This window comes from Ictalurus furcatus, chromosome 23, assembly GCF_023375685.1.
Source record: "Ictalurus furcatus strain D&B chromosome 23, Billie_1.0, whole genome shotgun sequence".
NCBI lineage: Eukaryota > Metazoa > Chordata > Actinopteri > Siluriformes > Ictaluridae > Ictalurus > Ictalurus furcatus.
Genome location: NC_071277.1, coordinates 16582368 through 16726546, shown reverse-complemented (window position 1 = coordinate 16726546; position 144179 = coordinate 16582368). Strand labels below are relative to the sequence as shown.

At 39.2% G+C, this 144179-nt stretch overlaps 6 protein-coding genes across 11 annotated transcripts; 4 read left to right on the top strand and 2 right to left on the bottom strand.

Annotated features, from left to right (window-relative positions):
• Positions 1–8332: 8332 nt before the first annotated feature.
• Positions 8333–63635, top strand: myom3 (myomesin 3). The gene is made up of 37 exons (XM_053611579.1): positions 8333–9060; positions 12390–12503; positions 17134–17238; positions 21448–21601; positions 22177–22334; positions 22554–22646; positions 22751–22839; positions 24728–24772; positions 27298–27438; positions 28819–28980; positions 30115–30256; positions 34494–34693; positions 35114–35167; positions 36489–36616; positions 38130–38313; positions 40581–40755; positions 42438–42559; positions 43849–44036; positions 46464–46590; positions 49223–49404; positions 49525–49639; positions 49798–49954; positions 51844–51950; positions 52360–52404; positions 52994–53133; positions 53281–53425; positions 53927–53986; positions 55226–55293; positions 55576–55683; positions 55771–55858; positions 57552–57590; positions 57707–57812; positions 58991–59154; positions 60383–60419; positions 60571–60593; positions 61905–61960; positions 62078–63635. Exons 2-37 carry the CDS (start codon positions 12397–12399, stop codon positions 62342–62344), a joined length of 4281 nt encoding a protein of 1426 aa, XP_053467554.1. The 5' UTR covers positions 8333–9060; positions 12390–12396; the 3' UTR covers positions 62345–63635.
• Positions 63636–65867: 2232 nt separating this feature from the next.
• On the top strand, positions 65868–68192 carry fabp10a (fatty acid binding protein 10a, liver basic). Its single transcript, XM_053612050.1, has 4 exons — positions 65868–66027; positions 66218–66390; positions 67408–67497; positions 68067–68192. Exons 1-4 carry the CDS (start codon positions 65961–65963, stop codon positions 68115–68117), a joined length of 381 nt encoding a protein of 126 aa, XP_053468025.1. The 5' UTR covers positions 65868–65960; the 3' UTR covers positions 68118–68192.
• A 1185-nt stretch (positions 68193–69377) lies between these two features.
• On the top strand, positions 69378–74694 carry srsf10a (serine and arginine rich splicing factor 10a). Its single transcript, XM_053611132.1, has 6 exons — positions 69378–69525; positions 70968–71072; positions 71963–72066; positions 72209–72380; positions 73191–73241; positions 73691–74694. The coding sequence occupies exons 1-6, from the start codon at positions 69461–69463 to the stop codon at positions 73986–73988; spliced, it is 795 nt and encodes a 264-aa protein (XP_053467107.1). The 5' UTR covers positions 69378–69460; the 3' UTR covers positions 73989–74694.
• Positions 74695–75854: 1160 nt separating this feature from the next.
• ubr5 (ubiquitin protein ligase E3 component n-recognin 5) lies at positions 75855–120674 on the bottom strand. 5 transcript variants are annotated; one of them, XM_053611126.1, is made up of 58 exons: positions 120381–120674; positions 108217–108261; positions 107949–108030; positions 107775–107851; positions 105910–106029; positions 105072–105345; positions 104745–104904; positions 103966–104115; positions 102007–102218; positions 101300–101416; positions 100476–100586; positions 100201–100355; positions 99541–99658; positions 99094–99278; positions 98758–98867; positions 97648–97760; positions 96949–97092; positions 96714–96825; positions 96025–96179; positions 95430–95627; positions 95000–95210; positions 94776–94902; positions 94362–94513; positions 94090–94185; positions 93747–93870; positions 93380–93477; positions 93012–93166; positions 92663–92754; positions 92080–92226; positions 90991–91109; positions 89918–90044; positions 89523–89652; positions 89226–89386; positions 88605–88844; positions 88318–88441; positions 88112–88223; positions 87870–88001; positions 86288–86545; positions 85687–85955; positions 85298–85509; positions 84817–85050; positions 84574–84647; positions 84075–84247; positions 83809–83922; positions 83492–83706; positions 83164–83284; positions 82711–83056; positions 81838–81925; positions 81198–81363; positions 80948–81078; positions 80782–80842; positions 80473–80651; positions 80280–80364; positions 79984–80139; positions 79492–79605; positions 78512–78656; positions 77576–77661; positions 75855–76603 (listed from the first exon to the last, which is right to left on the bottom strand). In XM_053611126.1, exons 1-58 carry the CDS (start codon positions 120440–120442, stop codon positions 76391–76393), a joined length of 8487 nt encoding a protein of 2828 aa, XP_053467101.1. In that variant the 5' UTR covers positions 120443–120674; the 3' UTR covers positions 75855–76390. The 5 variants fall into 5 exon arrangements, with proteins under 5 accessions (XP_053467101.1, XP_053467103.1, XP_053467102.1 ...); XM_053611128.1 differs by having other exon boundaries at positions 94994–95210; positions 102007–102200; XM_053611127.1 differs by having other exon boundaries at positions 94776–94920; positions 102007–102200.
• Positions 120675–126484: 5810 nt separating this feature from the next.
• klf10 (Kruppel-like factor 10) lies at positions 126485–129456 on the top strand. The gene is made up of 3 exons (XM_053611592.1): positions 126485–126675; positions 127147–127732; positions 128711–129456. The coding sequence occupies exons 1-3, from the start codon at positions 126628–126630 to the stop codon at positions 128986–128988; spliced, it is 912 nt and encodes a 303-aa protein (XP_053467567.1). The 5' UTR covers positions 126485–126627; the 3' UTR covers positions 128989–129456.
• A 2907-nt stretch (positions 129457–132363) lies between these two features.
• azin1a (antizyme inhibitor 1a) lies at positions 132364–141775 on the bottom strand. Of its 2 annotated transcripts, XM_053611590.1 has the most exons (12): positions 141393–141771; positions 140237–140359; positions 138622–138812; positions 138002–138175; positions 137300–137472; positions 136450–136584; positions 136032–136113; positions 135818–135892; positions 134712–134877; positions 134407–134522; positions 132973–133175; positions 132364–132752 (listed from the first exon to the last, which is right to left on the bottom strand). In XM_053611590.1, the coding sequence occupies exons 3-12, from the start codon at positions 138727–138729 to the stop codon at positions 132638–132640; spliced, it is 1347 nt and encodes a 448-aa protein (XP_053467565.1). In that variant the 5' UTR covers positions 138730–138812; positions 140237–140359; positions 141393–141771; the 3' UTR covers positions 132364–132637. The 2 variants fall into 2 exon arrangements, with proteins under 2 accessions (XP_053467565.1, XP_053467566.1); XM_053611591.1 differs by lacking the exon at positions 132364–132752 and having other exon boundaries at positions 133035–133215; positions 141393–141775.
• Positions 141776–144179: the final 2404 nt, after the last annotated feature.

The following is a 144179-nucleotide window of genomic DNA, read 5'->3' as shown; positions in this document are numbered from 1 at the left end:
GCTACTAATTTGTTTCATTTCAGTTCCATTAACAAATGGATGTCAGGTTAATTAGGCTTCATTTATTATCATTGTTTTAGTGTTTTGTGTCTGTTTCTTCTCCTCTGCTTTTTTCTTTGACTTTTTCATTTTCTATTGAGTTTTTCTACCATAGATAGGTGTAACAAACTTCACAGACGGGCAAGGACGAGGCGAGAACCAGCTGAACATAAACGTAATATTTAATAATAATATATGAAACTCAAAACATAACACGACACACAAACGAAACACAAAGTGCACGTGTGTCTCTCTTTCTCCTTTATCTCTCTCTCTTCCAATGATTAGCCAAATAAGTGCCAGGTGTGCATCCTCAGAACCTGGCTTCTCCCGCCTCCTCCTCCTCCTCCTCCTCCTCCTGGTCACAATAGGGTTAGGGTTAGGGTTAGGGTTAACCCTGAACACTTCATGATCATCACTTTCTCACGATCTTCTAATTAGTTATCTAATTTAGTAACTTCAATTACAGTTTCTATTCTTTTTGTTTGCTCCACAAGTGTATACTTTTTTTATATACACAGAAAATGTTTAGATTTAGTTATCTCTTTTTTTGCCCTATTAGAAATGGGTGCCAGCTTGTTCAAAGGTTCAAGGGTTCTCTGGTTAGCACAACAGTTTTTCCTGCTAATGCTATCTCTGGTACGAAACACCTGATGTGATTTCTCAGGGAGTTTTTCCTTGCCATCGTCGCCTCTGGCTTGCTCATTGGGGATACATTTATAGATTTACATTTGACATCCGGAATTTATATATTCCTGTAAAGCTGCTTTGTGACAAATAAAATTTAATTGAACTGTATCTATACTCATTGACCATCATAGATATTGGTCATATGTTCAAGGGGTAGTTATAGAGAGAGTCTGAGATAGAGATTTGGAGAGCTCTTTTACACCGGCGTCTACAAATATTAAAATGGACATCAGTTGAGGTCGTTCACTCATCTATCACACAATGTCTCTATAGACACATTCTATTCTCAAACTTTCTCATGAATACATCTCCCTGTTCCTTTTGACCCTTTGTACCTTTACCCACCACTGAAAAACATCAAAAAGCAAAGAAATGATTTCACCATGATGCCTCTAGGTTCCTTAGATTACCTTTCTCACCCAGAGCTTTTGTAATCAATAAAATTGGCACAGCTCCAGGAGAACCATGTTGCTCCAGCAATCATAAAGCAATAAGCATCTACTGGGTACAAATATCACACATGAAACATTTGCACTTTGCTCTGTGGCACAGAACGTACAAGCTGTGGTATGGCTACAGTTCATTTAGTATACGCTTTATGAGTCATTTCTTCTTAGTTGATTCATGAGTCACAAGTATAATCATTTATATAACATTGACTTATAATTCAGTTTTATCATTTTAATTCATAATTCATTTGCATACTCTAGCCATAGTTTATGCTTTCTTTAAATGGCTAGCTGATGAATCATTTATGTAAAATTGATTCATAATTCATTTGTATAGTGTTGATTCATACATTCATTTCTAGTGCACCACCTGCACTAAAACTGTTTATTTTTGCATGCATAAAATATGCTTGTTTACCATGCTCGGTAGTCTTACAGCATAAAATCACTGTGTCATTATGCTACAGTGATTAGTGTTTGACTCATACAGAGTACTATCAAGCGTCTTAAGAAGGTGTCAACAAATCCTGTACAGCTGAAATACTATACAAAAAAGTTTCGAGAAATGAAATGTTTATAAAGCCAAATACAAAAAATACTGTAAAGAAAGGAAAACTGTCCAATCTAAATTACACTGATTTTTGGTGTGACACGCCCATACTCTTTGGTACATTGTAATGCAATTGTATAAGAAAAATGACTGATGTGTTGTTTCAAGAATCTTTAAAAAAAAAAAAGAAAGAAAGAAAGAAAGAAATGTTGCTTATTTGGCAATTGCACTTGCTTCTGTAGCACTTCCTTCTGTAGCACTTGCTTCTGTCCTGAATATCTTTGGTGATGTTTTTATCTGAAAAATAGTCTAGTACTTAATATTTTTCCTAATTTGATAGTATACAAAAATTATATGCACTGATCAGCTATAACATTAAAACCACCTGCTTAATATTGTGCACGTCCCCCTTGTGCCACCAAAACATCTCTGACCCGTCGAGGCACGGACTACACAAGACCTCTGAAGGTGTGCTATGGTATCTGGCACCAAGACGTTAGCAGCAGATCTTTTAAGTCCTATAAGTTACGAGGTGGGGCCTCCATGGATGTCCCACAGACGCTCGATCGGATTGAGATCTGAGGAATTTGAAGGCCGGGTCAACACCTTGAACTCTTTGTCATGTTCCTCAAACCGTTCCTGAACAATTTTTTACATTGTGGCAGGGCGCATTATCCTGCTGAAAGAGGCGATTACCATTAGGGAATACCGTTCCCATGAAGGGCCCATTGTTCCTGCTTCCAAAACTTCGACTTCAAGAACTGACTGTTCACTTGCTGCCTAATATATCCCACCCCTTGACAGTTGCCACTGTAACAAGATATTCAAAGGTATTCACGTCACCTGTCAATGATTTAAATGTTATGGCTGTCAGTGTACACTGTATATATCCTTCTACATGAATGACAAGGATGTGCATAATGTTTTTCACTGGAAACGTATTCGCTCTCATATGGTGCATATAACATTGCGATTTTCAGCTCCAGCTTCAACTTCTAACAGCTCCAGGGATTTCAAACAGAGATCTGCACTGGTGAGAAGAAAATTATTTCTTGCACCCATAGAAATCTGCCTTGAAAGAAGCGAAATCCTTTGAAGCAATTAGATGCCTATCAAAGGGGGTTTGAGGAACTGGGGTGAAATAAACGGGGGAACAGATCAGTTTGTGTAGCTCGTGAAGCTCTTCATCATTTACTACAATTTCGCCTTCTTTTTTTTCAATCTTGGCAGTTGTTATTGTTTTTCCTCACAGGCATAATTCAGTTCAAAAAATGCTAAATAAAAATTCCTTCACAGAAAACTTCACAATATCAACAATTACACTGTGCACTACATAGTGCTTATGTGGAGCATTCGCCATGATCTGTTACCATAGAAGCAATAACGTAATAGAACCAGGACATTAATACAAACCTGTGAATAACTTTGCAGCAGAACTACTGTCAGAGCTGCTGTTAATTAATTACTCAACACCTTCTGCCCAATCAGAAATGAGAATTCAACAGCAATATGATATAATCATTGCTAACAGGTTTTATGGTTTAGGTTTCATGCAAGAACTTGGCTCATGGCTCAATTGTCTTCACCGTTGCAAGCTTGTAAAACGACTCATACAGATACACTGGCAGTAAAGGAAAATCACTCTATGAGCAAATGCAGAAGCAGTAAAGTGTGGAAATTTCCATAAGTACAGTGAGGAGCGTTTAACACTTAGTGCATAAATGTATGAAGTGCATTGATGTATAAAAAGTGCATTGATGGTTATATTACTACAAAACCGATATTCCACAATGAAAGAACATGCTAAAATGTTGCCACTTATTGCATTTACAGTAAGGTTTCATTGAACATTATTAAAAAACTAAAAACCAATGGCTACTACAGGAAATTAATTAAGGCTGAAGGGGTTCAGGTAATTAAATATCATGCCAAACCTTGCAATAATTTGCCCTCAGCTCTTTTCTAGGGTCATAAAAGTACATAAAAGCAACTTGATCATCAATCATACATTTTTCTGATGAACAAAAACACATTTAATTAGAGCAATCACATGCAATTAATTCCTGCCTGCCTGTGGAATGGCTGTAATTGGTGTGTAGAGGGTGTATCTGTGCATTTCTCTGTCACATCCTCTCATGGAACAGCTTCATGGATGGCTGAATCATTAATATGATGCAATGTTACACTCGCATACATACTGTATACATTTTGGGGCTTAATGAGACTCCAAGAGTGTAGCAGCATCGTTATGTGCTTAATGAGATGCTAGTTTTAAACATTATGTAAACAGCTTCCAAGGCACAAATTGCAAAAAAGTGCATATTTTTGGAAATTATATTTAGTTTTGGAATTCATTAAGAGTGAGTTCCTCCAAAAAAGCAGCACACCATCAAAGTTCTTCAATTAATCATCAGTCATTGAATATGAGGGAACAGAATCCATTCATTTTCTGTACCGTTTATCCTACACGGGGTCGCAGGGAGCCTGGAGCCTATCCCAGGGTACCTGGGGTTCATGAGGCAGGGGACAGGGTGCCAAACCATCGCGGGGCACAATCGCACACACACTCACACACTACGGACAATTTAGAGATGCCAATCAGCCTACAATGCATGTCTTGGAACTGGAAACCGGAGAACCCAGAGGAAACCCCCGAAGCACACAGAGAACATGCAAACTCTGTGCACACTGGGCAGAGGTAGGACTCGAACCCCCAACCCTCAAGGTTCGAGGCAAACGTGCTAAGCAAGCTTTCAAATTTTAAGTGAAAAGTGATATTCCTGAAAAGTATCGCTTGCCATGTCCGCTTATGATGCCGATAACACTACTACTGTCGTAACAGTTTTGAACTAGGAAGTGGAATTTTACATAGCAAAAACACGAGCGGAGTGATAGACACAGTGAAAAGTCCCAGTGTGGTTACAGGAAATATAAGCGCTCTTGGAATGCAGCTCGACCAATCAAATTAGTGGACAGGATAGGTATTAATTGGTAACTAAGTATATCTTGAGAAACTTACTTCATGGCCACAACAAGCTTAAATTATGTCCTCAATATATTAATTTGTGGCCACACCTTATTTAAAAAATAACCTTCTCAAACGTGCTGTACTCGTGGTTTGTTTGTCTGAACAGTATTTAATAATTAAAACCATAACCTTGCACCTACTTCATGACAGATAAGCATTGTCCAGACTATAGCCTGTACACTCTCAGTCCTTCATCTCACTGTTTACTTCACCAAGGTAACACAAACAACAAGGAAGTGGAGGGAATGTTGTGTTTAACAGGTAACATTATCTGGTAAGCTAGCTAATTTGTTGTTTTCTAAATGTCAGTGACAGGAAAATAGCAAGGCGGAAGCTCTGCTTAATAATTAGCATTCCTCCATTTAGATGTTGTTTTCCAGAAAGAAAAGACCCACAACCTCTTGTTTACCATTTCTCTAATGCTTCCCGAGCTCATGAATTCGGGGTTAGGTTAAAATGGATGTAGTGCAAAGTGAAATTACACACTAACAGGAGGAAATTCCTTTTCAAATTCCCATGTCGCTACACACTCAATTCAAAATTGGCTTTTGGCCAGTTTGTATTTGGTTTCGATTGTTTTTGTTTTTTTCATTTATCGGCCATTCATTGTACTGACACTTGTTTTACGGCATCCACATTGTGTGTGTGTGTGTGTGTGTGTGTGGAACTACTACTTCAGTGCTACTCCAGTAATTATAGTAATTTGTCTATTTGATGGTTTTTACAGTTTAGTCCATATCCAATGCTTTGGGGTGTTTTTGGAGTTACTGACTGTCTGGGTCTTACTATTACTAAGAAAATTTCAACATCAGGCAACTACTATTTAGGTGCACCCCTTTGTGAAACAACAGTATATTTTAATGTGATAATACTCTACTGGAATTATATCTAGAATGCCTCAAGTATATTGTTTCGCTTTATATTTATCTTTTTACCTACCTCAATGTTTATTTAATTATACAACAGTTGGTTCCAGTACACTAATTTGACTGAGTGGCATTCCAAGAGTGCCTATATTTCCTATAACCACTCTGAGACGTTTCACTTGATCAATCCTCTCGTCTGCGTTCGCCACATAAAATTCCACTTCCTAGTTCAAAACCCTTACTGCATCAGTGTTAGTGACATCATCAGCGGACATGGCAAACAATACTTAAATTATGAAGATGAAAAGGAAGAAGGGACACCAATTTCACCGGAAGCACCTGTAACGGGAATGTACAGATCGATGTGAACTAGCTAGCTAGCTAAGAGACCTGCTGTAAAGCGAGTGTGGCTTCACTTGGGATCTATTTCACCTAGCGGAGCAAACGTAAACAGAACATTTGACCATATTGTGTTGGAAATGTCACCTACTCTACTTTCTTGACTATAGAACTGTTATTTAAAACCAATACTGTACTCACGGTCATGAGGTTATATATTATGTATTGCAACGAATCACAGCCGTGCCGATATTCAGTATAACCTCACTCTCGCTTGTGCGGTATTGCATACTTCAGTTTGGCTATGCTAATTTGGTATTTTTAATGTACTTTATGAATGCATTTATAAATGACTTATTTATATTGTGTATTGTGTATGTTAGGTCTGAACGATACGTTCACAAAGTAACATGTAAAGTATTCACCCTGATTTAAAACACTACTTTAACAAAGCATGGTATGAAAGGTATGAATTTCAACCCTTTGTATGGAAACAATGCATCAAATTAGCTTCCAATATATGTTACACAACATTACACAATGTTATTATGTTAAACAATTTCACTGCAGACATAATGATCTCTAGAGATTGTGTGCACTTGGGCGAGCTCAATTTCCACATACAGCACACACACAGTTCATGTTTTTGCATAACAGCTGTGCAAACTTCTCCAGTAACAAATAAAAAAACATTGACACCCAGTTATTGCCAATAAAAGTAGATACTCAATTTTATATGCATACTGTGATTTATTTTATTACCGTATCTATAACATAGGGATATTGTAGATTACTCCTTATACTGTAAATACTTTCCACGCATAATATGTGTTGATCATCCTCCAGCACTTCATGGGTAGTTTCCAACTACTGCACCAACGCAGGCTGAAGCTTTTTGTTCGGTGGAGTGTGTTATCGCACATGCAATGACAGTAATTTGTAAAAATAGATCTTAGCTGTAGCTTTGTCCCAACAACAGTGACTGAGTTATTCATAGTCTGAATGTGGTGAATGATATATGAGAACAGAAAAGGCCTGGCACCTCCCCTGCATTGTTTACAGGGCCAGGTGTGGTCAGTAAAGACTTATAAATAACACACACTCACACACATGGCCTTGTCTGGTGTGATGCTGTTTTTATATCCAAATCAACTCTGAACAGTGGTGCTTAATAAGACAGCGCAGAACTGCAACTCCTTTATAAACCCTGGAAATGATTAACGGCTCCTATAAATGAAGAGGGGCTGAGAATGGGATTGTGGGAAAAGAGTCCGCAGAGAGATAAATCAGGTATATTTTTAAGATACTTGGGCTCTCTTAAACTAATTATGTAATATGTTTAGCACATCATATTTTTTATTGTTAGTATATACAAGTGCATTCTTGGGAGAAAAAAAAAAGTTTCATCAAGCACCCTAAAGGATTCATTTTTTCCCCTATAGAGTAATCCATAAAGTTTTATGTAGAACAAATAGTTTCCCTTTCAGAGAACTCCAAGTAAAACCTGGAGAAACAAACAAACAAAAAACTCTTGAGTACTTTTTTTTTCTGAGAGTGTACCTTTTTTGCTACCAATTATTGATTGTCAATCAAACACTTGTAACATATAAATAACACATGACCACACAATTAGGTTCATGCTAATTGCATTCTACAGTCATACCATTGAGTTGCTACGGTAACTAATCTCAAATACATTTGCCATTGTGGTAGGACGTGCTATTATTAATTTTTTTTTAAACTATCCAAAGTACATGGCATAGCGGTTAACTGTAGTGGCAGCTACTCTGAATTCAGAATCAGTTACATCTTTTATTTATATGTTTATAATTTACTTAAATAGTGACTTTTACTTTAATGCTTGTGCAAAAGTAATAATACTTGGCGTTTTGAATGCAAATTTCTAAGCTAATAATTCGTAACTGTCCTTGTTATCTGTGTTAGCATGTAGCACCAAGGCACAACTAATAAAGGGACACCAAATGTGCTTCAGCTAACAAGTTACTACTCAATTAGCATCCTGCTAGCTGCATTCTGAAGCAATCACATGCCTAAAATTACACACTGAGTTGTCAAATAAATTGTATAACCTTTTGTCTTATATATATATATATATATATATATATATATATATATATATATATATATAGTCTAAAGTATTATTCATATATATATATATATATATATATATATATATATATATATATATATATATGAATAATACTTTAGATTATTCATAATCTAAAATATTATTATAAAATATTCAAAATGGCTGCCACTACAGTTAGCAACTATGCCATGTGCTGCGTTCAAAAATCATCAGACACTCCAGACTACTTAGCCAGGCGAGTGTCTGATGATTTTTAAACGCAGTACTTGGCATAGTTGCTCATTGCAGTGGCAGCCATTTTGAATCCTTCATTATGTGCTCATCATTTACTTTAATACTGACTTTTACTCAAATTGTTAAGGACTTAGCCAGGTAAGCATCTCATAATTTGTGAATGCCGTTTCTATGTGATAGTTAAAATCTAATAAACTGACATCATTTTGGACACAAAGCACGATTTAGCTGTGAGCTATATCTGAGGAAAGAAAACGATTGAGTAAATCTAGAGAGGAAAACCCTGCCATTATTCATCACACACCATGTGCTAGGCAGTGTAATCCTTTCTTAATCCCGATGCACAACTGTATCGCCAGTCAGACAGACCTAGAGCTGTTGTTCGCTTTAAATCCCCCATCCTCTCAGAAGTCCTCGCTGTATTGTCCCATTGTGTCATGTGTAAGTCTATCCGGACGGTTTGAATTGACTCGTGTGTGTTAGACCTTGGTCTATATTTACTACCATGAGGTGGAGGCTGCTTTGTTCAGACTGCATTCTGCCAGTTAAGGACGCTGTCTGTCCAGGGGGTCACCCTCTTTCTGTCTTTCTCAGACACACACACACACACACACACACACACACACACTTACTCAAGGTGGAACAGGGACAGAGACAAGTGAGATTTGAAAAAAATAAAAAAAGTGAAACCCACGAGGAGAAAGAGAAGGACACATTGTGGATCTAATAGTCCTGCAGATTTGCTCCTGACAAGCGTGAGTCGCATTTTAATTTGTCGTTCTCCTTCCCAGACGCGTACTGTACGAGTACATTCATCTTAATGACCCTGAAATTTTTAACCTTCTGTAATGACAGACATGAACATAAATATTGCATGTCTCAACTAATTGGTCTAAACTTGTCATTGTCTTATTATACGGCATGTATTTCATATTACTATAAGTTCTTGTCATGGTTTACACTAGTGTTATGATATTTATCGTAAAAATTACTACAGGTTTCAAGAATGACAAACTTTATGAATAACGTCAAATGTACAGTATTATGCACGAATAAAGCTCCCCCCCACCCCACCCCCAAACATGTATTGGAAACTAAATAAAAATGCCAATTCAGAAAATCTGAAAACAGAGAATTAAATAAATTAATTAAATTGAATTTAAAAAATGTAAAAAGTTAAAGTTACAGCTTTACCTCTCAATCACTGAGACTGGAGACTCCTTCCAAGAATACTAAATACACTTAAGAAATCTCCTCACCAAAAAACCTCACCAAATCAACAAGTACACGCGTTTTTAAAAAATCTGTTTATGTGGATTAAGTATTCATCATACAAGTCCTTGTGCTAGTTGATACTCAAGAAATGTACGTATTAGTACGCGAACGTTTATATTAAACTGTAATTTGCCTTGCATTTGGAACGACTGAAGTTAGTCCTGATCATGAAGCTACTCAAAGCCTACATTTTGTTTTGTAAGCAGGTGTTCTTTAGCCTCCACCCCAGTCCATTTTTTTCTTCTATTGGAAGCTCGCTCTTAATCTCACAGAAGATCAGAATAATCAACTAAATTCCACCCAGCATATCATTCAAGACCATGTCTACAGCATTACAAGACAAATCACACTTCTCCATCCTGAAGTGCCTTATTTTTCACAATTTCAGTCATAAATCTTCCACCAAAATGGGGCTGTTTTATCCCCGTTCCCTCTAATGGGGTGTATTTTCATCTCCTCGAGCCTGTCCCTGTAGTCACCCATCTTTTATGCACTAGACAGGGCAATAGGAAGGAAGCCAATAGGACAATAGGAAGAAAAAAAAAAACACATTGCACTCTGTTTGTGATAGTAGCACAGGTGGTGGCTGCGACTTCAATAGAAATGAAGTCATCCTTCAAAAGTGGCCTAGTTCTGCTGAGTGTATGCATGTGTGTGTGTGTGTGTTTTTCCCAAGTGTCTCATGTGATTAATGATTGTGAGAGACCAGAACTAATGAAGTATTATTCACTCAACAGGCCACAAAGGGGTGTTTAAGGGGGTTTCTATCTCTCTGGCTCCTATGCGTCTGTCTCTTTTTGCTATCATGTTCCTGGAATAGTGGCTGATGTTGTAACGTTCATATTACAAGCCTTCTGATAATAATGGTTCATATTCTTGTTTGTAAGTCACTCATATCTGTCAATAGTGTGAACAGAAGAATGAACAACAGGGGACCCACAGTTTAACCCTGGAGGACACCAAAAAATTAGCTACACAAGAAAAAGAAAGCCTATAAAATGTAGTTATCTAGCCATCCAGAATATGAATATGGTAGCCAAATTAAACCAGAAGTTTTTTTTTTAAACTTCCCAAGCTTATCAAAATTTTAAAACTTAAAAGCCCGACATATTTCACTAGGTAACACTTTTTTGCATTCTTGATTTTTGTTCATTTTAAAGAAAGTCCACAGAAGTTGTAGCTACCCAGTTAGACAAAAGCTAGCGCTATAGGATGTTTGTGTTAATGTTCTAAATACTAAAATATTGTAAGAATGTTTATGAACTTTATGTTAAAATGTTCTCAAAATACCCAGAAAACTGTGACAGCCAACCAAAAATCATCAAGAATATATTGACATGACGATGTGGTAATTTTGCTGTTGTAGCCCAACAACCTCAACGCTTGATGTTTTGTGCATGTTGTGATGCTTTTCTGCTCACCACGGTTGTAAAGCGTGATTATTTGAGTTACTATATCCTTCCTGTCAACGTGAACCAATCTGGCCATTTTCCTCTGAACTCTGACCTCTGAACAAGGCGTTTTGACCCACAGAACTGTCGAAGAACATTAACTCAGCTTTCGAGCTTGCATTAAACTTCGATTGGACTCGTTGTCTTCTAGATCCTTGGAATTATCCACACTTTAAGACCGTGACCTTAAGTTTGATCTGGTAAAGCAAAAAACGGAAGGATTTTAAAATGAACCTTAAGACACACAGCAAATGTATTACTTGTATTACTGTTAAATCGCGTGTCAGCATGGTTTGAAATGTTAATCCTATGTGCTCATAAAGAAATAACGATGTTTAATTTATTAGGGCTACTGTAGATTCATGCCCTACACTCCAATTTAATAGTTAAACCTTCAAAAACTCCATTTATCTGCCGGATTATACTGTTTAGACTGTCAAATCACACGCCCAGCAGCAGTGTCTCCTTGGACGAAAATGGTGGCAATAAAGAGCAGGAATGAAAAAGTGCGACATTTCCACGAAGGGGCACGGCGCTCCCAGCAAATATGGTGCAATTGCGGTTTATGAGCATTTGATTGCTTCCAGTTTCTGTCCTGTCCACTTCAGGTTTAAAATAAGCTTCACTATATTCACACTGTGTCTACTAACACAGTGAAAGCAGCATCGCGGCTACAGGCTAATACGCAGAGGCCTACGTTTTACATTATTAGACACAATAGATTACAATTATGCATCTCATCGTAGTCTAGCCACTTTGCTAATAATAACTTTAACAGGTATATAAAAATGAGAGGTAGAAACATTTGCAATAAATTACAAACTAATGTGCAAAAATTGGTGTTTATACAGGAACACCTGTTTAACCTATTAAGAACGTCGCCTCGTCTTTTTCAAATCTTTAAATCTCCAGTTTCGGTGCGTCTGTGCCCATTGTAGCTTCAGATTCCTCTTCTTGGCTGACAGGGGTGGAACCCGATGTGGTCTTCTGCTGTTGTTGCCCGTCCGCATCAAGGTTTGATGTGTTGTGTGTTCTGAGATGTTTTTCTGCTCACCGTGGTTGTAAAGAGTGTTTATTTGAATTGTCATGGTCTTCCTGTCAGTTTGAAGCAGTCTGGGCTGAATGATTTTGAATGATTGTCTGTATGATTTTATGCATTGCACTGCTGCCACATGATTGGCTGATTGGATAATGGCATGAATGAATAGGTGTACAGGTGTTCCTATTAAAGTGGCAGGTGAGTGTATAATAGTAAGACTAAGTTGACGGGGTCTGTAATGGTGATGCTAATGGCAATTGTGATAGCAATACAATTTATTTAACTGAACTGTTGTTTAATTGAACCCGCCCTTTTGTAGATTTAACATGGCGGCTAAAATGGTGACGTACCGGTGCCAGGAGGAGGAGACGGGGCAGATGTCTCACAGCATGGAGTTATCCTCACAGATCAAGAAGAAGAAATTTAAATCCAGGTAAGGCCTTGATTTCAGCCTTCTCAGACTCATCATCATCACACATGCTTACTTTCTTGGTAAAGCAAACATCACACCAATGGCACGGGTTATTTTAATGAACATCCTGTGTATTATTGGCTGTTTCTTTGTCGCATGACACATCCCCAGCATAAGTTACATCTATGGGTATGTTCTTTTTACAGTGGCCAACTCTGTCTTAATCGCACTTAGCCACAAAATAGCCAAAAGATCCACCACGGTTCCACCAAGGACATAGTGCAGTCTGGGTTATTTATGGGATGTCTCGCATGTATCACAAAGGATACCCTGTAGCCATGTTAAAGTTTTATGGGATGTTTGAGTAGGTGTATATCACTGTTTATTTAAGTCAAACACTCAGAAATGTCTGGATTTGCTTGCACAGACATCTTTCATTGACAGCAAAAAAAATAAATAAATAACGTCAATAAGCATTAGGTGCTTGCTTATTAGCCAACTCATTATCCATGGAGTCAGGGCTTCATTATGTTCATCCGTGAGCAAGAACCACAAACATTTTACCGTTTCAAACCCACACAATAACACACTTAAAAACAGATGATACCTGCTATTGTTCAAAGTGCCGAGCTTCCCCTCTAGGTAGGATTTGACTTTCAAAGTGGATGATAAACTGACCTAGCTATCTATAGTGGCACTTACATCTGCACTGTTTACACTACAGTACAACTCTCAGGTTACAAAACCAAGCGACATGAACTTCCTCATTTTCCCCCATTTTTCTTCCCACCTCAACTTCTCTGTGCTTCTGAACCGAGTGTATGGACTTCTGCTTTTCTGCTCACCTGTTCCTCTCTGGTCATGGAGTCAATTTCATGCCGCAAGAGCCAAGCCTTCGATAATCACATAACCGTATCCATTAATACAAAGAAAACACGTCGACGGGAAGGTGTTTCCCCCTTCATTATCTCCTACCAGATCTAGGTCTGCTCTGCTTCTTTTGAACCCCACGTATGTTAGGTATTACGTCTATGTTTGTTTGTAATTAGCGCTAGGAGATAAGTTTCGCTCTTTATATTCTAGGCAAATTCTATAACCGACTGTGTGATAAACTGTGTTCTCCATGTCTTCATTCAATTGTAAGGAAGATCATCTAATGGTAGACCTGTGATAAAGAATATTTGGGTTTGTGTAGAAAATGGGCTCACATAAATTTCTGTACATTAGCACATTTTTCTCTACATTTACATTTTGCCATTGCCACTACTGGATTTGTAGCTGTCTTGTGAGTTTTACATCATCTGGTGCCATTTTAGAAATATCGCTTTCACTGACTAGGTGTATGATGGTCAATGGTCTGCACTTATATAGCACTTTTTTAACCTTAGCGGTTCTACAAAGCGCTTTACACTGTATCTCATTCACACACACACTCACACACCAATGGTAGCAGAGCCGCCATGCAAGGTGTTAGCTTGCCATCGGGAGCAACTCGGGGTTCAGTGTCTTGCCCAAGGACACTTTGGTATGTGGAGTCAAGTGGGCCAGGAATCAAACCGCCAACCCTACGATTAGTGGACAACCCGCTCTACCACCTGAGACACAGCCGCCCAATGTCTGATGTTTACTTCTGTAATTTAGTAAGCGAAGCAGCCCCAAACCATTAGGTTTCTATGTGGGTAATAAAGGACACCACAGCAACATTGCTCCCAAAACAAACAAAATGAAATAAATATTGCATGCCTCAAGTTTGCAAAAGACCACCTGGATCATTCCTGAAGCATCTGGGACAATATTCTGTGGACCACTGTGACAAAAGTTCACATTTTTTGCACCACAATGCTACACTTGGAAGAAAAAATGCACTGCACACTAATAACGAAGGTATAAAGGTATAATTAGTAGTGTAAGAAGATTGTGTTTATTTAATATTATGACTTTAATGAAGTCCAGAGAGTTTATTGGGAGTATGTTCAGAAATGCAACTGTAATACCTGAAGCTCTGTTTGAAGATGTGGTGTTACACACAAGACAAGTGAGCTTTAACGTGTGTGTTGTGTAACTGTGTTAAATGCTCTGCTGAGCTCTAGCTTATGAGTGTCGAATATCTGACTCAGGAGAAGTTGTTTATAAGGCTTTAAAGGAGTGAATATGCAAAAAGCTGTGACTGGCACCTAATTAATCAGAAAATCTGGCCTTATTACTGTGTGGAGCTGGGCTGAAGAGGTGAAGTGGCTTTAATTAAATAAATAAAAAACCTTAAACAGCAAGCCTTCATTGAACAGTTTGACTACAAATTAAAATTTACCTAGAGTTCCCTTTATCCTAGATGTAGTGGACCTATCTATCTATCTATCTATCTGTCTGTCTATCTATCTGTCTGTCTGTCTCTCTGTCTGTCTGTCTATCTATCTGTCTATCTGTATGTATGTCTGTCTGCCTGTCTGTCTGTCTATTCTCATATCTGTATATTAGTCTACTATATCTGTCTATTTCTATCTATCTATCTATCTATCTATCTATTTATCTTTCTGCCTGTCTGCCTGTCTGTCTGTCTATTCTCATGTCTGTATATCAGTTTACTATGTCTGTCTATTTCTATCTATCTATCTATCTATCTATCTATCTATCTATCTATCTCCATATATGTCTGTCAGTCTTCCTTACTTTCTGTCTATTTCTCTGTATTTCTTTCTCTTTCTTTATCCTGTCTATCGTTCTGTCTTTCTCTGTTTTCCACCATCTTATTTGAGTCTGTCTCTCTGACTCTCTTTCTGTATTTTTTTGCCCTTGTTCCCTCTCTCTCTCTCTCTCTCTCTCTCTTTCTCTCTCTCTCTCTCTCTCTCTCTCTCTCTCTCTCTCTCTCTCGCTCTCTCTCACACACACACACACACACCCCTTGTGCTGTACCCCAGGGCACATTAATATGACTCGAGCATGCGTAGTGCCTCAGCCATAAGCTTTTGTAACAGCAACATGAAGATGAATTACTCGATTAATTACAGAAGAAGAAGCGCTCTGCCTGCTCGCAGCATTTCAGACCGCGTAACCAGCTTACACACCTTCACATTTCATTAAGGAAGCTTTCAGTCTTTTAGGCAACAGCAATAAAACCTCAAAGCTCTGGTGTAATCAGTGGTCAGAGTTCAGTTTAAAGTGCCAGGTTGAGAAGAAGATCCCGGCTCCCTCTCCTGGACTGAAATGGAATATTAAGAGCCAGACCTGCAGGGAAAACAAACACGAATAGAACTTATTTAATGAGATGAGTCTATTTAAGTAAGTGTCTTCTATCCAGGTTAGCTCTCTCTGAGGGTACAAAGCCAAATCATGACAAATGTGGCCCAGATTTTACTAATGACGCTGCTGAAGGCTTTGTTGATTCAGCTCTTCCGAGAACACTAGAACGTCGATACTGAAACTCCCTAATCCAAAAGTGTGTGTGCGTGTATATGTGTGTGTGTATTTACTTATACACATCTAGCTGTATTATTGTTTTGCTCTGCTGTTATTTGTATGAGGTGTTTGATGCTGGGTGCAGTTACACATACTACCCTGCAGCAGGTACCAATTAGCAGAAGCACATTGCTACCACACAAGAAAAAAAATAATCAACCCCCATCAGAATCTCATTATTACAAGAAAAATTTCTTGTGATCATGAGAAAACATCTCTTATTATTAGAAAAGCATCTCAGAATTCTCACGGAAAAAAACAACTACTTACTATCAGAAAATATCAACTTATTACAAGAAAAAACTTTAAATTTAGAGAAAGCATCTCGTTATTACATGTCTCACTTGTGTGACGATGCATTGCCACATGAAGTACAGTCCGCTCCAAAACTATTGGAACGGCAAGGCCAATTCAATTGTTTTCGCTGTAGACTGAAGACATTTGGATTCGAGATCAAAGGATAAATATGAGAAGAGAGTTTAGAATTTCAGCTTTTATTTCCTGCTATTTATATGTAGATGTGTTAAACGACATAGAACATAGCACATTTTGTATCAGAGCACACAATTTGTAGGCGAGCAAAAATACTGGAACATGTGACTTGAGGTGTGTCTTGTGTACCCAGGTGTGTCCTGTTAGATTGACTGTTTAAACAATAAATAGCTCTGGACATCTACTCTTGGTTTTATCCTCCAGTTTCACCTGGGAAGACTGCATGTAGATCAGAGAGCTGTCTGTAGGAGAAATGCAAGCCATTTTGAAGATGAGAAAAGAGGGGAAAAAATCAATCAGAGGCATTGCACAAATATTGCGCATAGCAAGTACAAGAATTTGGAATGCACTGAAAAAGAAAGAAACCACTGGTTTACTAAGTGACAGATACCGAATGGGTCGGCCAAGGATTTCAATAAATTAATTAATTAATTAATAAAGTCATGTTCCAACATTATTCTGACATTGTTATTATAATTGCATGTTATTATTATTACTATTACTATTACTATTATTATTTCAGGCTACATTTGTATGATTCTGGTCAGTTGTTGGAGGCTGTTATTTAATAGATCTGTGCTTGAGTTCAATTGTAAGTCGAGTCACATAAAAGCATCTGGCAAATGAATAAATGTAACAGTAATTCATCAACACTCACTCAATCAAAATAAAGTGCCTTTCATTATAGTTTGTTTTTGTCTCCTAGTGATGAAGAGGCCTCCCTGTCTGAGTTCTATCCCATCATCCCAGGCGACATCATGTCTGTCAAAGAGATTCTGACGGAGCCAAAGTTCCCACGCCACAGGACATGGTACTGTATCACCTCAAACACACACAGACATCCAAAATAACAAAAAAGTCACCTAGAATTCAATTTATTCCATAAAATATTACTCTGTTGAACAGTATCCAAATATGCTGTTCCTGTTGTTCTGCCATGCAAGAACACTTCTAAACATGCAAACTTAATTATCAATTGTCTCTTCTCCACATCGCTGTCAAATTCTCCAATCTGATTAGATCAGAAGGTGTTGATTAATCTTCTATAACAGCAGCTCTGACAATAGTTCCAACTCTAAGGCAAATCACAGGTTTATATTAATGCGCTTGTTCTAATATGTTATCGTATGTCACCCTATAATGTTTAAAGAATCTATTCAATCAAGAATACCATCTGTTACTATTTGAATGTTCAGGCTTAATTGTATATTATGTATTGTTCTCATTTAGCTAACTAACACAAGCAGAGAAACGCCATCATACGTGCAGATTCTAAACTTTTACTCGATCCCATATTTGTGTTTGTATACGAGTACAGAAAAAGTCTTACAGAAAAGCTGCAGATGTCTTATTTCTTAAATAGTTCCAACAGTTCCAGCATTTATCGTCTGTTTTTTTCAGCAAACATAGTAGGTACATCCACAACGACCCTTCCTGGCTGCTGTTTTGACATTAAACAAGATTAAGCAAGATTAAATATATAGCAAAATGCAAAAACTGGGATTTTCCAAGGTGTAATACTTCAATTAGAGCTCATGGATTGTTAGATTATGTTTGTGTTTTGTATATTGACGATAAAGACAAAGGGTCACTGACTGATTTTATCCAATTATAATCCAGACTCACTCAGTTCCCAGACTCTTCTCTTCTACAGCTTGTGACATTTGCTTCTTTGCTGTAGTTGGTCAGTTCGACTTAATCTCCTGATTGTGTGTCTAAACTTGCCATAGATAAAAATCTCTCAGTAGAATTATAATCATATTTGCATGGGGTCTGTTTTCACTGGCACACCCACACCACGATCCAGGTGGAGTCGAAGCGGAACTGAATATAAACACAAACAAAAGAAAAATGTTCTGAGAAAAAAGTTCTGAGAAAAACGTTTCATAGTGTACAGTATGTTTCCCTGAGCATCACACGTTCTAACTGAAACGTTTTGACAAGACAGTTGCGACTCAGAACAACACAATATAATGACAAAACCTGAGAGATGCTGTTTGTGTACTGTAGATGATAAGTAGCAAATGAATGAGGAGACGTTAGGGAGGATATACAGATGAATGTTTAAGAATGAATGAGGAGTCTGTAGGGAGGATGTGATGATGAATGAGGAGACTATAGAGAAGATTTGAGGATGAATGAGGAGTCTGTATAGAGGATGTGAGGATGAATGAGGAGTCTTTATAGAGCATGTGAGGATAAAAGATGAGTCTGTATAGAGGATGTGAGGATGAATGAGGAGCCTGTATAGAGGCTGTAGGGATGAATGAGGAGTCTGTATAGAGGATGTGAGGATGAATGAGGAGTCTGTATAGAGGATGTGAGGATAAAAGATGAGTCTGTATAGTGGATGTGAGGATGAAAGATGAGTCTGTATAGAGGATGTGAGGATGAATGAGGAGTCTGTATAGAGGCTGTAGGGATGAATGAGAAGTCTGTATAGAGGATGTGAGGATGAATGAGGAGTCTGTATAGAGGCTGTAGGGATGAATGAGAAGTCTGTATAGAGGATGTGAGGATGAATGAGGAGTCTGTATAGAGGATGTGAGGATGAATGAGGAGTCTGTATAGAGGATGTGAGGATGAATGAGGAGTCTGTATAGAGGATGTGAGGATGAATGAAGTGAAGTGTCTGATGAGTATATGAGGTTGAAAGTTAAAGGAGGAATCAGGAAGATCTGAGGCTGAATGTTTAAGAATGTTTGCGTGTTTCATTGTTTAGTCTACACTCTCTCCTCTCTTATGAAATTTGTCATACTTGTTCTCTGCCTATAATTTCCTTGTGCTGTTTTCTACCACGTCTTATTTTCATACCTATTCACTGTCTCATGCAGAGGCTGACAAATTATAGAACACATATATTTTTCTTGCTTGTGTATGATGGAAGTCAGAAGAGGCTATTGGAGGGAGACTTGAGGGAGGACTATGATCAAATCAAAGTGAATATTCAATCACATCAGCAGCATCCTATGAACAGCAGATCTATCTCACACCTCAAAGAACTGCAGCTCCGTGTGTGCGACACACATACAAGCTTACCTGAAATCTCTCTAGCCTTCCTTTCCTTATAATAACATCAATTTTGGCATGGTTAGCTTCAGACAAATCCAGAATAGAGCATCAAATGTGTAAGAACAGGATATCAGTCACAATATTTACCTGGATCCGCACACATGTCAGAAATAATAAAGTATAAAATATGTCTATATTACTTCCAAATGTTTCGGTCCACTGGCAAGAACTGGTATTATTTCATCAGATAGCGAAAAAACCCTACCAAAATTTACTCAAGAATACAACATTTACAGTTGAGACTAAACATTTTTATCTAAATATCCCAAGTTTTGTTTTGTTTTTCCATTAAAATGAATGTAATACCATTGTGAAATCCCATTCAAAACACTATGTTCAGTAGCCTAGCTAGCTGTTTGGATAATGATCATTTCTTTAATGATATATTAATAATAAAATATTATTAAAGGCTGCATACAGTGGTGCTTGAAAGTTTGTGAACCCTTTAGAATTTTCTATATATCTGCATAAATATGACCTAAAAACATCATCAGATTTTCACACAAGTCCTAAAAGTAGATAAAGAGAACCCAATTAAACAAATGAGACAAAATATTATACTTGATCATTTAATTATTGAGGAAAATGATCCAATGTTACATATCTGAGTGGGGAAAAAGTATGTGAACCTTTGCTTTCAGTATCTGGTGTGACCCCCTTGTGCAACAATACAACTTATTTTCCCCAATACTCAAACCAACTCATCTGGCACCAACAACCATGCCTCGGTCAAAGTCACTGAGATCACTTCTCAATTCCCCAATTCTGATGTTTGATGTGAACATCAACTGAAGCTCGACCTGTATCTGCACGATTTGATGCATTGCCCTGCCGCCTCATAATTGGATAATTGCAAGAATGAGCATGTGTATAGGTGTTTCTATTAAAGTGGCCGACGAGAATATATATGTCGCATTATCAGGACTAAGCTTTCGAACTCAAAAAAGTATTATTAAGTTTAAAGAATTTCTGTCAACAAGCTCTGATTTAGTTACAGAGATTCAGTGGGGTAGAAAAACACTCCATGTGTGGCACAATCCAAAATCTCTATGTAAAAAGCCTTAAGAGAGGAATAACCAGCATTACAGAATAAATGAGAAATCAAAGCACTCTGAATTGAGTGTGTTCAAGTATGCACTTCAGCGAAAAACATCTGAAGCCTCCTCCAAAAGAACTCCTACTGCCATCATTTCAGGGAGCTTTTCTCCACTTCTCCTTGGCCTTTTGCGGTAACGCAGGGCAATCTAGATACAGAAGCATGCACTCGACGACCTCCTCACGAGCTCTTCGGTGACAGCTGGAAAAATGTCACACAGTGCTCATCTCAGAACAGAAAAGTTCAAGCAGCTCAAATTATCCTCACAGTCTGTTTATTTAATGCAGTCAGACAGAAACATATAGGATTCTGGCTTGGTAAAGAAGGATGATGAGTCCTGACTGTGATTTTTGCTATAGCATTCTTATAGTGTATATTTTTTTATAGTGACCTTCAGGTAAATTTTTTCAAAAAGAAGAAATCAGCTATCATTAACGAGTTAAATGATATGCAATCCAAATTGTTGTGTGATCCCAGCAGGGAATGGTGTAAATTCAGACCTGAACTCTGAATTATGTGTTAAATAAAGAGAGCTGCCTTCTGTCACTGTGCTTTTTCTGTGTTTAGAATATAACACATTGCTTCTCCTCAAACGTTTTGAACATTTGATCAAATATAGGTTGGAATTGTATGATTTAAGGGTGGGTCATAACATCAGCCAGGTCCTACAAAAAATTAGAGATGAGTTTTTCCATTTATAGCATCTAAAGCCAAACAATAAATGATTAAGTTCCTCAGATGTTGGTTATTTTTAGGTGAGGAAAAGTTTTTAAATGTGAAACACCTCAGAATTTTCTTTTTCACCATACAATCTGCTTCCACTAGCACTCAATTCGGATGTGTGCTCCTCAGGGAGGTCCTGAGGGAAACTATGGATAACGATGAGCTCCGGGAGAGGGACCAGTGGACCATGTTCGGTAATGAGGCAGAAAAGGTGGAGATTGAGGTGATCAGGAACCAGCACATGGTCCGTCGGCGTATGGACCGCATGGCGCTGCGTAAAGAGGTGACGCTCAGATAGACGAAACTCCAGAGAAAATATACGGTGGTTTTTCAATCCTGTGGAGAGTCTGTTGCTTCAAATTTTTCCAAACTGAGTCAGCTCATGAATAGATGAATGATTTGCTAATGAGTTAAACTAGCATGGCGTTACCTCAGGACTTGGTTTAAATCCCAGTGCTCTAAAAGCTGCGAGAATATTTAATGCACAAATATTAACATTTCTAATAATAAATTCAAGTAAGTAGAAGTCAGCCTGCATTGTATATTTAAAATGAGACGATGCTATGACACAAATTCCTCAGGTTTTTAGTTGTTTTTAGCCTTTAACACTTTAATTTTGTTTACAAACAAGAACTTTTTGGGAAAAAAACCAAAAAAACACTGTAGCTGCACTCCAAACTTGCTGATTATTCATTAGAATTATTCAAATGACATCCTGCTTGCCAGATAATCTCATTTCCCTCAGTTCACTGATAGCTGTACTCTTTCCCAAGCATTCTTCCCCTGTCCTCCATCCTCCTGTCTCTCTGTGATTCTCACAGGTCATAACTTTGATCAAATTTTCATCTTCACCCTCAGGCAGAAAGGAAGATTTCCACACACCTGAAGTTTCTGGACGATTTGAGTATGAAGACTCCGGATTTTTCCATCCCTCTTCGTCCCCATACCCTCTGGGAGGGAATGGCTGTCAAACTTTCCTGCACTGTCGAGGGTTGTCCATTACCACACGTCACCTGGTAAGGGATTGTTGCAAGTATTTCACATGACCGAAAATGTGAATGGTTCCTCAACTGTGAATAACTTTGTCACCTCTTTTTTTTTAATTAAAACCCATGAGTGTACTGTCTTTTCACCAAAACAAAATATGTACAGCACAATATGTGTATTTATCAACCGTTAAACCTATTAAGATCCCAATCAAGCCTGTGTTTCTGATATTCTGCTTCTCTCGCCAGGTATAAAGACGGCGTTCCTCTGACAGCGTCCTCACAACCCTGGAACTACAAACTGCTACAGAAATATGGCCTCAACACTCTGGAGATTAGAAGGTGATCATACATCATACATAAAACGCGTTAAATTGCCATCTGACTTCAATTGTGACCTTGAATTTCTTGTGCATATACCATCCCCAATGAAATTTGTCCCTCAGGTGTAGTGTTGCTGACACTGGAGAATACAAAGTAGTGGCCAAAAGCTCCTTAGGCGAGGCGACTACCTATGCCACCGTTGTAGTGAACTGTGAGTGATCTATGTTACTGATTTTTTTTTGGGGGGGGGGGGCTGATTTATACTTTAGATGCAATCTTAGCACTTACTCAAGTCCTTTATGACATTTATGTTAAGTGACAAATAGCACTGGTCAGTTTTAATGTAGTTTTAATGTCAAACGTGTTAATCCAATCACAATCTAGTAAGAGTTATCTCAGAGCTATTTGTGACACGTGAGTCCCTGCAAATTCTTTGAGAAAATAGACTAATCTAATTAGTGCCAGATTTTTTTAAACATTGCATTTTTTTAAAAAAATCATGCAAGCTTGTTAGATCATTTAACTGGCTAACATTATACACTCAGTATTATCCGCTAGCTAACTTAATTACTGTAACGACTAGCTTCACAAGCAGGTGTAAATGTGCTAGTAAGGTGAAGTCGCCTGTCTTTCAAAGATTCGTTTAGGTATCCACATCAGATAATTTGCTATCGACAAATGTCTTAAAGTGGATTATTTTTTAGAGAATAAAGCACAACACCACCACCAATAGGTCATAATAAAAATACACAGCATGGTATGAAGAAGTGAGGATGTGGCTGATTTCTTTCTAGCCCAGACTGTAGTTTCATGCAGCCTATGTGTGTAACACCCCCTAGATTTGACTAGATGTGTAGCTGTAATAAACATAAACAAGATGAATTATTTGATCTATCATCCTTTTTCCAATATTGCCTCTGGAGGAGAAACTAAAAGTCGATACATAGCACACATCGTCCACGTACAAATTACACAAAATGGCAGACAACCGAATGGGAATTTTAGTGTATCTCATTGGAATAAAAGGGTTACACGTCATCATTATTATGCCGTCAGTGAGACCTTGTGATATAATGAATTGCTCAACTCTAATAGTTTCATTGTCGAGCTATTGATAGATATTAGGTTTTAGCTTCCCATTTAAGATGCTAACCAGCCATCACTGTTCTCGCTATCGTTACTGAGGTCATTCTGACCTGAGTCAATAAATGTGGTCAAGGATCGACTGCTACTTCTAAAAGTTCATCGAATTACAAGTTTGTGCAGAAGTTTGTTTTTATGTTGTAAAACAGTCCGCAGGTATATATTTACAAACAGTAAGGAGTGTACATGTGCACAACTCAAACCGGTTCGTATAGGATTTCACGAGGGTGGCTGGGTTTTTTTTGTGATTGAAGATGCTTGATTTTGCTGCAGCTTTTTTCTAAAATTTTCCATGCAGTTTGCGGCGTTTTTTTATTTCGCGGAAAACTACTTATATTGGAAAAATCGCAATTGCACGAAATTCTTTTGCGCAGTCTTTCGCTGTGATTTTGTTGGTAAATGAGACCTTTTAGCTGTACTCGTATTTGACATACGTGACTCAAAGAGGGTTTTGGCTGAATGTGCGTCGTGATGACGTCACATACCGCACCTTGGGTCAAATCTGGAGAAAATCTGCGGTCATTTTGAAAAATTTCAGGCTCCTCAGAATATTGTGGAGTTTGCTCGGTTTTTCGTTCATTTCTGCGATCGCAAAATCCTGTTACACAGGCAAAAAGACGAAATATTTATCAGACCCATTGGAGTCGCTTAAATTAGGATCAATTCAAATGAATGACCAAGAACGTTTGTGTCCTACAGAAGATGAAAGACAGATCAGATGCCGTCTTGCTGTCTCATCCTCCCTCTATTAAACGAGACGTTCAAGCACAGTGTGTCCTATATCGTTCATATTTCACAGACTGTTTCATATTTTATTTCCATTTTTAGAATATATTAAAGGGAATGCTTAATGGGGCTCCAAGTAGTGTCGGTGTGGGTGTGGGTAAAGCTGAAGACTGATTTCTCATTTTCTCTCTTTCTCTCTCTTTACCCACTTTCTTTCCTTTCCAAATCAGCGAAGCGAAGACTTGAGGCGGGAATGAAACACACCCAGGCTGTGGGTAAGTGGCGTAATGAGACACGTCCTCTCTTCCTTCCATCTGCCCTTTTGATGAAGAAAATGGAGACTCACAAATGGCTTATTACTCATGACTACAGGGAATTTAAACGTGTGTGTGTGTGTGTGTGTGTGTGTGATAAAAAAGGAATAAAAAAAATTGACATGTTCTCTTCTCTTCTCTTTTCCCTCTTTCTTCTCTTCTCTTCTCTTCAACATGTAACTATAAAGGGATAAAAAAAAAAGTATGATGTTCTCTTCTCCCTCTCTCTTTTATCTCTTCTCTTCTTGTCTTCTTCTCTTCTCTTCTTTTTTTCCCTCTTTCTTCTCTTTTCCTCTCTTCTCTTCTTCTTCTTTCTTCTCTTCTCTTCTCTTCAACATGTAACTATATAGGGATAAAAAGTATTAAATGTTCTTATCTCATTCTTTCTTCTTTTCTCTTCTCCATCTCTCTCTTCTCTTTTAGATGTAACTACAAAGGGATAAAAAAAAATGATGACATGTTCTCTTTTCTTCTCCCTCCCTCTCTTCTCTTCTCCTCAAGATGTCACTATAAAGGGATAAAAAAATTAAATGTTCTCTTCTCTTTTCCCTCTTCTCTTCTCTTCTCTTCTCTCTCCCTCTATTCTCCTCTCCTCAAGATGTAACGATAAAGGGATAAAAAAAAATGATGACATGTTCTCTTCTCTGCTCCCTGGCTCTCTTCTCTTTCCCTTTCTTTCCCTCTCTTCTCTTCTCTTTCCCTCTCTTCTCTTCCCTTTCCCTCTCTTTCCCTCTCTTTCCCTCTCTTCTCTTCTCTTCTCTTTCCCTCTCTTCTCTTCTCTATCCCTCTTCTCTTCTCTTCCCTTTCCCTCTCTTTCCCTCTCTTCTCTTCTCTTCTCTTTCCCTCTCTTCTCTTCTCTATCCCTCTTCTCTTCTCTTCCCTTTCCCTCTCTTTCCCTCTCTTCTCTTCTCTTCTCTTTCCCTCTCTTCTCTTCTCTATCCCTCTCTTTCCCTCTCTTCTCTACTCTTTCCCTCTCTTCTCTTCTCTATCCCTCTTCTCTTCTCTTCTCTTTCCCTATCTTCTCTTCTCTTTTCCTATCTTCTCTTCTCTTCTCTTCTCTTTCCCTCTCTTTCCCTATCTTCTCTTCTCGTTCCCTCTCTTTCCCTCTATTCTCTTCTCTTTCCCTATCTTCTCTTCTATTTCCCTCTCTTTCCTTCTTCTCTTCTCTTTCCCTCTCTTTCCCTATCTTCTCTTCTCTTTCCCTCTCTTTCCCTCTCTTCTCTTCTCTTTCCCTCTCTTTCCCTCTCTTTCCCTCTCTTCTCTTCTCTTTCCCTCTCTTCTCTTCTCTTTCCCTCTCTTTCCTTCTCTTCTCTTATCTTTCCCTCTCTTTCCCTCTCTTCTCTTCTCTTTCCCTCTCTTTCCCTCTCTTCTCTTCTCTTTCCCTCTCTTTCCCTCTCTTCTCTTCTCTTTCCCTCTCTTTCCCTCTCTTCTCTTCTCTTTCCCTCTCTTCTCTTCTCTTCTCTTCAAGTTTTCTACGAACCCTTGTTCATGTTTTCCTCCCTTTGCCTAACAGTTACTCGGCTAATATTGTGATCAACAAAGGAGCACTGGAGTCAAACAGCAGATCATTTATCGTGATACCGACATGGTCATCATCATCATATCATAATACCTCTTGGCTTTTTCCTGGGTTTGGATAACGACAGCAGATTTCTCTCTGATTATCATCCTACATACGTTCTGATCCCGCTATGGTCCTGATGAAAGAATAAAGAAGCGTAATAAAGAATCTGATTTCCTCTCATCACATCCAGAACACACCACGTACCTGACATTTGCCTCATTACCGTAATATTGCTTCAAGAGATTTTCTTCCATGCTGTTCGAAGCCACATGAAATTCCAGGGAAAACATGCCTAATTTCTGAAAGCTTATATTTCCCGCTCGAGTGATTTTTATGCGGTTTTGCTCCGAGCATCTTAATTAAGTATTTTAGTTCATTGTTGGTTGTCGCAGCGTGTGACGAGGTGAGACAGCTTCCCCTTCCTTCTCCTCGCTTCATACACATAATTAGATGTGCTTCAGTGACAACATGGCCATTTCAATTTCTATAGAATTATAATAGCCGAGTGAATAGCGTGATTATTTTTACATTTGGAGACTATTCATTTTCTCACTAATAATAGATGTTGTTGCCTCTAAACTGGTCATTTGAGCTGTCTTATTATCTTATCAACTCTTCTCTTCTCTTTTTCCTTCTCGTCCTCTCTTATCATCCCTAATCTACTTCTTGCTTCTCCAGTCTTCTTCTTCCCACTTTCTTCTCTTCTCCCACTTTCTTCTCTTCTCTTCTCCTCCCTTTCCCAACATCCTCATCCTCCTCTCATCTTCTTTCCTTGTCCAGGCCCCTTATGCTAACCTGCATTCTCTTCTATCCTTCCTCTTCTCCTCTATTATAAATCTCCTCTCTCCTCACTTTAAAAACACATTCCCTAATGCCAGAACAGATCTAACTTACTTCTTTCTCCTCTCGCTCTCCTCTCCAGGCCCTGTAACAGAGGAGGAGGCTTTGTTCGACACCACCTTCCCTCCATCTTTTATACTAGAAGGAGGCACTCTGACTCTGAGCTGTCATTTTACGTTTCCTCTCCTCCCCTTCCAGCAGGACGTGGCCTGGTTCAGAGACGGTACAAATCACCTTATGCAGTTTGTTCTGAATTTTAGAAAAACCCACACAAACACACTGACAATGTTCGTAAAGGTGTGAAGGGTTAAGGTCGAGGCTGAGGGTGATGTTGGTGTTTATAGCTTTAATTAAAGTCACTGCACTGCACAATTCTTTTGCATTTATATGAGTAATATAGCATATAAACATTCACAAATAGTGATTAGGTCTTGTTTAATTCAGTTCAGGTCAACTCTATCCAGGCCTACAGACTTTGGTCGTCATTAATGCATATACAAATGCATGAAGTAGCCTAAAGGAAGCATATCAAGTAGACAGTTCTACCAGACATTGATCTCTAACCGTTCTGTGAGCAATATTTATATTTTTTAACAGGAATAAAATATATGCTGTTATAGAAAATTCATCAACATTGAGGTGGTGTGATGCATCCCATATTTTTTTTTCCTATAACATCATGTCCCAAGGATTTTTTTTACTCCTATACCACAGCAGTTTGCCAAGAGTCACCTTGATGACCCTTTTGTAATTCGCACGTTTTCCTCGCGTCTCCGTTGTTGGTGGTTCGAATCCTGCCTTCGCCCTGTGTGCATGGAGTTTGCATGCTCTCACAGTGCTTTGGGGGTTTCCTCCGGGTACTCCGGTTTCCTCCCTAGTCCAAAGACATGCGTTGTAGGTTGATTGGCATTTCCAAATTGTCCGTAGCGTGTGAACGGGCGTGCGATTGAACCCGTGGATTCTCTCGGAGGCTCCAGGCTTCCCTACGACCCAGTGCAGGATGAACGGTACGGAAAATGGATGGACGGACGCATGGATGGAACCTTTGTACTTTCGTTTATAGTTACATTTATTGTCATGGAACATTTCCAAATCAAGTTAGTTCCTGTTATTACTTACGTTATAGCAGCTACAAACTGTCATTCATTCGCCGTCGTCTGTTTTGTCTCACTTTTGAAGTTCATAAGACAAAAAATAAAACTCTTTTGTCATATTGGTGAGAAACTACAATGCTCTAAAGATACAGTTTTTCCTCTGACTGTTACAAAGCACTGACACTGGAGACTCCTTTCAAAACTGTTCTAAAAAGAAAAAAGATGTCTCCTTACAGAAAACTTACAGAATGTCAGCGCTTACTACTGTCAGAGCTGCTAAATTAATCAACACCTTTTGACCAATAGGAATCGAGGATTGTCCTTTGGTAGAAAAGCAGTGTGTTATTAAAAATAATAATAATTTAAAAAAAAAAACATCAAGGCAGAATGAATCGTATAATTCTAAGGTCTGATATGTAGACAGTTCCAAGCATAACTACTGTATGTGGCTGTGTGTGCCTCTGTGTGTGTGTGTGTGTGTGTGTGTGTGTGTGTGTGTGTGTGTGTAGGAGTTCCTCTCCGTACATCTGGTCGGCTGGGCATCCACACGGCCCTGCGCTCCTCCACCCTCAGCCTGAAGGGCATGCACAAAGAGCACGAGGGCCTTTACACCGTCCGCCTGCGCACCCGAGACGGCATCACCGAGCACAGCGCCTACGTTTATGTCAAAGGTCAGACATGTTTGATTTAAACATGTACCGATACAAACAAGCACCAAATGTCTGAGTCTGAGTTCATTACCACTTGCAGGAGTTTGCAAGCTGACAAACTGAAACGGCAGAGCTGAAAGATTCTCTTCCAAAAAGTCTGCTTTAATAACAGAATAACCTTCCGTGGTTCCTGCAGTGTTATCTGAAATATCTTCAATATCATTTGAATATAATTCTCTTTGGAAACATGAAGTTGTGAGCTTTATTCTCCCAAGTTTAAAGTTAAATTAAGATTTATTAGCATGGAAAAAAGAAAAAAAAATAGTAGATATTGTTTTTCAATATTAATTAATACATGAAATCAGTAAGCAAAGTAAATGAGGACTATGAACCTGTTTAAATAATTCAAAATAAATAAGATCCATCCATAAATTTACTACACACATTCATACATACAACACACAAACATTTAAGCTAAAATATGAATTATTATTTTGCTCAATATTTGCTCAAATCACTGTTTTATTTATGAGTGTTATTTACACCTTTTATTATTGCCATCATTATTGTTGTTATTTAGACCTGTTATATTTAGAAACAAGACCGATTTTATGCAGATTTATAATGGTCAGAATTGTACAATCCTCTAATGGGTTTATCTGAAGTTAACATTTACTTTAATTGAGAATAACCTTTAAATGCGAAATATAAACAGAATTGCATTACAAATGTATAATACGTTTTTACAGTATGCATGCAATAACAGTATAAAACAACAAAAAAAAAGTCAGTTTAAATATAAATTAAGGAGTGAATAAAAGAGTCAATAAAAAACAGTATCTAGTATGAGTCAGGTAGCTAATTTCACCTAAGCTAACTGATATTGCAATTAATAATGTTTAGTTCATTGAGAAAGCCAAAATTTGTGATTAAAAAAAAAACAACAGCCCTGAGAAATAGTATATTATTGTTGTCTTTGTAAATGCTATAATACTGTACTATAATGTGTAATATGGACTAGTAGGACATTTTTTATTTTGTATTATGTATAAATAGGATTAATAGGAAAAAACAGTAAAATGTAGATCTGTATCAGTGTTTTCAGATCTGTTTCAGCGTTCTCGTGGTTCTCATAGCTCTCTCTGTGTGTCTCAGATGGTCCTGCGGCAGTGCGCGGAGCTCCAGGTTCTCCACTCCACCTCGAGTGCTCTGATGTGAACAGAGACTATGTGTTTCTCTCGTGGGAACCTCCAAGTGCAGAGGGAGTGAGTCCAGTGCAGGGCTACTTCATTGAGAGGTCAGTGTGAAGGTGCTTAGTGGTTAGCACATTTGTTTTGCACCTCTGGGGTTGGGGGTTTGAATCCCAACCTGTGTTTTCCCAGTCCAAAGACATGTGTTGTAGGCTGGTTTCCAAATTGTCTGTTGTGTGTGTGATTGTGCCCCGTGATGGGTTGGCGCCATGTCCAGTGTGTCCGGCGCCTCCGTAGAATAGGTTTCAGGCTCCCCCGCGACCCTGTGTTGGATAAGCGGTATGGAAAATGGATGGATGGAAGAAGGTGAAGACAGAGCAGGAGAGAAACAGGGTGAAAGAACAAGTAAAAATACCAACTATAATGTTTTCTCATTTCTGATAGTTAGCTTCATTATACATTTTGTAGAAACACTAGGATCTTTGTAAATCTACTCGTCAAAGGAATAAATCGGTTTGATTACTATTCATTATATATGCTCACTACATGGGGTAATACACAATGGCAATGTCATATGGTCAGCTTATACTGTATACAGTGCTTGTATACCTGATTTCTTCTGTTTTTGTGTATATCTCGTACAAATTGTTTCAAAAATTAAAACAAAATCTAAGATAAAACAAAGGCAACCCGAGTAAACGCAAAATACAGTGTTTAAATGATAATGTTATTTACTATAGCAAAAAGGTTATCCAATATCAACTGGGCCTGTGTGAAAATGTATTTGCCCCCATAGTTACTAATTCCCCAAATCTATGAAACTGCAGTCGTAATGGGGTTCAGATGGACTAGACAGAACCAGGCCTGATTACTGCAAACCCTATTCAATCAAATCAACACTTAAATAGAACTTTTTCAACAATATGAAGTTGGTTAAAAGGTCTTACTCAGTAACACACTATGCCAAAATTGAAAGAAATTCCAGAAATGGTGAGGAAGAAGGTGATTGAAATACATCAGTCTGGGAAGGGTTACAAAGCTATTTCAAAGGCTTTGGGACTCCAAAGAACCACAGTGAGAGCCGTTATCTCCAAATGGAAAAATTTAGAAGAGTAGTGAACCTTCCCAGAAGTGCTAGACCTTCCAAAATTTCTCCAAGAGCACAGAAACTACTCATCCAGGAAGTCACAAAAGAGCCAAGGACAACATCAAAGGAACTACAGGCCTCTCTTGCATCAATAAAGGTCACTGTTCATGACTCCACTATCAGAAAGGCACTGAGCAAAAATGGCATCCATGGATGAGTGGTGAGGTGAAAACCACTGCTAACCCAGAAGAACATTAAGGCTCGTCTTGATTTTGCCAAAACACACCTTGATGATCCTCAAACCTTTTGGATAATGTTCTGTGGACTGATGAGCTGAAAGTGGAACTGTTTGGAAGACGGGAGTCCCGTTACATCTGGCGTAAACCAAACACAGAATTCCACAAAAAGAACATCATACCTACCGTCAAGCATGGTGGTGGAGGTGTGATGGTGTGGGGATGCTTTGCTGCTTCAGGGCCTGGGCAACTTACAATAATTGAGTAATAATTGAATAAACATGAATTCTTCTCTCTACCAGAAAATCTTAAAGGAGAATGTCCGGTCTTCGGTCTGTAAATTGAAACTCAAGTGCAACTGGATTATGCAGCAAGACAATGATCCAAATCATAGGAGTAAGTCCTAGTCCTAGAAGTAAGTGAAAGACTGATCTCCAGTTATCGGAAGTGTTTGGTTGCAGTTATTGTTGCTAAAGGTGGAACAACCAGATTTTAAGTTTAAGGGGGTAATTAATTTTTCATATTGGTGAAAGGTGTTGCATAACTTTTTTTGTGTCAATAAAATAAATAAATAAATAAATAAAAGCGGTTTTGTGTGTAATCAAGTTGCCTTTGTTTTATGTTGTATTTCAACTGAAGATCTTAAAACTATTTAGTATGAGATGTCACGGATATCCCCTCGCTCTGTATGCCGAAGCTTTCAGCGCACGTGAACTACCTGAAGTTTCCAGTTTGTCACTGTCTTTGTTTTTGTTACCACGTGTCTTGTTTCGGTTTATGTTCTGTCTCCACCCTTGTCGCGTGATTGGTTGTTTCTCTTATGTGTCATCATTGTCATCAGCTGTTTTGTGTTACCCCTTCTGATTAGTTTGTATATTTAAACCCCTGTGTTTCTTTGTCTCGGTATTGAGTTTTTCTGTGTTGCCGCCAGTACCGTACCGAGCCTTTGTTCATTGTTCTTGTTTCATGGGTTTGGATCTTGTTTTTGTCCTGGTGTTTTTGGATTCTACCTTTGCCTAATTTTGCCCGTTAATTGATCACTTAACCCACGCCTGTTTTTGGACTTTGATATTGCTCTTCGATTGGGATCTGTCTGCCTGCCTTTTAAAAAAGCCTTTAACTGCAATTGTATCTGTCAGCAGAAGAAATCAGCAAATACTTCATACTATATCTATAATACTAATCACAGCTCTGAATGCCCAATAAGCTGAATCCCAAATGGCTGACTCTGAACAGAAGCAGCGTGATGAAGCAGCTACAGATTCATACTGAATAATTTTTATCAACAACAAAAGAAATGATCACTTATTGTAAATAGCTTATCATGTTTTAAGTAAAATATTCATTAAAAATGAACATATTTTATTTTTGAAGACAATCATTTAAAGTATCATTGACCTTGTTTTGTTTGCTTTTTTTTGGGGGGGGGGGCGTTTCTGGCTTGTTAGGAAGCCTATATATCACTATGCATTGTGTATCATAGTCTTCAGGTATCATGATATAATTATTATTTTTTTTATTTACTTAAAACTTCACTATTATGTATAGATTGCAATGACTATTCAACTACTTTTAACAAAATAAAACTTTATTTATCCCCAAAATAGCAGTTAGTTTCTGGAAGGGGTGTATAGGTCTTCTTCAGTGTGCATGTCGAAAGAAACAATTCAGGTGAAGACAGAGCAGGAGAGAAACAAGGAGGAAGAACCAGTAAGAAAAACAAAGAGGGTAGAAAAAAAGAGGCAGTGATACAGAGAGACAGAGAGGGATGAGGTTGTGTCTCCTTACAGCTGGATAAAATGTCATCTCCTCCGCAGCCTCCTGTTTCCTAGCAACACATACAGGCTCCTGGAGAAGTTGTGTTTTCTCCTGCTTAATTTTGCAGGTAATGGCGTATCTCGCCGGGTGCACGGGCCACTTTGAGAATTAGCCTCGATTTCAGGAGCCGTTATTTTGATCTCTCCTGCGGCATGCTCGGTAGGCTTATTTTAAGGGTGGTGCTGTTGAAATTGTTGTTTTCGAGCTATTCAGCACAATATGCTTTTTATCACACTGTCTGAGTCACACAAACTCAAGTGGAGCAAAAGCAGGGAGACTGTAACAGTATCTTAATTAACTCCTCACTGATATGACCAGTAGGCTGTGGGTTCGAATCCCAATGTGGCCAGAGAATGAAGTCTGAACTGTTAAGCTCTGCGTTTGGAGTGGATTCTGCATCATTCTGGATAAAAGTGTTGACCGACTCTATCAGTGGTAATGTTAAAGCGATCTTGCTACCTTCTGACTCACTTCATTCCCTCATCCAATGTGTAAAATACACTGATGTGGACATTTTGTCACTGATACTGATTTTAAGGAGCTAAAAGTAAGGATTAAGAATGGCTGATGTCATAAACATGGCTTTATGGATATGGCTATCGATTTCTCAGAGCTTAGAATCGAACATCAAAAACATACCTACTTTTTTTTTTAAAGCCACTCATAAATTAAATATTCCATAAATTAATTGATCTTAAAAATTGCCATGTTTTTGCAATCTTGCACGAAAATACATAATCGTATTTTTAAAAAATAAATAAATAAATAACATTATAAGCTATACCAACAGTAATGTTTTATCATTGCTGATAATTAGCTTCATTATACATTTCGTAGGCACTATTCACTATATATGCTCACTACATGGGATATAACATAACAACAGTGTAACTACATAGACAAAAGCATGTCTCTGATAAGTGCCTGTAAAAAATTCTTAGATAATTATTAGATGAGGCCTAATAACACTTTTATGACACATGCTAACGGTTCTATCTAGATCAGGTGTCACAAGAATAATTTAGTAATTTGAATTTCAAATGTGAAGATTTGATTGTGAAATTTGCTCTGATTTCTCTAGTGGAAATACATGAAGCCAAGTGTTTTTCAGAATGGATGAAAATGAGAAAATTATGTTTTCGTATCAAATTTACATTCATATTGTGATGTGCTTAGACATTCCCACTCTCTTGGTCTCTTCAGGTGTGAGATGGGCACGGGGAAGTGGGAGCGCTGTAACGAGCTTGTTCAGATGCTGTGTCATTACCCAGTCATGGGTTTAAAGGAAAACACCATGTTCCAGTTCAGAGTGTGTGCAGTAAACCAGGCTGGCGTGGGACGTCCGTCTAAACTCTCCAACCCCATCGTCACCTCTGACCCCATGGAGCCAAGCAGGACTATGGGTAATTTTCCAGTATTAATATAAAATGTACATGTATCTAAATGGGTTGCATTGTGAAAACGATATTGTGTGGTACCGTTTTAAATCCATTATTGCAGGAGATGTTAGAAAAACACTTTGGCAAGCTAATATTACAGTATGTCATCAGATTACCAGCTTTTTGGCTGCATGTCTCACATATCATCCTAAAAAGACATTTCAAGAATCTCTCAGATTTTTCCTCATCCTTGGATAAAGCACTTATGATTATGTCTGCTTGGAGGGCTTTATATCTCAGATATCTTTGTGCCTACAACTACAATGCTACCTCTACCCACTTATTAAATCTTTTTTTTTTCCCTCTTGTCTTCTTCACTATTATTACCACTGGCTGCCTCGATCTGTTCCTAAATCTATTTCTTTTGTCCTCCCTGTGTGTAAGTGGTCAAGGTGGATAGAGGCAGAGAGATTGTGATCACCAAGGACCAGCTGGAAAGTAAGTCAGAAAATGCAACATTAATCTCAACCTTGGTGTGAACCAACACTACAGTCAATTGAACATATAAAGCTAATACTATTCATGATGCCCTTGACACAAACACACACACATATTCTCGCACACAGTCCTACAAGTCATTACAATGACTAATTTCTCTCAAACATACATTAACACGGTATAGTTGTGCTAATTAGATACACACTTATGCTAGTCAAAAAGTTTGAAAATTGTGCTAGTGATTTAGTTCTGCTAAATATATATACAGTTGGACAGTAAGGGTTAAGTTGCTAGAAAGAGAAGAATTAAAGCTAGAGGGTAAGTTGTGCTAGTTAGAGAAATGGTTATGCTAACAGTTAACAGGTAAAGTTACGCTAGTCAGGTATATTATTATAGAGATTATTCCAGAGAAGTACACGAAAGTCAGTTGAAGAAACAGTTCTGCTAATTAGTTAGAGATACGGCTTTGGTAATGAAAATGTAGTTATGCTAGTCAGAGATACAGAGCTAATTAGAGACACAATTATGCTAATTAGTCAGAGATACAGTTTGGGAGTTAAAATACAGTTATGCTAGTCAGAGATATAGTTATGCTAGCCTGAGGTATTTATGTTAGTCAGAGATACTGTTATGCTAGTCAAAGGTATCCATGTAAGTCAGAGATACAGTTATGCTAGTCGGAGGTATTTATAATAGTCAGATATACTATTATGCTAGTCAGAGATAAAGTTATGCTAGTCAGAGGTATTTATGTTAGTCAGAGATACTGTTATGCTAGTCAGATATATAGTTCTGCTAGTCAGAGATATAGTTATGCTAGCCAGAGGTATTTATGTTAGTCAGAGATACTGTGGTGCTAGTCAAAGGAATTTATAATAGTCAGATATACAGTTATGCTAGTCAGAGATACTGTGGTGCTAGTCAGAGATACTGTTGTGCTAGTCAGAGATACTATTATGCTAGTCAGAGAAACAGACATACACCACTCATCATAATTTTTTCCTCCCTTCCATTTTTTATTCTCCCCTTTCATTCCTTGCCTCCTCTCATACTTTTCCTCTGCCTCCACATCTACCTCCTTTTCTTCCTCTTCCCAATTTCTCCTTTGTTTTTCTTTCTTTACTCTACTCCTTCCCTTTCACCTCCTCCTCTTTTTTTACACTCTTCCTCTTCATATTACTTCACCTCTTCTCCTCCTCCTCTTCTGTCCTTTTTCTTTCCCTTCTCCGCCTTTACATATGTCATTTTTCTACTTTCCTCCAACTGTTACTGTTATACTTGTCTTTTCCATCTCCTAATCTTCCTCTTTCTCCTCCTGCAGGTCAGATCCGAGTCCCTTTTCCCCCAACTGATGTGCGAGTGTGTGAGTTAAGTGACACTTATGTTGTGATGTGCTGGACTGAGCCGGATCCACGGGGCAAAGAGCCGCTCACCTACTTTGTGGAGCAGGTAAACATTGACCTTCTGTCTTCAAACACAAGGCTTAAGTGAATAGCCAGCACTAGTTATGCTAGTCTGAGATATAGCTATACAGAAAATACAGAAATACAATTATGCTACTTAGAAATGCATCTATGCTAGTCAGAGGTACAATTACGCTAGTCAGAAATGCAGTCATTTTAACCAGAGATACAGTTATGCTAGTTAGAGAAAAAGTTATTTTAATCAGAGATACAGTTATGCTTATGAGATAAAGTAATTGCTAGTCAGAGATACACTTAAGGTAGTCAAAAATAAAGTTATACTAGACAGAGATACAGTTATGTTAATCAGCGATAGAGTTATGCTAGTCAGAGATACAGCTATTGTAGTCAAAGTACAGTTATGCTAGTTACACATACAGTTAAGCTAGGCAGAAATATAGAAAATCTAGTGGTACAACTATAAAGATAAAGTGTTAACAGTGGAACTATTCAGACTTATAGTTCTGCTGGTAGTGGCCCTAACTGGAGATTCCCTAAGGAGATTGAGAGATTGTTATCGATTATTATGCTAGTTAGATACACAGCCGACCTACTACGAAACAGACGCAGTTATGCTAATTGAGCACCTCCGAGAGGAGGGAAACTTTCAAAAGAATTCAAAACTATAGTCATTTTAAAGCTGTTCATTTGCTATATCTGCCTAGTCTGGTCTATCTTCACAGCTTTAAAGATGCAAAAGCTAAGGTGCTAACATGTGAAACAATCAGATGTGCTTTTTAACAATTCTTTTTTTTTTTTTACTCTGCCTACTCCTCAGCCATCGTTCATTATTTATTTTGTATTTGGTGGAGCCTTCCAGTGAACACAGTGGGTGGTGTTTCAGCTTGGGCCATAATCAAGTTGAAAGAAGATCCTTTTTCTCTCGCCATCTTTTTTTTTTGGAAAGTTTATTAGCTGTTTTGAAACTTTGTCATTTAATAGGGCCTGGGCCAGAGTTAAACTGCCAGAAGTTACGGTTTCATATGCACAATGGAAAGGAAGAAAGCTTCAATATCATGCAGGAGCGAGGAAGACGAGCAGCTTGTAATGAGCCAGTGAGGCGATGAACTGCCACAGGACATCGATGTTTTATTGGACTTTTATAGAAAAAGCTCTGTAATAAAACCTTCTAATATATCAAGAGCAGCCGAATCTGTGGAACTCATCTAGCTCTGTTTGAATGATATGAAAAAGACTTTGTGGAATTGGGCTTTTTATTTTAATGTAATTTACATGAAACATAAGATGACAGATGTGGGCAAGTGCATGCATTAAACCAAAAGAGTATAACAAAAAGAATGAAAAATGATTCCAATGATCTAACAAGTTAGAGGGGGGGAAAAAGAAAGCCAGGAAAGCTTTTTGTCCCAGTTTGGCACCTTTTCAAAGAGATCCCATTTTTGCATTATGCGTAATGAAGGATGAATGCTGAATACCTGATTGAATGCAGTTTGATGTTGAAAATCTATTAGAATTTGATTATCTGATGAATCTTCCAGTCCATAGCCGGTAAGGAGAGCTGGCACTTAGCCAGCCTGGACATGACGATCAACGCTACAAGGTTTGCTGCGTTCGACTTGCAGAAAGGGATGGCCTACTGCTTCCGTGTGCGCTCTGTGAACAAATATGGCATTAGTGATCCATCAGAGCCCAGCCAACCTGTCTCACTCGGAGAAGCTCTCGGTGGGTGAAGTGTTGCATAATTTTCAAAGTTATGGTCAGAATTATAGCGGAAGTCAGAGGTGGGTGGATGTAAATGCATAACTTTATTATTTAGACCTTTGGAAGAACTGTAGTTTTAGTCCAGGCAAACTATACACTATTAGTCCATGCTACATTCAGAAATGCTTAATACCTTCATCTTCACACCAGTAGCCATTTGCAGCACAAGAGGAAGAGTGTAGCAAAAAAACACACTTATTCTTACAGGAAGTAACAACTTTCCATTTTAATGCAATGTATTTATTTATTATTTATTTATTACCTGGTTATAGGGTTGTCATGATACCATAAACATATCTGATGATCGTACTTGTATACCAATAATATTGTGTTAATTCATAATTCAAATCTACAGGTGTAACCAAATTTACAGAAATACATAGATATAAATGAAAATAGGCAAAACAGGATTCCTCTCAATACTTTATTAATGACAGTGAATAACTGGCTGTTGGAAAAACTCAAGAACAATCATACAATTTGCAAGCAATTCATTCAATGTGCCATATATTTCATCTATTGTTCCCTAGAGCAATGAAATCATGCAAATGGAAATTGTCCTCAGAGAACACAAGATTAGGAATAAATAACTGAATTTGGATTTTTTTTTTTTTTTTTTTTAATGGTAAAACTGGGTATGTTAGCTCACTTACTATCTCGCTACTAATTTTAGTATTTTCACACAAAGTTAGCATAACGTTAGTTTGCTTCAGCTAATTTTAGTATTTACACACAGAGTTAGCATAACGTTAGCTTGCTTTGGCTAATTTTAGTATTTACACACAGAGTTAGCATAACGTTAGTTTGCGTCGTCTAACTTTAGTATTTACACACAGAGTTAGCATAACGTTAGCTTGCTTTGGCTAATTTTAGTATTTACACACAGCGGTTAGCATAACATGAGCTCACTTACTAGCAAACAGGAAATCTTTAAAGATTAAGGTAAAGAATTTAGGTTAAATGAAGTGTCACTAACCACTAACTAAGACGTGTCGTTTTAGTGAAAATAGTATTAACTGCCGTACAGACAACATTACTTACGGTACTACCATATTGACGATACTACTGTTTAAAAAATACAGTAGCACCAGCGGTATTTTGAAGCTTTAATATCGCAATACCGGTATACCGTGCAACCCTACCTGGTTACTCTATTTGTTTGCTGATTTTGTATCATATGTCAGTACCTTCAGAGTAAGCTCTGTTTCAAAAGCGATATCGATTTGATCACTCAGTCCTCCAAGGATCTAACAAACGTCATTATGGAATAAAATGGTGACATTTAATCAAATGATGAGATTCTTATCAAAGGAAAATGTTGAGGGGAGGGGATAAAATGTTAGTGTTAAAACATTATCGAAGCACAACTAAAATTCTAATCCAGTGGGGAAAACAGACAGACTAGCCTTAGCATCTATTTTTCTTAATACTTCCCCTTTAGTTGGGGCTTTGTTGCCATGTTGAGGACCTTTTCATTCCTTTATTAGCACAAGTGAAGGATTTCTCTAAGATGGCAACAGTGATCCACTCAAGGGGAAACATAGAGGGGAGAAAACTGATTTCATAAAGAAAAAAAAAACAGAATTCAGCTACGTTCAATACTATACAACTATATCAGAGACCTAGGTATGCAATAATTAATAATAAATACTGTACATGATTAAATGTTAATTTTTCAATATATATGACAAAATTAATGGCATTTTCTGTTTTCTGCAAAGAACAATGTTTGTTTGTTTGTTTGTTTGTTTTTTCTTAATATAATGTATTCTTGCAGCAAATCCATATGATACTGTGACCTCATATTTTTTCTCTGGCTCACATGTTTAACTTAACTTTGTCCAATAAATAGCCAAATGGAGCAAGCTAACATAAATAGTTAATGTGTGTAGTTAATGAAAATTGAACTTTATAAAACTAGAAAATACAAACACATGGTAAAATCAGTTACTCTTGTATGTTTGCAAGCAATGAAATTGCACGAATACCTACATGGGAAATGTCTCATGTTCCAAAAAAGTGCAGCACACTGTGAAATTTACCTTATAGCACCATATTTTGGGAATAAGTTGAATAACCTTAGACAGATATCCGCACAGTCAGGAAAAACCAGTATGGTGGCTAACTGGACATCATCAGATAGCTAAATCTGGACTATGTATATATAAATGGTTAATACCAGATTTTTTATTTATTTATTTTTTTAACTCCTTGTGTCTCGTGTTTAGGTGTCCCTGCTGCACCCCACTGTGTTCAGGCCATTAAGGACACAGAAAGGTCAATCCTTCTAATGTGGAAAGAGCCAAAGAACACAGAGGGGATTTTGGGATATTACTTGTACTGCAATGAGCTGGGGAGCTCAGAGTGGAAAACCATTAACAACAAACCACTCTCAAGCACCAGGTAAAAGACTCCCCCATGAAAGCACGTTAAATAATGTAACAAATTTCTGTTTTACTCACATGACCTGCATTAGTGTCCGTATTGTGTTTGTAAGCAGTTCAATTTACTGTGTGAACTCCATGTGCCTAATCATTAATCGTTAATACTGGTGTTTTATCTTCATTTCATATTGGTTTCTAAACAAATTTCAAACCCAAATGAATTGTGTTATATAGATCAAATGTGTGTGAATTAGTGCTATAGTTTGCATCTACAGAGAATTCCAAAAATATTACACTTGAAATGTGGTACTGCAACAAAACGCAAAGCACAACATATGAAAATTTGTTTTATGAAATTGTATCATTGTATCAAACTTCTAGTGTTTTGAACATACATGTCTTCTACATGTCTTTGAACATGTTCATATTTGGCTTATATACATATATATATATATATATATATATATATATATATATATATATATATATATATATATATATACATATATATATATATACACATATATATATACATATATATATATATACATATATATACATATATATATATATATATCATTGTTTTAAAATATGATTCGAATATATATATATATATATATATATATATATATATATATATATATTCGAATCATATTTTAAAACAATATGATTTTAAATGCAGTAATATTACAATAATTACAGTTAAATTACAATAATTCTTTTGTTAGTTAGTTATTTAGTTATTTGGTTAGTTGGTTAGATTTACTTATTAGTAGTATTTATGAATCGAACTGTTGCCAAACTATTTGTTTTAAAAATCATATTTTAAAACAAATATTATTTTAAATACAGTAATACTTCAATTATAATATTTCTTTCATTAGTTTGTTAGTTTGTTAGTTAGTTTTACTTATTAGTAGTATTTATGAATCAAACTCTTGCCAGCCGAAGGACATTTTGTAATAAAGGTAAGAATAATTTGCATATTGGATTACACATTCTTAGTGCAATAGGCTGTAACTTTCCTAAGCAAAAGAAATAACTTTGTCTTTTATAAATTGTGTAAAAAATTAATCATACATTGGGCCAGGTGCTATGAGGAGTAATTTAAGTTACTTCAGAATATTTATGTCTATCTCATTTAGAAAGGGGAATGCTAACTTTTTGAATTTATGTCATTTTTATTTCATTCTAGTACACAGTCATATTTTAAAACAAGTATCGTTGTACATTTGAAATGCGTCGTTTTAACATGATTAGAACATTTAGACTTTCAAAAACAGTTCATTAGTGCTTTACCGAAATCTAGTTCTAGACCCCTAGTGAGAGAGCCACAAGTGATAGAAAGAAACTGTCAGAGAAACCCTGAGCGTTAACAAGAGGAGTATGTCTCTTCTAGTTAACAGCAGGTAGTGAGATCAGGAATAGAAAGAGTACAATGAGTTTAATGAAGAGACTCGGCTCAGACAGAGTAAAGATTTCTGAGAAACTAAAGGGATTGGTGTTAGGAGCCTGGCATTTCAGAAAGCAGTCTGAAATTTTAATTTTTTTTTTTCATTTTTGAGGCTGGAATTGGCAGACATACTAATGTGTAGCTAATTACCAATCAAAGGTTAGGAATTAAAAGTGGAGTGAATATCCAGTAACACTATAATTGAATGATTTAAATTGCTGCAATAGTAATTTTGCTCTCTCTTTTAGGTTCTCGGTGCATGGCCTCAGGAACAACAAGCAGTACGTGTTCAGAGTGAAATCAGTGGGTCGGGCGGGAAACAGCCACTACTCAGAAGAGTCTGAGCCGATCCTGGTCCAGCCAGCTAAATGTACGAATGCTAACGTGCTCAGACACTTTTAACTTGAGAAATGTACACAACTTTCCCGTCATCACAAATATAATGAATCAACCTACATATAGTTCCTAGACATAGGTATACAGTTGGCACAATGCCAACTACAATGGCACAATGCCTCTAAATTATAAACTATAAATTATTTCCTTAAGTACATTAGCCTTGTACCTCGGAAAGAAAAAAAAACAACAAAAAAACATATCTTGGCTATTCAACTACATTTTGGTGAAGTTAGAAGTTAATAGAAGTTAAGTTCTTTGGACAAACTATCCTTTTAAACTACAAACAAAAAGCAACGCCGGATTTCAAAACAGTAAGAACGCTTTCCGTTGAATTATTGATGCGTGTTAAAGTGCTTGCACATCGAGACGATGAGATATAAGACATTTAAAGAGGGCAATTATTCTGATCTTCATGTTACAATATCAGCAGGAGACCTTGCTCCAAGATTTCATTATTCATGTATGCTAAACTCCTAGTAAGTGTTGTACAGTTTCCGTACCATATTTGTACCTAAAACACATGTTCTTTTTTCGAGCCGTCTAACAGGAAGATATACAATGCGTTTATTTCCTCTTGCGGTCCTCATATAACAGAAACGTATGGAGATAGACTGATGTGTATGTGGCACAGCTGTGGTCTGTAATAAGCTTCTGAATAACACGCTCTCGTCACCCTGCTCGGCGTAATGGCCACTCATTTCTGCTGTCACTCATGCTCACGCAATTTACAAATACACCCATGGCCGATCAGACAATGATAGGCCTGATATTCTGTCCTTCCAGCCCGACAAATCTCAGCATGCTTCGCAATGAATCGACGGATGAATACACAGACGATCTGCCTGTTTCTCTTCTTCTGCGATGTTATCCATTCGTGCTAGTGCGCCACATTCAGATGATTTCATTTCCGTCCCACAGAGAAGATACAATGTAGAAAGATGGGTGGGAAGCGTTGTGTTAGAAACTGAAGGAACATTTGGTTCACTCACCATGCCAAGTTAGTAGATTATAGGTTATTCTGCTTCAAGTATAGCTAACTATTAGTAATGATTAAAGGCAGCTAGTAGGCCCTGTGCTAGCTAGCATGATGCTGTTGTGTTCATATGATGAAACGCTACATTTTTGGGCTGCATCACACCAATCATGTCGTTTATTACTGTCCTCATCCCCAAGTGTATGTAATAAGCAATACACACACACACACATTATAGCAAATATATATATTTGCTATAATAGGCATGTCCTCTTTCTCCCTTACAGTGGCTCCATCGGCCCCATCCGCCATTTCACTTCTTAATTGTACGGGCACTGAAATGGTGATTGGCTGGCGAGCGCCTGTCAATAATGGTGGAGATCCGGTGCATGGGTACTACCTGGATCAGCGGGAAAAATCTCAGAGCACGTGGAGCGAGGTCAACGTTAAACCTGTCAAAGAGAGAGTGTACACAGTGAGTCATTCTGCATTTGTGCTCCCTTCACTCCAGTGGTGTGTAATAGCAACGAGCTTCTGCAAGGAGGAATCTGATGTCATATTTGTTTACAGAACATCCAAATGTACTCTAGGAACATGTAGGCTAGAGTGGTGATACTGCAGGAGAGTTTCCTATAGAGTTGGGGTGGTTTCTATGGAAGCACGAGATTTGGGATGGTTTCTATGAAAGGATTCAGAATTGAGATAGTTTCTATTTAAGCACAGAGTGCTGGAGTGGTTTCTATGGAAGCATTGAACGCTGGGGCAGTTTCGATGGAAGCATTGAGAGCTGTAGTGGGTTTTATAAAAGCTGGGATAGTTTCTGTGAAAGTGATGAAATCTGGGATGGTTTCTGTTGAGGTTATGAGAGTTGGGATGGTGTCTATGGAAGCACTGAGAGTTCAGGGGGCCTCTAAGGGAGGATTGAGAGTTGAGTTTTTCTATGAAAGGATTGAGAGTTGTGATGATTTCTAGGGATTTCTGGGAGCTGGGTGACTTCTATGGAAGCACTGAGTACCAGGGTGGTTCCTATGGAAGCGCTGGGAGCTGGGGTGGTTTCTATGGAAGCACTGAGTGCTGGGTGGTTTCTATGGAAGCACTGGAAGCTGTGGTATTTTCAATGAAACCACTGGGAGTCAGATATCTATGGAAGCACCGGGTTCTGGGGTGGTTTCTATGGGAGCAATGGAAGCTGGGGTGGTTTCTATGGAAGCACTGAGTGCTGGGTGGTTTCTATGGAAGCACTGGAAGCTGTGGTATTTTCAATGAAACCACTGGGAGTCAGATATCTATGGAAGCACCGGGTTCTGGGGTGGTTTCTATGGGGAGCAATGGAAGCTGGGGTGGTTTCTATGGAACCACTGAGAGTTGGGATGGTGTCTATGGAAGCACTAGGTGCTGGGGTGTTTTCTATGGAAGCAGTGAGAGGTGGGGTAGTTCTATGAAAGCCGTGAAAACTGGGGTGTTTTCTACAGAGTTTATTTATTAGTGTTTTGGCTGAACATCCTGAGTGCAAGCCATAAGGATGCATAAGCACACAGTGCCCTCTGCTGTCCCTCAAACACTACTGCGTCCAATTTTAATATCGAATCCTGCAACAACAAAAAAAACTTTTTGATTGAATTCACTTGTTCTGCTTATACGACAATCATTTTATTGTGTTCTATTACTGAAACTATACATTACTTTGCATCACATTCTCTTGCGCTATTTGCCATGGTTTAGTTCCCATATGGAAAAAAATAGATAGATGTATTTTGACAGATGTATTTTGCGGTGAATGAACATAGCCAAACGATGGTTTAATGTTTTATAGGCAGAAATATGAATGAAAACATACCAGTGCACCTATATCATGTACTTCATCAGGAATGTGACGTAAACCATTTCCACTGAACAGGAAGCAGACCTCCGTCATGATGCAGATGATCTCCTCACGCTGATTAGACACTATCAATGTATCTAGGGTCCCATACAGTAACATTCCCCCTAACAACTACCTCACAGAGACAATAACCCACTCTGGCAGGTTGTGGTCTAGCCACAAAGCACAAAAAAATGAATTATGTATAAGCTAATGATTTCATATCATAGACACGCTTGTTTAAAAGAAGGCAGTGTTGTTTTTTAAACCGTAATCTTGAATACACCACATAACTAATGGACCAGATCATTAAGTTGATTGACATTGGCAGTTATCTTTTGTCAAGCATAGGTTTGAAGAGAGAGATTTAGGAATGTGCGGATGTGATGAGTACTTTGAGAATAAGTGGCCATCAGTGTGAAGAGATCAATGCTTTTAAACATTCTGTAAATATTAGTGCATTAGTGTCACAACCCTGCTTTTATACACTGTAAATTGTGTACTACGTTTCTGTCCAATTAAATGATCTCCAGAATGCTTAAATAAATGACAGTTATCGAACAGTTTGGAGGACACGTGTTTTGACTTCCCTTTGATGCATCCCATCCTGACTTCCTGTTCGAACGGAAAATATGTTAACATACATACAGAATTAACTCACTTCGACCTTCAAACCTCTTTATAGATCTTGATAACTGTCCTTTTTATCCTATAAGAAATACGTATTGAGTTGCCTGTATTAGGAATTTTGTCTGTTCCTTGAACATTTCCTTTGGCTTTAAAAAGAGCTACATAAATAATACAAAATCACACACACACACACACACACACACACACACACACACACCGGTCTTTTTTTACACTTTCACTTCACTTTGGTCAAATTTATCCTGAACATCTGTGTGCAATTAAAAATAGGGGTGAGACATCACCCATTAGTGCCTCACCCTCCTGTTTCATCAGCTTCTCCTGCTGACTGTGTATCACATGTTTATATAAGCAGCTATTTGTTCTCTCACTTCATTCTTGTGTTACTAAAAGGTTCCTGGTCTTCTTGAGGGGCGTTATTACCAGTTCCGTGTAATCGCAGCCAACATGGTCGGAGTCGGCAAACCGTCTGGACCTAGTGAGGCTTTTCTGTGCGAGAGGTGGACGATGCCTGAACCTGGTGAGAGTCTAACATTAACATTTGCATTTCTTCATTTGAGATTTCTTTCAAAGCGACTTACAGATGAGGCAGAACACAATTCAAGCACAGAGCCGCACAATGAGTCACATTTCTATTATTATTTAACATTAACAAACAATTTACTTTGGTGGTTTAGTGTTAACTGGTGGTGCATCGGGTAGCGTTGCCACCTCAAAGCTCAAAGATTCCCAGTTCAATCCTGAGCTTGGTTACGGTGTATGTAGTGCTTCAAATGTTCTTTTCATGTCCATGTGGGGTTCTCTGGTTTCCTCCCTCATCCCAAAAACACACTGGTAGGTGCTTCGGCTGCACTAGATTGCCTCTAGGTGTAAATGAGTATGTGAATGTGTGTGTATATAGTGCACAGTAATGGACTGGCATTCCTCCAGGGTGTTTTCCTGCCTCTCAACCAGTGTTCCTGGTATAGACTCCAGGCCCACTGTGATCCTGACCAGGATACAGATGACTGAAAAACAAATTATATATATATATATATATATATATATATATATATATATATATATGTATATAGTTTGCAGTTTCATCAGCAGAGGTCAGCTTCAACACTCAGCAAGGAGTTTCGTAGGCCGCTCTGTGTCTGCGTACACACTCATTACAGCCACAATTATACTTTCACACAACCACTAAGCTAGACATTACGTCAGGTTGAATGATTCTGATTGGTTAAGGCATAGAGTGCTGAAACTTCCACATATGGGCTGTGAGTCAGAAGAATTTCCTCATCGATTATCTGGATGTCCAGGTGTCTCGTCAACTGCTCAGTTCACCTCCTCTGTTCACCTCTGAACGTCCTGTGACCAAAGAGTGCTGACACACACACACACACACACACACACACAGAGACACACACAGATACACAGCTCTTCAGTGTTGGACTTGGTTGAGCTGGAAACTTTACCAAAAGATACTGAGGCCTAAGAGGCAGGGGATTCCAGAATCCACTCTTCATTAGATTCTTCTGCTGAGCTTGCTTTATGATTAATAGACAGAGACGAAATGTGCTAGACATCATGTTTTGTGTATTAAATCCACAGACCCAAATCATTGTAATGCGACTGAGAATTAATTAACTGCATTCAAATAGACATCATTGTACTTCATTATAACAGAGTCAGCGCTCTGTAGTACTTTATTACTATATTATTATCCTGCCACAGTCACTGTGTCTGTGTGGATGTTATTCTGAAAAGCCCCTGTAGAATACAGGATCGATGAAGACTATTATTTTTCCTTTATTTGTCCCCCATGGTGCCTTCTTGCTTTTAGGAGAGCATTTCTTTTTCTGGGAAGAGAAATACAATACACAACTATCATCTGAATAGACTAGAGACTGTCGAATGCATTTTCAACGTAGATATGTCAGTCGATGGTTCGGCCGTTCCACATGACGCAATATAGTCTGAATCCATGGATCGATAGATGGATAGATGGACATGGATTGGTTAGCAAAAATGCCAGATGTTTTAAGAAATATACAAAGTGAATTTAAATGTTCACACAGTGTGATTCTCAGAGGCTGATATATATATATATATATATATATATATATATATATATATATATATATATATATATATATATATATATAAAGTCTATTACCCATAATGCATCATAATACTCCCATAAACATAATATGTTTTACCAATCATAGCATGTAGGAAGTCGCTTTTACAAACATACCATTGAAATGAAATAAAGTGTAATGTAATAACATGTAGAGTCAGTTATCTGTTTGGTTGGTTGGTTGGATGGATGGATGGATGGATGGATTAGTATGTGAATGAACTGATCTTTTGATAGACTGGTTAAATAATTGAGTTGGATGAATTAACTGATGGATGGACTGCGAGTTCGTTAAATTAATTAACTTTTAATAGGTTGGTTTGATAGATGAATGGATGGATCAATGGATGTATTGATAGGTTGATTGGAAAATTGAAGATGGATGGATAGATCTATTGATTGGATGGATTAGTGTGTGAATTAACAGACATATTGATAGCTTGTTTAAATGGGAATTAAATAATGGTTGAACTGATAGATGGTTGACTATCTGTTGTTACCCAGATGAGGATGGGCTCCTCTCAAGGTTCTTCCTCATTTCATCTAGGGAGTTTTTCCCTGCCACCATCCCCACCAACTTGCTCAATAAAGGGATTTTTTTAAAAAAGGGATAAATTCACACACTTAAAATCTGTATCATGTGTCTATATGTTTCTGTAAAGCTGCTTTTAGACAATGTCCATTGTTAAAAGTGCTATACAAATAAATAAAATTGAATTGAATAAATTGAATAGATGGACTAATGGGTGGGTGAATTAGCTGACCTATTGATAGGTTGGTTGGATGGACGGATAGATCGATGCATTGTTTTTTGTTTGGATGGATGGATGGATGGACCTAATGATAGTGGAGGTTGGATGTTTGAATGATTAGATAGACGGATGAATGAATAAACAGACCATCCAGTAGACTGCTTGGATGGAAGAAAGGGTGGATGTTTGAACAAACTGAACCTTTTTACAAGCCAGTTAGATGCACCAAAAAAGCAATGGTTTATTATTATACACTGTTACCATGATGTTCTTAGGCTGCCCGTATGACTTGGAGTTGAGAGAGGTGCGGCAGGAATCTCTGGTTTTGCTGTGGGCGGAGCCTCTGTACCAAGGTCAGTCACAAATCACAGGTTATGTTGTGGAGATCAGTGAGGGGGCGGAGTCAGAGGACTGGACTTCAGTGACCCAGGAACCAATCATAGACACGTACCTAAAGGTCAGTATACTTTATATCATTAAATGATACTTTTTCTTAGTTAAAAACACATGCTAAAGGATCCTAAAATTGATTTGAAACCAGTGGTTTAGAAGAGACTTATGTTGACTTTGCTTTCAGGTTTCTGGGCTGCATGCGGGTCAGACATATCGTCTCCGTGTGCGTGCCATCAACAGTGCTGGAGTGGGAAGACCTTCTTTTCCCACAGATCCCATCACAGCCCAGACTGACCCAGGTCAGTTACCTTAGCACAGCCCAAAGAGCTTTGTTCTGCTGATCCAAGGTGTCTTTAAAGGGTCTTAGTGCTTTTAGTTTCTTTTGATGGACAAACACTTTTTTAGTATGTCTTACTCACCACAGACTGAAGTGCATATCTACTGCTTTACTGTACAGCAACCAGAGAAATCGAGATTGGGGTTGATAATGATGGCTTCATCTTCTTGAGCTTTGAAGCACCTGAGACCCTTGACCAAATCCAGTTTGAGTGGAAGAAGAACTACAGACAGGCCATCGATGCAGGGCGAGCCCACTTGGAGACCAAGCAAAATAAGTAAATATATATATATATATATATATATATATATATATATATATATATATATATATATATATATATATATAGCGCTTTTCTAGACACTCAAAGCGCTTTACATTGTATGAGGGGAAATCTCCTCAACCACCATCAGTGTGTAGCATCCACCTGAATGATGTGACGGCAGCCATAGCGTGCCAGAACACCCACCACACACCGGCTATTGGTGTAGAGGAGAGGAAATAAGCGTGTTCATTACATTCATTAGCAAAATTGCATACTAGAACACTTGGAGAGGTAAATGTTTGTAACAGTTGTAGGCCAGATACAAGACAAATATAAAGTTATAAAGAAACAGTACAAAATGATGAAGTATTAAAATTGTAAAGAGAAGGCCTTACGGTGTAAATATACAGTAATAAAATTGTAAAGATAAGTTGTACAAGTGTAAAGAAACACAACAGTAGGGGATGTAAAGAGAAGATGTAATGGCATAAAACTAACTTTTTTAGTTTTCAAGACAGAAGCTGCTAATGTGCCAGGATGTAGAGAAAGTAGTAAGGGGTAGGTAGTGGGGGGGGGAAAATAAAAGTATTATGTTATAAAAAAAAAAAATTACAAAATTGTGCAAAATTGCAGCAGTTGCTTAAGGTGAAGTAAATAAAGTTGTTGATAAATAATGTAAAGCTACTTCTAATAAGGTAGTTTAAAGTAATAAAGTTACAACATTCGTGTAAAAATGCATTTAGCACAAAAAGTATAAAGATACAGTAGTGAAGATGTAAAGTTGTAAACAAGCAGTAGTAAAGTAATAAAGTCATTAAGGTATAAAAAGTAGTAGCTGTAAAAAAAAAAAAGTTAAGTCATGAAGCTTATGTGCAAAGATATATAGTATATATTAAAGTGAGTAGGTGTAAAGAGGTGTAAAGATGCTGATGTAAAGTTGTTGTTAAACATTAAAAAGCAGCAATCATTGTGCAAATTTCTTAACATTACAAGAAGCATAGTAAGAACAGAGTAAATAGTAGGTATTACGGTGTAATTATTAATGTGACAAGATGTATGGAACACATTAAGTTGTAAAACATAAGTAGTAATATTAAGTAGTAAAGAATGTAAAGTGTAAATTTGTGGCTGACACATTATTGACACTGTTCAGAGACGGTGTTAAGGCATAAAGCTGCAATAGTACATTCACAGAAATATCATAGTAATTCATAGATATACGCTGCATTGTAAGCTGTATAGAGTGAGTATTAATGTGTAAAGATATAGTAGTAAAATCTAAATAGAAGATGTAAACAGGCAGTAGTACAGTAGTAAAGTAATAAAGTCATAGTAGTAGTAGTAGTAGTAAAAGGTGTTAAGGCATAACGTTAATGTGAGGCGATAATAAGTATTAAGTCGCAAACATTACAGTGTATTAAGGCATTAAGGTGTAAAGGTGCCAGCATAAAGTGTAAAATTGTTGTTAAGGCATCAAAAAGCAGTAGTTAAGTCATTGCACAAAATTGTTGACGCAGAGAACATATTAAGTAAGTAATTAAGTAAGAGGAAATTTACAAATACATGTAGCTCAGCTATTCATAGACATGAACTGAATACTAATAGGTAGTAAAGTAAAGGGTGTAAAGATACATTAGCAAAGATGTAAAGAATAGTAATATGTCATAAGTCATCATGGTATAATAATGCATCAGTGAAGCCGTATAGAGAAAGCATTAAGGTGTAAAAAAAATAAATAAATAATAAAAATGTGATAGAAAGCTCATAAATAGAAGTTCAATAGAAAAAAATAATAATGATAAAGAGTTAAGTTGTAAAAATAAATAAATAAATAAAAGATTCATTTTAGATATGTAGATGATATAGAGTGGTCAAAATGCAGTTGTGCATTTGTGTTGCAGATCTGTTCTCACGTTCAGTGCAGCTGAACTGGAGGATCTGGGCCTTTACACTGCTGAAGTGATTGACAAGCCTGACATCTCCTCTAGCTTTAATTTCACTGCTGAAGGTAATATGAGTTTCCATCTTTCTGTCATCAAGAAGGAAGGTCTGGCAGTATCACGAAAATATTTTTTTGATAGTTTGGCCAAAATTATAAGGTACTTTGTTCCTCTTCCCTCAAATGTAGTTGATCAGCCAAGACATGACTGGTGTCTGAAGCTTGAAGTTTCAGAAAATAGAGGAATAAATAAATAATAAATACTGAAATCCAACTGGAATTATATTATCCTGCAAATGCAATTCCGTCCTCAAATAAATACATGTATTTGTTGGCCAAGCTATTTCATTTAATAGCATATCCTCATTATTGTTAGAGCAGAATAGGCTGTACTTAGCACGCTAACACTAAAAACAGAGTATGGAGGATGGGGGAAAGATTGAGTTAGTCATTGCACTTGTGTCTTTTTATCTCACAGATCTGGAGAGACTCATGGAGTTGAGCTGGCACATCAGGAACCCGCGTAAGACCATGCATGAAGAGCTGAAAGGCCTTGGAGCAGAATGAGCGACACACAAACGCACACACACTTCTATTGCCATATTGTCAGAGTCGAGTAATAAAGTAACCTTGGGAATGGCCTATGACTAAGACAGACTTAAATATAGACATTAGATTGATATAAATATAAATATAAATATAAAAGTCTGACACTCAAACAGACAGACAAAAAGACATAGAAACAGATACATACACAGACAGACAGAAAGGCAGACAGATAGAAAGAGAAACAGACACACAGACAGATAGATGATGCATGGTTGGATGGATGGATGGATCCACACATTCAGATGGAGAGATAAACAGTGAGGACCATTTGGGGTCTATTACGTTCAAGAGAAAGTGAGGGAGCGACTGTTTATAGCTGCCACAGTGTTCGTGATAAAAGGAGCTAACTTGTTTCACAGACGTTCCACAACATTAAATGTATTTATAAATGGATAAAAAGTATGATGTGTCTTTAAGAAATAAAAATCATAGTTGTTGGTATATTGCTGTGGTGTAAGAGGAATAAAACACTTCAGGGTGTATGTGTGTGTGTGTGTGTGTAGTTATAGCGCTGCGCTCTGAGGGCTGGCAGGTGGACGTGTCAGAGCAGGGGAATGTGAGACTGTGGCTGCAGACTGAGCCCCTGTCCAACGCCGCAGAGCTGCACATGATCCTCAACGACCGAGAGATCTCCTCCACGCCGGTGTGTGTGGGTTTGTGTGATGACTGTGATCATGAATGAATCCTATAGTAATACTAACTGCAATTTTGTTTGAGGAATTAGTTTCACAGTCGTTACCGAAACAACCTGAAGTGAATCAAGTGGTGTGTGTTTGCGGCCGATCCACAGGCGCGTAAGATCAACTTTGACAAGGCGAACGGTCTGGTGGAGATTCTGTTCGATAAGCTGTCGAAGGAAGACGAGGGCTCGTACACGGCTCAGCTCAAGGACGGCAGAGCCAAGAACCAGTTCACCCTCGTCCTAGTGGATGAAAGTACGAGTCCCTGTGATTTTTTTTTCATTTTTTTTAATAATGACTTTCTTTTTAAAAAGTTCAGGGGTCTAAATTCATTATAGGCAGCACTTAATTAGCAGTAATTAATAACGAAATATAAAATGGTTATATTATTGTTACTGAATAACAATATGGATAAAAAAAAAACCAAAAAACAATCCAAAACATATCTTACAACATAACTGGAAATTACTTCCTGGTTTGTAAACCAATTCTTACCTTCTACATTACAGTAGAAACCTTTTGGAATGGTCATGTTAGATATTATAGCCATTGTACATACTATATATGTTATATATTTTAAAAAAAACATTGAAGTTAATTTATTTGAGTGTAGCTGTATATACAGTACATAGCGGAAATTGCTAGGTTGATATTTCACCACATTTATAATGCTGAAATTTGGAGTATTTCACCATCTTTACCCCTGTCCTGGCCTGACCTTTTTTTTTTTTTTTTTTTTTAAATCTGATTGAACAGAGTTCAGGCAAACCCTGGCCAAGTCAGCAGCCAAGCGGCGGGACTGGAAGAGACGCTCAGGTGAGAGTCCACTGGGTCAGGAAAAAAAAATCCGTGCCAACATCTGTGCCAAAAACCACACCAAGGCCATGCCACGTTAGATGTTCTTAAACCGGGAGCGGCAGACGAGTGCCAAATTTATTTATTTTTTACTACTAGGAGGGTTTAGTCGTTCTTAATTTTGTCAATTTTTGAAATATTCTTTGGTTGAATCTGAGTGGTATGTGTTTAAACCTCACGATGGTATTAAATATTATTAAAAGTAAATTAAAAGTAAATATGTGCTAACCAATCAGAATTCACAGCCATCTTCCATCCACCCACTGAAAGGGTTTACTTAAGAGTTGTACGTGAAGGCTAGTGAAAGCTGTGGACAGGATTGGTGACACTTACTATCTATAAAAAGGGGGCTTTAGGCTAAAAAAAAGTCTGAAAAACGCTGTTCTAAGCTATCGCAGGTTTTCTAAAATATCTTTGAAATTGTAAACGTTTCCAAAAAACAAGTGCAACTGAGTCAGTGTACATTCTTTATACTTTATTATACACAGTGCCATTGAATTCTTGATTCTGATTAGTCAGAAGATGTTGATTCATTTTCTGCATTAGAGCCAGCTGTTATTCAGATCACAGGATTATACTGATGCACTCACTCGTTCTAATACGTTATCGTGTCTATAGTAACAGCTTATACAGGCTCCCGTAATGGTTAAACAGTGTATAAGTGCTGATGGGGTGAGGTTTTCTGAGGAAACATTTATTTAGCAATCTTGGAAGGAGTCGTTTTTCTAAAAAGTGTTAATTTCCCCTGTGTGTGGAGACGATTGGGACACCCTGTACAACAGTAGAAACAAAAAATGTTGTTTTTCAATAAAATCGCTGTGTTATAAGAGAAATCAAACACTTTGCCATGTGCTGTTATAGGAAACGAATCAATTTCAGGTGATTCACCTGAATCACACCCACCCTGTCATTGATCATTGATTATATTCCTTAACACCACAACCCCAAGTTTGTTATTCATTAGATATTACTTTCTTTTTTGATCTTCGTTGATAATTGTACTACTTTAGCATGTTGTCTATTTATATTACAATAGAAGACTTTTGAAATGAATGACAAAACATTCACACAGCATTTATGGTCTATTTATGTATATCATGTATTTACATATACTTTAATAGTGGATAACTCTGCTGTCGTTTTTTACACTACTATACGACATGCTCTGTTTTGTTTTGTTTTGTCTTGTTTTTTAACCAGGGCCCTACTTTGAGGAGTTTTTGTCATGGACTGTGACAGACGACTGTGAGCTGATTATGAAATGCAAGGTCAGTTTGCTGAATTAAATTTTTTATTTATTACAAAAACTGAGGCTAATACTGTATATTGAGCCCTGGGTAAATTGAAAATATATATAGCAGACAGAGCCGAAAGTCTACGTGTAAGTCTATAAATGTGAATGAATGAATATTAGAAAGGTTTGAAATTATGAACTGCCTGTGGAGTTCATTTAATGAATCGTTTTAATTGCTTCCAGAGAAAAAAATTAGCCAAAGATTTTTCAAACAACTCATTCTACATCTTGAGGTTGTTTGCGTTCACTCCGGCAGGTGACGAACATGAACAAGGACACGAAGATGAAGTGGTTTAAGGATGGTGTAGAGATCACGCAGGTTGTGAACGAGCCGTCTGGAGTGGGCATGTTTACCGTTCCGCAGGTATGTGCTTCCACGTGCACTACTTTAGCTTTACGTAGATAGTTTTTGCTAGTAATGAATTCCTAATATAATGATATTGTAACCCAGGTGACTAAGAAGGAAGCCGGCATGTACAGGGCCGTGGTGGCTGATGGTAGAGGAGAGGATGAGAGCATTCTAGAGTTAACGGACAATGGTGAGAAATTGAGATTCCTCTGCAAAACCCTGAGCAGAATTTGCTTTTTTTTTTTAAATGAACACCTTCCTTGTTTCTATTTCAGCTTTAACTCAAATGAGACTGTAAGTTGGTCAATACTGTAAGGTTTAATTTGACACCAAGAATTTGACACCATTTTCCCCCTTGTAGTCAATAAGCCAAGTTTGATATCTGATGTTTGCTTTAGTTTTGTACTACCAGTTTAGCATCGTTCAAACTGCATAGCTAAATCCTTAAACACTCACGTCAAATAGAATTCTCGAGTTGGTCAGTATCTCCGACTTGTTTATCTGGTTTATGAAACTGTACAACATATTTATGTATAAAATTAACAAGTTACTTTCTCAGCAAATTCTCGAATCTGATTGGTCAGAAGGAGTTGATTTATTAGACTCATTATAATACATTACCATTCCTATAGTAACCAGGACTTGCATGGCAAACTTTATGAGATGTTATCTAGCATTTATGGAAGGAGTCTCCAGTGTCAGCACTTTGTAACAGTAGGTTTTCTGCCACTTGAAAGTCTTGGAGACAGAGGGTTTTTTTTTTTTAAACCTAGTAATTATGTAAAGGTTATATCTTCTAGAAAAGAATTACAGTTGTAAAAAGTGTGTGGATGGATTTCCTCACTCAAAATACATACAGAAATTAGATCCAAACATGTTTTGGGTGAAGTATCTTTTTTACGTCTTTTTCTTGAATTCTTAATTCTTTTCTTTTCTTTTTTTTTTTTTTTTTGGAACATAAAATGTTTTAAATAAAACGCAATTGCAAAATGTCTGAGATGACGACAGATTATTTCTTACTTTAAATGTGAAAAAATATAAATATACTGTTAGAGAAGCCTAGTGTCTTTTTTGTTATGTAGGCCTGTTTCAATTCATGAAAGCACATACTACAGTTCCATTATCGCATGTTGTTGCCATTTGGCAACAATTACATTTTACCATGTAACAGAAAACTCAAAATATATCAACTTGTTTAAATGGCAAAAAATAAATGTTACCTTATCTCAGATACCGTTTATTTTTTTCTTTTAAGTAGTTTTGCGTAAATATTGAAAAAATAATCTAATTTTGATATCCCTCTGGTGGTGACCTTCACCATGCCATGTGTTTGTAGAAAAGGAAGTGCAAACAACACTTCCTGGCATTTTTTTGTTATGCCATTAGTTAAAGCCCCCTTTTTCCAGTTACAAAGGTAATTAGTTGTTTTGTATTATTGCCTATTAAAAAATTGGAGATAAATTAATTGTTACCATATGGCAACACCATGCAGTAAAGAGATAACAATACAACTTTCAGTGTTTTATTGCTTATACAGTTACTGAACAATATGCTTCATGGTAAAGAATCATAACCGGTGGCTTTTGGGGGTTAAATCCTTATGTATTACTACTTAATGTACAAGTAATGTTACTGAGAAAAATATTGTCTTTTGAGGTATTTAGGCGTGGCGTTTTTGGACTTCAGACTTGGATGACTGACTACACCGCTATAGCCTACATTGTGTACAACTGTTCCTTTAAATGAAGACTGAAAAATAGATTGTATCCCTGTATATGTGTCAATTCAAGTCCAAAACTGTTTATACTGTGCATTTTCACATAACTTACTGCTATGCAGTAAAAATAGTCCTGTCAGTCACTGCTTTTCATCTCTTTTCTCAGAGTTCGAGCGGTTGATGCGGTGCCTGAGCAGAAATTGTGGTAAGTCCACAGGGAACTGCAGAGTCGCACACACTGACTGTAACAGAATGTTTATGGGGAGCTCAGCATCACTCAACCCCTCTCCATGTTCCTCTGTTCCTCTGTCTGATCTACAGCTCTCTCTGCTGGCCCCATGAGGATCCAGTCCACAGCGGCCGGCTTTAAGCTCTACTGCTCTCTGAAGTACTATCTGAGCTACATGAAGACCAGCTGGCACTTCAAGTGAGTCTCTGGGTCTCGCTTTGCTTTTAAGCCCCAGTACACAAAGCAACTTTGTAAAGACACAAGTTCAGTGTGAACGCTTTACAGACGTCTCTGAGTCAACAAGAGTGGAGCTTAAGTTACAATTTGCCACCACTAACATTTTTCTTTTTCTTTTTCTTTTTTAAATAGTTGATTTAAAACACAATAACATCGTTTGACTAATGTTAGCTACCTTTTTTAAACAAGCCTGGTTACTTGATTTAATTACACAATATACCGTAATAGTTAACTTAATATTAATACAATGTTAATATAATAATACTACTTAACTGATTACTTTACTTGCCACTGATTTTAAATTCAGAATGTAGTAGTGTTAGCTAAGATTAGCTAGCTTGCTAGCAAGTTTGGAATCTAGTATAATAGCTAATCTGATATTATACTACCTTGCTAGTTAGCTTCTATTAGTTTAAATGACAGAATATGACAATTAGCTAGGTTGCTAGAAAATGTCTGCTGGCTTAGCTAACACAATAGTTACTCTAATGTTAGCGCACTTGCAAGGAAACTGATGGTTGTAATCACACAAAAATAACAGTAGACTTATGTTCGATGCTTATTATAATACTAGTTTTAGTAACACAAACTAACTTGATAGTGAATGTGGCTAGCTAAATAATGTCAGATCCTTATTAGAGAGGTCATATAAACATTAAGCTGAGTAGGACTGGTCAGTGCATTGCTGTTTGAGTGTGCGTACCTGGTTAGCTTAAGTAATAGTGTTACTTGCTCTTGTGTGTTTAAATAATGCTCTTAGCCAAGCTAAAGAGGTGGGGGGGGAAAGGATAGCGACTATATCATATATTCAAGTTTGCACTTAGCAATGAAATCGAACTTAAGCAGCTCCATTGCTGACCCAGAGGTACCTGTAACTTGGCAAGCAGGACACTTAGTTCAAGTCTGAAGAGGACATAAGGACGCCAGACATCTACCTCTCTACATCCTGAAGACTTCATGGTGGAAAATGTCAATTAGGACAAGCACATTAATAAAAAACCTGTGATTTGCCTTGCCAGAGATGTTGTTATAGAAAATTCTGACCAATCACATTCACGTTTTCAGCTGCGCTGTGATAAAACACTGTATGAACACTTGAAAAATCTTGAAAAGTCTTGTTTTTCAATGGTGTGTAAAAGAGAGAGGAGGATCGATCTGGACGAGAGGACCAAGCCTGGAAGCAGCATGCAGAAGCTCTGGATCGAGATCTTCAACCCCACTGAAAACGACAAAGGAAAATACACCCTGGAGATGTTTGATGGGCAGGAAACACACAAACGCTCTCTGGATTTGTCTGGACAAGGTACAGCGGTTTATATTTACATATCCTATCTGACACAGATAAGTCATCCTGGTGAAGATTACGCCATCAGAGGGAGAAAGACGAAAAGAGTTTTCACTGTGTCAATACCTGACAAACATATTGAAATAATTCACGCATCACAGACTCATTGTGACCGGAGTAATTCATCGATTCTGTGTGCCATTTCATCTAATACTCAGTTCACAAACTCTATGAAATCTTATATACTGTACACCATAGCACGCTTAGAAATCCTATATTCAATTGCGATTTCAATTCAATTCAACTTTATTTATATAGAATGTTTGTCAATGGACATAGTCACAAAGCAGCTTTACAGAAATATATAGACTCCAGATATGAATTTTACATTATACATTTATCCCTAATGAGCAAGCCAGAGGCAACGGTGGCAGGGGGGGAAAAAAACCCTGAGATAACACGAAGAAGAAACCTTGAAAGGAACCAGACTCAAAAAAGTACCCATCCTCATCTGGGTGACACCGGATGGTACGATTATAAATCATGTTCTATGTGCTACCATCCACAGTAATCTCATGAGGATCTTTAATCTGTCCATGTGGGGCCATCCTTAGCAGCAACGAGTATTTTTGAGGGGACAAAAATAGTCCATGGGTCATCAAGTACATGCTTTTTTGTCCCATTTTCTGTCAAAACTTAGTCACCTGCCAATTCCCACTATCAGCCAGCTCTCAGAGACAGCTCACAGATGCCAACGATTGGCCAGGGATGGCTGTGTCATAGTCGGGATCGCAATCTCGACTGTATGGCGAACATTAAAGGCCATGTTTTTTAACTCGGCACTATACATTTTGCAAAGAATTTTATGTTGCAACAGACAACAGAAGAATCATATAGACATCCTATTAGACAAAGGTATAGAAACACTATATATCAAATACCTTAAAAACACATGGACAACATAAAACAAACACACAGAATACTATATACACCATATAACAGCACACTGAATTTCCAATGTACACCATAGGACAAGTGCATAAAGTTGCTAGAGGACAAATCGATAGAAATCCTGAAGATATTATTGGACAAATGAATACAAATTCCAAAATCATCACCAATAGTCAAGGGTGATGACATCAGTTTGGATATTTTAATTATGTCCTGACATTAGAAAACCCGAATACATTAACTAAGCTCTTTTTAATTTATTTTTTTTTATCTCTCTGCTTTCTCCACTCTAAAGTTTTTGCGGATGCTCTGCTGGAATACCAGAGGCTGAAGTAAGTGAAGTTTTTGCAATGTTTTTTACACATTCGTCTAACGTAATACCTTTTAATTCAACTATACTTGGAGAAATTATCAAATGATTTGAATGTCTTTGTAGTAAATAATAATGTGGATTTAATACATGTTTTATTCCATTTACAACAGGCAGGTGGAAATCGCGGAGAAAAGTAAGTATACCGTCGAAGGAGCTTGTCAGAACACGTTTATAATAAAGAGAAATTACCAGATAATAATTATTATATTATATTATATTATATCTGATCAAATACAGCATTCATAGTTGGTCACATTTGTGCTCTTAGACATGCGTTCAAATTCAGACAACCTGAATGAATCTGCTGGAAAACAGAATTTGACAATAACATGCACTTTTGTGATCTGACAAGAGGAAAATTCAGGTCTTTATGATCTAGTGAATAACTGCATTTCTTTATAAACGCACAATGTGTGCACCTCTAGAATCACAATAAACCCACTATAAGATGTGATGTAAACTTCCTGCTGGAGTAGATTTATTAGTATACTGTATATTTAGTGTTCATGGCTGCAAATTGCACATAATGCTGTCTCATTTCACGCTGTTTCGGATATAGAAAAACAGGTTAGTTGTATCAAATAAACTGTATTAACCTGTGCTTAATAATCTGACTTTAATCTCATATGAAATAAAGTACGCGGTTTACATGACTACTAAAAGAATCTTATATATATATATATATATATATATATATGTGTGTGTGTGTGTGTGTGTGTGTGTGTGTGTGTGTGTGTGCGGAGTTTGCATGTTCTCCCCGTGCTGCGGGGGTTTCCTCCGGGTACTCCAGTTTCCTCCCCCAGTCCAAATACATGCATGGTAGGCTGATTGGCATGTCTAAAGTGTCTGTAGTATATGAATGGGTGTGTAAATGTGTATGTGATTGTGCCCTGCGATGGACTGGCACCCTATCCAGGGTGTACCCCGCCTTGTGCCCGATGCTGCCTGGGATAGGCTCCAGGTTCCCCGTGACCCTGAAGAAGGAGTAAGCGGTAGAAGATGGATGGGATGGATGGATATATATATATATATATATATATATATATATATATATATATATTTTTTTTTCCAATGTATTGCTGCATGAATAGTCCTATTCATTGCATTAGTCACTGCAAATGTGGTTTCATTTAACAAAATGGCTTCCACCCTCATTATTCGGCAGCTTGTAAAATAGCACTTGATGCAGCACTTCCACCCAGACCTAAAGGTTAACCTGTTAAACCAGATATTCATGTTAAAGCACGTTTTTCGTGAACTATTTTTCATTGAAACGAATAGGAAAATGTGTGTAGTTAAGAGAGTGAGGAATGTAAGTCTGGATCAATTGATGTGTCCTGGAAGCTGAAAGGAAAGTCCTGGGATTTGAAAAATACCTTAAGCACTGGTTATTTTTCTTGCAAGATTTGTTTAACTTAGGTTGGACTCTTGTTTATTTTTCAAGATCGTGCGAGAGTCACAAAGGGATTACCGGATGTGGTGGCCATCATGGAAGACAAGGTATTTCCCATCATTAATTCTGAAATATTTTCAACTATACCGTTAACAATGTTATCTCCTATCTCAGTCAGTTCTTGCTTCTCTCTCACTCTTTCACACACACACACACACACACAGTCTCTGTGTCTGACCTGTTTCGCTGAGGGTGACCCCATGCCGGAGATGTTCTGGCTGAAGAACGACAGAGAGATTGTCTCTCTAGGGCGCTTTAGTGTGGCCACAGACAAGGGGTGCACGACTCTCACCATCTACTCGGTCTGTATGGAGGATTCCGGCAACTACAGCGTGTTTGTACGTAACACGTACGGCTCGCAGACGGTAAACGTGACCGTGAGTGTGTATAAACACGGTGAGAAGCCGCGGGCCGATGCACTGGAGATGTAAAGAGGGAGAGAGGCGTGAGTGAATTAAAGGATGCCATGCTGTAGAAGTATTAGCAAACATTTACAGTTTCATTCAGGAATCCAAATTTGGGGTGGAAGGGTATGATGTGCTTACAGTTTGATGATAAAATATGACAGGATCCATCACTGATTATAGCTGCTATAAGGTAAGCGCTATCAGGAATGAACTTGTTCTGCAGACGTTCCACAACTTTAAATGTAACTAATTGGCAAGTTGATGTTGTATAAGAGGAATAAAACACTGAGATGTGCTTTTATTGGAAAATAATCCATATAATATAAATAAATAATCCAATAACACCATGCTGTGTATTGGGCCTCATCACAACACCCTGTCGTTGATTATTTTCCTACAACAGCATATCTCAAAATGTTTAATTCCTCACATACAGTATTTAATAGGTAACAGTATAACTACTTGAGAATTTCTTATCACAGTGTAGCAAAATATCATCCAAACATCCAAAAATTTATCAAATTAGTACCATTACATCTTTAAATATTTCCATTTTCCCTTTATTCAAACTGTTTTAAAGCACCCATGATTTTTCTAAAGTGCAAAGCCACCTCTTATTTCTAAACAAGTACAAGAAATATGTCTCTCACATGAAAACCATGAGGTGTTGGGTCACACCTGATTAAAGGTGAAAACATCTGGCCTTTATTAAATAAAGAATTTATTTACTGAAATTATTTCTCCAAACGTATCTTGGACTTTTATTTTTTTTCCAGAACCTGTGGTTAATATTCAAACATGTGGAACATTATACAATGGCACAATGCACTGTTACGCCAAACTGAAGCCATTTTTGTCAAACATTAAAAAGTTTGTAGCTGAATTCCCTTGTATTTTTTAAGTCTGGGTTAACCCTGTGTTCATTTACTGACCCTGTTGATTTAGTATTAACCTATTATGGAATTTTCATATATTAAAGTCCTGAGGGTACTTTACTATAATGCACAGTTTAAGGTTGATGGCTTTTGAACGTGTTTGAGGAGTTTGTTTTTGTGTTTCTGTCAGGTATAAATTAAAACCTGAATTCAATTGGCCTGTCGTATTTTTTGTCTCGCCATTTATTAATAAGACTGGCAATTTGAGACCTCGGTATTCTGTCTGTCTTTTTGCACACAAATATGCTGAATGTACAGTATGTGAGAGGTTTTACTACAAAATATGGCTTATAAAAATGTTGCATCTCCATTGATCTTATTAATGGAACGTTTATGGCTCAAAATCATTTTAATCAGATTAAACCTTATTATTCTAAGCACTCGAATGTCTGCGTACCTTCTTTTACATAAAGGCCTACATGATGATCATGTGTTTGGTTTTTCATGCATGTGTGAAAGTGAGAAGGGCACAGCTCATTGACAGGGATATTATTGAAATCTCATGGAAATACAGTGACCGAATGTGCGCACACCTTCTTCACCTTCCCACTTTCTACTCTGTATATATGTTTTGCATGCAGCCTATAGATATCTGCTACTCTGCACAGCATGGACCATCACTGAGCAGATATTATTTAGATGATGGACCATTCTGAGTACAGCACAGCTTTATTATGCAAGTCGAGGCCTTTTTCTGAAAAGCAAAAGTCCACAGTGTCATTAACCTACTGCTCAGCTGGAGTGTTTTTAGGACAAACCTCACATCTGATCGTGAATTCTGCTTGAGTGACATGGACATCCTTGTAAACGTTCAGAATTATCGCTAAGTCTGTAATGAATCTCCCAAAACAGGAAATGCATTGGTTTAAACTGCAAAATCCAATAATCTCACAATTTCGGTTGATTTTGCAGGCCAGTCCGAGTGCACCGTCATGCTTGGTGAACACATCTCTCACACGCAGATTTGGCTCTATCCATCCTACCGTCTTCATCCCGAAATGGTCGTGACAGTGTTGTGTACTTCGGAATCCGGACAACAGGCTGACCATATGTTTTTATGCTCCGTAAATTACATTCGTCCAGCTATAATCTACTGATATTGTTCAATAAGGCATATTGTATTTGGTGGATGTGTCTAATTTTATTACAAATATATCTGACCAAAATGCCAGCAGTGAGTAAAGAGTGAAGCTCTTCTTGGAGAACATCAGTAAACTATTATCAAGCTGTGCTCTATTTTGCTTTGCTGTTACTTTTTGAGGTGATCGATGGCCTCTGTCTTTGGCAGTTACATACACTGACCAGCTTATCAGGTTCACAGATTGTACAGTTCATTTTGTAGGTATACAAACAGCAGTGACATTGACATAATAGTGGTGTGTGAGTGGTCATTGCACTGCTGAGCCTCTCAACACTCACCCAAATCATATCTGCTCAGTAGTGTTCCCTTTCCATTGATTGGAAAACTGTGCATTGCAATAGATTGGCTATAGTCTTTGTCATTGACTTAGTATAGACAAACATCAGTTATCTATTATTACCTGGTCATGAGTCAATCCCCGGGAACATTAGTTGCAAGCCGGGAATACACTCTGCATTGCATGTCAGTCCTGTAGATTCATTGTAATAATTGTGCATTGTAGCTCTTTCTGATCATCCCATAACAATCCTGCACTACTTTTCAGTCAATTGGTAGAATTGGTGTGTCCAAAAAAGTGTCCTTTTCCCTACAAACAGTAAAGTGCATTCAGGGCATCCTGTACAAGCTACATTTTCACTGTTGCACAGTACATTTTGGGATTTCATAACTGCACCTAATGGGTGTTTCCCACCTATACATTTTTACATTTTGCCACCTATACATTACATTACATTTTTACATTTATGGCATTTGGACGACGCCGTTATCTAGAGCAACTTACATTGATGTCATTTATATATCTGAGCAGGTGAAGGGGCCTTGCTCAAGGGCCCAACAGTTGGAATGTGGCGGTGCTGGGGTTTGAACTCACGTCGATCAGTAGCCCATCCAGAGTGTATTTCTGCCTCAACCCCGTCTTCCAGGGATAGGCACCTGATCCCAGACCAGGATAAAGGAGTTACTGAAGATGAATGAATAAGTGCACTGAATATGCCCAGCTATGGTTTCATAAAGGCCTACAAAATGGCAAAACTCCATGTATAAGGTGGATAAGATGTTGTTTATGCTGTTTCAATTCAGGCTCATTTCACAACTCTGTTCTTAGATTGGATTCTGCTTGACCTTCAAGTTGTCTAAGATAAAACTGTCTGCCTTGCTCTCCTTACATCTTGTTAATTCAGATTTTTTTTTTTCCAGAAATGGTTTGTACGTATTTTCAGTTTGTCTCAAGCTAAAAAAATTTTTTTTTTTAAATATTATTTTAAGAAGGCCCTTCCCTACTCCACCTTTAACATTTGATCAGTAATGTATTTATAATGTATGGAATTGTAACAAGGCTCCAAATTTGGGATTGTATCATCGCAGAATGTCAATACGGTTACCAACCTGAAGATGTAAGTGAACTCTGGGTTATCCAAATAGAGGATGTTAATGATTAGAAAAGCAGGAGTGCCTATTTTCCCCTGATATAAGTAGCTGAGGTGATGTGTGTGATTCTACACTTTGAAGGGAGTGTCAGAAATCCATCTTGTGGTGAAGGAGACACCAGACAGGATCAGGAGAAATGGCCTTCAGTGGAACGTGGCAGGTTTACTCTCAGGAGAACTATGAGGAGTTCCTCAGGGCCATATGTGAGTATGCCACTTAAAAAGCTACACTGGAATATATATATATATATATATATATATATATATATATATATATATATATATATATATATATATATATATATATTTGTGTAGCTATGCCAAGAGCATTAGCCGCTAATTTAACACAACACTGGTAATATAGTGCTGCTCTGAGTTGTACTTTGTCATTCAGCACTACCCGAGGATGTCATCAAGCTGGCCAAAGATGTCAAACCTGTGACAGAGATCCAACAGACAGGCAACGACTTTGTCATCACCTCAAAGACCCCTGGAAAATCGGTCACTAACTCCTTCACCATCGGGAAGGAAGCTGAAATCACCACCATGGATGGAAAGAAGCTCAAGGTATTTCCAATCCTTTGATACATTATAGTTTATTACTGATGTCATCTCCAAGTATCATTTGGGTGAATGGGATAGTGTGTTAAGACTACCATAAAATAAATAAATAAACAAACAAACAAACCAACATAATCCAGGGCAATGGTAGCTACATGATTGTGACCAGGTTTGTGAGTTCAAATCCCAGTAGCACAACTTTAACACAACTTTCTTGGTAAAAGAATCTCAATGCTAGCAACAACAACAACAAAAAACTTATCCTTACTATAAAACTGCTGTCCTTTTTGTCCACCCCCTTTTAGATATTACTTAATAATTATAGTTAATAATATTAATAATCTTTAAAAATGGCAAAGCAAACATTAGAACCTGATTTGCTGTCTTTCCTCTGGCTATTATATTAGTAATCTGGTTCGCAAGATAACGATAATAGGCTAGCTACCTTTCTAGCTAATTATCTTTATGCTGTCAGGCTGGCTAGCTAACTAACTTATTGTGTATGGGGTTCATTTCTTTTCTGTGTAGCAACATTTTGAACATTGCCAGGACAAGAATAATAAATTACACAATGAGTTTGTAATAAATCATTATTATCTTATGATCTGGTAGGCAGGTTGACTAGCAACACAACTCCTTCATGAGGGTTTTTTTTTTAGTATAGTAAGATTTTTTTTTTTTTTTTTGCCAGAATTTATCATTTTCTTCTCTTGTAGTTATGGGTTTTAGAACATTTCCAAAAACATTTAATGACGTTTTGGGGGGGGGGGGGGCCGCTGGGGCCTGCTAGCTAAGTTAGACTTTTTCCCTGAGGTAAATAACGTGATAACGTGAGGTAAATTTAGCTATGTCCATAAATCACTTTGTTGTTTGACGCCTATAGGTTGACCACTGCAAATGAGTGCATAGGGATATAAGATATGAAGCCAGTACCTTAGTACAGCTAGTTCATTCAGCTAGTATGTCCTGATGCTCTAACGTTCCTGTGATACTGAACGCATCTCTGATCTGTGTTCCTTTTAGTGTGTTGTGAAGCTGGAGGGAGGAAAGCTCATCTGTGAGTCAGACAAGTTCTCACACAAGCAGGAGATCAAGGGTGGAGAGATGATCGAGGTGTGTATCTCTAACAAACAGTACAAACACTCAGATCTGTACCCTCACTTATTAAAGGAGCAGTGTGTAATTTTTAGAGTCCATCACTGCCTGTTAGATGAATTGCAATTGCGATGAAAATATTGAGAAGCCTTCCCCTTCTACCTCACCGATCCTACCCGACTTGTTCAAATTACGTACGTAAGAGCTCTATCAATCAATGGTGAAAAGACATGAGCGGCTTTGCTTTGGTTGAGGGCAGAGCTCGTTTCTGGGCCAGAAATAATATAAACAGATGCCTAAAGTGAAGAAATTGGTCAGATGCATTCCATGGAAAGAGTGTGAATCACACTTATTCTAAGCTACCTTTAAAAATGGTACTAATATAACAGGAATAGAAACTCTTTCAACATTACATCATCAACTGCACCATTAACATTGTGAAAAATAACACTATTGCATATTATGTTCCTTACTTAAATGCACTTCAAAAGTTTTCATTTTTGTTTAAAAGCAATATTTAAAAAGGCTATGAGCTTTCAAATATTCCTAATTATCTGGCATTTTTTCTCTCTCTCTCTTCCCTTCAGACAATGACTGTAGGAGGAACCACCATGGTCAGGAAGAGTAAAAAGCTGTGATGTGACTTGGCCTGCTGAAAATGTCTCCAATCGAAAACATGCCATCTATTTAAATAAACCTCTCTTTTGTCAAAATATCGTGTATTTTTTTTGTCTTTGTGCTGTCATTACTATATTAGTGGCAAATTAAATGTTGCATACTTGCCTGTTAATAGTTTACTTTAGTTCCTCTGCAGTGTACATTTTAATGTGTTTGGGTCCTAGGCAACGTAGAATGCTCTAGCTTTTGATATTTTGTGTTGTAAGAGATAAGATTAAGATTGACAGGTTTGCATTACATTTAGGCAACATTGAATAAACAGGGGGAAAAACAAAGTGGCAAAGGTTGAACAGTACTGTGTGTGTGTGTGTGTGTGTGTGTGTGTATATATATATTTATATATATATATATATATATATATATATATATATATATATATATATATACACACACACACACACACACACACAGTACTGTTCAATAGTCTTAGGCACATGCAAAGAAATGCTGTACAGCAAAGATGCCTTCAAACATAAAGAAATTAAATGTTTCTACATTTAAAAAAAAAATACTATAAAGAGCATAAATACTATAAACAGAAATAAATGATACAAAGTCGATATTTGCTGTGACGACCATTTGTTTAAAAAAAATTATTAGTATTCACAGGTACAATTTGTGCAGTTGGATAAGGAAATGAGTTGTAAGTTTTATTGAGCATCTTGCAGAACCAGCCGCGGTTCTTCTGGAAACTTTGGCTTTTGCACTTGATTCTTATTTTTGCAGCAAAACCCAACAGCCTTCATTATGTTTTTCTCTGAAAAGTGTCTCTTACATAATATGCTGCTTTCTTTACTGACATACAAACATATTTCTGTAACATTTCATTTTCCGCTGGAAAACTACTGTTTGGAAAGCAAACATTTTTGTACTGACTCGATAATGTAGAAGTCATAAAATAAAAATCTATAACAAAGCTGGTACTAAAAAAATTAGAGTGAATAAGACTTTTGCACAGTACTGTGTATTGAGCATGTTAATGATTAGTGAACACTAACTCAAAATGATGACTGGAAAGAGCATCAGGAAATATGCAATTCCTGCTGTAGTGATAAACAAATCCATCCACTTGTTCCCCTTGTGAGGGAACGTTCTCAGTAATTAATAAGTAAAGTTAATTTGTGATATTCCAACTTCTCTCAGGACATTCGTTCAGGGTTGGCGCATGCGCACTACCACAATAATGACGTCGAATACTACGAGCCACGAACGCGCATGCGCACAACCCCAATCCGCGACGTTGGCGGCCTACGAATAAGGTCCTTTGCTGTATCTCGACAATTTATAGTCGGTTTAGTGCGACATGGCGCGGTATTTGAGACCACCAAACACTTCTCTTTTCATCAGGAATATCTCTGACGAAAGCAGGTAGGTTTTTATAAGAGTCATATAACACTGATTTAACGACAGGAGATATTTAAATAATAATACAAAAAGATAAACAAGAACGACTAGCTAAGCGTAGCGTTTGCGCTCGCGCTCGGCGGCATGGCTACGTCATAAGCACTAAAGCACGTACTAGCGTACTAAACAGTGTGTAGAAACAGTACGCGAGGCAAATATGGCGGCCTGTGAGGTGTAGTATTCCGGCCTACTATCTAGTGTGGTAGTATGGACGTGGCTGTAAAGTATTGGTTTCCACACAGATAATCCTTTTACTGTTTAGCGCCTCTGCAATTAGCGCTGTTTATATATCTATAAATTGCATTTACTGTGCATTTGGGAGGAAAAAGAAAACCAAAAGCATTTGGTTGTAAAAATAGACAAGCTCAAAACGGCTACCAAAAAAGGTAAAAAGGCTAATGGCGGTTCGGCTAGTCGTGCTCATTGTGGCTAACTCTAGCTAGCTTAGACTGTTGGGTAGGTAGCTAAAAATAGCTAAAGTAATGAGGGCGGGGGGACTAAATGACACACTGATACTGTAATATATTTTTTTAAAATAATAAATTATTGAACTGAGGTATTTGTGGTGAAGTTAATATTATATTGTACTAAAACAAACCTGCTTATTAGTAACAGAAATTAGCTAACTAGCATGAATGAATCCAACTTAGCTAGCCTGTTCGAGTTGCTTTTACCACGTGGCCTGCTGAATAATGACATTTTAGTCATTGGAAATATTTTATTTATTTATACATGTGTGTGTCTGTCTGTCTTTAGATAATATTGGACTGTTAACTGCAGAACTAAGCAAGTGAAGCCCAAAACCTAGTTTATTCTCTACCTAATTTGTGTATAGTATACTGGTGTGTTAGTGTGCATAATAAAATAAGTGTGTCTGTGTAAAAAATGTATAATTTTTTTCCCCTTGAAAATGTTCTAAAATACTACAGAAAACGTTGTAACTGGGTTTTGTTACAGTGTGTGTGTGACTAATAAACTGTTGAATGGAGTTTTGAGGGGTGCACAAACTTTTCTGTACATTGTATAACGCACCTTTCTGATCTACAGGGTGCTGAACTGATTTTCTCATATAAATTGTCATGTAAATCCAGGAAACTAAACTGGGAAATGTTGACGATGATTATTCACAGAGTAGAAGGATAACATGTTTGAGTGTTCCTTTATGCCTCAGGTTCCCTGGAGAACCCCCTCCCCTGTCCTGCACATTTTAGGGGTTTTCCCTGCTTTAACACACCCAGGTGAACTCAGTTAGGGCTGTTGGAGTTGCATGAGGTGTGTTAGAGCAGGGAAAACACTACAATATGCTGAACAGGTTGGTTGTTGGGGGTTTTTTTACGCTAAAACTTACAGGGAGAGAACTCTCTCCTTCGGACACATGAGTGAACTATGATTTCATGATGCTTTAGGCCAGAGGATTTGCGTCGTGAGTTCGGTCGTTACGGCCCTATTGTAGACGTCTACATTCCCGTTGACTTCTATTCCCGTCGGCCAAGAGGATTTGCATACATTCAATATCCTTTTGTAAGCAATCAAGCGGGTGTGTTGTGTTTTTTTGTTTTTTTTGGAGGGGTTAAAAAGAAAACCTGAAAGTGAAACTGTGAGATCTTAATTTGATTGTATTCTGGCCACTATGTCTCCTAACTGCTATTTCTTCTGTTGTCTCAGAAAATGTAAAGACATACAGTTCTGGAGACCGTCCCTCCAAAGAGTATTTAAGAGTAAAGGCTGAAGTAGAGTAGATTGAAGCCAAAGAGCCCGTAAGGATTCAGGCGCCAAGCGATAGAGGGGAGAGAAAGAGAAAAGTTAAAGCTCGAAGATTCAAAGAGGAGAAAAAGAGGGCACCTGTTCCAAACAGAGAGAGGAAAAGAGCAAAAGATAATGGGGCAAAGACAAGCAGGAAACCTCTCAAGGCCTTCTGGGAAGCGCTTAAAGACAATAAAGGTCAAGCTCAAGGTCAAGCATGTTAAAGGTAACGAGTATTAACTTTTGTATCCTACCATTTTGCTCTAGTCTGTGCATTGTCCCTTTCCCCCCCCCAAGTTAGTTTTCTAATCTTAACCTGTGTCATGAGTTCTTCAGAGATGATCCATGTTAACTTCGTAATTCTGCTTGTCAAACAATTTCTTCAATGACGACGAAATTATGAACGCTTAAAAATGAAATTGCAAATTGATTCAGTAATTACCCCCCCTCCCCTGTTCATTATGATTTCTTCATATTGAGCTCATTTGTGCTTTCTCTCTCTATACATATTCAATATGACCCATACAATGTAACGTTTTACTGCTAAAATGAACATGGTGTCCTCCTGAGATCCTGTCTGGTGAACGTGAGTATGTTCATGTGATTAGCCTGTGTGTCGGTGTGTTTTTAAAACGGAAAGCCTTAACAGCATTAGCACGTTCGAGGACGTCCGAGATGCCGAAGATGCTCTTCACAACCTGGACCGGAAATGGGTCTGCGGGCGGCAGATTGAGATCCAGTTTGCCCAAGGAGACAGGAAAAGTAGGTGTCTGTCTGTTTTATGTCTCTTTTGTACACACCAGTGTTACTGGTCCTGCTTCCCCCAGCAGCACTGAAGACAACGGGAGTTTGTCTTCGTCTGTGTCGTTCAGCAGAATGTTCTGAACAGCTTTCTCTCTCGTAGCCCCGAATCAGATGAGGTCCAAAGAAAGGCGGTCTCCTCGCAGCTTCTCTAGATACGACGATTATGAGCGCGACGGCCGTTACCGGCGCTCTCGGAGTCGCAGCTATGACAGACGTCGCTCTCGCAGCCCGTCGTACGAACGCAGACCTCGCCGCTCCGATAGTCCCAGAGAGTGAGTCCTGACTTCACTGACGTTTCATGACCTCGTGGCTTTTGTACTATTGTAAAGATTATTTTAACTGACGCTGCTCTGTTAATCTACAGTACAGTGGTTATAACAAGTCTACACACCCCTGTTAAAAAGGCAGGGTTTTGTGATGTAAAAAATTAAGAATTAAGCCAAGATAAATCATGTCAGAACTTTTTTTTTCCTATCTTTTACTGTGGAATTTGATGAAAAGCAGGAAGAAATCCCATGGCTTTTCCAGCTGGATGTTAATAACATAATGTCAGGAAAATCCTATAGGAACAGCTGTATTTTATTTGGGGGTAATCAGTCACTTTAATTGATGGCAGGTGTACACTAATTAGTATTTAACATGAGTTTGAATGTGATTGGTTCATTCTGTACACTTCCACATTCTCGTTTATAAAAGGGTGTGCACACTTATTTATGCCTGCTGGGTATTGAAACGGTTCTGACATGATTTAACTTGGTTTCTTTTTTTTCTTCCCCCCCCCAAACACAAAAACCTGCCATTTTAACAGTGGTGTGTAGACTTTATATCCACTGTAGGGTTTGGTTCATTCATACTCTATTCAACATTCACAATTATTCAGTTAAGTCGTGTTACCGCTGTGAGAGGTACACTGTAAACTGGATCACATGACTCATGGTCAGTACCGTTTTTGACAATCAAATAATAGTTTTTTGTTTTTGTGCTTGCCTGCGCTAGTTATTTTATGTGATTGACTTTTTATTTATATATATAATATAAAATATATAATTTTTTTTTAAAATTGGTTTGTCTTCCTCGAACAGCTCCCGCTCTTATGGCAGACACAGACGAAGCAGAAGCCGTGACAATGACAGGTGGGTTTTGTGGTAGTGTGGTTTTTGTTTATTTAATAAAGAAATATAGCCTCTTCTCAGATTGCATGCTGGAATGCACTTTATTAATATCCATTAACACTCACATGATGTAATCTGATAGAGCTGAAAACGAAGCCATTGAATGCTTTGCATTCAGTTTTTTCCACATAAGAGAAGGTCCCTAAACATTACATTTGGCAGACATTCTGGGTTTTAAAATTGGTCCTGAATGGTTTGATGGTGAGGAACCAAGTGGTATTTCATTTCCATTTGGTGCAGAAATGTTAGTTTTGATTTGAGACAATCAAACTAAAATACAGAGTACACAGTGCATGTCAGTAATCAGTAATGTGTTTATATTTGAGTCATTTTATCGATCAGACAAACCGTTAATCCACGGAACAGATTTGTGGCCGAGTCAATGCTATTTTCTGCATCACCCCCTGCAGGTCAAGGCACGGACGAGATCACGGTCGAGGGCACCGCGGTGCTCCCTCTCACAGCCGCTCGGGTTCGCGCTCCCCCTCCCCAGACACCAGGATCAAGATGAAAAGCAGGAAGTCCCGTTCCGGGTCCCGCTCGCCCTGTCCAGCTGCTGGCGAGGATGCACCGCAATCCAGCGGCGCACGAGAGGACGAGGACACCCGTGCCAGATCGGCTTCCCGCTCCTGCTCGCGCTCAGTTTCACGCTCCCATTCGCGCTCCCGCTCCAGATCCTGGGCCGGACGCAAATCTGGAGGCCATTAGGACTCTCGGTTGTTTAATACTGTAACTCGTGCAGCTCTCGGGCAAACTGTAAAACCCATCCTGTACAGGCCATTTCTTATGGGTTTTGGTTAGATTTCGTTTTTGCCGGTTTGCTTGGGAAAACATGTGATTCTTGTCTCCTGTTCAGCAGTAGGTTTCAGGATCAGTAAATGTTTGTGGCTGATAAACACCGCCCTGCATAATTATTATTATTATTATTATAATGTTTCAGTGTTTTTTATAGCTCATGGTTTTGTTCCGTTTGGTGATTTAGCTAAAAGAAGGCTGGTGTTAAACTGGTCACCAAGAAAGCGTCCAGTCTCAGTACATGCCTTTTGATCAAAAAGGACGCAGGTTTATATGGAATTTATTCTTGTATTTTGTTTAGGCAATCTAGTTAGCATAGTAGGGTGTGCAGTATTTTCAGTATCTGATATGAATGTCTTTGGTTTGTACAAATCTCTTTTAATCTGGCATAGCTAACCTTTATCCCCTCAAATCTCTCTTAGATGTCTTGTAGAAACTCTTATCTTCCCTGGAGACTCCACCCCTTTTTTTTTTTAATGAAAGTTTTCTGGTAAATGTATTCCTGATTTCCATCCTGTCATGTTCCTGAGCCTACAGCAATGTTTTACTCTTTTCATGTTGGAGACAGATCAGAGGACAGAGAGAGCTCCTGTATGTGAATAAAAATGTACACTTTGAATCAATCTAATTTGTGTGCTTTTCTATGATCGGAGTTATGTCTGAACGTTTTACATGGACTCGCAGTGCTGATGTGAGTACCATTATTTTGTAACCAAAACTGTTAACTTTAGCTCAAGTCTGAGTGGAGGTGTTGGTCTTCGTATTAAAGTGGCTAGAAAAACACTGAAAAATGGTTTTGAACTTTCATCACCAGTGCCTGTGGTATGAAGATACACACGTGCAGGTCATTGCTATTACAATAGGGTGGACGTTGATTCAAACTGCCCTCTTCAATGATAGTGTTGTGATAAAATGTACAGGGGTAGACAAATGATAAATTCATTAGCTAACCTCTCTAGGAATAAAAGGTGTAATGTGTGGACCCTTTCGGTTGCCCAGAATCCTCACTAAGACTGAGAAGTGAGTAAGGGAAACAAGTGTGCAGACATTCCTGCTGGCTGATGAGGTGTTTGCAACTCTAGACAGTCACCAAATAGTTCTGCTCTCAGACCACAAGGAGAATTACATGCTAGCTTTATGCTGCTGATTCTGAAAAAGGTCATCTTGTCCTACACCAGCTACAAACAAAAAAGCTAAAATCCAAAACCAAAAACAATGACCATTGTTCCCTAATCAGTATGTGAGCTGAATGTATATAAAACTTCACAATGGTCGCAGGCAGAGGTGTGTGATCGACCGAGCTTGTTTAATATACACAGTAAATATGATTTTGCATGTTCATTCAAGCAGGTGCTGTTCTCCTGATCAGGTGTTAAAATGAAACATTCCAGGCACAAACTGCCCACAGGTTAAAAAAACAACAAAAATTTGCATAAACTAAATTCTGCTATTGAAGCACATCCGCTTGAAAAGGAGTAGAGTTTGAGGTCAGAATAGACGTGAACTGAAAAGACAGCGAACTCTTATTTACATCTCAATGAGCTACAGGTTTAAAAAAAAAAAACAAAAAAAAAAACAAGAACAAAACAACTATATTTAAAAATGCAGTAAAACAGAGACATACTTTATCTCAGGAACATGAATGATGATGTCTACCTAGGCAGCCTCGTCCTAAATGATATACTAAAGTGTGCATGATAGTGTCTGAAAAATATCAGAATCACTTTGTAGAACCCGTTAAAGTCCTTATTTAAGCAAATCAGTGAATAAAAGATGAACTAATGGTTTGCATCCAAGTTTATTTTGAAATTCCCTACGCCCCCTATACAAGAAAGACTCTTTTTTTTTTTTTTTTTTTCCACAAAGGCAGCAGTGAACTCTCAGTCATTAATGTTTACGTTCAGGGCAATGAAGGGGGAAAACAAATTCATCATCACAGTGAAATCTTTCTTTTTCTTTAAATACATCTGCTGTCGTCTTTGGCTGCAGTTCGGCGGACAGTTTGCTGTCGGGCCGATTTTTCCTGGGGAGTTACGGTTCGAGCCAATGGAGCCAATGCAGGAATGTACGTTTACTCAGAAAACGGAAAGAAAAACGAAATGAGAACGTGCCGTGCGCTCGTTCACGACCCAGACTGCAAAGGAAAAAAAATGAAGGGGAGGAGGGGAAGGAAAGAAGGAAAAAAAAAAAATCCTAATACCGCCAAGGATGGGACAGCACTTCCTTTTAAATTTCATAAAACTGTATAGACAAAAAAATCTACAAAAATGGAACTAGTAATATTACACAACATGTAAGTAAACACTCGTCACCCTCTACACAAAGCCGAAGTTCTTGGTCTTGATGGCGAGGAGGAGCTTCTGCTTGAGGATCTGTTTGGAGGAGTAGAGCGGCACGTAGAGACGTGAGATGCACGTGTTGGCTGTGGGCAGGTGTTGGTCGTCCGGAGGCCTGATGGTGATGGACGGCATCGGCTGAAAACCTTCCTCGCTGGCAGGTAGGGACGGGCTGGATGTCCAGAAATACACCTGCGGCGCAGAGAGAAACGTTACCGTCGTCTCGTCCGTACACAGAGGGGCCGATATTACCCGGTAAAGCGCGATGATGAAACAATCCGATATTTACGTTTTAGTCTGTGAAAATTCATTCAAATTATACATCCTTACTGCAATCAAAATATAGAACGATGCTTAAATGACACGATAAATGTCTCTGACTGTGTGGACGTCATGGTGGAATCGTGTATAGAATACAACGTCAACATATAAGTGTTGTGTCGTACACGTGCAATGCTTTAACTGAGTTATTCAGTGTGTAATCTCACCGTGTTATACACTCACTAACCACTTTAATAAAAACACCTGTACATCTGCTCATTCATGCAATTCTTTAAATCGGCCAATCGTGTGGCAGCAGCTCAATATGCAATGTGCAGGTACAGGTCAAGAGCTGCAGTTAATGGGGTAAAATCTCCATGATCTCAGTGATTTTGACCATGGCATGGTATTTGACTGTAGTTCAAGTATTTCAGAAACTGCTGATCTCCTGGGATTTTCACACAACAATCTCTAGAGTTTACACAGAATGGTGTGCAAAATAATAATAATAATAATAATAATAATAATAATAATCCAGTGAGAGGCAGTTCTGCAGACAGAAACGCCTTGTTGACTGTTTTGAGCTGACAGTAACTAGAACACTCTTTACAATTCCGGTGAGCAGAAAAGCATAACACGTCAAATACCTTGAAGCAGATGGGCTACAAAAGCAGAAGACCACATTGGGTTCCACTCGTATCAGTTGGAGAAACAGGCAACCAGGCAGTGAACTGATGTTTGATGCCAACGTTAACTGAAGCTCTCTATCAACTAGATTTCATGGCATGAAAATCTGGCAGACTGGAGTGAGCAGGTGTACTTACTCAAGTTGCTGGTGTGTGTGTGTGTGTGTGTGTGTGTGCACTAAGTCAACTTGAAGCAAAGATGTCGTCGTCGTCTTACCAGATCCTGCCTCTCGGTCATACTCATTTTCTCCACGATGGACCAAAACCAGCGTTTAAACTGCAACAGCTTCTCTGCGTTCTCACCTGTGGATCAAACCAGAGCAAATCAGCTGCATGAACATTCCTGTGAGATGCCCCTAATTATAACGTTATACCTGTAAACCTTCATGTCAGGTCTGACTAAATAGAGGGTGGGAGGGGAGAGAGGAAGAAAAAAAAAAAGGGAAAAAAAACATTTGATTTATTTATATATAAGTTATACATGTATTAGTTTATGCATTATTTTGCATTGCAGTATTTATGCATTGTTTATGGATGCACAATAAAAGCACTGAATTAAACTACAGTCCTAAATTATTAATAAAATCTCCCTTTCACTGTACTTGTGGTTTCTGTTACTCACTGCCCTTAGGCATATTGCTTTACTTGTGTTTACTTTGATCGCAGTGTTTTAATTGGACATCACAGATCCTACTTGCACAGATCTTACTTACTCTACACCACGAGTGAAGAGCAACGCGGCCTCTATTCTATTTAGTTGTCGCAGCTCTACGTTCAATAATAAATTGCTTGATGTGGAGTTTTTGTTAGAAAACGTTTTTAAAACTGGTGCATAGCATGTATTTCCATATCAGAAATAGTTAGAAGAATTAGTTCATTGTCTTTAAACATTAATTGAGAAGAGCATACCTAATAAGGCGTGTCCATCGCCTCTGGCTAGCTCATTAGGGGTAAATTTATAAATGTAAAATTTCTATATCCAGAATTTATATATTTCTGTAAAGCTGCTTGGTTACAATGTCCATTGGTAAAAGTGCCATACAAATAAAATTGGAATGAAATTGAATTATAATCAATTCTATGAAGTTGAAGGAAATCACTGGGGGTAACAAACACCACACTGAACAGGATGGATAAGAATCAGGTTCTGTACCGGATTCATCATTGAAGGAGGTGAAGCTGATGAGCATCTGCACGTTGACCTCGCCGCAGCCATTGACGAGCAGCCTGAAGTCTTCGGCTGTGAGATCCTCCAGAGCGTTCTTAGGGAGCACGTCCAGAAGGCCCTTCCTCATGGCCTGGGGGGAAAAAAATAGAAATTTTAACATTTATTACAACATCTTAACTTTTGTTTTCTTTATTAACAGGTTATTGCTTTATTTACTTATTTGTTTACCCATCAATTTACTGCCTACTAATTACCTACTTATTTGTTAACGCATACGTGATTTATTAATTTTAATTTCTGTAATTGTCTTTGTTCACTCATGATTTCCACAAGTCTGTTCCATGGGTCGTGATGTTCCGGCCTTGCTCATGTTCTTTCCTGTTATCTTTGCCTCGTGCATTATCTACACTGTAAGCACGCATCGGTCTAAAAGCCTACTGCGTCCAATTCTGTGTTTAGACTACAGAAAAACAGTTTAGTTTTTATCATCAATAATAAGCTGTTACACAAGCATCAGTAATGTCCTCGAAAAGGTACTACAGGATTAGATGTCGACAGATTGACCGGTTTTGCTGATCAATCGGCACAGATCGCTGGAACAGCGAATCAGTTTATCGGCAAAAACCACACAGTTTTTCCTGGTTTCGTCCGAGAAGCGTCCGCTGTCATTATACGGTACGAGAGCGGCCTCTAGTGGAGAAATAAAAACCATCGCTGACAAATTTTGTTGTGTTATCTGAAGGATTTTTTTTTTTTCATTTTGGAAGTCTCCATTTTTATTTATTTGGAGAGGGTTTTTTTTGTCTCAGTTTGGATGTATATCTTTTATCTACTTTAATATTTATTTATTAGTTAATATATATTAATATTTATATATTTATTTAATTTAATTGTATTTATTTTTGTAATAAAAGTTCAGCAATATTTTTAATTTGAGTGTTATGTTTGCATTAACCTGTACTCACATGCAGAGGCTGCTCCGCTACAACCAGCATCCTGTGTTCAGCATATTTCCTCACGTACTCGTACACGTTCTGAGGGGTTACAGGCATGCTACCACCGCCCGCCAACAGCTCCACCTGATAAACACAATCACAACATTCGACCATCACTAATTTTCAAAAGTAATCAAAACAGAACAGCAGCGTCGCGTGTGTAATAGCGAGCCATTGAAATTGGTACAAGTATAAAAATCATGAATAACTCGCTCTCTTGAAATAAACACAACCTCACAACATATGCACCACCTTGTTAGCTAGACTAAGTTGTCAATCATGTTTGGTTGTAAGTGTTGAGTAACAAACCAAATGACTAAAGTGCATGTACAACTAATGTTACACTACAGCCTGATTTGGGAATATAGGTGGAAAAAATGATATTTAATATGAAAATATATAACAATGGACAAGCTCTCTAAACGTCTTTACACACAGCGCTTCAGACCAGAATGGCGTTACCTGTCCGGATCCTTCTTCCTTGCAGAGGTCGATGGCGAAAGCGAGGTCCATGGCGGCGAACACGGCCTCGGCCTCGCTCGCCTGCGAGTGGCGAATCAACTGCCGCAAACTCTCGTACATCACCGGGTCGAAGAATGCAAAGTCGTGCCAGTTCACCTGCATCACACAAACACACACAGCTCATTTGCTAAAGGTGTCTAATGTAAATCAGTTTCTATTCACCATTAGCACTGAGACTTGCTGTACTAGCAAAAGGTTCAAATCTTCCTAAACGCATAGGAGATGGTTCCACCCACCTTTCTACCCAGCAGCACTTTGATGACGTGCCTATTCAGGGTGATGGGGCAAAGTTCATTCTGCAAGAGACACAGGCCGAGTATTCTAGACAAAAGAGTAGAAAGAGACGTTTGGGAAATCAATCAAACCAGAATCAGTGTTTAAACATTAAAATCGCTCGAAAGATAACGCCTTCCACATCCAGGTTCCTACCTGCCGATGTTGCGGAAGCAGTTCAGCCTGGCCTCGGAGTTTTTTCCAGGTCGGGGCGAGTAGAAGCCCCTCTTTCCAGGCTGGTAAAACAGAGGCGCGTTATCGTCACCGTCGTCCGTATCATCCAGCTCCATGTCCACCACACTGCGGGTGGAGGCGTGTCTCTTCCTGTTCTCCTGCTGCGCAAAAAAAAAAAAAAAAAAAAAAAGAAAACACGGTACACGTCGTCAGAATCCTAAATCTAACTGTCCGAGGCTTGCGTTTATAGAAAATGACTTCTGTGCTATAACTGGATACAAAAGATTGTACCTGTGCTTTCTCTGGAGTGTCGAGGAGACCGAGATCCAGTATGCTGTCAGCGCCATTTTCCCTGCAAACAAAAGAGGATGAGGAAAAGAGTCAGATGTACAACTACTAGACAGTCAGAAATGAGAAAGAAATAAAAAAACAAGAGACGTGAGAAGGAAGTCGGTACCTTCCGTGTGTGATGAGGAGCTCCATGGCCTCCTCTACACGGGCTCGGAGAGAATCCTCGCTGGCCAACAGCAGCAGCAGCTGAGCAGGCGAGAGCTCCAGCAACATGCCTGTGATTTTACTGGCAAATGCCTGATGAATGAAATGAGAGAGAACACTTCTGTGAAAATGACGACGATAGCCAGTGCGACGGTTTTACATCATCCTACATTATCTAGAATCTTTATAGGTGCTTAGACGCGAGTACGTACCGGCTGCATGGCATGGACACGGGGGTACAGACGCTCCCCTAAAGCCTGTCTGTGAGCGGGCAGAGGGTCTGGCTCGTCGCTGGGGTTTCCCTCTGAAGCAGGACGGAACGGCCTGGTGTCGATGGACAGCTGCCTCCGAGAGTCCCTATAGCACACAAGCAGCAAGCTGGAGTGTTTTAAATAAAATAAAAATGATTAAATAAAAATAAAAATAAAAACCTGAAATCTATACTACAATCAAAATTGTGAAGGCATAATCATCCTATTAACCAGCACACTTAGTGACTTCAATGAGCAGAATACTTTGCGTGATATTTCATCATACACACATCTGGGACAATTTTGCAAAGTCAACACAAACAGGACTGATTCAGAAGGCAACATTAATAATTAATCCAGTCTGAATAGGGCTTTAGAAGAAGGACAACCTGACACAACCTGACTCTTATCATTGTAAACGTAAATCCGTCATTTTGCCATTATTAGGCTAGGACACTTTTGTTGAAGCCTGAATGTATTGTGTGTAGAAAATAACAAACTTAGATTTTCTTCTTTCTGTGTCATTTTTAAACGAGGACTCTGGACTTGAGGCGATATTTTGATGAGTAAAACATTGTACCATACGCAGCTTAGCCCCCACCTGTCTCGGTCTCTTCGGGATCCTGCCCTCAGGCCACCGCTCCTCCTCTCCCTTTCCCGGTCCCGGTTTCTCAAGCGCTGCATCAAATCTGCGCACACACACACATAGAAATCAGTCACATCCACACTACTGGTCAAAAGTTCAGAAACGCTCATTCTTTATTTTTCCACATTTTAGAATAAAGTCGTCAAAACTCTGGAATAACAAGTGGAACTATGGGAATTATATTAATCCAAAATAAATCAAAAATAATTTAGTAATTTAGCATTTTCAAAGTAGACGCCCTTTTTGCCTAGAATTTCCAGAAATGTATTCTTGGCATTTCCTCAACCGATTTCTTGAGGAATTCCCCCGAGATTAAAGGAGTATTAAAGGAGTTCACACCTACGCCGGACACTTATCGGCTGCTTTTCGGAACATTTCGCTCCGAGTCGTCAGTTTAAAAAAGATATTTGTGTAAATAAAATGTTAGTTTTCTAAGACAGCAATGAATATGTTGGCACGATTATATTTTTGTCGACAACAAATCATACACCTTCAGATCAAAAGGTTTTTACGATCATGAGAAACATTTCAGTCGAGTGTCTCCAAACCTTTGACTGACAGTGTATATAGCATACTCTAGAGCTTTGAAGGTGTGATTAAAGAAACTTTTTTTTTTTTTTTAATAATTTCAAAAATGTTTACATCTAGACAGCTTTCATAGACCGTGATTCTGTGCAAAGTATTTCCTTAATCTGGAACAAAAAAAGTGATGCAAACATTATACAAAATTTCTGGCACTAAAAAAAAAAACCACAACCTTATTGGATTATTGTTATTGATATTCCTATTATTACTATTATGATGACATTCTTAAGAGGCGGGGCTTACTGCTGGCCTGCATGCCCTTGCTGACGCTCTGTACGCAGTCCAGGTTGGGCAGTTTGTCGTTAGACAGAAAGGCCTGTGCGATGGCCGTGTAGAAGCTGCGTGCCACGCCGCTGCCCTCGCCGGGCTCGTCCTTGAAGGTGACCTTGACGCGGTGCACAGCCATGGGCGTGCTAGTGCAGCGGCGGCCAAAGTGTGTGTTGAGCTGACGCATGGTCTGTTGGATGAGCTGGTCACGGTCACGGTCCACCTCCAAGGCCAAATCGCGAGACTGCAGATTCCGCAGCTTCTCCATCTCCCGCCGAAACTTTGACTCCTTCACCTCGAAACCACCCAGCTCGGTTAGGATCTGCAAAACAGACCACGCGGGGGAGAGCGTGAGCAAATGTAAGACAGTGGGGTAGCTCATAGGGTACCGTATTAGGTACGTATTAGGATTCACGTCTCAGGACTTACAGATCCGGGTTCAGCCCCTACGTCCTCCATGAAGACACGGCCGAAGAGCTCGAGGGAGAGACGCCATCGTCCCAGCAGCATGTCGTGAGAGATCACCATGCCCATGAAGCTGCAGTGAGGACTGGCAAAATACAAAAACAAAATCAAAAGGAAACGAAAAATTTCGCCCTCACTTATAGAAGTAAAAACACTGATAACAATAAAGCAGCCGGTTATTTAGCGCGATATGATAACTGCTGCTTGTTAGATTTACTTGTTAGTCATTACGATCATTATTTCCTTGAGGGACGGCTCCTCTCACACGTGACAGAACAATATTCGTTCTTACATAAAAGTGGGAAGAGGTGGGCCTTCGCTCTCAGTCAGACCAATCTCCGCGAGGAGGCTACTCTTTAACTGGGCAGCAAGATCTTGGGGGGAGGGGCCGGGCTTAGAGACGTCCATGTCCTGCGCCGTCATTTGCGGCTCTTCACCCCTCTGCCGAGACTCCATACTCATGACGTTTTTCATATTAGCTGAATAGGACATCTTTGTGGGCAGAATCTGGGGAGGAAGATTATAAATCAAGTTACAGGATAATCTGAAAAATCTAATGTTTGTATTTTTTGTTTGTTTACAGTATTAATCAGTGCAACGTGTGTTTACCTGTAAACAGTTCATGTCCACAGTGAGCTCTGAGAGACCTTTGCTTGCCATGTAGGAGGATGAGTAGAGGCCTTGACTTGGCCGCCCGAACAGGTCCTCCTTCCTAGCGTTTGGCTATAATGAGCAGAATAAACATATATTTTAAAAAAACAACAATAAAAACCATCTCTAATCCTCACTAAAACCAGCACTATGAAGTTACTCAAGTCTTTATGTTCATATAAGGTGACAAACACAGCTGGCTTAGAGAGAGTCAGACAGCTGACCTGCAGCAGGTGAGGCTGGTCAGCAAGAGGGATGGCCTCAGCCACTGGGACTTCGAAGGGATTCGGCGGAATGCAGCCGAGGAAGGTCATGGAGTCGGAGCGACGGAAGAATGGGTGGTGCTGACCTGTTTCTGAAGGAACAGGCTCCTCCTCCTTATCCTGAAGGGTGGAGCCTATAAAGATACACACACTCACACACTTTATTTCAGCTATAAAAGTTTGACAGATCCTTTATTACTACTCCCGTAAAGAACGTTGTCTTGTTAGCTGTGAGCTGCAGTGCTTAATTTTCTGCCATCTAGCAGGTAAGGTAAATTAGATAGCAAAGCAACATCTATGTTAATTATTATCATAATATTGAATTCACGAAAAGTTTGTCTCATTTATATAAAAAAATTTTTTAAAAAGCGCACTATCTAGGAAACATCTAGTTCTAGAAAGTTCTGTATGTAATACTTACACTGTGCATGGAATTAATAAATAAGCGTGTTCAACTCACTCTGATTGGTGTCCTCATCATTCTCGTGCTCCGAGTCCTCGTTGTCCAACGCGAGTTCCAACGGGTCACGGTTCCTAAAAGGTCAAAACATGGCACAAAAAGTTAGAAACCGGTACGACAAGAGCTACAAAAAAAACTCTCTCGTAGCTACAACCAATAAAGCGCGACTTTAAAGCCTGCACGACACACGGCGTGTTTCTCCCTGAACGAGGCTGTAGCTCAGCCCGTTCTGCAGCGTCTGACCTCTTCCTGTCCATCTGTGAGGTATCCAGCGTGGTCTGTAGGTTCATGGCTTTTATCCAGTAAATGAGGGCCTGGAAGACGTAGGCCACGTGTTTCAGCGAGCACACGTCCAGCACGGGCAGCACGTCAGAGTGCTCGTCGTTATGGGAGCGCATCAGGGAGAGTGCGTAGTTCAGGAAGTCGCCACGCGCTGACATCATGCCCTGACGAGCAGTCAACAAAGTAGCCGCACGCCTGCAAGTTTTTAAAAAAAAACAAAAAAAAAAACCCAATCATTTAATTTAATGATCTCGTACTCTAAGGTTAAATCTTAATAATAATAATGAATAATATTGTTCATAATAACGAAAAGCCTGTAACCATTAACAGACTGTAAACATCAGAATGAATTAAAAGCGACACTAGGTTACAAAATCTAGTAGCTGAAAATATTTATTTGCTGCTGCTCCTGATATTTTACTTAAAATGTTCACTGTCTAACCTGCGTCCCTCAAGCGTCCGCAGGCTGGCCTCCTCACGTGCAGTCATGCGCTCCCTGCGGCCGGAGTTCTGAGAGGCGTGCAGCGGGTGGCTCGGGTGCCCGGGGTCTCCCGCAGACGACAGAGCCGAACCGTAGCGCAACTGAGCCTCCGTCGAGTCCATGATGGACACCATCCAGTTCCACGTTGGGACCAGTTTCTCCTCAACAAAGTTCTGGAAGATCGATATAAAATCATACAGACGGTGAAGATGGCGTACTTTGAAATCTTTTTTTTTTGTTGTTGTTGAACGTCAGAACACAGATCCACCTTTTCATATTCTGTGTAATAATAATAATAAAAAAATTTGGCTCCAATATTTTACCAATGCGCTTCCCTCGGGCCTCCTCACCTGTAGGTTGACTGCATCCTGATAGGTGAGTTTCACTGCAGCGGGGTACTGCGAGTAAACCAGGTGGTTGTATTTGGGGATGAGGCTCATGAGGTCAGAAATCTGGCGGATGACGATGCTGTAAGCTCTTGCCAGGCTGCTGGCAGACGTCAGGTAGCTGCTGGAGTTGCTGGCCTCCAGGGCTGCGGCCGCGGCGGCAGCGCTGGTGCTGATGGCGCTGCTGCGGCGCAGGTTAGAGGGGTCGATGTAGATGAGGCCTGCAGAGCTCGCTACGAGACAGTCGGGAATATTTAGATACCACTACCAGACAAAATTTTATACACACTCATTTTTCCACATTTTAGAATAAACGCATCAAAACTCTGGAGTAACACAAATGGAACTATGGGAATTACGTTGTGATAAAAAAATGGAGGGAGGAGTCCAGGGACTATTGAGAGAGCACCCAGGGCAGTTAAAGGAGTCTTGATGATGCGGTCCAGTCTAAATTAACCACTGCTAGTCCACCTTGAAGCCGACACCCACCAGACTGAAGACACTATGGGCTTCATCACTTCATAAAGCGAGTGCTGAAAGCTGAACGAGTGTAAACTCGGCTTACCTGCGGGAGTGGAGGAGCTGGTGGGGGCGCCCCCGGCTGTGCGCTGGCTGGGAGTGGTGCGCACTGCCCACTGCATGGAGCGTGGGGCCTGAGCGGCACTGTTGGCATGGGCAGATCCTGTGGTCCTCTCGAGCGGTTCGTCCAGCAGGTACGTCTCCTGATCGGCGTCATCGCTCTGACTGCTGCTGCTGTCTGAATCACTCGAGTCGTTCGACTGGGAGTCGTCCTCGGAGAAGAAGGCAGGCACGCTGCTGGCACCTTCACAAACAAGAGGCAGAAAGAGGAAAATAAACAAAAGGTCTCAAACTTCACCAAATTCACTATTTGTCGAGTCTCCCATTATTTTGTACACTAGTAGAGAATATCCGAGGCACAAAATAAATAAATAAATAAAATAATAATAATGCACAGCAATACAGGGCGGTGATTTCAGACAAATCTGTGTTCCGTGTTAGCACTAGTAACCAAAACCACACAAGACACAGCAAAACTAGCTAAAAGAACTAGTGACAAATGTTTTGTTAAGGTGGCATTCTTAAAATCAGCAAATTAATCAGTCAAACATTTTCCAATTAGTACACAATGTATCAAGAATAGCAGAAATTTACAGAAACTCTGTACGTCGCGTTCAATCACAGCAAAACTTGCAACATTAAAAAAAAAATCATAATTAATAGTTAGTTACAGCATTATATACTGTATTTTCCAGACTATAAGAAAAAAGCTTTATTTGCAAATTTATTTCTATTGATTTCTAAATCAATATATAAATGGGTGTCGAATCAAAATCAACCAGGTGCTTTAATCTTAATGAAACTTGGAAGGAATAACGTCATGGTTATTAAAAACTAGCTAGTCATTGTTAAGCATAGTGTGAAATATAAATGCCTGGGACATTAATGAAACAACCAAGCAACATGGATACAGTATATTGTCTAATACTGTACAACTTATAGACTGGAAATTACGGCAAATTAGGTTTAACGTGGTTTGCTGTTAGGAATGTCCGGGTGGTTCTGTTTCAGCACTTCCTGACTAGGAGTTTACATGCTCAAGAATCCAGTCAGTCAGGCTGTGCGGAAGTGAGGTTTCTGCAACGTTTCGGCAGATAAAACGGTGTGCACACGTCATACTGGACCCGGCAACAACGCAACAGAGGAAAGAGGAGCTCATACCAAACAAAGGAAATGCCAGGGACACCCTACTTCCTGTAAATGAGAAAGTGTCCATTGAACTAAACACTAAAGAAGGCTAGTGGATCATATCAGGAAAAAAAACATTATAATAAAACAAGTATGTACTAGCAGGTGGGAAAACACATTTGATATGAAAAAGCAAATAAAAGCACCAAAAGACCCTTTTGATTAGTAGTAGTATTAAGTCATTACACAGGTTTCACGCCACTTTCTCAAGATGTGCGTTCGAGGTCAATGGTTATTATTTGAAAGCAACTAATACTTCACCCACAAAAAAAAAAATTTTTTTTAAAAATACAGGCAGCAGTTAGCATTATGGAATTCACATATCATGCTAACTTCTCATTTGATTTCAGTCGCTTTTAGGCAAATTTGCTATTTGGTACCTGCTTCAGAACCCGCCGTCGCTGCCGTGACGACGCTGCGGCGCCCGCTTGCATTGTCCTGGTTGCTATGGTTACTTTCGCTGTCGCTCTCCGTCTCGGCGGCGGCTAACAGATCGAGCTCCATGTCGCTTCCTGGGGGAAAAAAACATGTAGTAAAGAACAAATGAAACAATTCAAGGGATGGAAGCAATGCGCGGCTGCATAACGCCTTACGGGTGTAAAACCGAACATCAGATCTTTACCGTCCTCGTCGTGTTCGTCATGCTGTCCCTCAGCTTCGGCAGGCTCTTCGCCTTGCTCCTCCTGGTCGTCGTGGTGATCTTCCTCCCCGGCGACTCCCTCCACCACCTCCACCTGGACACAACCAGGATCGGTTATTAGCGCAAAGCGTCTAGTAAGCGACGTATAAAAATCATGTGCTATTCATGGATGGGTTTCCGTTCCTGACCTCCTCGACGTCGGCAGACACGATGTCGTCCTGCTCCTCGTCTCGTCCGCGTGCGGTCTGCGATTGGCTGCTGCGCCGTGGCTGAGGGTTCCTGATGATGTAAGAGGAGGCTGATTGGCTGGAACTGGAGGACAATATTGAAATAAACATAATTACTCATAATTACTCTACTAAGTGAAGACAACAGCTGAAAAGGTAGACATTTTAAGATCTTAAAGCCAACAAGAACTGAACTAAGGAATTAACAGTTCCTATCAATCGTTCTGTACGTGTGTGTCTGTACGCACTTATTGGACTGATCGGGTGAGGGCCGTGGGGGCAACGGCTCCACAGAGAAAAGCTCCTCGCTGCCCTGCACGGCGTCGATGCTGGTGCTGGCCAGCGTGAACGGTGCGGTCGGCCTGGCGATGCCCATGCGCACCGGTACGATCAGAGACTCTGCTACGTTACACAACTCCTCGACGGCATAAGGCAGGAGCGCCTGGAAAACGCGCCTGCACTTCCCTATGGGCTGCGGAACGAAGTTACTGCGATGGAAAAGAAGCAGACACGTTAATAAAGAAAATTAACCTGATTAGAAAACAAATACTGGAAACATAGCATAAGTCAAGTTAGCAAAAGTTTCAGCATTTAGCACAGCCAAGCGTTTTTTATTTTTTTATTTTTTTTAAATGGCCGCATCAGTATCAACCAATAGTAAGAACTCCACCAATAGAGCCATCATGATGAAAATTGTGTGTGATTAAAGATGTCCATCTGGTAGACAAAAACTCTTCTGTGCTGCTTTGCCAAGATTTGACACTGTAAAATTGTTCATATCTACTACATATACATATATAAATAAATATATTGTTTCCCCCCCATTTAGCAGAACTCAATCACAAGCCCCGTCAATCAGATCCACATACTTTTTCTTCTTGGACGAAGCCATCTCTACGCTAAGGATGACAAAAACCCTGGCGACGGAGCGCAGGAAGCGGCGCGTGACGCAGATGGCCTCTTCTCTGCGACCTGGAGTGTATTTGTTCTGCAGTTCCTTCACCAGTGTGCCCAGCAGTGTGTCAATAAACTACACAACATAAAAATATATATATATATTTATACTGCACAAACGTATCTCCATCACACAGCCTAGGAAACAGGGTACTCCAAAACAGGTTGAGCGGTATTCGTGCTTATTTGTAGGTCATTTGTCTCTGACTCACAGTGAGGTCTGGAGCACATTTGACGATGAGGCAGTGAGTGAAGCAATCCAGCCTGATCGTACCGCTCTGCTGGTTCAGGTACATCTGCTCTTCCGGTAAGAGATGAGCAATCCGGCTGCTCGCGCTAAGCCTACACGAAATATAAAATACGCATGCTAGGGAAGTGTTTGTTTCTGAGTAAGGTGACGAGTTTAATAGAAAAATGGTAGAGAATTGGCAAAACAAATATCAGAGCGGTCAATTAATATTTACACAAATATGTTAAGATTTCATGTGCCACATTTTGCAACGCGTTTATACAGTCGAGCTGAAAGAGAACACGGAGCTCTAATTAAACATCTCATTTGCGGGCATGCCAACGTGAAAGGAGTAAAGGTTCTAGAAGAGCCACTTACGGATCTTTGTTCTCCTGCGAGCCGAACATAATCATGCACTTAAGAGCGTTCCAGTCCTGCAGCACGCGCTCCAGAGCCAGCTGGGCAAAGCGTGGAGGCTCTAGGTCATGATCTGGCATATCTGAATCTACACAAAGAGAGATAGAGAGAGAGAGACAGAGAGAGACAGAGAGACAAAGACAGAGCAACAGAGAGAGAGTGAGAGCGAGAGAGAGAAACAAAGAGAGAGGGAGAGACAGAAAGATAGCGGGAGACACACAGCAAAAGAGACACAGAGATTGGCAGCGTGACAGAGAGAGAGAGACAGAGGGAGAGAGAGAGAGAGAGAGACACAGAGACAGAAAAAGAGTGACAGAGAGAGACAGACCAAGAGCGCAACAGAGAGAGAGAGAGGGAAACAGAGAAAGGCAGAGTGACAGAGACAGAAAGACAGAGAGAGAAAGAGACAGAGTGAGAGACACAGAAAAAAAGAATGACCGAGAGAGACAGACAGAGAGAGAGCGCGCAACAGAGAGCGAGAGAGAGACACAGAGAAAGGCAGCGTGACAGAGCGACAGAGCGACAGAGAGAGAGAGAGAGAGAGAGAGAGAGAGACAGAGCGAGAGGAAGACACAGAGAAAAACAGTGACAGAGTGAGCGAGAGCGACAGAGAGAGACACAGACAGAAAGAGAGAGAGAAAAAGACAGCAACAGAGAGAGAGAGAAAGAAAAAAAAAAAGAAACGCACCATGAAACACTGAGACTGGATTAAATGAAATGAAAGCTGTGCTAACAATCCAGTTGCAGCGTTGCTTTTAATCTCTCGTCACTAAATCCTGATCTAAATATAGATTAACTTTAATCCTGCCACTTTGAACTCTGATTTAAATTTCAGTCATCAGTTTTAATCAGTGTAATAACAGCCTATAAAAGATGGATTAGGGAAACCAAAGGGGTTCTCTAAAGTAAACCTTTCTGACTCAACTCAGCAGCACATGAAGACTCCCTGTGAACCTGGTGCATTAAAGAAACAGGATCCGACACTGTTGTAGTGAACACGAATGCTGTTCTGAGGAGTCAGAGTTGTTCTATACCTTCTGCATTAACAGCCTTGCGGTTCCTGTCCTCCCTGATCCGGGGCGGCCGGTACTGACAGTGCTCCACACTCTGCCGTGCAACGGTCTGCACCAGGAACAGCAAGATGTGCTCACCCCTGCAGCGACAGAGAGATAGAGGAAGGAAAGGGAAAGAAAAGGAGAGAGGGACAAGATATCAAAGATCACTCATCAAATCAGAGGAGGAGAAGATAAGCATGCTGTTCAACAGCCGAACATCACCAGCTGAATTACTGAAATAAACAGTTATTTTTTTTCACTGATCTAGAATCCTCATCAACTGTAGCGTGTTTTTTTTTTCCGTGATGCGTCCAAGTGATGAATCCCCCCTTTTATACAACTACACACATTTAATATTGTGGAACATCTATGAAACATGTTAGAGTCTGTAATCGCTTACATATGACCGCTATAAACATTCTTTCCCTCAACAGCCTCTCTTTATTTTCCCCTCTCTCGAAGTGAAGCTTGGAGAAAGAGGGGGGGGGGGGAAACCCAGCACATCATGTTACTGAGAAACCACAAACCGTACCACCCTGAAGAGTTTACCGTTTCGGAAAACGTCAACCTCAGACCAATCAGATTTCAACAGAGCTGTACGATGAGCGTTTTCCGACCCGTAACAGGGAGATTCGACTGCCGCTAAAGCAAGTTCATTTTGAATAAAGTGACCAGCTTATTTATTAAAAAACACTTTCTCTCATCGTTGCATGTTAACCCTCCTATTATGTTGAAAAAATTTTTTTTGAAAAGTTGCATCCATTATGTTATGGGTCAAAATGACTTCCAGAGTTTAAATACACACAAAAACAGCAAAGAACAGGTTAAAACAGTAAGACAAGCCATAAGAAGAATTATAAGCATATAAAGTTCATGACTCTAAATGAGGAAAGTCAAAAAATCTCACAGAGAAAGAGAGAGATTAACCAGTATTTCAGACATCTCAAATGTGGAAATGGAAACTGAGCCATAACATGATAGGAGGGTTAAAAGATGAACTACTCTTTTAAATGCAACGTGATAGTTCGTCTGCGATTCGTGGGCGTGGCTGTGGGAACGTGAACACACCTGCTGTTGGGACTCGTCACTAGGTTGGTGGTGGTCAGCAGCCTATAGAGTAGATCAAGGCGTGCCGCTTTCTGTCCGGCGATCAGGGTTTTGCACTTGCACTTCTCCCAGCAGTCACAGTACGCAGTGGGAGACGTTCTCTTGAGCCTGGGCACGCGCAAACAAACACACATGTTAAAGTCGGTATGTTTAATACAGAACACATACACATATACTTTATATATTTATATATATATATATTTATATATATATATATATATATATATATATATATATATATATATATATATATATACACACACACACACACACACACACACAAGCATGCACCAATGTTCTCATTTTCAAAGCTAATATCAGTGCTTTATGGAATCAATACTTCATTACCACATTACACACTCCACTATTTTCAAGAAAAGGAACAGCTATAAAGTCGTGATTCATCTCGTAGCACCTTGATCGATTCGGTTAGGCGCTTTAAACTCTGAGGTGATGAATTCGAGACCCGAAGCCAACAAAAGCATGTTCTACTCAGCTCCGTATGAACCAGCTTTGCCTCAGATGAATAAGAACGTCTACTCACTTGCAGTCGTGGCCTTTGTGGCAAACCCTGGCACACTCGGTGCAGCAGCACAGAGACTCCAGCAAACCACATGTCCTGCACTCAAAGATGTCCTGCACACAGACACACACGCACGCACGCACAAACACACACGCACAGACAGACACGCACAGACAGACACGCACACACACACACACACACACACACACACACACAGTGTAAAACTCTACCCATTGAGGTCCTGCACATGGCTGGGAGTGTTCATGTGAACATTTTCAAATCATTTCTGTATACTCGTTAACAAGATCTTTTTTTGAATATATACTTCATTCATGTCTCATCTGTGTAAAGTTAAACGGGTTGCGTTCACCTGGTTGATGTGCTCAGCTCCTGTCCAGGTGAAGCTGCAGGTGTCGTTACAGCAGAGCACGTAGAGCGGCGAGTCGTCGGGGTTTGTCCCTGCAGGACAGATCATTTCCATAAACATGGAGTTCACGTCGTCCTTGTCCCCGATACTGGACTCTCCTGTGGGTCACAAAACAGGAGCCATGAACTCGGAAGCATGCTTTTCAATTAAATTTTAAAAAAAACAAAAAAAAAACAAAAAGAAGGTAAAGAGCCAAATCAAATCTTATTCCATTGTAATGATTCGCTCCAATCAAAACGGCATTAAGTCTAAAAAAAATCCCAAGTTGAAAGACAGAAAAACAATGACATCCTATACTTAAGCAAACTCACCCTTGGCTATTTTTTGGGCTGCCTCCAGGACAGTGATGGCTGCAGGGTACGCCCTCCCGCTGACGGCCAGCATAAACGGAGTCATGCCTCGTGCGTCCCTGTGTAACAACACACGCATACACGTGCCTCGGTCAGCCGCACACTCATACATATGTGACAAAAGGTGATCAGGTGCACGGCCACTTATAACACGGCTTCTCGAGACTGTTCTGAACTGATTATCGATTGACATGCGTTTTAAAAATGCAAGACTGCGCCTTGCTGTGAAGTACCCAGGGGTTCTTTACTTTTGGGCCATTGTGGTATTTAGCTTAAGCTTAAAAAAAATCTATCGTCACTGATTGGCTTAACAAAAACACGTGCATACTTTGCAGAGAGCAGTTCTCGTAGATGAGGTCTCAGGACGACGCTGTCACACATCAGTTTGAGGATCAGGTGAGCGTTGGCCTTGCGGTCTTTGCTCTCCACCACGGACGCTTCAGATGACGGGCCTACGATGAGGAGATAAATAAGTAAGCGCTCTTCTCCTGCTCTCTCTTTGCTTGCGAGTATTGTCCAACAGCAATTAAAGAAATCATGGCACTAGGAAATAAAATCTCACTACACTAGAAATCAAAACTGAGCAATTTGGGGTCATGAGAACAGAGGGTTAGACAGGAAAAACCTTTTACTCGATTAGGTTTTTGGTTGTTTTAAGAAGTCTGTCTCACCTGGAATGGTGGATGTGCTCGGACCTTGACTGGGGCCGGTGGACGCGGTCGTGAGCGAGCCGACTGCGGGGGCCAAGATGAAATCGATGTCACCGTCTAGCAGAGGAGACGGATTAGTAGGAGGTTAGGGACTAAACAGAGGTATGCAGTTTTGTTTTTTTAATTCTATGTATGTTTAGTGTATGCACAGTGCAGGTGAAACCTACTGGTATTATATTAAATAATATCAAACGTGATACTGGGAAAGTTTGAACCCACAGACACACACGTACCAGGATCCATGGGTGGGGGGTCCGGGACCCAGCTAGGCGGGGCGATGGGTGGGGACACCGGGTCCTGGTGGTCACTGGAGGATGGGCCTGACTCGTGGCGGCCCATGGAGGCGGCTCGGAGCGAGCGCCTCATCATCTCTCGTAGGCGGAGACTATTTATATATAATAAATAAAGAAATACTTAAATAAATAAATAATATAAAGTGTGCGTTCATCTGTTTATCCATGTGTACCATGGATTTGTTTTACTCCATCTTTAGGCAGTTGCTAAAACCTTAAAAAAAATACAATTATCAGTCCAGCTTATGAAAGAATAGCTAGAGTAAGCCTTCTTGACTGGATAAATTAAATAAATAAATAAATAAATAAAGACTTTTAAATGAAGCATGGTCTCCTTGTCGTCCCCCCACTTACCCGCGACTGCTGGACGATCCGGTCCGGTTTCCCGAACTGTTGCTAGACACCACTGAAATGGCATTAGCGATGGCTTCAACTGCAGACAGCCTCTCGGCGAACGTGTTTCTTTCCGAGCGCTCGGCTTCTGCGGCACAGCACCGAGCTTCAAAAATAAAATTCATTCATACATTTTTACAAATATTTTATTATCCCTCCCTTCCGTATTAATTCCTTACTCTGACCTTCCTCCTCCTTGGTCTCCTTGTTGCTGATGGGGAAGCAGACGGAGACGCAGGCGTGCAGAAGGTTCCTGTTTCCGTCACACCGATGGCCGAGCAGAGCGCCGAGAGCGTGAGGGTTCTGCTCCAGGAGCACGGCCTGCTCTAAACCCACCAGGTACTGCCGACAAGCTTCGAAATCGCAGCGCAACACGTGCTGCATCAACGTCTGCTTCTGAAACACACAGCAAATATTCAGGTGCACGTTTTATTAAAGTACTACTGAGAAGGTCTTAAAGTGGACCAGCAGGATTAGCAAAGGCATCCGCTCAGGAAACGATACTATGCTAACAGGAATGTTGAATGCATGCATACATGTATAAAATCTAGCTCCTAAGTTCACTAAATTTAGAAATAGTACTCAAATAACCCTGAGCAGAAGAACAGCAAGTACCTCTACTGCCATAATGATGACTGCAGCTTTCTTTTTGATTGTGGAGTTGTTGGGCAGGTTGGCAAGGGAGTGAACGCCGATTCCCAAACTAGCGATAGGTGGCAGATCCAGCCAATCAGGGTCTCGGATGCCACCCATGCAGTCTTTGGCCATTGGGTAAATGGTGCCGTTGCCATCCCGCAGAATGATGGGGCTCTCCTGTAAGCACCACAGGTTGAAAGTCAGAAGGAAAAGGAGAGGGAAAAAAAGGAATAGTAATCGTCTTGATCGTGCATGGGCTCGAATAAGCCAGCTAAGAAGAAACCAATGAAGTGTGCTAAATTTGTATTGACCGTCTTATTTCACTTACAGCCACAAGAGTTTTAGTCTATGCTTCACAGATTCATGATCAGTGACATTTTCACAGTCAAAAGCTTATGATATGAAATGAATAGAGCAAAGTTTAAAAAGATATATATATATATATTTGTACGTATTTTCTAATCGTTTGTATGCCACCCTTTTCGATTCCTTCGGTTGACCTTCACAACATGTTGCTCATATTCAAGACTGTGGCATAGAAATGTTTAATAATAGCATTAATAAAGCTCTTTACCTGGCCAGCGGTGAAGATGGCCACGTTACGCTCGCTCTGGCCCAGAAAGGCCAAGTTACTCGTAGGGAAATGATTCTCTTGCTCGGCTTTGCCAGTGGCCAAGTCAAATATACAGTACCGAACCCAACTTCCTGTTTTGAGAACAGCATGGACTCCTGCGTTGGAGAGATACACACAGATCAGCAGCTGCTTCTCAGATCAAATAAAGACAGGAATTCAGACAATTTTAAAAAAAAGCATGCACAATAAATAAATTTGTAAATCATAGATATTACCATAATTCCTCATTTATGGGTTAGGTCTGATCATACTTATGTCATAATACATTTTTAAACCCTTTTAAATCATTTTTAAGAATAGGCCACAAATGTAAGAAACACAAGATCTTTAAGGTTGTGTTTGCACATTTTCTTGCTTCAAATGTCTGGAAAACATTGAGCTGTTTATTACAGGAACGCAGCAAATTAGCTAAATGAAGTAGCTAGAAGATCAAGTTGAACCTGCTTGTCCACCAGGCAACGACGAATAAAAATGCTAATAGCCCACACACAGAAACATGCTTGTCTCAGGAAGACCGGGTTACTAATTTGTCCAACCTGGCAGAGCTAGAACCAACTTTTCCATTGCTGCATTTAGCAAGCTAAGCTAAACAGATCTGCTGAAACAATCATTACGTAAAAGTTACTTGCCTTTGGAGTCAACATTCACAGCTAAAATTTCAGCCTTTTCTGGAATACAAAGTTTTTTAGGTGTGCGCTGAAAACAGTCTGGAACTTTAGGAGTTCCACCCGTTTTAACAACCTGTTGAAGAATAAAAACAAAAACAAATAAATACATGAATAAATAAAGACGACGACGATTAGTGTGTACACGTGTTACGATCAAGCACACGTTTACTCCGTCTGTGTGCGTATATGCACGTACCTGTAGCTCATCGATTCGGAGCAGCCTGCAGTCCTGCAGGAGTGAGGACGGGTCAGAGTCAGTGGGAGCTGCACTCTGGCTGCTCACGCTGCTCGACGTCCCTGGAAATTTCACAGCAACATATGCACCATCGACTTTTAGCACCTTGAGTTCAAAAGAGAGATTCGTTGCAAACGTGGCGTCAACATGAGAGAAAACACAAGAAACAAAAACAGCAAAAACATTTCAAGAAACAAATTACAATACTCCATGATCTACATGTACAAATATGTAAAACTGTATTTTATTTACTATAGTAAATATTAATTCATTAATGCACTAGACATTTATTTATAGGATAGTTACAAGATCAGTCAGGCTGATAATGCACATCAGCATTTGAATAAAAAAAAAACTCTCCTTTATAGTCATTATAAATGATAAAGTATAATAAATTAATTCTATTATATTATTCATTTATTTTAATCAAAGTGTAATACAGTCCTATTTTGCCATTAATGCTTATAACATACAATGTAAATTGTTTTCTGAATATTTATAAAAAAAAAAAAAAAAAAAAAAAAAAAAAAGGATGTCCTGGAAATATCACTGCATTTTATACAAAATAATTTAGAAATATTCACAACTATTATGTCTGATGTAAGACCTGGCCGTGCTTATTTGTATCCTCCATGCCCTCGATCCTGCAGGACCACCTACCTTCCCTACTGGGACATTTTTAACATCCTCCACAAACACGACCTCGCGCAGAGGCCACTGCTCTTCGTTGACCTTCTCCTCCTCTTTAGGCGCCGGTGTGGAGCGCCTCCGCTCTGCGGCACAGCAAGGGACACGTGAGGGCGGAGGGGAAATAAAAAAAAATCGCAAATCTCTATGATCTTAATAATAGCCTCAAGCAAACCTCTTTCCTACAGAGTTTCTCCTTTAGCTTTTATTGGTTTATCTAGTATATTTGGGGGGGGGGGGGGGTGTCTTCTGTAACACTAAAATAGGTCAGCACTGCTTTGCACCTCATCATAAATCTCCTAATAAATATTGTATTATGTATTGTGACATCATTTGCTCAGTACCACTCCTCCTTAGTCCCTATGCTTTTCACATTCACATCCTGGCCAAAGACACAAGATTGGCTCTTTCATTTAACCTTCCTTCAACAAAAAGAAAAATGGCTATAATATTCTAATAGACTGATTCGTAAATAAAATCAACACACATTGAACCAAAGAATCTTTGTACTTACCTTGAAAAATACAAGGAAATAATTAAAACCGAACCCAAGCACTATTCTCAGCCTTGCCGTTAAGTGCTTTATTAGAAAGATGAAATAAAATCAAATACAGAAAGGAGAGATTTAATTATGGAGAAATTAACGGCAATCGATAGAATGTCAGGGTCGGTATTAGCAGGCCAAGACACACGTTTGGGAATCTGCCAAAAGCACTAGATGATAATAAAAGTCGATATTCCTGTATTATGTTATGTTGATGTGTAGCGTTTCTGTGTGCTGACAGTACGCATGTATCGATAAACAGGTTTTTTTGGGGATATTCAGAAGTGTCAACATTGCTGCAAAGAAAATCCTAGCAGACAGAAAGAAATGTTTTGTTGTCTATGTCTGAACGGGACAGCTTCATGCCAACATGTCAAATTTCCCCTTCGGATCAAAAAAGTGTTATCTATCTCATCTTATCTTACAAAGGGGGCAAGGCTTCCCGAATTCTCAACTTGTAAGACCTTGGCTGGTTTGAGCTGGCTGTACACCAATGTTAGAAAAGACTAAACACATGATCGGAGTGTAGAAGTACGTACTATAAGGCAGAGAGGCGCTGCTGGCGATGGAGGAGGTATCACTGCACGTGGAGGCCGGAGACGGAGGAGGACCCATCTCTGTTTTAACCATTTCAGGTTTGATCTCAGCCCTGTTGACGAAGCAGAACCATCAGAAACCCCAAACAGAAAAGTAGTATGGTTAAATCTCAGTTTAACCGACCTCTACTGATACCCAGTACTGATTCTTCAGAAGGCTTTTATTTTTCTTCACGTTTAGTTTAATAAATTAACACGATGGTATTGAATACATTCGTAAAACTGACTTTTATCGCGAATGGAGCATCACGTTATGATTTTTGTTGTGAAGGGTCATACTTGGTCTCCTGGGCCTTGGCGCTCTTCTCCATGTTCTTCAGGCTTTCAGGAGAACGAAGCTGGAAGCGGCAGCTGTCGTTCATGTTCCACACGGACTCGAGAAGGACGCCTACCTTGGGGACACCAGCGTTCACTGAGAAGGCCACAGCGCCTGCGTGATAAAGGGGATTGTTCCTCAAACACACCTACAGGGGAAAAATATCACCCGTTAATATGCAGAGATGATTATATAGAAGAAAAAAAAAAAACAGACACACAAAAAAAATCATCTACATCTATTCGGTTTTACAATTTTGTTTTCAAAAGTTTCCAAAACCAAACTATTGGTCAAACTATAAACCTAATAACATAATTTGCTAAAACGTCATGAGCTGATTAGAGTGTGTAATGCCACTGCTTTAAATCTCTAAATAATTATATATATTATATAGCGTTTCTCTCTCATACCTGAGTGCCCACTGTAATGTTGGGAATGGAGGCAATTCCGGCACTGGATTTGGGCTTCTTGTTCTTAGCCCTGGCCTTCTCGAGCATCTTTTTGCGTTGACTGAAAGGCACAACACCCCTGTGGGAAAGAGACAGCAGTTACACACAGCTCCAGCTCACATCCCCAAGTGTCTACATTGCCCTGTTGCGCAAACACTGACTAACAAAAAGGAAGGAAAGAAAGGGAAAGGAAGATGTAGCAATGACTATTAATGTGCCATTATTAAACTGTATGTATTTGGGGGAGCATTAATTCCAGAAAGGGGGGGGGGGGGACAAGAAGGAAGTAAGAAAAGGGAAAAAGTCAAAGAAACAAAGAATGAAATAAAAAGAGGAAAAATTTTAAAAGAAAAATTAAATAACAGATGAAAGAGTAAGAAAAAGAAAGACAGGAAGAGAAAGGGGGAAAATGAAATGGAAGGAAAGAAGGAAGATGGGGAAAAATAAGTTAGAAAGAAAGAGAAAGAAAAGAACAAACAAGGTATAAATGTTAGAAAAAAATACTAAAAGAAAATGAACAAAGAGAAAGTAGGTAATACAGAGGGAAAAAAAAAAAGAATGAACGAAAAAAAGAACATAAGGGAGAGAAGGAAGTGAGGGTGAGTGGAGTGAGTGACATACCACCAGTAAAGGCTGGTCTCGAGCTGAGCGCAGGTGTACAGACAGCAGCAGTGCAGAGACACGATGCGTTCACCCTGCAGCTCTGGGAACGTCTGAGCCCCGTGTTCCAGTTTACACGCTACTGAACTTAGAGTGTCATCCACCCACGTCGCCACCTACACGCACACAAGACAGCCAAGTACACGCGTTTTCATATATTAAAAAAAACAAAAAGAGAACCACCTGCATTATGCAACATTTTAATTCTTTCCATCGCTCCGTGTAAAATCTCGGACCTTGTTGGACTCTGTAGCCACCGTCGCCCGAATACTGTTAGCAGACAAGAGCGTGATCTTCTCGTTGTTCAGGCCGAGGAAGGACACGCGAGGGTGATGGATGGAAGGATTCTGGAAAAGAGCGGTGCGTCAGTATCTAAAAGATACACCAGACCTCACTGGCTGTAAACACTCAACATCACCTCAATTACAAATTCTATATATAACTATAATGAAATGTAATACTAGAAACTTCAACATGACATGATGGACATTTACAGCAACACAGCAGAATAAAAGGGGGAGGAGACTTTAAAACGTGGGGGTGGGGTAGGGGATGTCTGGTCTGTGCATGTTGTGTTTGTTAAGACTTTCATTCCATGATATCAAAATGAAAACAGCGAAACGAACAGTCTGACATGCATTATCCGATTTCAGCTTATGAAATTGATATGATGAGATGATTTGCTGGTTAGCTTCATTAAAAAAAAAAAATAGACATCTTTTGTAGATCCTTTTTGCACTTGTGCTTTTTTTTGTGCGTCAGTGGAGAAAATAAATGAAATATATATCAGATGCTTCTAAAAAAAAACAAAAAAAACAAACTATGTTCTAGTTCAGTGAATTTCATCATGGTTTTTGTCTGCCAGATGGCCTTTGGTTGTTTTTAACACCACATCAGTTGTTTAGCTTACTACTGGCCTTTATTAGAGCTTGCCAAGTAGCAAAAAAATTAACAATCTTTCTGTAAGGAAAAAAATAATCTTAATACACTATAACAGGCTTCCTTACTGTTAGCTACAGAGGAATACTTTACGAGTGAAATCTCTGGTGTGGGGTCTTACTTGAGAGTTTCTGTAAGGTTCTGGTTCGTTCCACTTCCACTGGTAAAGTTCCCCTTTGGAGCTGACGGCCACAAGCTCGGAGAACATCGCCCCGATGCTTACAAACCTCACACTGTCCTGTATGTGCAGAAGAAAAAAAATTACATTAGGGGGGTACTCCCTCATAAGGGATGTCTTAATAAATATGCAGACAACCCATCGTTAATTAATACCCTGACGTGGTGCACGTTATATAATGCTGTAAATGTTATATAACGCTGCAGTGGCAGACAGAGGTAGGAGTGAGCGAGAAAACAAAGGCGACATCCTCATACATGATGCGTATCACAATATTTAGCTGTTGTGAAACCATATTAGGAAAAACATATGGACTCGTAGTAAAATTTTATTCAACATTTACAACCGATAAATTTATTTAAAAAAAAAAAAAAAACCTCAAGGAGGAGGTTCTATAATTAAACTGCATACATCTATAAATTCTATCGTTTTGAACAAAAAATATTTAAAAATAAATTCAGTTCCTTGTTCTAAAAGCACCGGCACCTGATACACTTTTCATGATGTTAAGATACGACGATAATCGCATATCCGTCCAACAAACTTGCTAGACCATAATTAAAGCCGAGCCTCACATCTGAAACGGCGTAAATGCCATCTATTTCAGGTTTCCTCATCATACTGGTAAGTGTAGCAGCTCATGTCCCCACCTTATCAGGCCACCACTGCAGCTCCTCTCCCAGAGAGACGGGGCTCTGCAGAGGGACGCTCTTCTTGTCCAGGTTCGGTTCTCCGTCCCGGCTGGTGGAGCCGCGCTCTGCGTCGAAGGACGCTCCGTCCAGCCACCGCCTCTCGCGGAGCCTCAGCACGGACTCGCGCTCGCGAAGCAGCTCGGAGTCGCGCTCTAAGGGAAGAAGGAGAACTGGTATGCAATAGGGTCACACCAGTGGGATACACATAAGCCACTCTCTGGGAAAGACCCTTGTAATGAAACATTAATAAACTTAGCACTAATTTACTACAGAACACATGATATAAAAAAAATGTTAAAAATAAAAGAAATAATTTTTTTTTCTTCCTTTAATCAGGACCGTATTTTCCGGACAATGACTTTTAACGCTTAAAGACATGCACCACGTTTTATGAATAGATTCTGTGTAACAGTTAGGATCATTTTTAGTGTTAACAGTAAACGGTAATTCACCACAACATCTGTAAGTGCTGGAGTAACACGCCTACTGTAAACAAACTATCAAACGTCGAGTTAGGCTTACGCAAAAACTCGAATATGTAGAATTGACTTTGCTGTAAAAGTTGCAGCACGTCCTAGGGCTAAAGTGCACATCTTATGATCCGGAATATATGGTCAATAAAAAAGATTTAAAAAATAAAAATAAAAGCAGATCTTGAGATGAGATTTCTTTTCCTTTTGCTGCCAAACCTTCACAAATTTTTACTGACACCCCTCAGTAAAAATTTGCACACATTTTACTGCCTCACCGCGGCCAAAACCACTCACGGGTTTAAGGCCATTTGTTTACATGCTCAATTACCACAATGCTGGTCAAAAACTCAAGGCTAGAATGATAATCCAGCAGACTTTCTAGCTGTACTATGGTAATTCAGTCTTGGCTGGGTGCTGGAGGTGTCCAGTGAAGACTGATGAACATTTCTAGCCATTTCAGGCTGATCTCCCACAGCAGGGCCTTTCTCAGAGGGCTCATTAAGGGAAACGTCTGGGACCATGCAGCGGGGTGGATGACACACACACACAGACACAGTCAAGTAGGCATGTGCTGATAAAGAAAAACAAAAATCGAAACCTCTAACCTTTTTCTAACCCTCATCTGATTTTATACCACAGCGCTGCTTAATTCTCAATTCTGATAAGGTGTCGATTAATTTCTCTGACTGGCTGTAAACCAAATCACAGGTTTATATTATATTGATGGGCTTGTTCTAAGATTTATGGAAGGGGTCTCAGAGGAACAATTTCTATGCCAGAGCAAAATCTCCAGGTAGCATGAAAAGATGTGGCTTTTTTTGTGGCTTATTAACATCAAAAGAGAGGAAAAAAAAGAAAAGCAGTCGAGAGAACAACTGCTTTTAAGCTGCTATAACGCAAGCTATAAAAAGGCATTAACTTGTGTTTTGTTTTGTGGATGTAATAATAATCACATTAAGTGTTTAAACAGTTCAAATACAGTCTGTCGATCTTTAATAAACGAAATTAATCGCTGACAAATTGCAGTGGTATAAAAGAAATAAAACTTCAAGACACGCCTTTACTGGAAACTAATCTGCTCCATATCATGTATGAGGGTTTTATTCTTGTATTTAATAAAATACACCTACTTATCTACCTACAAACCAACTGCTCCCCTCCCCCTCTTACATGATTTAAAAAGATAATGATAATTACTATAATATAAATAACATGAGGAATATTACAGTATACTGAGTAACTCATCAGCACATGCCTACAGCCGGAATTCCAGGAGTTTTTAAATTTCGAGTTTAAAAGCACACACACACACACTCTAGTTTGCCAATTTTGTTTGTTTTTAAAGAAATTCCAATTTCGATCCATTAACGCTCGTGTGTATATATTTGTGTCATCCCTGATCTTATCTTTAACACCTCAAACGCACTTGCGTTTCGCCCGTTACCTCGTGAAGAGCCGAGGCGTGACAGCGACGAGCGTCGGAAGGACGGGTAACCGAAGTAGCTGATGTCCTCTGAGAACATGGCGTCGGCGTCGATGATGACGCTGGGGTGTGCCGAGTGGATGTCAGCGTCCAGCAGCGACATCAGGTCTTCTGCAAAAGAGCGTGCTGATTACAGTTTGATTCTAACCCGCCGTCCAACGCACTTCTGGGCAAGATACAAGCTTTTAAGTATATAATGAGTTCCAATCTAGTCCGCCGTTCATACAGTAAATATGCACATATGTACTTTACCTACTCGCTGCGTAATACATATACGTTTATACAGCACAGTGCTTCTGGATTCTCTATTCTGATTGGTCAGAATAGAGATATTGATTCATTTTCTCAAACAGTTAATGACAGGGTTGGTTATATTAACGCACTTGTGCGGATACGTTATCGTTTCTACAGTAACGACTTGCATGGGGATTTCTGTACTTTCTTATCACGAAAGAGAGGTTTAAAGCTGTTCTTTTACGTTTTCACACACAGGAAAGTCTTTAGGACAGAGGTCTTCTCAGTACTGTTTCTCAGTAGCATGATGATCCGCATTTTTGTCTCATTAACATCAAGAGAGAAGTTATAGCTTATATAACATAAGTGATGAAATAATGTAGCTTCCGTAAATGATGGTAACTATAAACGGAAAAATCATCATTATTTTTCCTGTAACAGCATGTCGTATTTTGTTCCCTGTGTATGGCAGTTTAAATACGACTGTGGATACTGAGATGCTTCACCTCCAGGGAGGTAGGACTCGCTGGCTGTGTCATCACCGTCATCCCCGTCCTCGTCGTCTCTACTCAGCAGGTTGTTCACTGCCAGGTTTACATCCAGGTTGGTGCGCTGCAGCTCTCGGATGATGACGCTCCTCGATTTGCCTTGCAGGACCACCTGGGCCTACAAACGATACAAACAAAACACATCAGACCATTGAAGTGTTCGCTTTCAGGTCCAGGTTAATTTCAAGAAGGCTTTTGTGAACGTGAGTTTTCTAATTCCGAGTTATCAATGCCATGTGATTGTGTACCTTTTCAATCGCCCATTTGAGTAATGTTGTGGGTTACCTGAGAGATGAGCTCCTCAGGAATGACAGATGCTGGTATGACAGGTTGCGGCTGGCTCCCCAGCAGTCCCGACCCTCTGTCTCTGCCCGTGCGGATCACGCGTGTCTGTCTCCGCGAATCACGCGCTGCAGCGCTTGAGCGACCAGAAGATGCTCCTCCCCCTCCGCTAGCCCCCCCTCCTCCACCACCACTGCCCCCGCCTCCTCCTGTCCCTCCACCGCCGCTACCCCCGCTGCCTCCACCTCCTCCGCCGACTCCTGAACTCCAGCGACTCCTGTACAGAAGTATATATACACATGCTATTAGTCGGGGTGGTGGTCCTCAGCAGACATCTTAATGCTTTTTCCTGATCTTACAAATCCACGTCAAAGGGTTGATCCTTTGCCTCTAGTTGCCAAATGCAGGTTTAAGACCTACTGAGCAATATGAATGATATTTTAGTTACACCTAATGAATTTTATGGGGAAGGGGGAAGTCTGATTCCATAATATACGTTAACAACAAGATTCAAATCTGTTATAGTATTGAACATTTTTTTTTCCGTCCAGGTGTATTTTTTCTAAACACATGTTTCTTATAGTTTTTATTAAAAATAAACAAATAAATAAATAAATAAAAAGAAGTCCACCACTATTCTGGTGGTCTTTAGGAATCATGATGCATTTTTAATTCTCCAACCCCTAAGAGGGCGGTTATAAAAAAAATTTTCCCCCAAATTATGTGTCTGAATTATTTTCATCAGTATTTCAAAGCCTGAAATGACACAAAAGAAACAAAAACAAACAAACCCTCAGGATTTTTCTGCCAGGCTTTTGAATGCCCCCTGCCAGCCACTTACCCAAGGGTGTTGCCTGCCAGTCGGCCCAAAGTGTCAGAACCAGACAGGAACCAGGGTGGATCACTAGTCCTACCTGGCCTGGAGGTCCTTCCTGTCCCTGAGCCACTGCTCAACTTTGAACTGGAAACAAAAGACCGGAGATTACAGTTACAAGAATTGCAGCCCCAACTTTTGGGACTATTGAGTACAGCCTGGTCGTGCCAAGCATTGATGTGTTAATTTCTCTGTCTGAAATAGCGAGTGGAGGAAGAATTCGAGGGCTAACTAGCATGGCAACACCCTTGGATATATGTCAGAACTGGCTGCAAGTCATTAATCAATGTAGAGGTGGGAAAATGGCTGCTGAGTGCTGGGACAGCAATCTGTGCTTTATAATAGTCAATTTTAGGTTTTTAGAAAAAATAAATAAGTGATGCAATAGCCTGGACTTCTCAATGGAAAACACTGGCTTAAAAAAAAGCATTTCATTATAAAAGAAAAGAAAATAAAAAAAAAGACAGCAGCATTCTGCAACCCAAAGCAAAGCCATTTCATTCCAGAGCAGCAAAGCAATAACACCATGCACTAAAAAAAAGTTTCAAAGGATATTTCCTTCTCCCTCATGTCTCCTCCCTAAATCCACTGGCTTTAATGCAGTTATTTAACTACTCTGTTCACAAACCCTTTATTACCACTATTCTGGAGAAAAACTGCAGCTCCACTGGGACATACATAAAGAATTTTAGCAGCGAGTCCATTCCATCACACATTAGTAGGGCTGCAACAACTAATCGATAATGAGAACGTTTTATATTGAGCGCTTCAAGCAAACTCGTGAGTGTATTAACATGGCCTGTCGTGTCAGATGCTGCGACAGATGCGTGTGCTGTTTAAAATGTTCCAGACATGCTTTCTTCAGCACAGAATTGACATTTTTACCATTATAGCCTTAGCTGGAAATGTTAGAAATTCACGCCAGTATTTCAATTTGACATAAAGCCTCGTCCTGACAGCGAGCGAGTCTCCGTTAAACTTCACTGAACGAGTGCGTCAATCAAACAGCGTGCAATAGAAAGGAAGCGCGATAACTCTGACTAAAATATTCATTTTGATCTAATGTGTTGTTCGATGCAATATTCAGCTATACGTAGAAACAAAAGTAATTGTGTTTTTATGAGAGTAGTAACTGTAATGGATATAACATATAACATGTAATTGTATATAAATGTAAGAAGCGTCATACATTTACAGAATAAAGTAACATGTTACTGTGTTCAAATGAGTGAATGTGTGCGTTACTGCAGAACATTCCACCTCTTACCAGTTAACACTTTTGCGTTTCTTTTTTAGCATTTTTAATATACTGATTTAACTTCTGCTTTAAAGCTTGTGGACAATCAGTTGTTTTGGTTTTTTTTGCTTTTAAAATATAATGTTAATATTTTTAAAAATCCTTTACACAATGTATAGCATAGCGCACATAGACACATTTAATATCTCTTTCATTGGCTTCAGTTTGCACAAAGGACGACATCGGGCAGAACGTGAAAATAAAAACTGGCTTTTTGAATCCAACTAACAGATTAATTAAAGAAATAATCGACAGATTAATCGATTATAAAAATCATTAGTTGCAGCCCTACATGTTAGTAATGAAAAGTAATAGTCATCATGCTTACAAGATAACATTACGCATCAGATTTTTCAACATCGCCCTAAATCCCACGCTTACACTCAAAAAGCTGACTCCGAAAGCAACAAACTAAAAACATCAATAACGTCTTTTTTTTTTTTTTTTTTTTATGCATGCAATAGATCTGAATTATCTGCTCGTAAAAGCGTCTGCTCTCTCTACGACTCCTCAGAAAACATGATTAGAGTCTCACCCATCGTTTCCGTCCGGCTTGCCCAGCTCCAGCCGATCTGGCTGCACGGCGAAGCTTATCCTGCAGATCCGGCCATCCTGAAACAGAGCACAGCGTCATTTCCTGCTTCTAAAGTGATTAGTAGGTAAATATCACAGCGTGGGCAAAAATTTTTAAAACAAACACAAGTGTTACCTCAAGCAGGAAGCCAGCGTGGTTTGGTCCGACTACACACTGTTTAAGCGTGGCCTGTTCCAGCAAGTTAAGCTGTGGATGACTGCAGAAGAGAGAAGGAGATTAGATCATGATAAAAATGAAGTGGATCTCGCCATGTGTTGTTTTTTTTTTTACTAACAGAAATACAGAACAACTCGGATGCCAATGAGATTAGATAAAGGATGTTCTGTTGAGGCGAGTGCGCCTGCTCAGAGATCCTGTGTGGTGTTATAATCAAACAGCTCACCTGTTACAGTTGTATTTGTTGAGTTTTTCAGACACTTCACGAAGCCTGTAGGGAGAATTAACAGCGTTAATTAGACAACACGTTACAGGATTACAGCATCTTTGACTCTCTTTTTTTTTTTTTTAAATCCAAAGTAATGCCGTTGGGAGGGGCGTGTCTAGCAACGCGACAAAGTTGAGAAAAGTTTAACTTCAGGCAAATTTGGATTGCCTTGGTGCAGCGACTACCAATGGGAGTGAAGACAGTAGAGCACACATGCTCAGTGGCTTCCCGTGCGCGCTAGGAGAAGGAACGAGGATCTGATGGAGCATCCAGAGCTGCCGGACAATTCACCCAGGAAACATGGAGGCCGAGGAGGCCATAAGCGAAGCTAAGGTAATCGGTGCTTGCGCTGCACTGCAGATAGATGGCCGCAATGGCAACGAGCACACGCTGCTTCTCCTTCATCTCGTAGGATATGATGCGTATATACACACTGGTGAATGTTGAATTTTAGCGGCAAGAAAACTGGTTTGTCGTCAAAAGTGGAATGCTAGTCGCACCACCAATGTTACTATGGCAACCAGTAGTAGGAACGCCTACTGGCGTCTTCATAGTACAGCGACTGGTGACTTGCAGCGATATTAAAAAATAAATAAATAAATAAATAAATCCGACCATTCTTACATCCTCTCTCTTCTGAGTCTTCATTTTAGACACATTTACAGGACCATCGTATATTCCTCAGAGATGAGGCAATCCCATAAATCATACCCATCGTTTAAATAATACAACTCACTAGAGACTGTAATAAGAAATACACTAATATTTGTCCAAGGTGCATTACGTCTGATCTCATGTGAAGGCACAACGTTCTTTTGTGTACACGGAATTAAAAATCCTTATCAGGTTCATTTGAGAATATAGTTCAACGTGTCGACGCCCCCCCCCCCAATCCAAACTGTTTGGAAAAGTTATACCACCACCAGAACATGTCAACGAGTTGAATGTGAATATAATATAGCCAATGACGACATCAGATACAGTCTACTCCTGCGATGACATCAATGTCCCCAACTTGTTTAGTATCTTGTAGAGAGCGACTGATATAGATTTTCTTTTATAACCGATACCGATTATTTGCATGTTCATGTGCCCGATAACCGATACGCAGAACCGATATTTATTTATTTATTGTTTTACCTCTGTTTGACACAATGATAACTACATAGCTGAACTGAACCATTTTATTTATCACAATTTTGTCAATTTCACTTCCTCCTTGCATACGAAACTAAAAACACCAATAAATAGAGGGGTCTGAAGAGTGCAGAAAAAAATAATAATAAGTGCACTGTTACTAAAGTGTCTTGTTTTTTTTAAATAAAAGCTTTGTTGATGTAAACAAACAGGTAAAACAAAGGACATCCAAATTCTAACAAATCTAAACAAATATATAGCTGCAAGCAGCAACTCTGGGGCCAAGCCTGACAGAGGCAAAGTGAGGAGATAAGCAAGCATGATTTTAGCAGTGTCATGATTTTATGACAAACCCTTCAGAAATTAGAAGCAAAAATGTGCATTTTCCTCCCCATATCTCGTTACCACTAGATGGCGGTGTTTCGAAACTGAGTATGTATGCTTATGTCAGGATGGTTATGCCATATACTAACTTTGGTATGAGTATACTAAACTGTTTTGGAGATAAAGCCTCATTTCCGTTTTGGCATGCTCTCCATTGGATTCATTCACATGTTATTTGAGAACGGTCTGGTTTACATTTTTAAAAAAAAAATTTTTAAATAAAAAAAAAATTTTTGCTGGCATGGTCTGAAGATGATCTCTTACGAATTTTGTAAGAATCGGATGAACGGTCTAGGAAGAGTTAGAAAAAGTCTGTTTTTTTAGTTAATTCAAAATGGAGGACAGCAAGTTCGGCCGATCACGACCTAAATTGGTATCACTATTCTCGGCTTGAGCCACGGAATCTACGCAGACCAGTCTCATGACAATGGGAAAAAGTAATCAAAAGCAATTAGCAGTTTTATTAATTGCATTATAATTTCTGACCACAAGGTGCCGCTGTTCTAGAACAATGCAGGTACCCTCGCGTCATGATGCCAATGACGGGTACAGTTACAATCAAAATGATTCAACCCCCACGAATGGCCTCATAATTAGAAGCTGCCGCCATGTTGCCGTCTCATCGCTGTGCTTGTTACCAGGTGACGTTATTAATGCAACGGTGCTCACAACATCCAATAAAAGGTAAGAGAAACCGAAAAGCATAACAATTATGATGTTCATGACACAGAAGGTAAGGTGTAAAAGGCTTAAAGCACGTGATAGTGCCACCCAGTGGCCAATTTTTCTTTTTAAAACTTTGCACAAACCTCTTAGACCAAGAGTCAAATAGGTCAAACAAAATTCTGATCGGCCATTGCTAACCTTGTCTAATAGCTGCTGAAATATGATTGGTCGATGGCGGCCATGTTTTTCAACATACTTGAACGTCCTCATAGACCCTGAAGGCAGCTGAGACAGAGAGACCTCACACACAAGCATGCCACATTCGTTGAAGATATCTTATTTGGTTCAAGAGTTATAGCTATTTACATAAAAGCGGCTACGCCTACTTCCTGTGTAGTTATGGTTAAAGTTATGGCCATTTTTCTAAAAAATGCGCACAATAACGCCACCATTTGTCCGATCGGGCCGAAACTTTGCGACGCTGTAGTACGATGGGGTACAACCTTCACTCAAAGTCTCAGCTCTCTACGGACTGATGGTTTGGTCTGCACGATCAGTTTTAGGGCAGAGAAACAATAAAACTCCTTACAATTACAATAGGGTTTCAGCCCTTCGGGGTTAAACACTTAAATATAGCTGCAAGCAGCAATCAAGGTTCAAGCCATTTGGGGCCATTAAGGGTGTTAAAAAAATACAGTTTAATATTGTGCAATCCTATAAGTCAAACAAAAAAAAAACAAGAATTTTAAGAAATATCCGCCTTCATTAAGCTTGTCTATTAGCTGCTGAACATTGATTGACCAATGACGGCCATCATGTGTATTGGACCAACGCTTGCACATTTAGTGCCAATTTCATGTTTTGATCTGTTGCAGCGCCACCAACTGGTCACACAGCATTTTTTTTAAATTCTGTCCTCAGTTTAATGCGGAGTTCGCAATATTCGAACAAGGATCGAAATCCCGAAATTTAATCTGTGTGACCTCAAAATATATTCGGGAGCATTTGTGCAAGTGAAAATTGTTGTGGTGCAACCAGTTTTCATTTCTATAACCAATTATATTTTATCTTTACATTCTTAACCTTAATGCAGTTACCATTAGCCGTCAATCCCAGGGCTTGAAATTCGGCACAGGATTGCACCTAATTTAAACCATTCCTGCAACGCTTGGCTTTATAATGCGGGAAATTCATGCAAAATGTACTATATTCGCTTCATCTCGGATGAAATCATCAAATAAAATCAACACGTCAAGCAGTCTGTCTTTCTTTTAGAATTTAACTCCACAGTCAGCTGCTGCACAGCCCTCCTCCAACTCCTGCTTCATATCGTCGATGCCGTGGTTTGCGTCGAACAGACCTTATTCACACTATCGTGTCTATGTGATGCGCTCTACCATTTAAAGTCGGAATTCATGATCAGCGGTTTGTGAATAAAGTCTCGGCTTCCAAATTATGTATTTTTTTTAATCACGAAATTCACACATTAAATGTTGTCGTGATGCTCTTTATAGTGCACGACTCGGCTGCAAGAAGCACGAGTAAATGGATTATCTCAAAAAATAACGTGACTGAAATACATGAAAGATACAAATGAAAGGCATTAATATATATTTTAAACAGAGTTCTTCATGTTTGGAGGGGAGCATGGCAAATTTCGGATAAAGTTTTGACAAAAGCAAAGAAGTGAATATACACAGGTCATACATTAATAAATGAAGATAATTCATTTAGACAAATGTGCCCAAGGTTATATACTTTTTTTGGGGGGGGGGGGGGATAGTTGTAGGAGCAGTAATTGTTGTAATAATCGTAGTTGTGGTGTTGCTTAATTTTCAGTGTGCTCCTAAGTGTTTAAAGTTGGGAGCACCAGTGCTACCAAGTAAAGTAAATTTCGAGCCCTATGGAAGGACTGTCTAGACACTGATCCCAGGAGATTAGCAGTTTTTGAAATACTCAAACCAGCTCATCTGGCACCAACATCCATGCCACGGTCAAAGGGGACTGAGATCACATTTTCCCCCATTCTGGTGTTTGATGTGAACTGAAGACCTGTTTCAGCTTCATTTTATGCACAGCAGAACTTTTTTTTATTATTATTATTTATTTTAAATAGCTTAGAGTCATTATACCGTTGTGGTTCCAATCACCCTTTAACCTTTCAAAAACTATTTTTATTTGATTTGGTATAAAAGATGTATTTGAGATAACATTTCTGTAACAGACTGAACATGATTGAGAGATTAGTTTGACGTCTTTGATTAATAGCGCGTCACGTGACTCTTCCCAGACGTTTGGCGGAAACCCAAATGGCACGTGTACTATAAAGAAGGTGGAAAAAGCCCACATGCTGCACTTTCTGTATAGAGGAGAGGAAAGGAAACGCGACGCCTCAGAAGGCCAAATACAGAAACGAATACCGACATAATGAACGACTTCCCAAGTACTCGACTTGCTCAGGCCAGACCTGACCAGAAGGATGATACATTTCTTTTTTGCATCCAAAAGCTTAAAAGGTAGCTTCCCGAATCATCCGAAGCCGGTCTATGTAGTCTGCGTATTAGGACAGCATCAGTGTTTCCTACAGTCAAGGTTAGCTGTCCAAGGTTGAAAGCAAAAATTTAAAAAATAAATAAATAAAAAAACGAGAGCAGTATTGTCCAAGTCCTTCTCTTTGCTCGTTCCTGAACTCCACCACCTGCTAAACAACCTTGGACGTGTTCTGAACGTTGCTAAACACACTTTCCCGCTTAAACAAAAGCATTATATTCATTCCATCTCAAATCAGCTTTTGAAAGAATGGTCCTTACTAGCCTTTAAATATAGCAAAACCACTAATTAGACATTTATCTTTCCGAAAGATCATTTTTTCATAAGCCATCAATAACATGCTATTTAATTAATAATCGGTGTCGCTTTTTTTAGTAGTCAGTTCACTAAAAATGCATTTATTCGCTTAATAGTGATTGCGTTTGACACGCGAGACATTAAATCTGTTATAGAAGCTTCAACATCTCTCATTTAGAGTTAGTGATAAATCTAAATCCAACATGCAGCATCGAGTGTGATAGTTCAAGGTAAAAAATAAATAAATCAAAATCTCTTGATGGGTAGATTGAACATTTGGCAGAAACTCGAGCCGGTATTCCCTTGTGAGCCCTCCTTAACCTGAGCGTTTAATTCCCAGTGTTCAGTATTGTCTTTTTCGAGCCACATGGGAGGATCAACCTCCCCCAGTCCTCCTTAAAACACACACAGCGTGAGGAGTCTCCTTGGAAACAGGTCAAAGTGGAGGAGTAACACCTCTGATTAAGCCTCTGAGGACCTGAAGGAGCTCCAGCAACAATGCAGCTCTACATCGCCCCCACACACACACCGGAGGGGAGGAAAGATCAGTCACTAACAAAGCTGCAAACAATGAACCGACCAACACGCGGTTGTGTATGTATTCCTGGGACAATCTGCACTGTTCAGAGATAAGGAACGGTTCTGAGAGGTTATGAGCTGAGCACGCTTTATAACACCACAGCGTTGGTTTGGTGCAGATTACATTTAAACTGCTACTGAGGGAAACAGATAAAAGACATTTTACAAAAGTAGCCATGCTGTTAATGTTTATAAAAAATAAATAACATAAAAAGAACACTGCAAGCTTCAGAGTGCAAGCTAAGACCGCTGCGTGTTTCTTGCTCAAAACATGCCGCCTACCAAAACCCAGACAATATCAGACTGTGGGTGAGAACTGTGGCACAATGTTGGCTAAAGCACCTGCAATTATTCTTCTCGGTATTAAAATCACAAGTATTTACCACAATTAAGGCAGTGTAGGTAGTGTGATGTCATTAAACATGAACACGATTTGACTGATCACATGTTATTTAAAATAGAATTACAATCATCATCATCAGATACACACTATAGCCTAGGGGTTGTGAAACTTATCACTATATGGTATAATATACACACACGTGTTACGGTACTGTGATTGACCCTCAAAGGGAGAAGAAGAAGTGGATAATGGAGTTAAACACAGTCGCACATTTCTCTGACGAATACTTTATTTCTTTTATGAGTGTTGTATACCACAAGCCTATAAAACTTTGGAAGAAATACCAGTAGAGCGGTAACCTAAATAATGTTAAAGATCGTAATTTTTTTTTATAAAAACGGCTTCGTCCAAATGTATTGCTTCAGCTGTATTTTTATTATATATTATATTGTTTTATAATTTGTACTCGTCGTAGTGCCCACTCAAGCAGAAACATTAACGTGGCGTGTGATGCGATACTACCGCAGGTGGCACCCCACCACCGCGGTGGCAAACTACCACCGCGGTGGTGCGGTTGTCATGGCAACCGTCACAGCCCTAGGCATGACAGTACAAATTTACACCTGTGATTAAATCTGTTGATCTCTTCGTTACATCAACTTCTCCATCTACAGTAATGAATCTTGGGAAATGTAACACTTGGAAACATGACACAGAGTACCGTAACCAGGTATTGGTACTCACAGCAATCGAGATGTGTATTGTAAAATCTTAGAGTATTGCGTTAAAAAAAGCACTGATTTATTGGCTACAGTGCATGGAAACGCTTTAATAAAAGCGACATGTAGTCACAACAATCAGAGAACGGCAGCCTAAGGATATGAAAAACCTCTTCACTTTGCAAACCTGCCGTCTGAGATTTATCCGCTCCATCAGCTCTGAATCAGTAGCTGGCACACGAACCCAAACTCTGAACAGACTGAACAGCTGTCCTGTCCTGTGCACTGAAGCAACTCAACAGCTCACGTGTAAGCTTAACACTCGGATGTCACACCAAACCTCACAGCTGCACATGAATGCTGGAAAGCACCTCATTTCCTACGACATCAGTGGCAGAAAATCTCGCCGGCCCCACCTCGCTCGTCTAGGAGAGCGGACGGCTTGCCAAACGCGATTACACACTGACAGAACGATTATTCCTATTCACATCCGAGGGACACTTTGGTCCTTACGGGGGTCTTCTGAAGACTGGAAGGTGGTGTCTGGGGACCAAAAAAAAAAAGGCACAGCTGGCACGGAATGGTTGGGATTTGATGAACAAAGCCGAGCCTTAAATTTCTACTGTTGTTGTTCTATATGATCCAAACACAGCAGATGAAAAAGAAATCTTTTTGAATCCTTTTAATAAGATCTCTACAATCTTTACATCACATCCATAAACCGACCGTAACAACCTCGGACCTCAAACTTTCTGAAAGGTCACATGACCCGAGACTGCAGAGTGCGCGCCATCATGAAACTGTGGGGGGGTTTAAGACCAGGTCATCGTACCATGAAAATGTCAAAACCCCAGCAACCCTAACTGTTCAGACATGTTTAAAATTAGATTTGCAATGCAACCTACGACGCTCCTGAGCTGAGATACCATTCTCAAAAACAACAACGTTAATCAACACAAGACGACACAAAGGTTTGATGCAAACCAGAAAAACACTGTGTATACCGTCTTATTCGGTACAATGTGAAATATCAAATCCCTAACAGTTATTCTGTCTTATGCCCTATTCGGGTTGGATTAGGTTTTTTTCAGGGGGAAGCCTGTAATAAATTATTTTACACATCTCCTCAGTGATGGAACTCTCGCACGAGGACAGCAAAAAAATGACCACAGGAGCAGCGTGTTTCTAGCGGGTTGCATTTTCTACAAGACGTTTGCTTCACATGGCCATACGATCTCGCGCCATTCACAACATGGCGTCAAATCCGAAGAGATGCTGCTGCTTATTCCAGTTTGGGATGAACCAAAAGCCCCAGCGACGATTTGCAAACACAACGATCACGAAGTATACGAGAAGAATTCATTCCATGATTCAGGAAATGTTTAATAATGGGGGCAGGGTCACTGGTACACATGCTACGACACTAAATATGGCAAGAAGCAGCAGTCAAACAAACACCACCCCCCACAATGTGAGGTGACCTCTGCATCACAGACGTGAATCCGAATGAGACAAAAATGATCAGATGACTGCTGAGATCGGCAAGAAACGGTAGGTCATTCAGACTGTATTTTTCTCAGAGGACGCCTGGGGGGGCAAAAAAAAAACAAACAAACAAAAAAAAAAACAGACATGGCCGACACGGACGAAAATAAAAATCAAAGAGGAGCACCTGTTAAATAAGAAATTACCCCAGGACCCCAAGTTTAATCCCGCCAAAGATAGGGCATTAGAAAAGTTTTTTCGGGGAACGACCTTTCCTTAAAAGTATGAATTGTAGTATGTAGTATATGTAGTATTCTGTAGTATGAATTGAGATGAGTCCTGAAGATTGTGAAATCGCAGCACAAAAATTAAAAAAACCCTGCGAAGACAGTAATGACCACCCTGCTGAAAAAAACAATCATCACAGAAATTCTAATGGTTTCCACTACAAATCATAAGCTACCCATTAAAAATAACCACTAGACATAACATCCATCCATCCATCTTCTACCGCTTACTCCTTTTCAGGGTCACGGGGAACCTGGACCCTATCCCAGGGAGCATTGGGCACAAGGCTAGACATAACATACCACCAATAAATATAAGGCAACGAATAACGAGTAGAGTCCCACTGGGGCCATTACAATTTCCATTAAAACCAATACCATTCCCATTATAACCATCAAAACCATTACAAATTCTAAGGTTTCTATCGGGGGATTTTTCCAGCAGGGCAACCAGATTAAAGACTGACACCATAACAACTCTAGTCCTGAGGGACTGGGTCGAATATCATGTCCGGGTTTTTATTTGTTTGCTTTAATGAATCAGCAAGCATAACATGTTTAAGAGAAATCCTTTCTAACTAAACTAATATACTAATATGTATAATATAATATATAACATACTAACATACATATGTTGAGGATATTCAACAACTCTTCATGTTGAGTTCATACATGGGTTTTTTCCCCACCGATCCCACTGTTTCTTTATTTCCTCCGTGCTTGACAAGGTTCCCAGGTGCATTACCAAAAACTCAATATCTTTCAAAGCACATATACTGATTCAGTATGTGGCAGCGAGGCTAACGGTGCAAAACATTTTGTAATATTTAACAGTAATTCTACACAGTACATTTTTCACATGCCGGCCCTAAACGGGTCTTCGCCTGAGGTCATAAACCGAGCTTGTATTTTTACAGACAGTCATAAAGAATGAATAAACCAATTCACTGAAGTACAACATAAAACAATCATACGATAATGTACAGAGCTGATGTGGAGACCAGGAATGAGATCCAGCATATCACGTGCTCTCAACCTGCGGGCAAAAACGTTTAACACACGGCAAAAACCTGGCAAAACCATCTGGGAGTTTCCTACGACGAAAGACATGACGTTCTTTTCTTAATTTAACGATGACCGAGCGTTGAGCTGTGGTTTTTCAATTAGTTGTTTTATCGCCAACTATATAATGACCATAGCGTTGCTGAATTCTCGATTCTGATTGGTTGTGGGGTGCTGATTAATTTTCCATAACAGCAGCATGGACAGTAGTTCTGGCTGCAACAAGCTGCATCTTATTAACTTCAAAAGAAAGAAGGAAAAAATATGCCAGTGAGGGAATGAAGTCAAGTGATGACAATAAATGGATAAAAAGTATAATGTGTTGGTCATCAATAAATGAACAATTGTAATTGTCAAATCACTGTGGTGAATAGGAAATAAACACTTCGGGACATGGTCCTGAATCATAATCAGGTTGATTATACCACAACCCAGTCTGTCTAGTATTTTGCTGTCGCAGAAATGAACGCAAAATCAAGCAAACTCTGCAGTATTCAGATGAGTTTGCAATTTTTCTAAATTACGGGGAATTTCCGCAGATTTGGGCCAAGACACATAATGTGATGTCATCACAAAGCGGATTCAGTCAAAACCCTCTCCAAGTCAGGCGCATCGAACATGAGTACAGCTAAAGGGTCTCATCACTGCGAAAGACTGTGCAAAACATTTTCATGCGATTGCAATTTCGCCAACTCAAGTAGTTTTCCACCAAAAACAAACTCCAAAAATTGTATCACAATTACTTTTTAAAGCTGCAGCAAAATCGAGTGTTTTTGGTCGCAACAATCACAACAACAACAAAAAAAAGTTGAAATCCTGCACGGACTGACAACGCAACTGAATGCTTGAATCTGATTGGTCCGAAAGATGTGCGTTATTTTCGTATAACAGCACAGCTCCGAAAGTAGTTCCAGCTGTAACATGAGCAACAGGTTACTATTAATGCTCTCGTTCTACTACAGAACTGTTTCTATAGTAACATCAGGTACTCCACATAATCTTAAACTAACAATAAATAGATTTTTTTTTTCCAAAAAGCGTATTTGTTTTCTTTTAGAGATTTATTTGAGATTTTTTGTAACGAGTCTGTTGTAAGCGCTTTGTAACCGTCATGGTGCTGATCAGCACAAGAAATTCTTCAGGACAGAAGAGTTTGTGCTTTCTGGTTTCTCTGGAAAATGAAAAGATGCGTTTTTTAAGCGAGCGAGAGAGAAAGAGAGAGGCTGGTGAGGGAATAACTGTTTATCATAAGTGAGAACAAGAACTAAGTTGGCTCTCGGATGCTTCGCGACGTTAAATCTACCTATAAGATGTCTGATGTTTTTTAATAAACATTGCAATCGCTGTGTTATAAGAGGAATAACACACTTCAACTGCCCAGTGGCAGTAATGCAAAAATAATGCACCCCAGGGAGGAAACAGTAACTCGCTCTGCACAAGGCCTCCCCATCACTGATGATGATTTTCCTATAACAGCACACTGCCAGGGGTTTTATTCTTTACATAATTTCTATTCTGATAAAATTATATTACAGTCTAATAATCTGGAATTGTGTGACTGCTGGATTGCTTGATTCCTCAACAAAAAGATTTTCAAAACAGGAAAATTAAACACGTATATTCAATATCTAGATTTGATATGCAAACACACTGTAAATCCAATTAATATGCAAATCAATATGCTAATATTTTAATGACGTCACCTGTCGCGTCTGGTGAGTTTTTTGCGCGTGAATTTGCTCCTTTCCATTGAAGGAAAAAAAAAGAAAAAAAAAAACAGTTGGCAGCTTTAATGTCGTCGGTCATACAAAAATAACTAAAGCTAAACACTTATAAACCAAAAAAATAATATGTACAAAAAGCAAAACGAGCTCTTAAAGACGGCTTCTTAGCCAAGGTTAAGACAAAAGCGACAGGAAAATAACATGGTGGAGTGTGAACCAAATATAAACTCCTCAACCTCAGGGCCATTACATGTCTGTGGTCTGCGCCTATGCTAAGCTAACTAGTTACCTAACCGGCCTCGGTGAATTCAAACTAGCCACGTCAAAACTAGCAACGCACACTTAACGTACTGCCTGTATGTTGTATTTACGCACTTTTGTGGGGCATGATCACGAAAATTTTAAACATTAGTAACGCTAGGGAGTTTTCTCGCTACTGACAGAACTAGCCGCTAAGCATGCATGGCAACCGCCGAGCGATTTTCTTATTCCCCTATCAAGCTGCATTATTTACGTCAACACCCGGATATAGTCTTAAATCGTGAGACGAACCCGTATTTCTGGATTCTTTGACATTTCCTTATTCGTATAAACTCGTTTAATCAGGGCTCACGTCTTTATTTTTTTCCTTCACCCTCCCCATCCCCCAACCCGCATTGTCCAATCATTCCAGTTAGCTTAGCTAAGCTGCGCGTTTTGCTAGCTGTGTTTAGCATCAGCCGCGGTAACGATTCAGTCCCAACTGCGCCTCTTTTATCAGTCCTAAATTCGCACACATACACATGTTAATAAACAACATAACGCCCAGGCAGATGTGTTTTATTCGGCTGAAGTTATATTTAATCACCACACCCTGGACAAAAAATATTGATTTGTTTGCCTAAATTACCTGTCATTGAGCTGGTCCTCAGTCCCGGGTAACGGGTGCACAACGAAGTGGATAGAGGTCATGATTTAAATCCGAAACAACCCCAAAATATGGGAAATTATCTCTCTGAGTGGGTCTTTTAACACTTTACTAAGTCTGGTCGCGTTATTTCGACACAAATTCTGTTCAAACGTAACAAAAATCCAGCGCCGAAACATCCAACAAGCTCCTACAACAATCCACATGCCGCCATCTTAACTCTACCGACTCGAGCTGCTTCGTTATTTTTTTTTCCCCTAGATCGCTCTTCCGGTCCAGAATAGACACGCCTTGATTTGACTATTCTGCGCTGTGATTGGTCAATTTTCGGTCATCCCGCCCAAACAGGATGCATTTCTGATGCTTATTGGACGAAACGTGAAAAACGTTATAAGGAACCGGATTGGATTTTTGCAGGATAATAAAGCTGGGATGAAAAGAAAAACTTGTAAACCATGTGCTTGGATTTTTGTACGTGTATAAAAAAAATAATCATTAACAATATGTTTCATTTGTTAGCCCAAGCTGGTGCATTATGGGTCAGCCGATCAACTTCGGGGCCTGGTTGGCATCCGATCACATCACACCACCTCTTCGTTGAACGTTTTCAATCTATAATAAGGAAATCTTTACATATGTAGTCTTTTCATGACCTACTAAATGCTTACTGAATGTTTTAATATTGTTATGTGTTAGCTGGGAACTTGTTTACACTCCTAAACAAAGCTTAAATGCTTGATCCATTATTATTCCATTATGCAGGCATTTTTAATCATAACGTTACAGGTTGGATGTTCGATATTCGTGGATATGAGGAAATTAAGGGACCGTCTCTAAAGTTACATACGACATTGTTAAACATGATTCCTACTTCAATAGCATTTGAAGGGAATGACTTACAGCCATATAACCCACTGTAAAGTGTTCATCTAGGTGTCAGCAATGATGCACACCTTTTAGATTTTTGATATTTAATAAAATATACTATTAAATCATATGTAAATATTGCCATGTATTTTATTACTGCATGAGCTCATACACAAAATATACCATAATTTAAAGCTCAATAGCATTTGAAGTAAATGATGTACAGTCACACAACTAACTGGAAAGTGTTCATCTAGGTGTCAGGTATGACGCAATCTAAAATCTAAATCTAAAAGGTGTGCATTATAGCTGACACCTAGATGAACACTTTACAGTTGGTTGCGTGACTGTAAGTCATTCCCTTCAAATGCTACTGAAGTTAGAAACGTGTTTAACAATGTCGTATGTAACTTTAGAGACGGTCCATTAATTCCCGCATATCTGCGAATATCGAACATCCAACGTCAAACCAGCTTTATTCCGGTAATATACACTAACTGTATGAAGTAGACATTGACTATGGTGTTCACATGGAAAGGATGCAAATTAGAAAAATATCAAATGTTCCAAGATTAGTTTTTAGTCACAGATTTATTTTTTTGTGTTGCTTGTTTGTGTGAGTGCACATTACAAAAAAGACATCTGTGGCAGGTGTGTGATCGAGGACATTAATGCAAAATGTAGTTAAATAAGCTAACAGCCACTCTCAATCCAGGTGATTGCCCAAACCTGTTAGTAAATTCAGAGAATATGATGAATATTGCTTCTGGAAAAGGCTGTACAGTCCATGGAACATCTGTGGTTCTATCAGCATAATGAAACATGATGGATGAATGATATGAATAACAAGGATACGCTGGTGTTGATGAGAAGCAGCACTTTCGTGGAGCCTTAAAACAGGTGCTTTGGCACGTCTTCATTCCCTGGCTAAAGTCAACAGGTCTGAGATGAGCAATTCAATTTTATTAGTGGGTTATTCCATCTCAAGTGGTCTGATAATTGCAAAGTTAGTTGCTGAGCCGTTTTTAATCTTTTGTAAGTGATAATCTCTATGTATTGACATTGCAAAACCACTAGTTTTTTATTTTTATTTTACTTGGTTTAACTCCAATGGCCATCTTTGTGTCATGACACACAACAAATTTTGGTTATACAGTTGTTTACCTCAATATCTTGGCTCAGGATGGTCCTAGCTCCTCGGAACAAAAACTGATCTTTAGAGCACATTACAATGTACATGGACATATATAAACATTTTGCATATTCTTGTTCCTTAGACTTAGAACATAAGTCCAAATGTAATGCTCAATATTGCTCATAGTTCAGAGTCAATTTATAACGGGAAAGGTTCGAGTCTCAGTGTTAATTTTTTTAGGGGGTACCTCGGCAAGTATTGTGTGCACGCAGAACATTTTAGGTTTGAGACTTCTCTTATTTTTATATTTTTTTAATAGGGGCAAGAGAGTAATTTTTCAATAGTCCTCTATAATAGTATTCTGCTGTACAAATTGTGAGTTTGAGATCGGAGGTAAACTCTACAGGTCAGTGGACCTCGAGGACCAAATTTGAAGAACCAGCCTGATCTATCATGTTGGTACAGTTGGTATGCGTGAAATGATTTTATCCAAATATGGAATCACAGTGTTCAGTTGGGTGTTTACAAATGAACAGTGTCATAAACAGAGCTGTGGTGTTATTTCTTCTGTGATAAAAGCAGTAAGTGATTACTGAGCTGTAGTTACGTACTGCTTTTGTCACAGGAGAAACAGCTGTATAACTAAAATTTGTTGTGTGTCATGACACAAACATGGCTGTTGTAGTTAAACTAAGTAAAATATCATAAATAAATAAAAACTGGTAGTTTTGCAATGTCAATACATAGAGGTAATCACAAAAAAAATAATAATAAAAATGGTCAAGCAACCACCTTGAGATGGAATGACTTTTGTATGATTTGTATATTTAAATTCCTAATGCGCAGGCCAGATGCACCTGCGGTGAGGAAGAACTATCCGAGATAACATGAAGGATATAACTTGAGAGGAACCAAACAAAAAAGGGAACCCATTGGCATTACAATAAACCAGAAGTCATCGATTATATTTGATATGGGGCCAAATTCTTGCAGACCAAATATTATGCCAACAAAACACCTCAATTTAAAACTTAGGAGATTCATTCATTCAGTCGGTCATTTTCAGTTACACCTTGATCCTGGTCAGGAACCTAGAAGTGGGAACCTGGGGAAGACTGGGCACCATGCACATACACATTTACACACTCACTCACACCTAGTGGCAATTTAGAATAGCATCTGTTTTTGGGAGGTGGGAGGAAACCAGAGAGCCAGGAGGATATGGATATTTAGTCACTGAAAAATGTGGCAAAAAAAGAGTCTAATATAAACACAGTCAAACTCCATCTCTGTCTTTGCGCATTTACTTGAGTAAGATTAAAACGTAATATCCATTAAAACCACTATTACAAGAATGATTTATTTACACAGTGGCTTAGTGGTTAGCACGTTTGCCTCGCACCTCCGGGCTTGGGAGTTTGAATCCCACCTATACCTTGTGTGTGCAGAGTTCGCATGTTCTACCTGTTCTTCGGGGGTTTCCTCCAGGTACTCCGGTTTCCTCCCCCAGTTCATAGACATGCCTTGTAGGCTGAATGTTCGTAGGGTGTGAATGTGTGTGTGATTGTGCCCTGCAATGGGTTGCCATCCCATCCAGGGTGTCCCCTGCTTTGTGCCCTGAGTTTCCTGGGATAGGCTTCAGGCTCCCCCATTACCTCATGTAGGATAAGTGGGAAAACATTGCAGCTTGACTGTTTGACACAAAACTTGAGCTTGACCAATGCTGCACCACCATGGCTTGATACACACACAAAATCTCTTTGAGTTGTGGTTGATTCTGAAGTGATAATCCCTACTTCCTGCAAAGGATATAAATGGTTGTTTATAATTATTACAGCGTAAGTAATAATGAGAACTTCCTTGCCAACGTTAAACGTAACTATAAAAGGATATCAAGTCATTCATGAATAAATAAAATAATTGCCATCATTGACAGATTGCTATGATACAAGATAAATAAAACATTTCGGGATGTGCTGTTATTGGAAAATATCCAACTTCTGGGTGGTAAAAGTAACTCCACTACGCATTGGGTCACATTACACCACACCGTCATTGATTATTTTTATATAACAGCACTTCCTGTAGTGTTTTATTCCTTATTTATTTACTGGTGAACTATCTAGTCAGGGTCTTTTTTTTCTATTCAGAATAATAACAGTGCAAAGCATCTTGGGAGCAAACTGTCCACTCAGAATAACTTCAGAATAGATTAAACTAGAGATTTTTTATAACCGATACCAATACCGATTATGTGCATGTTTATGTGCCCGATAACCGATATGCAGAACCGATATTTATTTATTGTTTTACTTCTGTTTTTGACACAATGATAACTACACCACTGAACTGAACAAACCATTTTATTTATAACAATTTTGTCAATTTCACCTCCTACTTGCATACAAAACAAAACTCTTATTTATTTAGATTATGTGACTCTGTGAGTTTCTCTATTTCTTCGTGCAAAGCTGTTTAAACTACATATCAAGCATTTATGTAACACATCTCATTTGTGCATTAATGGCTATTATGTTAAATAAAGTTTATTAATTAAAGCAAAGCAAGTATACATTACCGGTGCACACCGTTGTTGACTCGTCTCCCCTCAGATACTGCAATGGCAGTCCTGCGCGCAATTCTCAAAACGCCCACTAGATGGAGCCATTTATCGGTGGATCCGATATTACAAACCCGACATCTGATTATGGAACAACGCTTCAATATCGGGAAAACCGATTATCAGTCGATCTCTAGATTTCACCATCGCATTACAGTCCTTAAAACACTACAACAGTGAAAGATTTCTGTCAAAATCCTTCGAGATGTAATCATGTGCGTAAATGGATGTCTTAAATGCAGCCCAATCACAAGATTACAAGGAACAGAACAAGCACCTGTGGCCTCCAGATTAAGCAAACTTGCTTTGTGAATGCTTAATGAAGAACATGTCGTGCTGTGATGGTTACATTTGATCTTCATATGAAAACGTTAATGGTCCATAAAAATACCAACAATTCCAAATGCATTTAATATGACAGTAGGTCAGTTAGCATGTCTTGGCAAGCAGAACACCTGCCATTCAGCCAAATGGGTACAGGAGTACTGCTTGGGGTTGCCAGATTGGTATTAAATGATTAACATAGTTTAAAGCCCACACAAGTTCTCTATAGATCAGGCCAAAGTGTGAATAATAGAGAATGTAAAACCGAGTGATGCTTTCTGTGGCTTTAGACCTACCATTAGGGGAAGTGGTAGCTCAGTGTTTACGACACTAGACTATTAATCAGAGGGTCATGAGTTCAAATCCCATACTGCCAACATGCTAGTGAGCTAACAGCTTGAGGTAATATGGATATTTTTCGGTCCATTGGAATGTTTTGTTTACACTTTGCCATTGCCATATTTGTCGTATTTGTAAGTGTTTCATGTCCTCCCCACTGTTGGTGGCTTTCAGTCATGGCAGTGGTCACACTCCAAGATTTTAACCGGAAACTTCTGACCAAGACATTTCTGATCAATCTCCATCTTAAGACGGCTTTTGAAAGTGTACAAACCCAAAGATGGGAAATCTCATGACACAGACTTATATTAGGGAAAACTAAGCTATGGTAATTTGTGTCTTTAAGTATTTATTTCATTTAAATCAAAATAATTAATTGTATTTTCTATTCCAAATTCCTCAGCCTAGGACAATGATATAAAAATACCTCGAAGGAGGACACCACTTGAAATGGTCCCGTTGACATGTTTGGCTAATAAATCAATGTATCAATTTATAAATAAATTTATTGGCTAAATGTCCTGAGGTAATTTTATTAGCTTTTTGTGCATTAAAAATCATATGAAACATTTTTTAGGATACAAAATGTTTAGAATTAGGAGGTAAAACTCCCAATTTGGCAACACTGATCAGTCGGTAAAGAGGATTCGCGCCAGGGTGGCCCTCGCGAGCCTTCACGTTCTTGGAATGCTGTGTATCACGCCGGTTTCACGCCTCTGATCACGTGCAGAGTCTCTTCTTATTGGCTAACGGCTATAATTCCTTTATCCTGATTGGTCAAAATGGGACCCGTGTCCCACTCACATGTTTGAAATGACTAAATTAGTCTGATTAATATAACAGCTACTTAAATGAGTATGTACTTAACACTTGGAATATTAGAGATAACCTTTACTCATATTTTCTAGATTTAGAAATAAAATAGAGCCTCAGAGTTTACTGTTATGGCTACACTGAGTGAACCTCGTCGAGTGTCATCTCTCCTAAATGATGTAAGTAGCCTGTTAGCACGTTTAATATGTAACCGGAAAACACCTCCTTTTGGCTAATAAATAACTCTTTCGCGCTAATAATGTTTTTTTTATTATTATTATTATTACTCTTATTACTTAAATATATGTTCAATGCGTCCAAATCTCGCATAGCGTTACTAAATAGTAGGTCAAAAAAGTACTCAACTAGTACGCACTACTATTTTAACGCAGGACGTCAGAATTAGGGTTGCCAGATTGAATCAAACAACTCAATTAAATAACTATTTAAACCAGAAAAGTTTACTACAAACTACATCAAATTGTTTACATTACGTTATGGATGTTAACTATATTAGGTATATTTTACTTAATGTAAAGATACTGAGTGGGGTTTCTTATTTAAAAAAAAGTACTTAAACAGCTCAGTAAAAGGAACACAGTGTAGTTTCTGATAAACTGTCTATTTTTCATCTTCAACCGCCACTTCAGTGCAAGACGCCGCCACCCATCTCTCCTTCTGCAGAACCAATTCAGAGTGAAGCACCATGTTTCCAGGCCATCAGTGTGATTCGTCACACGTCTGATCCGCTGCCTCGTCCTTCCTCAGAGACATTCAGCCCCAAACCCTTCCCCCCCATCAGCTCCGTCCAGAGCCGCTGCAGTGGCCCAAGTGACCGGGATTATGAAGTAAATCTTGAACATCTGAACTCTGGCTGCTTCAACGCGGCCTCCGAAACCCCTCCTGGTTTACTCAGGATGCTCTCGGCTTGTCCCGTCACTGTGTCATCTGTAGCAGTGTTCCAGATGCTTCCGTGTACAGTGATCAGCACACCTGCTCCATCCACAGTTAATCCCCCGGTTTTAGCAGCCTCTCATATTCCCACCATGGTATTGGTGCTTCCAAAGTCTCACACACAGCCTCTGGTGGTCACGACTGCAGGTTCAAAGGTCACCGCCATCACCCCCGTCGTGAGGAACCCACCGAGGCTTCGTTGCCACATCTGCACCCACGCTGACTGCGGTAAAACATATCTGAAAAGTTCTCACCTGAAAGCACACCTGCGCACACACACAGGTGAGGGAAGACATTTTCTCATGATCTTTTAATTCCTAACACAGTATTTTTTTTTTTTTTTATACCACGGTGCTGTTGAAATCTCAAATCTGATTGGTCAGAAGGTGCTGATTAATTTCCCATAGCAGCAACACTGGCAGCAGCTGAAGTTCAAATAATACATTTATAATAATGTGTTCTTTCTAGAGCAATAACATAGCACTACAGTGTTGATTGTTTTCCTGTAACAGCACATCCCCAAGTATTTTATTCCACAACAACCACAAAAAAATCTATTAAAAGCTTGTTAAGTTGGGGAGATATAGATTCCTTAAACTGGGAAATAAATGGCTTCAAGACCCAGATGTGATTTTGTATGTTTGCATGGATATATGGGGGACACTGGCTTTGTGGTTAGCATGCAACTCCTGGCTTGGGGGTTCAAATCCTGTATGTGCAGAACTTGCATGTTCTTCCCGTGCTTCAGGGGTACTCCGGTTTCCTCCCCCAAGTCCATAGACGTGCATTGTAGGCTGTTTGGCATTTCCAAATTGTCCTTAGTGTGTGAATGTGTGCAGTCGTGCCCAGCGATGGGTTGGCACCCTGTCCAGGACCCATGAGTTCCCTGGGAAAGGCTCCAGGCTCCCCTGACACCTTGTGTAGGATAAGCGGTTTGGAAAATGGATAGATGGATGGAGATGTATGACCCTTGACTCATGTTTTCTACTCTAGCTCGATAACCAGGATTGGTTGATAACTGCTATGATGTGAAAACGGCTTTGCTATTCCCCGAAATCATCACAAGGTTACCCACGTTACCTATATGAAGGTCACATGGTATCACGTGCTGGTCTTACATAGCTTCCAAACTTACAGTTGAGGTAAAAGATCACTGTGTGAAATAAATTTTCCACCAGACTATTCCTTTAATTGGGACTCTAGCTCATTCTATGCATCACTGCTTAACATCTCTCTAAAGTTCCTGCTTCCTTCCCACAGGTGAGAAGCCATTTAGGTGTCAGTGGGAGGGCTGTGAATGGCGATTCTCCCGCTCAGATGAACTCTCCCGCCACAGGCGCACTCACACAGGGGAGAAACGCTTCACCTGTCCCGCATGCCATCTTCGCTTTACACGCAGCGACCACCTGGCCAAACACAAGCGTCGCCATCATGCGGCCATGAGAGCGCCGGCCTGGCAGGCACAAATCAGCCGGAGCGGCTGCTTCAGTGCAGGAGCTCGAGCTCTCCTCCCCATCACGCTCAAGCCACATGCCTGAAGGAATGCCTCGAAGAAAGAGCACGGATGCTCACGTTAGGATCGGGTACTACACGTTCTTCATGTTCTCTTCGAGTTTGGTTTGGGTGACCATGCACTTTATATGGTATATTAGTTCAGTACAGTATCATCAGTCATGTGCACATAATCGTTTGAGTTCCATATGGAAGAAGGCTAATTTACTGTTAGTGTAAAGAAAAAACATACACTTAAGCACACTCATTTACTGACGGTGTATTGTCAAACAGTTACATTTTCCGTCCAATACGTCTCTCATTTAAAAACACTGTTTGTTTTAGTAAACTGGGAAGCTTGTCCATCGTCTGCTCGTGTCCCGACGTTACCAAGCTCCTCCAACAGCACTTACAGAAACCATACAGCACTTTCTTTAACAATGCAAACAGTGTATGTATGTGTGTGTGTGTGTGTGTGTGTGTGTGTGTGTGTGTGTGTGTGTGTATAATTTATATTCAACATACAACCAAAAGCTTCTAGGCATGTGCGGATAATTAGATACGTCTCGATATGTAACACACGAAAACACGTTATCCCAAACAATCGTTGTCTCTGTGATTGTGTTTCATTCTGATAGAAGCTCCTTAATATAAGAACAGTCTAATTAAAGTCCTTTTTTCAGACAAATATTGAAGCATGTGTCCTTCACCGCATGAGGTTTTTAATGCGTGTTTAAAATGCTGCGCAACGAGAACATGGTAATGAGCACAAGATAATGAGAATATTGTAAACTGCACGGAGTGCAATGTACACTGTCTTTTGTTAGCAACATTTACCTGGTAGATTGAGCACAAAACACTGGAGATGACTGGAAAGCATTGCACAAGTAATAAATAAACACTGATTCCGACCAGCAGAAACAGCGACAGTGAATCGTTTTTATTCATCCCAAGAAAACTATTTTCATCCCTCACGGCTCATTGACACTGTTGTACAGAGGGGCGTTAAACTTCAGTGCCAGCTGTAATTCAGTTCACTTAAAACAAACACCACACAATGGGACAGCGAATAAACTGCATCGTTTCATTTATTCTGGGTTCCCATGTTGGTGTTAGTGCTGCAGTTGTGGATTTTGAGGACTGAAAGATACTCTTAATGCGAACTGGCCTTTTAAAGAAGCAAACGTCAGACAAAAAGCCTGGTTTTATTTTTTCCACTCGTCAACTACATTTAAGAATTAAGATCTAACGTTGACACAAATATGGCTTTGAGTGATTACGTTGATGTGAAAATTTTAAATCAGCTCATGCCTAGAAGCTTCACATAGAAAACGGGGGGGGGGGGGGTTCATATGCTTGGTTGCTCTGCTAAAATGAAGCCATGTAATTGTATTCAATATTGCAGTTCTATTAAGATACAAATTTTGCAGAGAGTCATTTTCACAGTATCACAGCTCTCCAAGTTATTACCGCTGGATAGGAAGTGAGAAAAAAAAAAATACATCACCACACTTGGAGGATATTCACCCGACTTTTTTTACTTCGTGGCAAATAAACAAAACAATTTTTGTTTAATAGTTGAACATTCTGGCTTCGTGAAACATACCTCAAACAAATTAAATTGTTTTAATTAATGGCGCATATTGTTTCCAGAGGGGAAAAAAAAAATTGTTGCTCTTCCTCATGCTTTTGATGGTCTGAATTAATTGAGGCATGGATTTCACTAGTGAAAAACAATATTCTCCACCAAGCTTGTTGCAACTACCTCGAATAATGATTGACAGATCAGCTTTGCAGGATGGAGCCTTATCATGGACCAATTTCTTAAATTTCCACCATAAATATTCCATCGGATTGAGATCCGGTCTGTTTGCTGGCCAGGTCAGAGTCGACCTGCCTTTCCTGAAGAAAAGCTTCAACACTGCTCTGTAGCGAGATGCATTATCATCCTGAAAAATGATTCATCACAACCAAACCTATTTTCTATTGATGGAATGAGGAAAAGTGTCCAAAGTTTCAACGTACGCCTGTGCATTGACTGTAAAGGTCTCCCCTGGTCCTTTACCTGACATGCAATCCCTTATCATAAATGAGTGGGGAAATTTGATTTGTCCAGGCAGTTGTCTTTATATGTTTCATTAGAATGTCACCAAAGAGAAGTTCCATTGCTGAATATCACTTTCATCCAAACTCCATGATCGCTTCTCTTTAACCCACTGTGACCTTGTTTACGTGTTAGTGCTGGTTTTCATTTGTCTTTTCTATACATAAATCCCATTTCATTCAGCTGATTTCTTACAGTTCTGTCACAAACACTGACTCCTGTTTCCACCCATTTCTTTTTCATTCATTCTGTTGTGCATTTTCAAGGCATATCGCTGTACATTTTCTGTCCTGACACTTTGCCATTTTCCTTGGTCTACTATTATGTTTTCCTTTCATAACCTTCCCATTTTGTTTATACTTGCACCAAACTTTAGACACAGCTGACTGGGAACAACCAACATATTTGGGTTGTTGAGTTTTGTAATCCTTTCCCTTGTTTCAATTGACAACTCTCTTGTTGGGGTCATGTTTCCTTCCAAGATTATGATCTGTAAGCACTCTCTTTTAACTGCAGACTAATTAGCATTTTTAGACTTGGGCTGCTATTTGTTTTAGAAATGTAAATTACAAGGTGATTCCATAATTTTTTCCTCTAAGTGCCATTAATTAAACTAATTTCATTTAATTTGTTTGAGGTATGTTTCACAAAGCCAGGATGTTCAGCTATTAAACAAAACTTGTAATTTGTTTATTTGCTACGAAGTTAAAATAAAATAATAATAATAAAAAAAAAGGCCAGTGAACATCCTCAAAGTGTGGTGATTCAAACTCCAAAGGTTGTATGTTCCCACTAACCATTTGTGTTGCCGCCCCCCCCCCCCACACCCCCCACACCCCCCACACACACACAGGAGAGTGTAGCAATCTTCTTGTGAATCTCCTTACTAAATTGCAAGGGGTTACCCTCTGCCAGACGTAGACGAAGTAATCAGCAATGTTAACCCAGACTGAACATAGAGATATATAGAGGATTTTGTCAGCTCTTATGCCTTCTAGGTGTTTACTCAACACTCATGTTTCTAAGGGACCCATCTAAAACTTTACATAAGCTTGTTAAGTAGATGGCAGCAAATAAAATCTAAAAGGAAATGGTAAGAGAAAAAAGAAAAGAAAGAAAGAAAAAAAAAGCCACGTGCTTTACGAACAGTGTCAGAATGGAGAGTTGGACTCATCGAATTCTAAAAATATCAGACCACAGCACTGTACTGCCACCTGCTGGCTTCTCCAACACCAGCATCATAAACACATGGCTTTTAAAAAAGTACAAGGCTTCTTCGTATTCAATAAATAAACACCCAACTCTGTCTTGCACGAAATATTATTACATATATGCGTGTTGGTATATATTTATAAAACTGAATTAAATACTCTAGCAGGTTTGTAAACAGCACTAACCATCAACCCCGCAAATGAATAAACTCTATCGTGACATGACCGTAAATGCATTTCTTCTTGCACCGATAACCCTTCTGAAACCTCATTCGTTGTATTCTGGTCCCAGAAGAGTCCAGATGGCTCCTTTATTTATATATATATATATAAAAAAAATTAATTAACCCGCGAGGCTGCAGTAGCCGAAGAGCAGCTTTGCTAAGCCGGAGTGGAGATGGCGCTCTCGCTTAGACTGGGCTTCTGAAAACACGGGACCAGAGAGAAGTTCTTCAGGGCTGTGTCCAGTGTGACGCCGTAGTTTTGAATCTCGTACCTGCGTAAATAAAACGGGTTGTATAGTGTTTAAGTCCATACAAAATCAGTGTTGTTTTTTTTACTATACACACTCACTACAGAGGGCTTTGCATAATGACACAGAAAAAGTAAATGTTACTTTGATGTTTTTCCAGTAAATGTCTAAAGGAAACGGACAACACCGATGCATTAGGCAGCTACATTTGAGTGTTTAAAACCATAATATTGAAAGCCCTTACCAGTCTTGCGCAGAGATGATGTAGTGAACGGGCGGCGTGGGTTCTCCCGTCGCTCTGAGACTGTTGGCCCCGGTGTGGTTAAACACCAGCCAGTCGCCAACACTGAGCTCTGGGAGAAGACAGGACTCCAGCACCTGGTCCAGACCATCGTTCGTGCTCCCCCACAGATTGCTGGCGAAGAACGGCTCCTCAGCAGAGATCTCCTACAGCAAGACAACCAACAGCACACCGCCATTGAGTTTCCTTGTGCAGAAAGGATGGATTAGTGAGACTTCTCATGGAGATAGTTTGGGTTGCTCCGGTTCTCCACCGAACATTTCCACTCATTTCAGGCACAAAACAATGTACGGAAATCCAGGGAATGATTATTGGGATAGCTTTGGAATTATACACAAAGTGGGTGATTCTTAAAAAGGGACGTTGAGGGGCTGCCAAGAAAAGCTGGCGATGCCACAACCATCCAAAATGGGTTGTTCTCTCTGAGTGGCAGGGATGGCACACGCTCTTTCCCCTTTCAATCACAGCCACACTAGACAATCTATGAGCTCATGTATGCAGAAGAAGGCGGACAGCATGGTACTCTCCCTCAAGTGTGTTACGCTTGCTCTGTGATGCAGCACGAGCTGCAGTTTGAAAAGATGTGGTTGGCCGGCTTCACGTGTCTCTCAGGAAACCAGTGTTAGACTTCACCCTCCATGGTTGGTAGCTGTTATACGCTCGTGACATTATTTCTGCACGGATCGGCCAGGTCTGTGTTTTTCTCATAATACACTACCGGTCAAAAGTTTCGAAACATTAATTCGTTATTTTTACCCCCGCCCCACCATTTTAGAATAATAATAAAGTCATCAAAACTCTGGAGTAACACAAGTGGAAGTATGGGAATTATGTTGTGCTAAAAAATCCACAATAAATCAAAAATAATTGAAATATTTTAGCATCTTCAAAAGTAGACACCCTTTTCTGCCTAGAATTTCCAGAAATGTATTCTTGGTATTTTCTCAACCGATTTCTTGAGGAATTTCCCTGAGATGCTTTTTAAACAGTATTAAAGGAGTTCCCACCTACGCCGGACACTTATCAACTGCTTTTCGGAATATTTAATATAATATCCATTTAAAAAAATATATTTTTTTGTAAATAAAATGTTAGTTTTCTAATGAAAGAAGTGAATATGTTAGCACAATTATATTTTTGTCTACAACACCAATTTCAAACACTTAAATCATTCACCTTCAGATCAAAAGGTTTTTACGATTATGAGAAACATTTCAGTCGAGCGTCTCTAACCTTTTGACCAGTAATGAAAATATACATACATATATATATCCCATTAAACTAATCCCATATGCCCCCCTAATAAACTAATCCGATCCGAAAAGGGCTTAAGATTAGATACTGGCTGTGTGTCAGCTGAAAATGAAAATGCTTCACCTTAAGTAGAGATGGAACAGGAACAGACTCCTCCAACAGTTTATAGGAAAAAGAGCCAAACACTCCATCGTTCAGACAATAGGTGAACTCCGGCTCATCGTTTCCAGACAGAGCATCTGAGGACAAAATATATACGCGTTAATTATCCTGTTTGAAGAACGAACACATCATATAAATTGTTTTTACAAGACAGCGACAATTCTTGATTTCCTCTAGAAATGTCACAGCCAACATCACTAGATGTAGCGTGCCAAAGTATGTGCAATTTTTTTTACAATTATAATTAAGTTTTGCTCAGCACTGACCGTGTGCATGATGCTTGGCGTCCTGAGCTGCCATTTTCTTTGAGATGATGCTCACAGCCAGTGAGAAAGCAGCAGACACATAATAGGCTCCAGGTTCAGCGATGACAGACACACCCGTTGACTGAGGGAAGTACACATCCAGCATGGGTTTCAACGCCCTGTTCACCTGCATCAGAGAACAATTTGAACCAATTAAAAAAAACAAAAAAACAAAAAAACCTGTAATTGAGGGGAGGGAGAATACACAATGCACATTATAGCATTCACCTGCATTATAAATATCATCAGAGGAGAAAAATTAAGCTACTAAAATAACCTGAGGTGGCATTCTAGCATCTTATACCACAGTGCTGTTGATTCAAGTATTCTTGAATCTGAATGGTCACAAAGTGTCCATTAATTTTCTATAAAAATAGTGCTGACTGTAATTCAAATCAAAGGTTTATATTAATGCGCTCGTTCGTTCTGTCTTAAGTTAACATGACGAGACAATAAAAGAGAGGCTTGTGAGGGAACAACTGTTTATAGCTGCTATATGTGACAAGAATCAACTTGCTTCATCAATGTTCCACAACATTAATTGCAACTAAAAATGGATTTAAAAAAAAAAAAAGGCACAAGTTCTTTAATTTATAACACATTTTATATGGTATCAGAAGAATAAAACACTAACAGGATGTGCTGTTATAAGAAAATAATCAACTTCAGGTTGTTGATAGTAACACTGGCTGTATCAACATGCCCACGAGTATTTTATTCAGTGGTAGGGCAGTGGTTAAGGTGTTTGTCTACTGCTCAGAAGGCCATGAGTTCAAACCCCAGCACCACCAAGCTACCACTGAGCAAGGCCCTTAACCCTCAATTGCTCAGATGTATGAATGAGATAAATGTAAGTCGCTCTGGATAAGTGCATCTGCCAAATACCATAAATGTAATGTAAATATAATAGTTTTTGTCCAGTAGAAGATGCTGTGGCTCTGAGCCAGTGTGACGAGCATTTTAGAAATCTAGACGCTCTTACAACTTTCTATCGGGTTCACCTCAAACCACTCAGCTCTCCAACTAGATGATCTTACGCGTAAATGTGATTTTAAAACACACAGTACCTTTTCTAACTGAGCCTCGATTCCATCGAAACCTCCACCAACGTCTAGAATACTCATGGCAAATCCAAGTTCAGCCTACGTTAAAATCAAAAACAAAACAATTATACATGAGGCTGGCTTTTAAAGCAAGACCCGCACTTGCATCCTTTACAAAATCAAGTACACAGAGCAACATAAAACAGCTGGAGGTACTGCAGACGTGCTGCTGACTTACCCCCATGTCGAACACACAGCGTGCATCTGACACAGCATGAGTGAAGGCCTCGGGCTCAGCGCAGCAGCTGGGGACATGGAACCTGGAACAGAAAAAAAACAAACAAATCTGTCACTTACCATGCACAGACATGTGGCAACAATTAGTTATACAATGCATCATGACTCAGCATGCACAGGATCAGATTATCATCACTTGGTTTAATTTTGGGAAGAGGCCACCGAGGTAGACAGCATGCGCACGGGCAGAACAAGGGAAACAAATCTCATAAATATGTTCAACTCTCATATCATAATTAATAATGATATGAATCTTTTATATCAGCACACATTAATTAATCTCTTTAGCTGGACTCGATTCATGGCTACATTCACTAAATTCACTTCAACGTTGTAACACGTCCGTGCGCGGGACTCACTTGACTCCGGTTACGTTCAGGCCGAGCTCCTTTGCGCACTCCAGCAGGTGCCTACAGTCCTTCAGCGTGCAGCCGAACGGCATGGCCGTTTCCTCGTGCTCGCAGCAGCCTGCTGTGTACACCTGAATCAGCAGCCTAAAGCAAACACACAGTTTTCAGAGCTAAGCATGTTGGGAGTATAGCCGGCCCAGAACAAAAACAAGTCTCAGAACAGTGTGTACATGTGTGCGCACACAGGATATGTTCACTGTCCACAAAATACGCTCATGGAAATGATCACTAGTAGCTTCAGACGAACAAACCCCTCTGGGGCTGCGTTAGGTAAGGGCTAAAAACACTTAGCGGAATGTCGATATAGGAAAATAATCAGTGATGGGGTGGTGTGAAGCAGAGTTACTGTTACCACACCAAGGTTGATTCATTTCCAATAACCTCTCATCGGGAAGTGTTTAAATTCCTCTTCAAAATGAAAACATGTATTACTTCTCTGTATAATGTATACAGGTGCATCTCAAAAAATTTTAATATCATGGAAAAGTTAATTTTTTTCGGTAATTTTATTAAAAAAGCCACAAGATTAAAATAAAACAAAAAAAGGCTTGAAATATTTCACTTTATGTGTAATGAATCTAGAATATATGAAAGTTCCACTTTTTTATTTAAATTACTGGGGGGTTAAAAAAAACAAATAAAAACAAAACTTTTCCACAATATTCTAATATTTTGAGATGCACCTGTAAGCACAAAGATGATTCTTGTAGAGTTGTAGCTGTTAAATAAATAAATGCTGCCTGCACTGAAGAACATTTACTCAGTAATTAACATGACAATGGTGCACCTGGATTCTTACCTTGCATTTGGGTGGCATCGAGAGATCTTCCTCATCTCAGCTTCATTGTCACACACCAGCAGCCGGACGCCATGTTTAGCAGCATATTTAATGAGGGAGAGTTGCTTGCAGGCTCCACCCAGGATGACGTCTTGAGCAGGGACGCCGAAGCTCTTCGCCAACTCCAACTCGTTCTGTGGGAAAAAACATTTTTTAGATTAGGCCACACCCACCTACAGATTTCTTGGATCTGTTTAGCTGTGCGTTACCATGCTTCCATCTTGTTTTTTACCTCCATTCAAACATTTCTAGATGATGTCATACAAACATTTAACAATATATTACCAGGGCCTTGATGTGGAAGATGAGATGCAAAGTTTGTTAATTGAGAACTCAACGATACAGTTTTAGGTTAAAAAAAAAAAAAAAAAAAGACCATCCAATATGGTAGCTAGTGTTCTTAATGAGGATGTCGGTCACACAGGATTTCTCCTAAGAAGCCTGGTTTGAGCTTGTTTTTGAGTGCTCATGCTCAAAACAGCTGAACAGTTACCCGTAACTGTTAGAGCTAGAAGTCATTAATCGGTATGTGCTTTTTGTAAACACACCCTTCACTCAAGGACACCATGGTGACCGGATGTCATTAATTATCTCAATTCAAGTCATAACGCAGCAGTCAGACTCCTGTGACCTAAAGGAGACACGCCATAAATTCAAGTTTACCTTGCTGGAGCAAACGAAGCCGGTTCCCAGTGCAGCCAGGATCTCAACCACCACAGCACTGCTGTTACACTTCATGTCGTAGAAAGGTCGAACATGGTCCATGTGAGTTTTCCATCGGATCTGCTGCCAAATGATGGCACCCAGATCCGCCACGAAGAACGCACTCTTTTGTGCCTAAAGGAGAAACGAACACACTGTTAATCATCTGCTTTAAAACCCCAATAAACCCAAATTGGTTGCTTTGTAACGAGGCAAATTCTGGTCTTATAGGCACAATACCCAAAAAGTGTAGTGTATGGAGCCGATTGTTTCTGATTAGAATATTAGGCCACGCCCACCTAGACAGCTGTCTGTTTAGTTTGATTTGGGCTTTATCTTATGACCATTTTGGGTTTTTTCCCCTTTGTTTTTTGGATGGTTAATAAAACAATCCGGTAAAAACAAATTAGTTTTGAGCAAACAGTAACGCAAATTTGTTTACTGAAATTTAACACCATGTGTACATAAAATATAATTTAAAAAAAAAAAAAATTAAAAAAAAAAAAAAAACATCAAAGCTGTTGCCGTTTAAAAAAATGACACATTAACCCCTCCCGTCGGTCTGTCCCGTAAGGACTCACTTGCGTTTGGTCAGAGATGTGTTTGTTGATGACGTCATGGAGAGCGGTGTCTCCTTCAAGCAGCTCGACAGAACAGAGCAATTCATTCAGCGTCGCTTTCATCCTCATCCAAAAGTCCGGGTTAACACAGTCATAAAGTGGGTCACCTATTTAGCAAAGCCCTCACAGCTCCTGGGTCCTAGCGATATCCACTGAAGAAGAGAGAGAGAAAAAAAGAAAGAAAAAAAAACCCCACATTATTAGCCTTTCTATGATGGACATGAAACTTCGGCATTTACGTGTAGATTATGAGAAAGCTTACTTATAACTTTTAGCTTTGGCAAAAACTCATACATAGTGCTGATGTAAGTAAGCAATATCATCAGAAGTGATCATAAACACAGAACATTTATAAAGTGAATTATAAGCTTTGAGCATTAAACACAGCATTGAGCATTATCATGAGCCTTTTTCATAAGATGTAAAGATTTACAGACTTATTTCACTGTATTGTTACACATGTATTTAGAAAATACAGCACAGTAAAGCAACACTAATGGGACCAAAAAAACCCTTCAGTGGGCTATTTTTGAAGTGGTATAAACATAAAATGCATCAAACTTTAAGTATGGAATAAAAATACGATAGGGTCAGGAAAATAATCAGTGACGGGGTGGTGTGACGCTCTCTGACACGATGCAGAGTTACTTTTTACCACCCTGAACTTAATTATGTTCCTCTAACAGCACAAAGTGTTTTATTCTTTTACCTCAGCAATTTGCACAGAAGTACAATTTATTTCTTGATTAATATCAACACACCACCCCCAACCATTTACAGTTACATTCAATGTTGTGGAACAGCCATGAAACAAGTTCACATTATAGGACCTATAATCTGTCTTTCCCTCACTCGCCTCTTTTTCCACCTCTTTCTTGTACTTAGGACAAAAGACGTTTATTAAACTTGTCAAATTAAGTGCAAACTTTCCCATGTCGTAAGTCTTACGGTGACAAAAGCCTTACTTTCTCCTTACAGAAAGCATCACCACATCAATGTTGAGTGTGTCTTATACTCACGAAACATTACAGCAGGATTATTGGGTTTTGTCGAGCCAGATATCTTTTCATAATTAATTGCGTCTTGTGAACTGATATGCGGCGATGTGCACTATGTTCTGTGACTTGTGGTTTGTTTTGTGCTTTTGTTATTGGATAGCTGGAATCCCAGCATGCTTAGCTCAGGAGTACTGTGTGTGTGTTTGTGTGTGTTTGTGCACACACAGTTGCACCTGCAGGTGCTAGCATTAGGACAATGTTGTAACCAAATCATTGATGTTGGTAACAGTACACGACTCAAACAGCTGAAGTGAGCAATAACTGTACATTTTGGCAGAAGTGTGTGCCATTTTATTAATATAGCAATACTAACATTTCTCTGTATTTATTTACATTTTATTCTGATGTTTTGATTCCTGTTCTGTTTCTCTATTAGCCACTCCTACCTATTTATATGAAAAATAGGTGTGGAAGATACATTCCACTTTAAACAAACAAGTTTGTCATATGAAATCAACAGGCTTGTCACCGTCACAACCGAGCGGCACTGTCACTCTAGTTCTACCGACTTGACTTACAGAGTGAGGTCGAAAGCCAGACCCCTCCTGTTATCAGCTAGGATCCCAAGGGGGCTCAGCGTTGAAGTCCAACTGCTCACGGCACACAACCGCTCCTGTGCAGTTCTGACGAGTCACAAGCAGCTGCATGAAACACAACAAGTTAAGAAACGTCATACCATGACAAGGGTAATGACAAAATGAAAGCAAAAGAAAATAAGATAAGAAACAAGATATTATTTTAGTACAGTGAGTTGCATAAGTATTCGCTCCCTTTGAACTTTCCACATTGTGTAAATGTTACAACCTGGAAGTCAGATGGATTTAATTGGGATTACATGGCGGCAAAAAACCAAAACAGCCCATAATATTGAATTCAATGCAGTTATACAAAATTATTAACACATTTATTACATGTTTATTTGTAGTAAGTTCACACGATAATTTACTCCATTCAGATAATTATGTGACGTTGATGGTGACTAATTTAAAGGTTTCTTAGAAACAGGGTCACAACACAGTTATGCTTTTTAGTACACATTTTCACAAACCATATCCATCCATCCATCTGGCTACCTACCAAAAGGTATTATTAGAGAGGAACATAATAGTAGTAATAATAGGATCAGTTCAAAAGGTTTGTAGTAATATTATATAAAGTATAATAATAAAGTAATGCCCAAAAGACATACGTGCCGTTTACAACAACACACAGTAATGCAATTTGTACTGGTACAAGGGCACGCGCCGACCGGATATGAAGACATCCGCCAAATTTATGACTCTGACAGGAAGGACATTTGAATTTACCCAACTTGTCAAACAGAACTTTACATCCAAATACTAGACAGGGTTAACTAGCCAAATAACTAACCAACTAGTTATCGTGTTAGTTAGTATTAGCAGGGTTAATATTACTCACTAAGAACTCGGTGACCGCTAAGCTAGGTAGCTAAATATACACCTTAAATAATAACATACGTCACAATTTAATGTGTTGTATATGTATATGATTGTTTATATTGTATTTAAATAACTGTTTATATATGTATATATATATATATATATTAAACATGTTTCATTTTCCGGCAACTCGCGCTACAAATACAGGAAGAAACTTGGCTTAATTTACACCCACGAACGCTAGCTGTCTCTTAGCTTAGCTTAGCTTACTTACCCGAGAGAAATTCCCAGTAAAAGGGTTAAACCGTCTTCTCTTTTTCGGCGGAATGTTTACAAAATAGAGGGAACACTAATGATAAAGATAAAATTAAGAATTCTGTTGGCCATATATGTATGTGTATATATAAATCAGAAGGTGAACGCAGATATCACTATTCAGGGCGGAGGAACTGAAATACGCCTAACACACTCTTCTTCTTCTTCCTGTTCCTAGCGTGCTAGTTAGTTACTTCCTCTATACGGGGAGACATTGAGTGGGCGGGGCCACGATTTATTTTTTTTGCGTGCATGTAAACCAATCAGATGACAGGAGGTGCATTCCAAACACATTTCCATCGACCAATCCAAGAAGGTGAGTATCAAAGCTGTTGAAGGTGACAGGAGAAGGGGCGGGGTTTATGTTTAAAAATTAAAGGTACATTATAATCTGAATAACCAATGCAACAATAACTGTGCGTTGGTTCACGTTTTATTAATCTGTTTTATTAATCTGTCTTATTAAACCAAATGTGTTTTTATTTAAAATATACCGTTCCTTTATGTAAATTGGGGATAAATAATTATAAAACAACACGTTTATGAAAAGATTAAGTACAGATTTATAGATTTGTAACTCTAACAGTGACAGATCTATACATTATCAGAAATAATATTCAATGTAATTATTTATGAACATTTATATAATGAAAACTATATGCTAGAGGTGGGAAACCGGATAGACAGATAGATAGATAGATAGATAGATAGATAGATAGATAGATACATAGATAGATAGACAGACAGACATTCAGGCAGACATATAGATAGATATATATAGATAGATAGATAGATAGATAGATAGATAGATAGACATTCAGGCAGACATATAGATAGATAGATAGATAGACAGACAGACATTCAGGCAGACATATAGATAGATATATATATATAGATAGATAGATAGATAGATAGACATTCAGGCAGACATATAGATAGATAGATAGATAGATAGATAGATAGATAGATAGACAGACAGACATTCAGGCAGACATATAGATAGATAGATAGAGAGATAGATAGATAGATAGATAGATAGACAGACAGACATTCAGGCAGACATAGACAGATAGATAGATATAGATAGATAGATAGATAGATAGACAGACAGACATTCAGGCAGACATATAGATAGATAGATAGAGAGATAGATAGATAGATAGATAGATAGATAGATAGACAGACAGACATTCAGGCAGACATAGATAGATAGATAGATATAGATAGATAGATAGATAGATAGATAGATAGATAGATAGACATTCAGGCAGATAGATAGATAGATAGATAGACAGACAGACATTCAGGCAGACATATAGATAGATAGATAGATATAGATAGATAGATAGATAGATAGATAGACATTCAGGCAGATAGATAGATAGATAGATAGATAGATAGACAGACAGACATTCAGGCAGACATATAGATAGATAGATAGATAGATATAGACAGACAGACATTCAGGCAGACATATAGATATATAGATAGATAGGTAGATAGATAGACAGACCTACCTTAAGCATAACATTTTCCACACATGCATGTTTTCCATGCTCTGTATATGATTTATTGCACTGCACTGTTAGTTGTAGGATTAAAGCTATGATGTGAAAATATCATCTAATCCAGTCTGCGAGCTCTTCAGCACATCTCTCAGGTCGAGGCTCTGTGTCCAGCATATGAGCAAAACAGATGCTGCTCCGTTATTTGAGAGCTGCTCTGAGGGAGGAGTGATGACCGCTCACACCAAGGGTCTCATAAAGAGAAAAAAACAAACAGAGGAAACCAATGTGAGGCATCTACGGTCTCGTGATTTAGTGGTCTTATGTGACAAGTCTAATCTTACTGTAGTGAATTTTAGATTCTGTGCAGGAAGTTCCCCTTCATGAAAGTCACTCTTTTTCTTGCTATTCATTTGCATGTTTTCCATTCAGGCATTGTTAAAGTTATGCACATACTGCATATGGTTTTGAAATGAAAATGCTGGTATATGATTGTCACCATATGTTTCATTTTGTGCTAATTACAATTTACAGTACACACGAATGCAAACCTTTAAATATAGGTATAATTGTTAGTATAGTATAGTTGGTGTGAAAATTCTAATATATATTTAGTGGCATGTGCTATATGAAATTACATATTTAAAACATTAATACATTTTATTTTACCAACAAACCCTTATAATTACTTGGTCTGGCTTATCTCTGATATCTGCAAATACACAATAGTCATGTTATAAAGACGTGCATCTTCAAGAACATCTTCAGTGATGTTCTTATGCAGTCCAACTTGTAATTTGGCTCTTAAAGTTTAATATGTTTGGCAAAACAAAAAAATTTATTAAATTAACACAACGTGTTCTCACCCCAAAATGTAGGCACGGCGTTTGGGGTCCAACATTGGTTTATTCAGTTTTGCACTGTTATGAATGACTATTTCACCCAAACCCTTTTCCAAAGAGACAGGCCCATTGTGAAGAAATGATTTGTACAATTGCAGGGATAACCTTTAAAAAGTAGAACTATTTAATAGTCTGCACTACTTCCATTTTCTTACTAAAATCCCGCCTTTAACTAGTAGGAGGCGGGGCTTCTGTGACAGAACGGTAATGCACTGAGGGAAAAATAAATTCTGGTTCTCCAGAACGTCTGCCGTTCCCAATGTTACAATCTTTATCTACACAGAGAGTTTTGTTTATTGTTACAGATTACATTAAGTCCAACTTTGTGTTAAACCTCAG

Excerpts from the sequence above, each read along its gene's own strand:
- myom3 (XM_053611579.1), top strand. The coding sequence starts at position 12,397 with ATGGCGGCTAAAATGGTGACGTACCGGTGCCAGGAGGAGGAGACGGGG. Across the intron at positions 17,239-21,447 it reads TTCCCACGCCACAGGACATG|GGAGGTCCTGAGGGAAACTA; the intron begins GTACTGTATCAC and ends TGTGCTCCTCAG. Across the intron at positions 49,955-51,843 it reads TTGGAGACCAAGCAAAATAA|ATCTGTTCTCACGTTCAGTG; the intron begins GTAAATATATAT and ends TTTGTGTTGCAG.
- fabp10a (XM_053612050.1), top strand. The coding sequence starts at position 65,961 with ATGGCCTTCAGTGGAACGTGGCAGGTTTACTCTCAGGAGAACTATGAG. Across the intron at positions 66,028-66,217 it reads GGAGTTCCTCAGGGCCATAT|CACTACCCGAGGATGTCATC; the intron begins GTGAGTATGCCA and ends TTTGTCATTCAG. Across the intron at positions 66,391-67,407 it reads TGGATGGAAAGAAGCTCAAG|TGTGTTGTGAAGCTGGAGGG; the intron begins GTATTTCCAATC and ends TGTTCCTTTTAG.
- srsf10a (XM_053611132.1), top strand. The coding sequence starts at position 69,461 with ATGGCGCGGTATTTGAGACCACCAAACACTTCTCTTTTCATCAGGAAT. Across the intron at positions 69,526-70,967 it reads AATATCTCTGACGAAAGCAG|GCCAGAGGATTTGCGTCGTG; the intron begins GTAGGTTTTTAT and ends ATGATGCTTTAG. Across the intron at positions 73,242-73,690 it reads AGAAGCCGTGACAATGACAG|GTCAAGGCACGGACGAGATC; the intron begins GTGGGTTTTGTG and ends CACCCCCTGCAG.
- ubr5 (XM_053611126.1), bottom strand. The coding sequence starts at position 120,442 with ATGACCTCTATCCACTTCGTTGTGCACCCGTTACCCGGGACTGAGGAC. Across the intron at positions 106,030-107,774 it reads AAGCCGGACGGAAACGATGG|TTCAAAGTTGAGCAGTGGCT; the intron begins GTGAGACTCTAA and ends TTTTGTTTCCAG. Across the intron at positions 79,606-79,983 it reads AGGAAGAAGGATCCGGACAG|GTGGAGCTGTTGGCGGGCGG; the intron begins GTAACGCCATTC and ends TGTGTTTATCAG.
- klf10 (XM_053611592.1), top strand. The coding sequence starts at position 126,628 with ATGGCTACACTGAGTGAACCTCGTCGAGTGTCATCTCTCCTAAATGAT. Across the intron at positions 126,676-127,146 it reads TGTCATCTCTCCTAAATGAT|TGCAAGACGCCGCCACCCAT; the intron begins GTAAGTAGCCTG and ends CCGCCACTTCAG. Across the intron at positions 127,733-128,710 it reads ACACCTGCGCACACACACAG|GTGAGAAGCCATTTAGGTGT; the intron begins GTGAGGGAAGAC and ends TCCTTCCCACAG.
- azin1a (XM_053611590.1), bottom strand. The coding sequence starts at position 138,729 with ATGAGGATGAAAGCGACGCTGAATGAATTGCTCTGTTCTGTCGAGCTG. Across the intron at positions 136,585-137,299 it reads CGATGCCACCCAAATGCAAG|GCTGCTGATTCAGGTGTACA; the intron begins GTAAGAATCCAG and ends TGTTTGCTTTAG. Across the intron at positions 132,753-132,972 it reads ATCATCTCTGCGCAAGACTG|GTACGAGATTCAAAACTACG; the intron begins GTAAGGGCTTTC and ends TTATTTACGCAG.